At 40.1% G+C, this 115,969-nt stretch overlaps 1 protein-coding gene across 1 annotated transcript; it reads right to left on the bottom strand.

Annotated features, from left to right (window-relative positions):
* Positions 1 to 23,011: 23,011 nt before the first annotated feature.
* LOC121326571 (unconventional myosin-VIIa-like) lies at positions 23,012 to 90,675 on the bottom strand. The gene is made up of 47 exons (XM_041269910.1): positions 90,658 to 90,675; positions 89,630 to 89,731; positions 88,720 to 88,872; positions 87,115 to 87,299; positions 84,093 to 84,214; positions 83,855 to 83,997; positions 82,706 to 82,819; positions 82,201 to 82,354; positions 80,715 to 80,791; positions 77,875 to 77,994; positions 76,640 to 76,782; positions 75,955 to 76,165; positions 74,095 to 74,230; positions 73,508 to 73,668; positions 72,791 to 72,928; positions 72,226 to 72,384; positions 71,998 to 72,090; positions 71,549 to 71,643; positions 71,039 to 71,123; positions 69,276 to 69,494; positions 68,513 to 68,707; positions 67,748 to 67,963; positions 67,356 to 67,517; positions 60,589 to 60,669; positions 56,106 to 56,230; positions 52,534 to 52,660; positions 51,856 to 51,975; positions 51,054 to 51,227; positions 50,377 to 50,604; positions 49,606 to 49,773; positions 49,031 to 49,148; positions 48,483 to 48,609; positions 47,295 to 47,464; positions 45,185 to 45,366; positions 44,948 to 45,072; positions 44,128 to 44,285; positions 43,315 to 43,468; positions 42,640 to 42,795; positions 42,019 to 42,124; positions 41,348 to 41,461; positions 41,119 to 41,206; positions 40,818 to 40,924; positions 38,996 to 39,181; positions 35,780 to 35,896; positions 32,406 to 32,489; positions 29,562 to 29,681; positions 23,012 to 23,326 (listed from the first exon to the last, which is right to left on the bottom strand). The coding sequence occupies exons 1-47, from the start codon at positions 90,673 to 90,675 to the stop codon at positions 23,237 to 23,239; spliced, it is 6,426 nt and encodes a 2,141-aa protein (XP_041125844.1). The 3' UTR covers positions 23,012 to 23,236.
* Positions 90,676 to 115,969: the final 25,294 nt, after the last annotated feature.

The raw sequence follows: 115,969 nt of genomic DNA, 5'->3' as shown, positions 1-115,969 counted from the left end.
GGTTGCTAAGAAGTCGTTTTGTTGTTTACACAATGTATGCAAATATTTAACTTGCTAATGTATTGTATATATTAGGAGTATATAACAGAGATGGTGCTTAAGAGAGTGTTTTATACACTACCGTGAAAAAGTATTTGCCCCCCTGTGTGATTTTCTGCATTTTTGCATATTTTTGATGCTGAATGTTATCAGATCTTGAACCAAAATCTAATATTAGATAAAAGGGACCCTGGGTGAACAAATAATACAACATTTTGATACTTATTTAATTTATTTATTAAAGAAAGTTATGCAACACCCAATGCGGGGAGGAATTCTGGCCCACTCCTTCATGCAGAACTGCTTCAACTCAGTGACATTTGTAGACTGTAGACTTGCTTGTGTGTTTCAGATCATTGTCTTGCTGCATGACCCAGCTTGATCATTGGTATATGGTTCTTACTGTGGAATGCAGTGTTTGGTTTTCACCAGACATAACAGGGCCCATGTTGGCCAAACAGTTCCACTTTTGACTCATGCGTCCATAGACCATTGTTCCAGAACTCTTGAGGATCATCCAGGTGCTTTTTGGCAAACTTGAGACGAGCATTCATGTTCTTTTAGTGAGCAGTGGTTTCCGCCTTGCTGCTCTGCCAAGAAACCCATTTTTGCCCAGTGTCTTTCTGATGGTGGAGTCATGAACAAGGCGAGGCCTGTAGATCCTTGGATGTTGTTGTAGGGTTCTCTGTGACTTCCTGGATGATTTTATGCCTTGCTCTTGGAGAGATTTTGGCAGGATGGCCACTCCTGGGAAGATTCACTACTGTCCCAAACTTTCTCTATTTGGACAATATGGCTCTGACTGTGGTTTGGTGGAGCCCCAGAGCCTTAGAAATGGCTCTGTAACCCTTTCCAGACTGATAGGCATCAACAACTTTTTTCCGAGTTCTTCAGGAATTTCTTTTGTTCGTGGCATGATGTGCCTCTAGAACCTGTGTGCTGACAACTTCACTCTGATGGTAAGGGTCAAAGTTAGTCAGATTTATATTGGGCAGGGCTGGCCCAAATCAGGCCTGATTGTTAACCACAGTACTGACCCTAATTATCTCTTTAAGTGGGTAGAATTAACTAGGGGGGGGCAATAACTTTTTCACACCTGAAGATTGCATGTTTGATTACCTTGCACACCAAACAAATGAAAGAAGCAACAAACTTTGTTATTTTTTCTCTCAGACTCCCTCTATATACTACTACAACCCACAAAAAGATCACACCAAATTCAATGTGAAAAATGCAGAAAATGAGTCGGGGGCAAATACTTTTTCACGGCACTGTGTGTGTGTGTGTGTGTGTGTGTGTGTGTGTTAATATATATATATATATATATATATATATATATATATATATATATATATATATATATATAGTAATACAGCAGGGAGTGGGTTAATATCCTCCCTGCAGAAAACATGTGCGTATGCACATTTTGTTAATTGTTTTATTATTAATTATCCCCTGCACCTGGTAGCTATTGTTAAATTAAACCCAGGTGCAGAGTATTTATAGAGAGCAGCCAGTCTGTTCGGGGTTGCTGTGAGTGAAGAGCCCGGTTGCTGCAAGGTACCCGTAAAGTGTCGTGGTGCCGAAAGTGTTCGTGGGCGTGTGTGTATACGTCTTTTTGTGAACCGGTAAACAGGTTAGCTGTCCGGTCTGTGTAGTTAGGTTCCGGTGTGTATTAGTTATTGCTCAAGAAAGAGCTAGGTGTTTGTTTTGTTTATTTCGTTTGTATTTTGTTTCTGTTTGTGTGTATTAAAAATAGCACGTAAGCGCTTTAAACTCAATTTCTTGTGTCCTGGGTCCTGAGTTAAAGAGGCAACGAACCGTGTGAGTGGTGGAATCTATTACATATGGTGGCAGCGTGTGTGGGCGCCCCTACGACCCAAAAGAAATGGAAAGCATAGAGGAGTTGATCAAGAGGATCAACAACAATACTGCTGCTCAAAGAGAGCAGACTTTGAGACTGGAGAGAGAGCTGAGAGAGTCGGGATGGGCTCCGCTGGAAAGCAGGGAGCGGGAGCCAACAGAATTGGAGCTGCTACTCCAAAAGTGGGAGCAGGCAGAAAACGCGTTGTCCGCAGTGCTGGCGAGAGAAGTCCCGGAGTCGCCTGCACCAGAGGAGCTGATGCAGGGAGAACTGCAGGAAGAGACCGTCCCGGAGCCAGAGGAGGTGAGCACCGCACCTCCACCACAGCTCCAGCTCATAACCCCGGAAAAGGATCCGGCGCTCCTTAGGTCGGTCCCTTGCCCCTTGCTCCTGGACACCCTGCCGGTCTTCCTAGACCTCCCTGCGCTGGACCTGGAGCCCAGGAGTCTGCAACATTGGCCACAGCTCTGCCCCTGGTTCCCTGCTCCGCTCTTCCCGATCACCCAGATGTCGCTGGGCTGCTGCCAGACGTCGCTGGTGCCCCCCTTTGTTCGCTGCTTCGCTCCACCTGGGTGATCGGACATCTCTGCGCCTGTCCCCAGGTGAAGATCTTTCGGTCGCTTCGGTCAGCCCTGTCATCCCGGTGGGGTCCCGTGTCGCCGGTTCATGGTCCCTTCTTGGAAGCGTCGGAAGGACCGACCCACCCTCAAGCCCGCCCGTGGAAGAGGGTGAAAATTGACATTTGTGGACTTGAGGGTTGGTGGTTGTGTTTTAGGGGAGGGGGGTGGCCTTGGAATGGCCGATAAGTGTTGCACACTTGTGGGGGAGGATGTGTAATACAGCAGGGAGGGGGTTAATATCCTCCCTACAGAAAACATGTGCCTATGCACATTTTGTTAATTGTTTTATTAACAAAATGTGCATACGTACATGAAAATGTGACAGCAACTTTAATGGTTCACAAGTGGAGGCCAATGGTAAGGTAATTGTGTCCTCATTGGGGCAATTTCTTTCATCGGTGCAAACTGGGAGCTTCCACAGCACAGGGGTTGAATATTAATGCAAGCAAGATATTTCAATTTTTTATTTTTCTTCAAAATATTTCCCAACATAAAACCAATGTCACCTTACAATAATTGATTCTGAGTTTCAGTGTTTAAAAATAAAATATCAAACAGAACAAAATTTCAATGTACCATTTGTAATTCGTTAATATGAGAGAATTGGTCAGGGGTCTGAATACTTTTGCAAGGCACTGTATGTATATATATATATATATATATATATATATATATATATATATATATATATATATATATATATATTATATATATATATAGAATCCATTGACAGTCTGCTATAGGTTGTACTGTTATTTTAAGTTTTTGTAAGCTTTGTAATAAAATGAACTGAGATTTTATTCAGGTACTTGGTTGTTCTGTTGGGGGTCGGGGCGAGTAACACGGAATCCAAAGTACCTGTGGGAAAGGGGGAGAATAAATTTAAGTACTGCTAGTCATTCTGATCAGTATAGTCTGTTGGTCAGTAGCAGTGCATGGCACTGTATATTTGTTGTTATACTCCATTTTTGTACAGTGTTTGTTTATTCTACTGTATATCTCAGTCCATTTTTGTGTTTGTATGAATGCTTGACTGCTTTAGCATGTGTGTTGGGGGACAGGGTAGAATTGGCAAATGTAATTGCAAGGCACTAGCTGTTACTGGTTGCTTGTCCATATGTTAAGACTGGGAAGCGGGTATTCCTCTGCTGGTTCACAGCACAGATACAAATTGACGTATGACGTCAGAAGGTCATCCATTTTGTAACACTACAAAGAATTAAAAAACAAATATATTTTAATAATCGAATATACAATTACCTACATGATTAAACAATTATACTTTACATCAACGTACTACTGGCTGAAAACAATGCTACGTAATACCAAAATTCTGGTAATGTGTACAAAAAAAATAACAATCTCGATACTATTTGACAATGCTTCAATAAGTAGCTCTTTTTATTAACGGGAAGTGTAATACAAGTACAGCGTGCATAAAGCCTAATTTATGCAAAATCTCCAAACAGCAATTAAAGGCAACATACAGATTATTAGATAATGTACAGATTGTTAAATAAATAAATTCTGTCTTTATTGGACAATCATAAAAAAAGGACATTACGTAATATATCATATTAGATACAGGCTTGCTAGCGTGCTAACTGGCAGGCGATTGGGATGACTGGCGGACAGGCCTGCTGGCTGGCACGGTAGCTGGCAGGCTGGTATGCTGGCGTGCAGGCAGCTGGGCCGGTCAGCGGGCAGTCTTGCTGGCTGGGATTGTAGCTGGCAGGCGACTGGGCAGGCTTGTGGGCTGGCATGGTAGCTGGCAGGCTGGTGTGCTGACTGGCAGGTGGCAGGGCTGACTGGTGGGCAGGCTTGCAGGCTGGCACTGTTCCCCTATGTACGCTAGCCACACGGTGTGCTACATCCCCACGGGCCCTAGGTGCACAGAGAGAGTCTGTCATCCTTTCATGGGGGTAACCTGTCCAGATATGGTCCTCAGGCTGGCTGCTCCCTGCGGTGACAGCACCCTGGCCTGGTCATGGCCACTATGAAAGCCTACCTCACGGCTTGGTCTCGGCAGGAAAGTGGCCAGTCGGGGTTCGCTCGTTCGCATCGTGCTTAGATGTCGTTCCCCAGTGTCCCCAAGGACTCTCCAAGCTGCCTGGCATCTGTCCCTCAGCTGGGTTGACTACGCTGCTTGGTGCAGCCAGTGCCACAGCATTGGTCCTCTCATGCAGGGGTAAGGCGAGCACAGAGTTGCGGGCCTCACCGCCCAGGGCTGCAACAAGCTGGGCTCCCGTCTCCTGTCCCGTCCTTTGCAGTAACACTCCTCTCTCTCTGTAAACTGGGACTAGCCCGCAAAGAGCCCATCTACATGGACTGTATATATTAATTTGTTTCATTGCTAATCTGAAATGCCGCCTTTGCCTCTGTCACGCCTCTTTCCAAATACATCTTTCTACATTTCAGGTAGACTGTTTGCAATTGTGTTGTCATTGCAGAGCAGTGTATCATTCTACTGTAATAACAGCAGTGTGGCGCCATATAGTGGCAGTATTGAAAATAAACAAGCAGTTACAGAAATATGAGAATATTTCAGATGGAAACTTTTTAATTCTTTATGAATCTATTTATATGTGTTTTTCCCACAAGGGTTGAATGGCAGAGCAGTTGCACTGTAGCTTCATTGAAGAGGCACGTTTTCATTTTACAGCAGAAAGACATCAGGTACAGGGAGTTAGGAAATTCTACATCTAATCAACATTTCCTTTTATTTTTCCTATTAAATTATGCATTTTCACTCCTAACAGTAATGACTTGAAACTAAAGGTTACAGCATGTGGGATACAGGGATTTCACTAGCAATTATGGATGCAAAGGGCTTTCTATGCAACAACGGTGGTGTAGCACCACTTAACTTGTCCCAAGAACAAAGAATCAAATATTATCACCAAGTCGAAGGAAACCTTCACCTTACAGGCAGATAGCTGTAATTTTTGTCTGGCCTCCAGCTGAGTCACTATGTTTAAATGTGCTAAGGGATCCCCATTTTGCATGATTTTTATGATAAATATCTGCTTTGAAATGGATCAATGTAAACTATCTGAAAACTGTTTTCATTTTATCCGTTCAATGCAGTAACAGCAGTATCAAAAAAAAAAAATAATTAAAATAATAATCCAATTAATCAATGAATCAGTGTATTTCATCAAATTAATTAAGTGAATAAGTGAATCAATTTAAATAGAACAAAAGTGTTTTATTTAACATAGGCATGCAAGAGTAACACATCTACCACAACTTAAAATGTCCAGTTAGGCAAGGCAGGAATCAATCTCTTATGTGAGGATTTTGAAGGTTTAAAAGTGAGGCACAGCTGAAATATTTTTGAAGACTTTTGCCAATACGGTGCTGGGATGAAACTTAGGATGTTGTAACCTTTAATTATTGATATTGCTCTCTCTATGTGGATTTGTGCTCTTGCCAACCTTGTTGTCACTTCACACTGCTGGGGGGTACACTGTGAATTAGTGATGAACAGTGGAATGTTCAGAGACCCCTTGAGGTAGAATGTCATGCATGTTAAATCCCTCGTCAGCCAATGAGATCTCCTGGTGAAAGTTTTCCTAGAATTCCAGAAGCCTTCACAAGCTCATTATCAGATGTAGATTCTGGAAATAGTTCACTGCAAAATGTTATCACACCATTAGGGGCAATACCAACAAGACCCTATATTGCGTTGCTTGTAGTGTGAAAATGCCTGTCGCTGGTGTTCCGTGGAACTGCAGCATGCACAATTAAAAATTATTCAACAGTTACTGAATGTAGCAAAAGAACTTGGAAGGTATGCTTTTATTGATGCTGAAGGGATGTCTTTCATAAACTCCACAAAAAAGAACTGTGCACAACACATCAACATCGGGGGGGGGGGGTTTACAAGGGTTATAAAAAAGTGTCCCCATGCGTTCTGTATTGGTTATAATGGGCTACATTTTGGGGTACTGCTGCTTGTGAGGTATAGCTTGCTCATTAAAACCTTCAGCATTTTTGCAAAGTGGAGACGATAACCTACCTAAGAATACCTCTACATTTAGCGACCAAGGTGTCTAAGAGGGTAAACGGGGCATCGAAAGACGTATCCCCATGTGTTCTGTATTGGTACATTTTGGGGTAAGTCTTGCTCATTAAAAGATTGTAGGGTCACAAAATTAAGTGCAGCAATGATCAGAGACAATCAATCACACCGATTGTTGCATCAAAGGTTGGCTGCAGTGGTCATCAAAATATAGAGCGCGCCGGAGAATAACAGTCACTTTATCAGTAAACAGTGTATTCTACCGGGGTGAAGCATACACATAGGTTATATAGTTTCTACATAAAATCCCTTGCTCCTATCAGGATTTGGCACACCTAACCCTGACCTCCCCCTCCGTTGCAGTATGTTCATTTCAGAAATTAGCATTTTATAGTTAAGCAAACATAGCACTTCTCCTTCTCCAATAGGAGACAGGGGTAAAACTCTGATTGCAGGATGGATATTAGTTACCACTTGAAAATATTTGACTTCCTATTATTAAACTTCGTTCGGTACCTCAAACTGATTACAGGTTAGATCCACCAAGCTAACTATGGATTGGGCTACCGCAAAAGACAATGCAATATTCAATTGGTTTTGACGTTATCGCAAAACGTCATTAAAAAAAAACGAGGTTGCGTAAAGTATACAACACACAGCCTCGCCCTCCTCCACCCCACTGTAGCCATTCGCACTTGGATAAGACTATCGACCTAAACATAGGTATTAAGCCTAACAATCTGGAAACCGTTTTTTGTATGAGCACACATAGTAACAAACTAAACATTTTGAAAATTACTAGGAAAAAAAAAAAAAAAATGTTGAGGTCTGACTCTGACTCAACCTAAGGGTGTGATGGAACACTCTGTCCTTTGATGTTAATTTAAAATTTTAAAGTTCATTTTTTTACTAAAGCTAAGGTTTACAATTTTAGAAAAGCAAACTATGAAGGTATGAAACAGAGACTAACAGAAGTAGATTGGAGTAAAATAGAGAAAACACCCACAGAAGAAGGATGGTTGTTCTTCAAAAATGTAGTACTAGAGGCACAAAACAATTATATCCCCAAAGTAGACAAATCTAAATGTAAAAATTGCCAAAATGCTTTAATAGATCAATTAAAAAAAATATTCAGCGAAAAAAGGCACTTTACAGAGCATTAAAAAAGGACCAAAAAGAAAGTACGCAGAAAGAGTACACAGAACTGCAAACGCAAGTCAAAAAGGAAGTTAGAAAGGCCAAGAGAGAAATAGAAATGAACATTGCTAAGGGAGCTAAAACCAATTCCAAAATGTTTTTCCAATATTACAACAGCAAGCGAACATTCAAAGAGGAGATTAAATGTTTAAGAGATACAAATGGCAAAATCGTAGATGAAGAAAAAAAAATAGCAAATATATTAAATGATTACTTTTCACAAGTTTTTACAAAGGAAGATACTGACAACATGCCCCACATGTCATCCAGTTCCTATCCAGTTTTAAATAACTTTAGCATAACTGAGGCAGAAGTGTTAAAGGGACTAGGAGCTCTTAAAATAAACAAATCCCCTGGGCCGGATGAGATCCTCCCAGTAGTACTCAAAGAAATGAAAGAAGTAATTTACAAACCGCTAACCAAGATCATGCAGCAGTCTCTTGACACAGGGGTGGTACCGACAGACTGGAAAATTGCAAACGTAATACCGATCCACAAAAAGGGAAACAAAACTGAACCAGGTAACTACAGACCAGTAAGCCTGACTTCTATTATATGCAAACTTATGGAAACTATAATAAGATCCAAAATGGAAAATTACCTATATGGTAACAGGGTCCTGGGAGACAGTCAACATGGTTTTAGGAAAGGGAGATCGTGTCTAACTAACTTGCTTGATTTTTTTGAGGATGCAACATCGATAATGGATAATTGCAAAGCATATGACAAGGTTTATTTAGATTTCCAGAAAGCTTTTGACAAAGTCCCGCATAAAAGATTAATTCTCAAACTGAACGCAGTTGGGATTCAAGGAAACACATGTACATGGATTAGGGAGTGGTTAACATGTAGAAAACAGAAAGTACTGATTAGAGGAAAAACCTCAGAATGGAGTGTGGTAACCAGCGGTGTACCACAGGGATCAGTATTAGGTCCTCTGCTATTCCTAATCTACATTAATGATTTAGATTCTGGTATAGTAAGCAAACTTGTTAAATTTGCAGACGACACAAAAGTAGGAGTGGCAAACACTGTTGCAGCAGCAAAGGTCATTCAAAATGATCTAGACAAGATTCAGAACTGGGCAGACACATGTCAAATGACATTTAGTAGAGAAAAGCATAAGATACTGCACGCAGGAAATAATAATGTGCATTATAAATATCATATGGGAGATACTGAAATTGGAGAAGGTATCTATGAAAAAGACCTAGGAGTTTTTGTTGACTCAGAAATGTCTTCATCTAGACAATGTGGGGAAGCTATAAAAAAGGCCAACAAGATGCTAGGACACATTGTGAAAAGTGTTGAATTTAAATCAAGGGAAGTAATGTTAAAACTGTACAATGCACTAGTAAGACCTCATCTTGAATATTGTGTGCAGTTCTGGTCACCTCGCTATAAAAAAGATATTGCTGCTCTAGAAAGAGTGCAAAGATGAGCAACCAGAATTATTCTGGGCTTAAAGGGCATGTCATATGCAGACAGGCTAAAATAATTGAATCTGTTCAGTCTTGAACAAAGAAGACTACGTGGCGACCTAATTCAAGCATTCAAAATTCAAAATTAATTTTTTTAAATTAACTGCACTTCCCATCGTCTGGGTGACGTGTGTTTCATTTCCCTCATCATGTGACACTGCTACATCAACAATCATCCCATCTGTTTAATAGACTGCAGACGGGCTGTGTTCGCTCAGAAATGTGAGCGCCTAAACCCGCTGTGCACATGCGCAGTAGAAACCAGTCGTCAGCCAGGACTGGTTATGATTGGTTTAAAAAGGTCCGGATGGAGCACTGCCTGGTAGTGAACACGTCGATCAAGCGATCAGTGCGCATGTGTCAAGATAACCAAGGCTAAATACGAACTGCTCAAAACTTTCTCACTCAGTCTTGCAGTGTTGCTTTGCAAAACGATAGAACACTTTTAAGCTGTTTCCATATTGCTATTCTAATTATTCTAAAAGTATCTAAAGTCGAATTATTCTTGTCTATCTATTTTCACATTTGATTCCACATTCCCCCCTCCCCTTAAGCAGTGCTTCTTGCCGCGTTCGGCAGTTTCTTTGTTAATTAAACGAGTACCGACCACTACCAGTTTAGGGTAATCGGTTGTTAAATACAGTGTACAGTATAGGTGTATTTTATTTTTATAATATTTTTTAAATCCTGCTGATCGATGTCAGATCTTTTTTCTTTATTTTTCTAGACTTTTTTTATTAGTCTTCTCTGCCACTTCTGCCTGTTACCGAGTAAATCGTTTAATAAATAGATAAAATTCTCTCGATCCGAGTCAGATCTTTTTTCTTTCTTTATTTTTTCTAAACGTTTTTAAAAATCAGATCAGTCTTTTCTGCCACTACTGACTGTTTAAGAAAATAGGTTAATAAATAAATATAAAATCCTGTCGATCCGTGTCAGGTTTATTTCTTCTTAATTACGTGTACCGTTTCCTGAAAATACATTTTTTAAATCTACTTGTTGATTACATTTTTTTTTTTCATTCATTTGCCTTAATTAGGACTTCCATTCAAGGTTTTATTGTTTCCTGTTCTTGTGTTGGATTGGATTAAATTTAAGTCATTAAGTGTTTAAATAATACAATTATTATTATTATTATTATTAATACATTTTCCTGAATTTGGATTTAGGGACACCTTAAACTTGAGTACATTTCATGTTTGTTTTTGTTTTGTTTTTTTAAATATATATATTGCCAGGTTTTAATATTGTAAGAAGACATGAATACAGTAGAATTTCTGTTAGCGAATAATTTTGCTACACTGGAGGACATGCAGAAACTCCAAATCAAAAGGTTGGGACCCAGCAGACCTCCCATAAAATTAGTGCCGGTGAACAATGACAGAGGACAAGCATACACTAGAACATTTAACAAGTCCTGGTATAAGCCGAGGCCATGGGGTTGTGCAAGTGAAAGCCACAATGCACTGTTTTGAATTCCTTGTATCCTTTTTGCTAAGGCTCGGGGTGACACTGATGCAGCATGGTAAAGAACTGGAGTCACAGACCTGCAACATCTGTCCTCCAAATCAAAAAAGCATGAGGTTTCTAGAGTTCATAAAACATGTGAAATGTGTCTAGGTATGTTAGGTAGAGTGAATATTGCTGTCCAACTTAGCAGTGCTTCCTGAAACACCATAAACAAGCACAATGAAGAAGTGTCTAAAAACCGACACATGCTTACAAGCATCATTGAGTGCATAAAGTTCTGTGGAGCTTTTGAATTGGCCCTAAGAGGTCATGATGAAACATCATTATCTTATAATACTGGTGTTTCTTGGACTTGTACCGTATCCTAAAAGCAAATACACATTTTGTATGTGATTAATCATGTAGTTAATCGTAAGTTTTTTTTTGTATATTTACATTTGTTAATTTTTTTTTTAATGTTACAGGAATTTGTACAACCCCTTCTAAATACAGTCGAGTGGAGAGATTATTTATATTTAGACATATTTATTTATATACAAGTCGTACCAATAACCTATATACACACCTTAATATTGAAACCGTATTATATTTTTGTTAATTTATTGTTGCGATCTCGGTTAGTGCAGGCAGGCGCATCACAGTCTCAAATCCGGGACCTCTCGCACTGAAGCAGTGGTCCTCAAAAGTAATTTGGGCATGGACATAAATTGATCTTTCTTAGCTGTTTGTGGGCACGCTGACTATTGCATAGGTTCTTACCTTACAGTGCCTTCTTGCGACACACATACATACATACATACTTCTTGAAGTGTTTTATTGGGGTTATTCTTGGCTCACTCTGATAAAGCAAAGTCTCAGGTAGCGCTTATTCTTTAAATAATTTACATAAAATACGCAATGCAATATTTGTAAAAAGCATGTTTACACAGATAAGCATGAATAAACAAAAATAAAGATAGTGTAGATAGTGTCTCGCTTTGTTTCAATTTCACAAATTTGTCAACATTATTCTGTTTTCAAGATCGCTCATCTCCAGTGCAATTATTCAGAGAAAGTGGATTCGTAACTAAATATGCTACAGTTTTTCCCTTGTTTGGTGAAATAAAAAATAAAAGATAGGAGATAGAAAATTAAATTCTACATACTGAAATGTATTATTTTTCTCAATAAGTCAGTGAAATTCAGTGCCTACCTAGCATATTAACACTTCGCCTCTGCTCACGAATGATTGGACAGCTGTCAGATCTTTCACTTTCCCATTGGCTACTTACTCGCCTTCAACTTTCATGCAGAATACCATGAACGGACTCTGCTTGCTTATGATTGGACAGCTGCATAAAACTTGGCAGATATTTGACTCTCCTATTGGTTAAACTTACGGTCGGTACCTGTACCTGAAGTACAGTTTATGTCCCACCAAGCTAACTTATGATTGGGCTACCGCAAAGACAATGCAGATATTCAATTGGTTGATCGTATCGCAAGTCATTAAAAAAAAAAGAGTTGCGTATGTACAAACACAGCCTCGCCCTCCCCCCTCACTGTAGCCCATTCCACTTGGCATGACATCAAACCAACATAGGCTTAAGCCTACTGTCTTGAAACGTTTGTATGAGCACACATATGTACAAATAAACATTTTGATTTTTACTGAGGAAAAAAAAGAAAAAAAAAAGTTGAACAAACCTCTTGCAGATCCTGTTCATGTTACAACACTAAGAGTTATCATCTTATAAAGCCTGGAGACTGTTCATGCAAACGGCAAAGCAATATTAAGTCCCGTGGATGATGATGTTAATGTTAAAATTTGATGACCCATATTATTTCATTTTTTTAAAACTAAACGTCTCTCAGCAAAACCACAGCAACCTACAATGACCATACTGACACTGTCAGAAATGTGATTTTAAGAGGACAAGAATATAACATCAATATTAATAAGTAGATGGGTTCATACCTTCATTGACTTACATTTGGTTCACTGCTACTTAAGTTGCCTTACACTGCTGGGACTGGTAACTGCTGCTGACTGGTAAGACTGGTGCTCTCACTGACTCATGCATTGAAGAGTTTAGCAGAGTTTCTCACTCAATTCTAATATTCTTTTGTCAATATAAACCGATGATAGGAAGTAGTACAGTACTTCAGGCGAGGGAAACCGGTCGCAGAGGTCCTGGTGCTGCCTAGTGCACAGGCCAGGTCGCTATAGATGCAAATACACAGCCACTATGCTATAATAAAACGCTATGCTTTGGCAAGTAGGGCAATACTTGGACAAGCCGACTGTCCACTTAAAGCGATGAGAAAAAAAATCAATATATTATACACATACACACATATCCCGGTTTAGCTACACATTTAACGTCATCATAAAAACAGGTACTTGGATTTTTGCTGTTCTGGCGTCAACCCCAACCCCCCCACCCTTTCCCCTCCATGTAGAATGATTTATCAAAACGTATTGCAGCTAAACATTACTTTGAGCAGGTGAAAAAAAAAAAACAATATAAAATTATAAATTAACTTAACATTGATTCTTACCAATAGTTGGCTTCTCCAGAAAGAAATGTGTAATTGGTTTATTTTTTCTCCGTTTCATGTTAGTGCTGCACTGTAAAGCACAGTAGAGGAACGTGGGGAAACCGACTAATGAGAAACGTCTTTGTGGCGCGAATTTGACATACCCCAGTGTTTGTACAGCCCGAGATCAGTTAAACTGTATGGGGCCGCACAAACATGTCGGGCTCTAGTCAAAAAAACGGCTCCCGGGATCGCGGCCGCAGAATCCGGATCTTTGCCGTGACACTTTTGTTGGTCTGTGACGACACAAAACAACCTTTTGCCAAAATTACGAAAGAAAGTAAAAGGTGTTCATGCTGGGTTCGGTCTTTACACAGAGCTGCCGAGTGGCATTCTCGACGGCTGGATGTGTTCATGACCCATAATTTAAGAGCTGCCGCGGGCACGACTTTGAGGACCATTGCACTAAAGCATAGCGCAGATACCGCTGTACAAGAGCCGGCTCCTTTGCAAGGAACGTATATCTGCATTTGAACAGCAACAGAAAACATACACTATGTATGGCGTACTGTACTGCCATATACCGAGTCCAAGAAACACACTTCAAAGTCATAATTATATTGTCAAAACTCTTGGATTCACCATGCCACGTAAACAATTCAGTCATGTAATGCACACTATCTGTATATGGGGTAGAATAACATTGTTTGGTTCAGACGCGAGTAAATAATAACAGTATGTAACACAATTTTTGTTCCTGGGTAGTAAGTGTTATTTCCTAACTATCAGTTCACCGTACAATTTAAGAAAGTCATATTGTAACAATTCTTAACCACGTTAGTATAATACTTGTTTAAAATTGGACTTGATCATATGTTGTTTTTTTCTGACTGTGAAAGAAAAGACGCACGTTTGCCCGTTTTCCCATTGGAAATAGTGATATTTTGAAATATCACTGTCCTGATCACAAAAGCAAAGTTTGTGGGGAATAATAGCCATTTTCTATACTTTTGAGGCATAAGCAATTAGGAAATAACACTTACTACCCAGGAACAAAAAAATTGTTACACGGTGTAATAATAATAAATAATATACAGTGGTCACTCTGGAGAACGCTACAAATGTGAAACGTTGCATTTAATATATACAAATATTTAACCATTATTTCTTGACATCCTTCAATAATTTCCCACCATTAGCATGTTATAATACTGTAGCGACCTGGGGCCTTTAGGGAGCGCCATCGCTAGAGACTAGTTAATTGTTGTTTCTTGACTTGGTCCATGATAGGTGAATGTGTTGTAAGGGAAGGGGACCACGCCGAGGGAGTTATTTAGGGGAACGGTGCGTGAGCTAGGAGGGCAGGGGACACCAATGCATGTACATAGTTTTGACTGTAACCGGGTTTTCCCCCCCCCGGATAGAAGTGGTTCAGTCAGAGGAGACCGGTTGAGATATAAAAAGTGGGGGGTGGGGGGGGGGACAAGACGGGACGTGAAGCGGGAGAGAGACAGTGTGGGTTTGCGGAATAATTGCAGAATTAGATAAAAAGCCTGTTGAGATTAAAAAGGGAGGTTAATGTTTTGGCGTGGTCTCAGCCCAGAGACTGTGTTACCTTACAGTAATAATTAAAAAGGAAAAGCTCGGAGTGTTAACTGGAAACAGTCGTCTGACTTAACACAACAATAATTTATTAGGACATACCGCGGCGCTACAGTACATTTACCGCGAGGTTTCCCGCCGCCAGTGCAATATGAAAAAACGCGCGGTTTACCGCTTACCTCTACAGCTCCCAGTGTAATCAGACATTTGTCTTCGTGTGACTACGTTACCTACCAGCCCTACTGCTGCCTTCCCGTGCATCTGCAGTGCGACTCACCTTTGCATAAGTATTTACTGAATCACAATTACAACAATCTAAACGTTTACCATAGAAAAATGCATTGCAAACCTAATGTTGCATGTTGAAGCAGTGGGTTATGCACAGGATAACTTGAAAAACTGCAAAATCGTCCTGCAAACTTACCGTGTTATCAACATGCACACTTCAGTACTTGCTTAGTTACAGTATGACACACAAATAACTACAAATTTCGTTTATATACATTATTTTTTGCTAGAAACAATTACATATTCAAATACAGCCATTTGTTAAAGAATGACAAAAAAAAAAAGCAACAACATTTGAACTGTACGAGCGATCCCATTATGATAAAAATGAAACATGAATTTACTTTTACACCTAGATAACCTAAACCAGCACTCGGTCCAAAAATAACAAGTTAAAACAGCAAATGATTTGAAAACAACTCAAATGTAATAAAGGCCTAAATTAATCTAAAGGTATATTACATATGTTCGAGTACAACCGTATTGCGAGTCTCACTTGTCAGAGAAGCGCAATGTTAGTCGCTCGGTTTTACTCTGCTTGCATTCCTGCACTCACCCAACGGAGATGGTGTTTGGCACACAGAGGCGAACTCTTGGCGACAACATTGCTGGACGACCTGCCCAGACAGCTGACCGCCGCCAAACACCCCGAGGATTAAAAACCCTGGTGAGAAAGGTTGCAAACCACCTGTGGAAGGAAGAACGTTTATCAGCTAGACTTAATTTGAAGTTTGCCGAAAGCTAGCGTATTAAACAGCAAACTAAAACGTTGGTTGAAACAACCACGACACCATAGGGTTAGAAAACCCGTAAGCCTCCCCAGTCCACAGAATTGTTAAGACTAGAGACCGACGTTTTTATAGACTAGATGACGTAATGAAGTAGCCTTATCTGATTGGCTGTTTTCCAGTTTTATCTGTGATTGGTCTCTCGGTTCTCGTAAACGATTGGTATTGTGAACAGCGTATAACATTAAAATATGTTTACGTTTGTTTCTTGGTATTTGATCGTAATGTTTATGCTTTTCATGCATTTGTTGTTTATAATTTCCAGACAGTGGAGGTTGGTTAACTGTGTTCGCATGTCGCCGAACCCCCAGCATTTTTTAAAATTAATTGCGCTTTCCATCGTCTGGGTGACGTGTGTTTCATTTCCCTCATCACGTGACACCGGCACATCAACAATCATCCCATCTGTTTAATAGACTGCAGACGGGCTGTGTTCGCTCAGAAATGCCGGCGCCTAAACCCGCTGTGCACATGCGCAGTAGAAACCAGTCGTCAGCCAGGACTGGTTATGATTGGTTTAAAAAGGTCTGGATGGAGCGCAGCCTGGTAGTGAACACGGCGATCAAGCGATCAAGTGCGCATGTGTCAAGATAACCAAGGCTAAATACAAACTGCTCAAAACTTTCTCACTCAGTCTTGCAGTGTTGCTTTGGAAAACGATAGAACACGTTTAAGCTGTTTCCATATTGCTATTCTAATTATTCTAAAAGTATCTAAAGACGAATTATTCTTGTCTCTCTTTATTTTCACATTTGACTTCACATTCCACACATATTGTTGTTTTCATAGTTTTAATTTGCCGTTATTTCGCGCCATTTATCCCGTTTTCCCCCGAGAATGCTGCTCTTAAGCGTTGCTTTTTGCCGCTTTCGGCAGTTTCTTTATAAATTTACCGAATACCGACCACTACCAGTTTCGGATAATCGGTTATTAAATGTCGCGCACAGTATATGTGTATTTTATAGTATTTTTTAAATCCTGTTGATCCATGTCAGGTCTTTTCTTTATTTTTTTTTTCTAGACTTTTTTAAATATTAGATCAGTCTTTTCTGCCACTACTGACTGTTTAAGAAAATAGGTTAATAAATACATATAAAATCCTGTCAATCCGTGTCAGGTTTATTTCTTCTTAATTATGTACCGTTTCCTGAAGATACATTTTTTATATCTACTTGTTAATTAAATTTTTTTTTCATTCATTTCCCTTAATTAGGACTTCCATTCAAGGTTTTATTGTTTCCTGTTCTTGTGTTGGATTGGATTAAATTTAAGTCATTAAGTGTTTAAATAATGCAATTATTATTATTATTATTATTATTATTATTATTATTATTATTATTATTATTTATTATTAATAATAATAATACATTTTCCTGAATTTGGATTTATGGACACCTTAAACTTGAGTACATTTCATATTTGTTTTTTTTGTTTTTTTGTTTTTTTTTAAATATATATATTGCCAGGTTTAAATATTGTAAGAAGACATGAATACAGTAGAATTTCTGTTAGCGAATAATTTTGCTACACTGGAGGACGTGCAGAAACTCCAAATCAAAAGGTTGGGACCCAGCAGACCTCCCTTAAAATTAGTGCCGGTGAACAATGATAGAGGACAAGCATACACTCTAACATTTAACAAGTCCTGGTATAAGCCGAGGCCATGGGGTTGTGCAAGTGAAAGCCACAATGCACTGTTTTGAATTCCTTGTATCCTTTTTGCTAAGGCTCGGGGTGACACTGATGCAGCATGGTAAAGAACTGGAGTCACAGACCTGCAACATCTGTCCTCCAAATCAAAAAAGCATGAGGTTTCTAGAGTTCATAAAACATGTGAAATGTGTCTAGGTATGTTAGGTAGAGTGAATGTTACTGTCCAACTTAGCAGTGCTTCCTGAAACACCATAAACAAGCACAATGAAGAGGTGTCTAAAAACCAACACATACTTACACGCATCATTGAGTGGATAACGTTCTGTGGAGCTTTTGAATTGGCCCTAAGAGGTCATGATGAAACATCATTATCTTATAATCCTGGTGTGTTTCTTGGACTAGTAGATTTTGTTTCAAAGAATGACTAGGCCATGGAAACACACTTTAAAATGGCCACAGTCTTTAAAGGCACCTCAAAGACTGTTCAAAATGAACTTCTAGGCTGCATTTTAGAGGTTTGCAGGGAAAATATTGTGAAAGAACTGAAACAGACTGATTATGTTGCTATTCAAGTGGATGAAACCAGTGACATTACAGATATTTCCAAAGTGTACTAGTTTTTATTTACATTGTTCCCAAAACTGGACGTGTTGAACATTTTTTGGGGTTCACTGAGTTGAAACATGGAAATGCTGAAGCTATTTCCACTGCCATCATGTAACAGCTAGACAGAAGAAAGTGAGAAGGCTAAAACAATTGCACGGAGATATGATGGAGCTAATGTAATGCGTGGCAAGACTGGTGGGGTCCAGAAGCTTGTAAGGGACAAATATCCAAAAGCACATTATGTCCATTGCTATGCCCATAAACTAAATCTAACAATGGGTCAAGCAGCAAGTCAAGTTTCAGAGGCTCTAATTTTTTTTCAGACCCTCTGTGGTTTTTCAACATTTTTCTCTCTCTCCAAAGAAAACTGCTGTTTTGGATGAAGTCGTAAAGAAAAGACTTCCAACTGCTCCTCAAACTAGGTGGTGTTTTCGTAGTCGAGCAGTGTGGACAGTGTTTGAACAGCGTGAACATCTGCTGGAGTGTTTTCAAACAATCAGAGATTCAGGAGACTTTGACAGCATAATAGTTAGAGAAGAAAATAGTTTTTGCCATAGCCTCAATGAGTTTCTGAATGCTGAAAGTGGATATTGTTTATAGGAAACTTCAGGCAAGAAATATCACATCTGTTGATGCTAGTGCAGCTGTCACTCAATTTGTTGAAAGCATTCAGGACATCTGAGCATCTGTTGGAACACTAGAATCCAATTAATTGAAAAGTTTGCCACAATAAGACATCGCAGAGCAAACTTTTTGTATCGCTTTCAGCAAGAAACAGATCCACTAGATAGTGCATCTTCCACTGAGGTCGACCCCCTGGACGCCACCCCCACAGACCCCACCCCATCTGATACAGCTGAGGTGTGAACACCCCAAAATTTTGGCCACCAGCCACCACTGTTTCCAGATGCTTTACATTAGATTGATCTAAGTGTGATTATATATAACTTTTATTTTTAATTTTCTTTGTAAACAGCTAAAAAAGGGCTTTTGACCAAAACTTCCTGAAAATATTTTTTAATCTTTCAAAACTTTCATATGCCATTGTAGCAGGGAGAGATCTGTGTTGACTGCTGGCGTGTTCACAGGGCTGCAGGAGAAGGGCTGCAGGAGAAGGGCTGCAGTCCTCCAACAACCGCTGTGAGTCATAGCAGTGACACCGGGAAGTGGGAAAGTGGGTGTGTGGACTTTCCCCCTCTCTGAATGGCTGAGAGGCGAGTGTTGGGAGATTGTTGGGCCTATAAGATAATGCTCTGCTGTTTCCTCAGCTCTGCCCTTTAAATGCGCCGAGAGTGCGGAAGCGCTGGTTGAGGACCGAGAACCAGTCGGGAAAAACCGAAACCGAAACCGAGTGTGTCAGAGCGAGACAGTGAGAGCGGGGAACCCTTGGGCAGACTCCGGAGTATTGTAACGGAGCAGGCTAGTTAGCCGGCAGTGTAGGACGGTGATCCAGGTTGCACGGGTAGCGGCGACTGGGATATAGCTGTCAAGTGCAGCACATTTTCTTTGTAGTTTTGTTACTGTTTTATTTTCCCTGTTTCTTTGTGCCTTCTGTTTTGATTATTGTTTCGAAGCACCTGCAAGGGCGTCGGTATTGTGTACCATCGCTTGGTATGCCCGTGGTTCTGTTTACCATCGTTGGTAAATCAGACCACGGACCCACAGCGCCATCTGCGGGATAAAAGAAAAATAGCACCCTGAAATAAAACTGGGCACCTGTGCGGTGTTGCCAAATTAACCTGTCTGTCTCCTGTGTCAGTGAATTACCCACCACCCTTCCACACACACACATATATATATATATATATATATATATATATATAATATATATATATATATATCTATATCCTATATATATTAAATAAATCTCATAATTGGTGTACGAACACACAAAACACTTGTGTCGAACCAACCACCCACCTTGTAGTGCCGAATTGCTGTAACAACAAGCTGACTATGCGTGTACTGACAATGGTACTGAGAGTTCGACCTTGTGAGCTCGACAACTCAGAGCCTGCAACTTGCAGAGACTTGCTCGAGATTGTTTGGTGCAAGTAATTGCTGGCACGCAGGAATTAAACGTGAGGGCAATGGACAGGACCTTTGCAAAAGAGCTCACCCTACCTAAACAAATGGATACATCCTTGCACCAGCGGTGACCTCGCCGGCACGAGAAGCTGGAAGGGACGGAGGGTGCACCTGTAGGAATGTTTAGTATTTGCATACCAGCTTGCACCATTTGCAGGACAGACAATTTTTATTAAAAAGAAAGAAAAAAAAAATCCACACCCTATCTTTGTTATATGATTGTATTTTTTTTGGTTGGTTTTAGCCACATGTATTATATGACAGTGTATGTTGCAAAGTTTTGAACTGCGGTGATCATATGCAAGCCTGGAAATAATACTACTCGGTTTCAAAACAACATTCAAACTGGTTTTATTGAAAAGCTGCTCAAGCATTATTTATTATTTATTATTTATTATTTATTATTTATTTATTATTATTTATTTATTTGATATACAGTCATTACATTAGCAAAACAATATTGAGTAGTGACATTGTTCTGCTTTTAAAAATATGTAAAACAGCTGTTTCTGAAGCAGGGCTGTAGTTTGTCTGTAAAGTCCCTTGCACTTCTATACTATTCAATTGCTCTACTGTGCAGGGTTTTGTGTATAGCGTTTTTTTTTTTTTTTTTTATAGGGCTGAACACATTAACAAGAATGTTGCAGACCTGTCAACTCGCCCTTATTTGCTGGGACTCCCCTGGACAACTCCTAGAACATATTTTCTCCTGTTTTTTGCTTAAAACTCTGCTGTTAAAACCCTCTTACATTAGCAAACTTTTAATGTCTGCAAAAGTCATGACCTTTGTGTGGTTACTGCAATCCCCGTTTGTACCTAGCAGAGTTTAGAACCCAGAGGAGCCGTAGGGCAGGTATGCATTCAGTGCAAGAGGCAAACTGACATACCTGACCATATATGATGGCTTACTTTATGTGACTCACGCACCAGCACACCTCCCCGCCCCACCACCATTTTGTTATATATGAATGTGCTTTGTAAAGTGTGGAAACTATGCTGTGCAGACATATAGCTATACATACTGTAACGCAGGAGCAGCAGCACCACTCAGGGCATCACAGTCAGTGCCGGCAGCTGCAGCAGGAGCACGGCCCCTGGTCTGTGTGTGTTTGATCTCATTGGTTGTGCTATGTCTGTATTGGTGTATTTTCTGTGCTTAATTTACATAAATGTATTCCTTTGTTTATTATTTCATGTCTGATTGTCCCCATCCAGGTTCTCCTGAGCTGTGTATCGGTAGAGCGGTGGCCTGGTTGGGGTTGTAGTGTGCCATCGGTTCTTGACCTGTGTGTATTGTGAATTTAACATGCTGACTCCTCATTCTTTCCTCCACCATCGTAATCCGCTCCATTGCTGTTCGGAAGTAGTGGAGGATTAAGCAGAAAGAATTGGATGATGATATCTCCAGGGCTGCGGAGGAGGAGAATGGAGCAGAGGCAGCTGGAGGGAGCAAGGAGCCGAGCCCCCAGGGAAAAGCTGCACTTGCAATGAAGGTTGTGAAGCTTCCAAGCTTTGACTGCTCCAGGTGCAGCTAGAAACAAATCGAGAAGTTGACCTGCAGTCGGTGTTGCACTGAATGGAGCACCACTGGATGCCACCCTGGGAGGAGATCGTCCTCCATTCCAAAGCCACCACGGGACCGTGGGTTCAGTGGAGCAGCCTGGCAATTCTTCACAGGGTCTTCCAGCGGCAGGGGCGAGAGCCAGCAGACCAGGAAGAGCAGTGGCAGCTGGTGGTGCCGGTCCCCTATAAGAACCTCAAAAGGGATATTTGTCTCATTACCGGCAATTTAAGCTAATTCTGGATTCTATTTTTGTTACCATTGTTTTTCGATATTGGCAAATTGTGCCTCTTACTGTACTTAAAACATGTGTAGTGAGGTTGCACTTCAATACAGGGGCCAAAGCTTCTAAATATATCAACAGGTAATACAATGTAGTATTACAGACCAAGTGGGATGTTATAGGACATGGGAAGGCTACAGTATATAACTAGAGATTTTATAAAAGAAACAACTAGACAACAACAATGCATGTTTGCTGATTATTTATTAAAGCAGACAGTATTCAAATATATATATGGCCACAGGACAATGCTATTAAAATAAATTATTTTTGCTGAATGTATAATAGATATATAAGAGAGATGAGAAATATTTAGACAGCAGATGTTACCCTTGTGGTTGTTAACAGTCAAATAATCTGCAGGTCATAAAGATCATAAGACCTGGAACTTGCTACAGTGGTGAATGCACTATGATAATAATAACAACAACACCAACAACAACAACAATAATAATAATAATAATAATATCTTAATTTTTATATAGCATCTTTCATAGTGGACCACCATCTCAAAGCGCTTTACAGAGGTAGGCTGTGAACTGTGCATTATATGCAGAGTCACTTACATATGTAAGGTATAGGGAACCTGAAGTTTTTACTCTTGAGTTCGAATGGATTAATCAGAATATACATTCCATTAATCCAGTGCAATATGCAGTGCAAAAACAAGATCTCTACCATTAAAATGTAGCTCTAAAAACAGGACAAAGACAAATATGTTCTAAATACATAAATTCTTTTTAAACTGATTTCAGATCTCTAATACAAATAAATGATTTAAAAAAAGATTTGATTAAAACCAGTCATTAATCTCAGAAAACCCTTGTTAATTTATGTTTAAACATGATTGTCCAGCATTTTGTTCCTGGGAAAGTGAACTGTCTAACCAGGTTATTAGAGCTTTTAGAAAATAACTTGTGTGCATGTGTTTGTACTGTATATGTGGTCTTATACTCAACTCAAAACAAGCTCCTATGATATCAAACTGCGATAGGAAAAAAGGCAAAAAGAAACGTACATATTTTGTGAGTATGTCTGACTTTGTACACATCATTGTACTGTGTTTGTTTATTCTACTGTATGTCTCTCCTTTTTAGCAAAAGTACAAGTAATTGCAAGGCACTAGCTGTTACTGGGTGGTTGTCCATCCGTTCAGACTGGGAAGCGTGTATTCCTCTGCTTGTTGACAGCATTCAGATACAAATTGAAGTATGAGGTCAGAAGGTCATCCATTTTGTAGCCCTACAAAGAAGAAAAACACACACACATATATATATAAATCACTGAACTTTGTAAGCTGTAAAGCCTTGCCAGATCACACACTTGCTACACAGATATACTAGTGGCAGTCCTCTTGCCTACCTAAAGTGTGTAAAGAGAGTACACTCTGACACTCTGATACCATAAGAGACAGGGTCAACAGTACACATATTAACTAATGTAATAATAAAACAGTACATGTATCTGCAAATATTCAGCTGTGACAAGCAGAGCACTAATAATATACTGATATCTAATAATATTAGCATTTGTCACACACGTCCAACTCATACCTGTTGTAAATAGATCATATATTTATTTATATTTATTAAGACATACAAACAGATATACTAACAACAAACAAACAAAAAAAAAAAAACACACACACACCACAATGATTTATGGACAGTATGACTTCAGGACCATGGTTAACCACCCTATACAAACACCTGCTTCAGTAAAGTGCACTGTGCTCATGTTTTGATTCCAAACCAATGTCAGTCAGACATTGGTAGGTAACTTATCTCAGATCCCTGAGATACAATGATCCAATCTGTCTCCCTTTTAAAAGTATTACTTGTAAAATATAGCAGTGACAACCTTTGATTACATTTGTGTAGAGCTGAGAATCATAAATCTTGACATATTTTATTCAAGATATCTATTTTTTGTAAATTACACACCATGCATTGGCAGATCTCTTACATAAAGTGTTGCTAAATGGACATCTTCAGGGTTAGAAACTCACACTCGCCCAAGGAAAATTAAATCTGGTGAGGACTAGTTGATGTCTGTGTCTCAGTAATCCTCTGGGCGAGTACTTAAAACAAATGTACACGATTGAGTTCCATTACATGAGTAGGTGTAAAACTTCATGCTGATATTGGACTCAGCTTTCGCCAAGATAGCACCAACTAAGACACAACTTTTTTTACTGTAAACTAATGTGATCCATCTGCTTTTCTCTCCATCTGATGATGTAGATATCCTTCTGCCTGGTGTTGATGGCTGAAGTGTAATGCTGGCTCCAGGGATCAGCCTATTTTTGCCTCCAAGGAGTATCAGCACACGCAACAGCTGCAATGCTGGCTCCAGGATTCACTCACAGTGTGGCCTCCCTAGCGTATTAGCATGACAACCATCTGGATTGAGCTGGTAGGGTACTTCTCTGGGGTCTTCAAGTGGGCACCTTCCATCCTTGGTGTTTCATCGACTAGCCCACAACACCTTAATAGGTCTCGACAGTGATTCTGGTGTCCCAGCATCACCTCTGTCTGTCCCCCACTCAGCTAAGCCCAGCTTACTTACCTTCCTTTACATCAATTTCTTTATTTTTTATTTCTACTGTGCTTGAGGTCCACAACCAGAATCTTTCTGTCTCAACAAGAGCCTGTTGCTGCTGCTCTCTGCTGCTTCAGAGAAGCTCTTCACTCTGTGTCACAACTCTTGACCACTGAATCCGATGTCTCTGAGAAACCGGGTTGTGGAGTGTACCACAAATCCTTGACAACCCACGTCCACTTGGTAAACCAATACTCTCCATCCTCATTGTTCTGCTTCAGCAGCTAGCTGAGAGTACCGAAGTTTCTTCCTTTCATACGCCTCATCCACAGCATCCTACCATGCCACTGTTAACTCTACCAGGTGAACAAGGCGTATTGATCCTGACCACAAGACAATATCAGGTCAAAGGTTAGTAGTGTCAATCTCAGGTGGGAAAATAAGTCAACATCTGCCAGCATTTTCCAGTCTCTAGCAGCTTCCAGTTGTTCTAGACAAGTTTTGGTTTTAATACATTTTCTTGGTGGTTGCTTCCCTGGACGGAGGAATGTTGTTCTTCATGTGGGACATATTGCTGGCATTGGTGGCAACCTGTTGGTCGTGCTGTGCTTGTCTTCCAATGCTGAAGCCAAATATTGCAGTACCTGATCCTGTCAAAATGTGTCAACATAGCTGGCAATGAACACAAAGGACACCATAGCTCTTCTCCTATTAAGGTTCTGTGGTGATGGAAGAACATCATATGTTGACCTGATGAGGAAACTGATCCTGCTGTATTCCACCGTCCATAGATCTCGCAGCTGATCTTGCGTTGTTCCACACACTCCCATCTCATCCATTCTCCCTCCTTGGCCTGGGAAACTGCCTTTACACACCTCATCCTCTCCTCCTGCTTCCTCCGTTGAGCTGGGAATGCTTTGTGCCATGTTGGAGGATCTGAACTGAGACCAAGGCCTCCTCTTCTATGCTTTACTTGCCCCATGATATCACTGATACGAAGGGCAGCCTTTGCATCTTCCACAGCTTCCTTTGCTGCCCACTTTCTTCCAGTTTTCAACACAGGTGCTGCCTTTTTCACACATTCGTCATGTGACTCGACCAATGTCATTTCCAATCAAACCTTGGCACACTTAAACACCTCGGTTAGAGCAGAGACTGGCAGCTGCAGTATCCCTTTGCCATACCGTCTCACTCTGCTGAGGCAGCGTTGAACTCCGAACCATTTCCTGACATATGAACTAATTAACGCTTCCAGATTCTCTACTGTTGTCAAGGAAACCACAGTGAGTGGTCACAGAAGTCTTGGCAGTAGACCAAACTGAAAGCACCAGAGTTTAAGTTTGCCCAGTAAAGTGCTGCTGTCTATGCTCTTCAACCCTTACACTGCCTGTTGTCTCACTTCTCCCACATGAACTATGTCCTTTAGGTCTCCATCACACAATCTCCCAAGACTTCTCACAAGCTTCTCAGACACTGTTGGTATTGCCTCCTTGTTAATGTAGAACCTTTTATCTACTACTTTGTCTTTCATTATAGAGATGCTCCTTGACTTAGTGGGCTTGAATTGCATTCATGCCCATTCAATGTTATTGATTAGTTTGCCCAACAACCAATTAGTGCAGGCTACTGATGTAGTTATTGTTGTCATGTCATCCATGTAAGCTCTAACTGGTGGTAGTCGCATTCCAGAAGCCAAGCTTTCTCCTCCCACTACCCATTTTGACGCCCTAATAATTATTTCTATTGTCATGGTAAAAGTCAGTGGAGAAATGGTGCATCCTGCCATTATTCCAATTTCTAGACATTGCCATGGAGTAGTGAATTCTGAAGCTGAAAAACAATTGCAAATCTCCAAAGTAGGCTTTCACCAAATTTGTTATTGTTAAGTTTGTTACCCTGAAAAAATCAAATGCTGCCCAAAGAAGTTCATGTGGCACTGAACCATATGCATTAGCCAAATCCAGGAATGTCACATGAGCTCCTTTCTCTCCTTTTTAGCTGTTTGAATTTGCTGCCAGATCACACTGATGTGCTCTAAGCATCCTGGGAAATCTGGAATACCGGCTTTCTGTAGTGAAGCGTTAATGAAGCAGTTCTTCAATAGGTAAGCTGACAATCTCTGAGCAACAATGCTGAAGGGAAATAGGGCGAAACTGATTGATACTCGTAGAATCTTTTTCTTTCGGTATAAAGACCTGCTCGGTGCCAAGCTCTCGTTGAGATGTCGTTAGCAAAGAGGGCCGCTTGTAATGAGGTCAAAAAATAGGCCACGGTTTACTAAACATTTTAAAACTAATAAATAATCAATTAACATAATAAACATTATTGTAATATGTTGCTTGAAATATAATAGCACAATATATTCATAATAAAGTTGAGTTCATATCTCTGCACAATAGTAACACGTTTGAAGTTTGGGACTCGCTGTCTGTAGCTTGGTGTTGTCAGCGTATTTTAAGTGATTGGAAGCGGAAATAATTTTTTTAAAAACACACTTTTCTTATACCAATACAGTACTTGAGAGTGCTAATCTGTTTGTTTGAAAACCAGGCATTAAATCACTGATAATAGGTGTATAGGCAACGACTCCATGAGTGCTCTGGGGCTCAGGCACCTAAGAGGGAAAATAAAGTCACGCATAGTGCAAATAAATCACCTGTTCTGTCAAATTCATAGTGTGGATGCTTCACAATCAGCTATTGCAGCGTTTAAAAAGTAAAACATTCACTGGTGGCTCGGACGAACCGGAAGGTGATCCTTCATATATTCAGATCCATTTATACAAAGTCTCCCAGATTTCTTAAAGATCTGCCTTTCTCTTGTTTTTCTTTTGTATTTGTTATGCTCGCATAGATTCAACATATGTCAGTTCTGCCAGATTCTACTGCACTTGCTGAAGCAGTTTTTTCCCCACTTAATTAAAAAGAAAATGTTGCCACCTAGCAAACAATTTAATCCCGAGCGCTACAGTGTTTTTAAATTGGGACTTTAGTGAACGCTGCGTGTACACGTGAGAACAGTAATTATTGTAGGTAGTAATTCTTAGTTATTTAATCACTCACAGGCTGTAACCCCCAACTACACAAACCAGCCAGCAACACAAGTAATGAACAATAAAATAAACATTGTATTTGAGTCACCGGTGTCAGTTTCATGTAGAGTTTTGTGGTTGGCAAGGTGACACGGCTGAATTTTTTTTCCTCTGTCATCACGTCTGGTGCTGTTAGTATCAGTTTCTCAGCACACAGGACAGCATCAGTAATCCTCAGTAATGAGGTGCAAACAGGTGATTGAATGATCTGTAGGAGTGTTTACTAAGGTGCCTTTGTTTAAAAAAGAAATAATTAAATCTAAATTTATAACAGTGTTTATTTTTCAGGAAAATCAAATGTAAACCTATTTTCAGGGAACCTAGCTGTTGTTGAGTCCAACTTTGGCACTTCACATAAGGACTAGTATGTTTACATCAGGACTAGCAAGTTTCAAAAGGTACTAATCCTTTAGATTAGTACCTTTTGAATTAGTACCACTAGTACCACAATATTGTTCGTTTCTAACCCTGTGTCTTACATAAACAATGCATGCCCAGGATTTGTTCCTGCTTACAGTAAATGTAAATTTTAGTTATAGAATGCCTCTGTTTTAACCCATGTCCCCAGAGTCTGCTGGCTGCACAGTTGCCACTCTGTCACATTCACACTGGGCTTGAGCTTTTTTTTTTTTTTTTCCTACATTACTGGTTTGCATTTTATTTGATTTGACTGGTTAGATCTTTGTAGGATTCTGGCTTGTACGTCTATGCAGGCAAAGTTTTTAGTCAACTTGTCCCCTTAGTGAGCTGAAACTTAAAAAGGATGCTTTCAAGGATGGTATAAACTGAAGGTAGACAGAAATTAAAATCATACAACATGAATGACATGTGGATAAGCATTATGCATGTTTGCAAACTCTAAGAATTGTACTTTTAAGACTTGAACACCGGCCTTCAAAATGATTTCTTTATCACCCAGTAGCAGGGGGGAGAGCTGTACTGACTCTGCTGGCGTGTTCATGGGGCTGCAGGAGGAGGGCAGCAGTCATCCAATACCTGACGGTCATGGCAGTGACATGGAGAGGCTGGAGAGAGAGTGTGTGGCTTTCCCTCTCTCTGAATGGCAGAGAGGCAGGTCTTGGGGGAATTGTCAGCCCTATAAAACAACACTCTGCTGTTTCCTCGGGTCTGCCTTTTTAAACCTGATCGAGCCTGCAGAAGCACGTGTAGTGCTGACTGTGGTTGGAACAGACACGGAGCAAAAAGAACGAGACTACTGCAAAAAGATGCAGAAAAGACAGAGAGAGAACAGGGAATCCTTAGGCAGACCTCGATATTGTGCCAGGTAGCTGAGGAAGCAGCAGAGTAGGACGGAGACCCGAGCTGTACGGGAAGCGACGGCTGGGTTGACGCTGCAGAGTGCAGCACCTTTTATTTGTAGTTTGGTTACTGTGTTTTATTTTCATTTTTTCTTTCGCCTTTGGTTTTCACGATTCTTTTGAGCACCTGCGAGTGCACCTGGACTTGTATTGTTTACCACTTGCGGCATTCCTATGGTCCTGTTTACCATAGTTGGTAAGCAGGCCACGGTCAACAGCACCATCTGCAGGCTAAAACAAATCAGTGACCAGAAAAAATAATCTGAAATAATAAAACAGGGCACCTGTGTGGTACTGCAAATACACCTTTGTCACCCGTGTGTCAGTGAATCGCCCACCACCCTTCCACACACCCCTATACAAATGACAGAGGCCTCAAATGCACAGTGTGATTGTGACAGTGTAGGTAACAATAATAATAAAGAATCTGGCTAACCTGCATGCCATTTTCAGACTGCATTTGCTAAGAAAGGACACTGCTGCCATCTCGTGCTTTAAGGAGTAGTGGCCAGTTGATATTTCTTACCAGAGAAGTCTCACAGAGAATCTTGCTCCCCTTGACGAGGCTGCCAATGGTCATGTGGAAGTAGGTACTGCCGCTACACCAGTTGGCTATTCTGTTGAATGGATGATTAGCCAACACATCCTACAATGTGAACAAAAAACAAGCACATATTGGAATCCCTATTTGAAAGATTTGGTTTGTGGTTTAAGCAAAAGGAAAAGTAAAGAACGACAGAGAGAAGAACGGGTACACTAACCAACGATGCACAGAGAACAAAGGAGATGGATTAAGCAGACAGGGCAGAGAACAGACGGAGGGAAAAGCAGAAACAAAACAAAAAGACAGAGGAGATATTACAGCTGAACTGACTGCAACAAGGATTTGGAAGATCCACTTACTTGAGAAGCAGCAGTGTTGCAGTGGATGGACAGACGGGTTTATTTAGTGAAGTACCAATTTTAGTTTACTTAACAGTCCCACATTGAAAGGCAGTTGTGCTATTAGAAAATCAGCTCATTTTTAATGTGTGACTAGCGTCCTGTTATATTGTAGTCAAACACCGTTTCCTTTGACTGCAGCACTGTGCAAACTGACACGGAAATCGTTCAGTCCACTAACCATCTAATGCTGGTTTACATCAACCTAGAGAAATTACGCCAGTTTCCGCCATTGGTGTTAGCCTTAGAAATTATTGGTCAGGTTCTCTTGAAGACCGCAAAGCCTGAACAGGATCATTTCTTACAAAAAAAATAAAACACACTCGGAAGCCCCTCCCTCGAGTACCAGTGCAGTGCAGTGCTTGGCCGTTCCATGAATCCTCCCTTAGATGTGGGAAATCAGTCTGCTTCCAATTCACAAATGTCATTTCATCTCAAAAAATTACTATAAATGGCAATGTTCAATATAATGTTTATGGCAAATAAAAAAAAAAAAAGTACTAAATATATGTTAAATCAAAGAGTCTTCAGGGACTATTTTTTCAGCGGAAGGATACATAATATGTTTCTTACGTTTTTCCTTAAAAAAGCTAGTTTGTGTAATTATTTAAAAAAAATAAAAGTTGCAATTTTATAAGCAAAATAACCCACTCCAGGGTGAGTGGCAAGACAATTCTTACCACACCCTGTCGTGGGTTATTTCTTACATGCTGAATATTCTTATAACAGATTGTTACGGTACTGCCTTTCTTTCATCTGGACACTATTTGTCTGTTGATATGTACATATTAGTTTGATCTTAATTAGCCATAAAACAGGATTGTTGGAGGTTTTGCACTTTTATCTTCTTTGTCTCCATTGTTATTGAAGGAATGATGCATCTTGTTGGAGGTTTTGCACTTTTTTATTTTACATTTCTCATCATCCTCCTGCTCACATATGAAAGAGATGGATTTACCAGTGAGCAGGAGGGTGATGGGAAATGTAGTTCTGAGAGGTCCATGTGGGTATATGTGAAGTCATCTTGAGGCAGGGATTGAAATTTAAAGGTTTAAAAAAAAATGGTCAAAATGTTAAAACAATACACACACCTTATGTAAACAGCTGTAGCAATAAAATAAAACTGTCCTTATGTACACTTTAAGTGCGATTGTAATATTAGGTATTTGAGAGAATAGGTAAGTTTGTAATTTAGTGTTTTTATTTTTATATAAAATATTAAAGCAAGAAGCTTTTTAGGGTTGTTTTAAAGCTTAAATCTGTTGGGATTAGCTCGGGGTTTACCCGCCTTGTCTGTGTTTATTTTACTAACAAATGCTATCAGTGCAGAGTGGGACAGGACTCCAAACGCCACCCCCATCCTATCCTGTCAGAACTTTACTGGGCAAGCACTGTTGTGGGACAGTAATTCTGAACTTGTGTTGGAACATGATTTCCATTACATCAGTAGATGTTAAACTTCATGCCGATGTGATCCATCTGCATCTCCATCCATTTGTGTTGCTTTCCATCTGATGATGTGGATATCCTTCTGTCTGGTGTTGATTGCTGAAGTGTAATGCTAGCTTCAGGGATCAGCTTATTTTGCCTCCCCAGCGCATCAGCACACAAAATGGCTGCGATGCCGGCTCCGGGGATCAACTCATGACAACCGTCTGGATTGAGCTAAGTAGGGTACATCTTTGGGGTCTTCAAATGTGCACTTTCCATCCTTGTGTTCCATCAACTAGCCCATGACACCTAAAGAGGGCTCAACAGTGATTCTGGTGTCCCAGCATCACCCCCCTCCATCCCCCACAGATCAGGAGATTGATGCTGAAGCCTCTTACAACTTAGGACCTTAATTGGCTCTACAATTTCAATGAGTTTTGCTAAAGTGAAGTTGCGGGAAATGAGTGGTTGCATGTGTGGCTGCCTGTACATCCCAGACGGTGGCACTAGAGGCAAATGTACATTATTTTTATTATTGTGAACCCTTACAATTTCCTAATACATTGTGTGTATATATATATATATATATATATATATATATATATATATATATATATATATATATATATATATATATATATATTAAAAAAATAAAATAAAAAAAAAAAAAACTATGAAATAGTCATATGTGGTTTGTGTTGTCGGTCCTGGCTGGTGGTGGATCTCAGTTGGCGGAGCTAACTTAAATGAAAAGCGAGCGAACTTGTGTAAGCTTTAAAGTGAGGAATGCCTATAGAAAAAGTATAGGTGTAATTTTGCGTCTGTATTTAGTTCTCAGTACGGTTAACTACTTTGTTGCCATAGTCGGTATTACATTGTACAATCGATCGGCCGGGTGACATTATTTTTACACAAGGTTACAAATGGTAGTCCAGGATTAGTGCTCATCAGGTTCTGTGAAACAAGTTGGATGTGTTTATTTGCAAAAGCTCCTTACCTTAGTTTTGGGATGGATGAGAGTTACCCCCTGTTTGCTTATCGCAATCATGACGATATCTGGGAATGTAGGCTCGGAAGTTTGCTGGAAAAGGAACAGATGAATCATTATAAATACTCCACTATTATGAATCTCTTATACACTTCCATGTAAAACATTAAAATACAAAAGAGGAATGTGAGAAAAATAAAACTAAAGAGTTTCACTAATGATGTTCTTTTAAAAACAATCTTAGAAACGGCATGATCATACCATTAAACCATATGACATGAAATAATATGTTGTGTTTTGCTAAATGTGAATTGTAACTAGCGTCTACGATTCCATTCATTGTTGCTAAAGGAATAAAAAAGTAAACTAATAGATCAATATGTTATTGCTTTTGCTAATACATTAATGAATGGAGGCCTGCTATGTCACTAACGCTTAGCATTCATTGCTATGTGATAGCCTTTATTGGGAGAGGATTGTGTACTGAGTAGAAGGGGTTGATCAGGAACTAATTTAACAGACTAATAGTTGGTGCTGTATTTGTGAATGTCCTATTTTGTAACACTTCACTGTCTCTGAACTATTTTAAAACTGCTTTGATTTTTTTTATTAACACTAGAATGACCAAGGTGGTAATTTTTACCATTTTTGGAGCTGTCAAATTGACTGATACATATTAAACACATTATAAGAATTAAATGTTGTGGTATTAGTTGCATTTATCAGTCGGGACTTGCTGCCATGTATTGAAGTTTGATTATATCAGTCTGCATTCCTCAAGTGAGCAGTTTTCTGACATTTCTATTGTTTCAATGAACCTGATAGCCCATCAATCAGCCTTGACAGCTCACGGCCCCATGGCTGATGGCTGTGTCTCATTTTTCTAAAAGATTAATTGTTACCCCAATACAAACGTTGAAAATGGATTACAAAAGATACATGACAGCAAATCAGTGTTTGGAATTACCAAACAATGATTTTGATGGAGCAGAGATGGACAATGATGAATCTGGCTCTGAAGTAGACTCGGTTTGTGAATCTTCCAGTACCAGTGACAGTGAGGAGGATGCCAGTGAAGTGTCAGGAACGAGTGCGCGGAGAGAGCGCAGGAGATCCCGTGGGAAAAGAAACAATCCTGTGGCAGCTCCTGCAAGGATGCCAGCCACTTCACCTGCATCAGCCCCTGCACCTGCTCCAGCTGCTACTTCACCTGAGGCAGCCGCTTCTCCAGCAGTAGCGCCAGCACCACCTGGCACTCAAGAGGCTGGTAATGATGGCACTGTTTGGAACACTATAAATTCTGGTGTTGAAGCTGCAGGTAGAAGGGGTGAACATAATATTTTGAAGGAAGTTCCAGGGCCCTTGGCATATGCAAAATGCAACATTGATGAGCACCGAGTGCTTTTCTTTATTGATTGACATGCATACGCTTCACCACATACACCACCCACTCAATATATCGCGGGAGTCAGGGTACACTATAAATCCGCTATATATCGAGGACCACAATATAGCGAGAGACCCATAGAAAAACAAATAGGCTAACAAATACTGCACAACGACTCCCTTGTTTTATCGGGGCCGTCAGGGTCCACCATAAACCTCCTCTACGCAACCTGCTTTTTCTCATTTTTCATATAAAAAGCAGGACACCATTTTAATTCGTACAGTCTCCAATTTCTTGAGGTTTCCTTTCTCATGTGCACAAACCTGCTGCATTGAAAGAATCCATTCCCTGCAATAACATCCTCTGCTACAAACCGGGATAGAATATTACAGTGGATGAGCAGCCAGCCACAAGAGGTGACAATGCCAGACTGCAAAATGTAATGGCAACAAGACTGCTGATAGCTGTGCCAAATGCACAAAGACAGTCTGCGGCAAGTGCACTATATATTGAAGAGTGCAGGATCTGTGTGATTTGTGCCAGCACTTAAACTTTGTAGGTGATTGTAAATGAAGCCCATAGCTTCTGTTGCGTTTATGCCCTTTGTTATGAAGGCAATATAAACCCATTTATTTAAAACAAATGTTATACTTATTTACACTGTTTCAGTTGTACAGTTTTCTATGTACATGTGCAACAGGGCAAGGAGCCTTGTACATGAAAAGGGGGCAGGGCAAAGCCCTGTTAGAAAAATGTTTTTGTATGTGGAGGACAAGCGAGGTGCTGTTTGCCACATTATTGTTTTTTGATTTTGCATTTGTTTATTTTAGAATGGGGTACCCCTCCACCCCTATCCAATTTATTGTTTTGTATTTGTTTGTTTATTATGATTTATTTGTAAATATGACCATGAGAAGCTGTAAGTTTTGTTTGGCAGCGTGGATGGGAAGCCCCAGCCACATTAAAATACCTTGTGTGAGGTGTGCGACTGTCAGCTAGTCATTATTTAATTATCTGGCAGTCACGCATAATCAAACTACCTGTCCAAACTATGGCCGAGGGGTAATGAGAGAATTAAGCCAGTTAACCCCTCGGCCATGATATAAAAGATCGCAGCTTTGGCTGCAAGAGGTGGGTGTTCAGAGGAGAGAACAGAGCGAGAGCAGTTTATAAATGAAACTAAAAATATAGCATACACAGGATCTGTGAAAGCCATCTTCCCAGCCTGACCTGTGTGCTTAGTTTTGTGTTCTTGATTTTTGTTTGTGTTTAAACTTTTTACTTGGCTCTGTGAGCAGTGTTTGTGTTCAAATATTTATTTTATTACTTAAATAAATAGCGCACACTACATCTTTTGCCCTGCAGTACTGCCTGTCTGTTATTCTTCCTGCTTCTGGTCTGACATCACCACTACTGCCATCCCTGGCAAAACACGGTATACCTGTATATACACAAATGTATTTTCAAATATTTGTTTATTTCATTTTTTACAGTTTTTTGAGGTTGTGCTTTTTGTAATATGTTTATGTAAACAGATCTCTGTTCAAATGTCTGTTTATTTGCAATGTTTCGGTTGTGCAGATGCTTTATATAATATTGCTGAAAAAAACTACAACATATTCAATTGTTTGTCCTTTCATTAGAATATTTATGTTGTTTTTAATACGCCGGTCAAATTGACCGCTCATGGTTTTTCTAGGTACGCGGTCATTCTAGTGTTAGTGTTCATTGCCATGTTAATGGATTGCAATCCCAACTGCACCTCCTTCATCTAAAACCGCATACTTTACAATTACTTCACTATCACCTGACTTGCGATTAGTCTACTACCAGTTTCTGTGGTCAACTGATTTTTCTATTTCACTAGTTGTCTATTTGGTGCTACCCCTGATGAGTAGGTTTACTGTAATTGATTTGGAATCCCATGTATAAGTGGGGTGGTCAGATCCACTGTAGTATCAGCTATTCATCTTCTTCTGGTTAGCTCCAACCCTACCTTCACTTCAAAGAAAGCACATCCAAATGTGGGCCACCGGTGAATGATTTTTAGGAATGACAGTTTGGCTTCATCCACGGTCTTGCCAGCATACTTGTTGTAGGAAACAATGATATTCTAAAACAGAATAAAAACAATGACAGCAAAACTCTTAGATCCAGAACTGGTTTGAATTATCAGTAATGGGACAAATTTCATCACCCTTGAGGTTCTTCTAGCAACACTGTATTGCCAATCCTTTTCAATTCTAGTAGTTCAGATACAGAGCAGGTTTCGGCAAAACAATAAAAACTGAATTCCTAATAGACAAAATAACTGCTAAAAGGATTATGACAATAAGCTAAGTACAGTTGACCCTGTCATTTGGGATGTGAGGACCACAGAGTGAAGCTGTAACCAACAGTGAAAAATGAAAAGACTCACTTTTACAATAAATAAAAAACAGCAAGACCTGACAAAGCCGAAAAAGACAGGAAATTGTCAGGTATGACCACCACTCCGGTCTTACACCACCCATGTTCTGACAAGACTTTCCAGCACACACTGCTTAACTGCTACAGTAGGTGGGTTCACTTCAGACAACACAGGTAGTCACCACCACTGGGCAGGTCAGTGGGTTGCTGAGGATTCAAAAGTGTTCTGAAACCGCCTAATATGCTTTAGTGATATCAGGGTTCTCAGTCCTGGTCCTTATTTATTTTGCTCACAAAAGCCATACTCATGTTTAATATGCTGGAAAATAAATTTGATGTATGTGTGGCATAGTAATGAGATCACTGAGAGGACATAATAGTATCAGTCATCGGGTTTGTTTTGTTGATTTTTAACAAAAGAGATTAATGTAGTGTTTTTGTTTTGTTTTTTGTTGGTTTAGCAGAAATGGACACACCATGAACGTGTATGTCGGTTGTAACAGAATGGTCATCTTGGCATTGGAAATTACATATAGTTGTGTAATGTTGTTCATAATGAACAGTACACAATTTCACTGGAAAACTTAAAATTAAGAGATTAAACAAATGTCACGTAGTCAACAGTGATTATGTCAGTTGTTTTGGTTTTAATCAAAGGACAGTGACTCTTCAAAACTGCTAAAAATTGTCTGCTGTATTGTGCTGTTTCAGAAAACTTTTGAATCCTCAGACTACCTGTGTTGTCTGAAGTGAACCCACCTACTGTACCAGTTAAGCAGTGTGTGCTGGAAAGCCTTGTCAGAACATGGGTGAAGTAAGCGCGCAGTGGCGGTCTTACCTGACAATTTCTTTTTCAGCTTTGTCAGCTCTTGCTGTCACTTAAAATGTAGTTCTTCGGTTTTAATTTCGGTTTTAATGTTTTTTTATTACTGGAATGCTGAGTTAAAATGTGTATACATATGCAAAGGAAAGTACATCATTTTTTTTCCATTGTAGGTTTCTCTAAGTTTTAGGTTTGCAAAACATCTTAGTATTTGCAACATCCTCTATTTAAGCAAATATTTCCAGGTATGATCACATTTTAAATACATTATGCACTTCTACATAGACTTCTCATTAGTAGACAGTGTATTTGAATGTTCTGTTTACTTATGTGGAGTCTGTGCAATGATGTGGAATAATAATAATAAAACACAGCTGAAGGGAAAACAATACTTTACAAATGCATCAAATAACTGTTGTAAAAATTGATTTACAATATTAGTCTAAAAATATATAATTGATTAGACAATTCCATTGGGCATGTTAAGCTTTGTATGTAAGGTGAGCTAAACCACACATACCAGGAAATAAAGTTAACATGCAAAATACAACACAGTGTAAATAATGGTATAAGTAGAATAGAAGACACGCTTACCATAAAAGTTTTCTTTTCACATTTAATAATGCACTTATTTTAGAGCCACGTGTACTGGAGGCTTTTTTTTGGTATACTACTGTATAATTGAAATAAGCTGCATTCACGTTTGCTTCTGTGCTGTCAATTTAAGATTCAACAGTTGTGCTACTATGTGGCCCTACATTATTTGCATCCCCAGCATTTAACTATCTAAAGTTTGATTAAACTTTTTTTTTTTTTTTTTTTTGCTCATGATCTCAGTTTAACTGTAAACTACAGCAATGCGTTTGTGACATTAACCAGCACTGTGATAAAAAGGGGGTCGCTAGTCTTGCACATATGAGTTTTAGAAACGCACTGAAGTTATTTTTATTTTTTATATCTGTCTCCAAATGCAGAATTCTGCGTAAACATGACTTCTTTGAAAGCTTTTCACTGGGAGTTTTAAATTATTTATTTATTTAAATCGGGCCTATTATAGACACATACATAATATTATTACTGGAGAGTGCACATCTGCATAGCAAATAACGTGCACAGTACAGTAATCTGTGACTCCCGTTTATAGCCTACATATATATTACGCTAATATTATTACCTCATTCATGATTGGAAGGAAAATGCTACAGTATAGGACCTTACCCCACGCAGTATATTGTGTGTGTGTGTGTGTGGGGGGGGGGGGGGGGGGGTTTAACGCCCGTCCCTCTTGTAAGTCTTCTATCTTCAAAATGTTGTTTTTTTAATTATAATATGTATAATTTTGGTCATGAGCAAGAATTGGTGTATTTATACAGCATGCAAACAAGTTCTACCAGGTTACCAAAGGAGGTATTGTTATTTTAGTTATTTGAGCGCAAAAAAAGTGTCTGAATAATTTTTCCACCATTATGTAACTTTAAAACTACCAAACAGATTTTCACAATCTACACCAAAAGAAATTCTCTGTGACACGGACACCAAGCGTACTAAATGGTATCAGAGTTGGTTTTGAAAGGGCCGAGAAAACATACTCCTCAAAATCTGGTTTAAACAAGAAACTGTCCATCACTCTTACTATAATGGCACTATCATGCCATTATAATGACAGGGTCAACTGTATATATTTATTCTATAAATCGGGTTTACATTTTTAAAAATGATATAGTTAATGACGCAACCCGACCTGTGTTTATCATTTTTGGCAGTTGGTAGTCTACCTTGCATGAGACAACACTCAGATATTCTGGAATGTTTTGATTGGCTGAGAATGACCATGATTTTTAATAATAAAAATAGCAATCTGATTGTTGTTTGTCGAGGACCATCTATAAATTTGAATAGCATTCGAAGGTCTGGCCGCAGTACATACCATAATAAATTTGAAAAGACGACATTAACCCTGAGGCCATGGTCTCTCCCTACCTTCTTCCATTCTTCTGCAGACATCAGTTTGAGATGGTCTACAGGAACCAGGTCCTTCACAATCTTGGGGATTGTTACAAAATAGGACTTGTCGCTGTTGAACTTGATTTTAAAGACGAGTCCTGCCAGGGTGATGACATCTTCCTTGGCACACTTGTGGTATCCGCGCAGGTATTTGGGCAGCTCCTGTGGAGATACAAAGAAAGGTACTGGGGTTTTTTGGGGGGCTGCACCAAACGTCCTCGCGGGCCACACTTTGGGAAACCCTGCTGTAGACCATTCCATCCTACTGAATTGTCTTGACTGCCTTGCCTTTTCTTATCCTGGTTCAAAGCTTTCTAATAGGTTTCAGTTTGTCTCTATTGGGGAGGTGAAATTGGCATTATCGGAAGTTGTCTGTGGTGTTCCACAGGGCTCCATTCTAAGTCCCTTGTTGTTTTAATTATATATGCTACCATTAGGTGACATTATCTGCAGACAGAGTGACCTTCCATTGCTATGATGATGATACCCAGCTATATTTCTCTCTAAAGCCAGGAATTTATTCTGCCTGGGTGTTATTAGTTACTTGCCTTACAGACATCAAGCACTGGATGTCACAGTTTCTAATGCTGAATTCAGATTAAACAGAGGGCATGCTAGTGGGATTATAGAACCAACTAAAAGGAAAATGGGATTACAAGAGTTTGTCCGTGGCAATCTTTAATCAAAACTTAAACTGATCTATCATTTCAGACTCATATTAGGGAAGCTGCTAAAGTATTTTTTTAGCATTTGAGGAATAGTCAAACTTAGACCAATTATTTTCATATCTGATGCAGAGAGTCTAATGTACGCCTTTGTTTCATCTAGAATTAATTATTGTAAAGCACTTTTTTTCTGGTGTCCCAAAACGTGTGAAATCCCACTTGCAGCTTGTTCAGAATACCACAGCTGGAAATCTGATTAAAACCAGGACAATTACCATATTACCCCTGTTTTGGCCTCTTTACATTGCTATCTGTGCAGTATATAATTGATTTTAAGATTTTGCTGTTAACCTACAAGGCCCTCAATGGATTAGCACCTAATTATTTGCAGGTTACTGATCCCGTATCTTCCAAACTGCACTCTGAGATCACAGGATACGGGGCTGATGGTTATTCCTAGGGTCAGCAAAAGCAACATGGGAGGTAGGGCATGTTCTTGTAGAGCTCCTGAATTATGGAATGCTCTGCTTTCATTTGTCAGGGAAGCTGGGACCGTTACAATTTTCAAGTCAAGACTAAAAACGCACTTTTATAAAATGACATCTTAATGGGTTTTAATGTAACTTTAAAATTGCTGCTTTTGTATTATGTGCATACTGTTGTTTAAATGGTTTGACTGTGGCAGTTGTATGTGTGACATGCTATACAAATGTGTTGTGTTTTTTTTTTTTTTTTTTGCTATATACTGCTGTGCTTTGCAAAACTTTTGTATAAAAAGCAATAGATAAATATACAATATCTATCTATCTATCTATCTATCTATCTATCTATCTATCTATCTATATATATATATATATATATACATACATACATACAGATGATGTTTTCACCTGCAAGAGATTAACGCTGTGTTGTTTTCATTTTTTGCATTTTAATATAATTTAATAACCAAACACATTTTACATAGACTATTCATCTTGTTTCCCAGTCACACTTACAGACAAAATTAAATAGCTATTTTTCTCTTTGAATTGGCAGTTGAAACAGGATATCAATTAACATCTCTGACCACAAAACCAGACTTTCCCTTAAAGCTCTAGAGCCGGAGGTTGTATGTTACTGTACTGCTGTACCTGTGGGTAATGGAAGATGATGTCTGCTTGCAAGTCTCTCCCTGGTAACACATTGAACCAGAGCTTCCTCATGAAAAACACCACATAGGTCACAGTCCCAGCTGTGTCTGCAAGGCAAGCATAAGGTGTATTATTGGGGGGTATTTGGTGAAAATACGGTATCCTACTCTCTCTCCTCATAACAGCTCCCCATTTTTGGAAGGGCATGAATGATCTTTATCAATGGGACCTGAGGTGAGGTTTAACATTTGGGACTGGTTAGCAAACCAATTGTAAACTACAAACAGCGGTCATGACTTACTATCTTTAACTCTTTTAGCTTTCTTGGTCCAGTCTGTATTCTGTCTGAGGCTGTCAAAGAAGAAGTCCCCATCATTTAAACTTAGCACCTGTGGACCCATTAGAAACAAGGGAGAATTAGACCCCGCACATGGACAAAATACAATGCAAGAGAACACTGCAGTGTCTGTACTATAAAGAGGAGTGGAATATGTTTTATCCTCTGTTCTGTAACACAAAGTGTGGCACACCTTGTCTGGTGTTTTCAGGAAGAGGCTGAAACCCTCAGCTGATATGAGTTTGAGGTGCATAGCAATGTTCTGGCAGAGATCGCGAATCCTGGTGCTTGATCCCACTTCGAAGATCTGAAAAAGAGTGTAGAAAGACTATACATTACAGAGAATTGTATTTACACAGACAAATTAGTGTACAGGATTATAGAAAAATATGAACGCGACCTCAATATGGCAGCCATTTAAGGTCAGAAGTCAATGTCAGGTTTAACACATTTAGCGTATCCGATATATGAGGCTTCCACAGTGTATCAAAAAGGGTTGGTTTTTCTTCTACAATATCCACAAATAAACTTGACCTGGGGTTTTGTAGAATGCAGTTGTGTGCTAAGTACGAGCCCTAAGCCATAAAACAGAAATGTTACAAACGAGAGCAGGTCAGTTGGCCCTTCAGTGCTTGTTCGGTTGCTGATAAAGGTGTTCCAGAAACCAAAAACAATTGTGGCACCCATATTAGGTAACATGATTTTCCATAACACTGAAAATACAATCTCTGTATATACAGTAAGAGACTATAGAACTGTAACCCCCAATCAAAGCCCTGAACAGTCCCCTCTGCACACCAGTCTCTTTGCCCATCGTGTCCTGGCCGCATCCTGGGCAGTGCACTAGTGGTGAGGTTACACTACCTCCTCTGTGCCGTTGGGGAAGCGCACTTTGTGGAATATCTGGGTGCTCATCTGCTGGATGGCATCTACCTCCAGCTGATGTGGAGGCAGCTTCCTAGCCCCCATCCTGCAAGGCAAACACCTGTGTGAAAACTACAAACCTGAAATGTGTCCGATTCAAAGTGATTCTGTTCATCTCCTAAACTTTCTGGTTGAACATGTATGTGGTGTCTACCTTGAAATCAGCCCCTTTGTGGTTGTGGTTTTATAAATGTTTCTTCATATGATTGCAACCTTTTATTTTTTGTGTTATTTAATTCTTTCAATATATATTTTTTTAATGTTAGTTATATACTGCACTATTCTATTCTCAAATCCGTTTTGCATTTTTAAAGCCCATTTTGAGTAATTTGGTCAGATTTGCTTTTTAATACCTTCTTCAGCTGTGTGTTAATTCAAGTGTTTCAAAGCACTGAATAATCTAATACAATGTTTATAACACATTTCAAAAACTGTCCCTAAAGTTTGGTGAATTGGGCCCATGTTTCAGTGTCTAATGAAGATCCATCGTAATGTTCTCTGTTATCTAATCATAGCAGCCTTGGCAGTGAAGCTAACCCCAGTGTCTCCAGATCCTCTTACCTCAGGGCCACCTGCAAGCGCTGGAGGCAGTCAGCGGCCAGGGGCTCCCTGCGTCGGGACTCCAGGAAGCGCTGAGCATGTTTCATCAGGACAGGGCTTGGGGTAAACAAGCCACAGCACATCCACATGAGCTGCCAGCCATTCTGCAGGCTGTACCTAGAGAACACGACCAGGGAACAGTTATATACAGTCTTTTCTGAGCAGGGCAGAGTAGAGTCTGTCCATGAAGTTGCTTAGCTACCTCCTTTTCATTAAACACTAGACATGTTATAAGTGGTATATGGTTGCGTGAACAGAAAAACGCACAAATATTATTGAAGAATGGTAGCTATTTAGACTTGTAAGGATAGCTGTTAATGTATGTATTGGGGCCCAGTTACAAAAAGAGCTAACTTCATTTTTTTCCCCCAATTTTATCTAACTCAGGCTCTTTGCTCACTCAAATAATTGTCTCCTCTTGACTGAGCAAAGAAAAGTGAAGTACAAGATTCTGAAACTGATAAATTAGTTATTGTAAAGTATTCTTTATGTAGTTACATAGCGCTGAAAGAGTAAAACCACGTCATTTGGGTAGCAATATTAGCATATTGTTTGAATATGGTTTTTAATTTGCACCATGTTGTGTATCTGCATTTTAAAGTGCATTTGTGAAAGCTGTGTTGCCTTCGTACAAACCTGTTGCTGTTGTCAGTCATCTGCTTTAGGATTTGGCAGAAGACTTCATCTCTCAGGTCCTCTAACTGTGTGGCTAGCCCAAATATTTGATCAGTAAGCTCTAGGGGATATCGGGCATGCTTGGTGGGGTAATCGCCCATATACTTCAAAATAGGTAAAGCAAAGGCTAAGGAAAAGCACACCATGAATGCAAATGTAACCTTCACCTATACCCCCACCCCAGGAATTGTAACACTGGCATGGTACTATTGTCATGTGTAATATTCCTGAAAATGATTACATGCTTAGAAATCCATTTCTGTTCAAGTTCAATAATACTATCTATTGTAAAGTTTACAAAAAACTCTTGAGTATTATTTTAAGGTTCCATAAAAATGTCAGCTTAACCCTATAATGGCTTGGCATCTAAGGCCACTGAATTGAATGGAAAGGCAACGGTTAGAGGTACGTTTTACCATTCAACTAAAGAGCAAGTTCGGTAGAGGTAAGTACATGTCTCATGCTGATGTCAGTATTATTACCTCATTAGCTGCTAAGAGGAGATTCATTACAGTGTTACTGGATTTTTTTATTTTGAAAGATCTGTAATTTTAGAGCTATTGCATGTGACTCAATATATTAAACAGCAATCTACAGTTAATTATGGTGCGGTTACTAAAAATGAGTGGGTCATGTATGGCTCTCACAATTACTTGGCAGCCATGCAAGTTTTATTTCTCATCTCCTAAGTAACTTTTTTACATTTTCTTAATTATTTTGTACCAGTGACATGACAAAATTGGTTGCATTGAGGAATTTGTTCTGAAAGGATATCTATATATGTGAGGCAGGCCTGGTGGCAGAGTTCTGTATCCCCAGCTAGTCTCTGCAGCAGGGGCTGTTTGAGAGGCTCCCGGGAGTACACCCACAGCTTCTCCTTCCCACTCATCTTTGAGAACGCAGTCCCAATAACCGAATCCTTCTGGGTGGACCTGAAGGGGACACATGAACGAGGACAAGGGTGAGGGAGAGAGGCAGGAAATGGAGACGAAAGAACAGGACTGGAAATTATGGAAAAGGGGTAAGGGTGGCAAGAGGTTCAAGTTAGAAGTAAATGAAATGGAAATGTTAACTCTCATTTAGAGTCTTAGGTTCCTAAATGTTCTCTGCTTTGACCAATAAAGGGCTCAGATTGGTTTCATGGGTCTGCAGGGTGCGGGCTGCAGCATGACGAGCAACTCACAGATATACAGGACCAAATATTACAGTCTAATGAGCCGAAAGAGTCTTAAAATGAACTCTACTGGAATGTTAAGGTCAGAATTACATAAGCACTAAGGAACAAAAGGAAATTCACAAACGAGAAGAGACCATTAGGCCCATCTATGCTTGCTGGATTTCTAGTAGCCGATTAATCTCAACACTTTGTCAAGTTGGGTCCTTTAAGGATCCAAGGGACTCAGCCTCAACAACAATGTGCATGATATGTACCACAGTGTGACATTAACCAAAGTGATTATCCCATTGACTCCCTTTATATTCAGCTCAGGACATTTCAATGTGGTGATAATAAGTAGAGGGTGACATTAAACAGGTTTTTCTCTTAAATGGTAAAAACATTTGTTTGATGAGATAGATGTGTCCAATATAGTACCTGAAATGCTCATAGGAGTACTCTTTGAGAGAGTAGGGTGCAATTCTGGGTTCAGCTGCTGCAATTTCCTTTTGGATGTTCTGTGCTATTGATTTTCTTTGCTCTGGAGACAGTGTAATCAAATTCTGCAATACAGACACACAGAAACCATCACCACAGTCTGTCCACTATCTGGGGCAGGCATTTACCAGCATAAAGATAACATCTTGGGTAAATGGGTCTGGAAATAAATCATACCAGCACTTCTTCAGAGGGCTTTGTCAGGGTAGGGAGGATAAAGACACTGTCAGCGGCGATGGCGCCAATCTGGTTTGAGCGGTCATTCTGACCTTTGACCCAGCCGCGGTCTGTAGCAAACTCTTTATCCTTCAACAACACAATGAGGTCCCCTTTCTTACAGCTGAGGAAGGTGGCGTCATCTAGTGAGAGACATCCATCAATAACAAATGCAAGCAGACACACTGCCCACCCATAAACTCATTAATACACAGACTGCTAACAGACCCAGTTGTCGCTGATTTGACAGATCCTGTCAGCAGTTGACTTAAACCAGAAAGAAGCGTGATGGGTATATAATCAATAATTACACTAATTTTGGCATGCAGAATAATGGCATCACATCTGGTTTCATTCAGAAGACATGCCTTAGAAATCATCATGTATGTAGGATATACTGTTTGGTTGCTTTACAGCAATCTTTTTCAACCACAAGAGTTATTTGGACAAATCCCGAAGCAGTAATGATGTATCCTACTTGCAGGGTTTCTCAGTCCCGGTCCTGGGGGATTCCTGTGTCTGCTGGTTTTCATTCCAACTGAATTCTCAATTACTTAATCAAACCTGTAACTGAACCTTAATTAGACCTTTTTGATTGTTCTCCGCTCATAAAAAGTTGTCAATTTCAAGTTATACAACTGTATTGTTAACTTGAAATCTCCAACTGTTTAAAAGCTGAAAACAATTAAAAATGTATAATTAAGCTAATGAATAGCTCAATTAAGGACCAGGATTGGGAAATTCTGTCCTACTGCATATGCTACTGCTTCTCAGAGCTGCCTCCACCTAGTCAGATCAAACACAATTTTACTTCATCCTTCATTATAAAATAATGCACTGCAAGCTGATTGTTCTCCTGTTGAGATTTTGTTTGCCAGTGTTTTGTTTGAAGAGGGTCAGGGAGCTCTTCACTTTCCTTTGGATACTAATCTATTTGAAGCAATACTATATAAAACATGACCAAATGAAAAGACTAAAACTAAATACAGTGCACTCAGTTTATAAGACTCACATCCGCCACGGGTGATTTGATTCTTATAAGTGGTTAATTCTTCAAAGCGGACCAATATGATTAACAAATTAAGGGTAATGGTCAGTTGGTTAACTGCTTGTTAAAGTTAATGACACCTCAATAAGGGCTTAGGCGATAGCTTTGTGATGGGGGTATAGAGGAGTAAGGAAGTAGAAGCGTGTGTGCATTGCGGAAGCAAAAGCAAGAGAAAGAAGCTAAAACCAAAGAGCAAATAAGAGATCTGTTTGTTCCAGTACCATACTGTGCAAATAAATAAACCAGTTACAGTATATGTGCAGTTCTTGTATTTGTTTAGTTGGGTGAACAGTTTATCCATCCTGATGTCAGACAGGGACCACACAAAGTATTGTTTAGTTAGTGCTCCAACTGAGAGCTTGGTTTATTTTGTTTGTTTTGTTTTATTAGCAATTGATCCTCCACCTCAGTGTATATCCAACAGTGATTTTACACTGTAGATTAAGACTCAAGGCCACGTCACATTGCAATTAGCAAAAGCTCCTAGATGTATCAGCAGTTTAAATACAGTATACACATGTCAATGGTGCTCAATCACGGAGGACAATACATCAAAACAAGTCTTTGCGGGTAAACAACTTGTTATACGTGAGGGTGACTAGTTTAACTGACGTGCGGTGTTAAGTGTATTGGCCTTTGAATTAAAATGTATTTACATTATAATCGTAAATCTCAAAAAACTACTCACTTCTAAATCTTTTGTAGTCATTTTTGTATTACTTTAGTATAAATACATGTTCATTTGGATTCATATGTTGTTTTTTTTCTGACTTTATGTTAATGAAAAGACACACATTTGCCTGTTTTCCCAGTGGAAATAGTGATATTTTGAAATATCACTGTCCTGGTCACAAAAGCAAAGTTTGTGCGGAGCCATTTTCTATACTTTTGAGGCATAAGCAATTAGGGAATAACACTTACTACCCAGGAACAAAAATTGTGTTACATAGTGTTATTAAAAATAGACTGCACTGTATTAGATAGATAGATAGATAGAGAGATAGGTGCTGTCCTGTTCTGTACCCTGTTTGCCGATGTCCTGCAGTGCCACTGCATATTGCGACCTCTCTTTCAGTCCATCCAGGAAATTGAGCACCAGTTCAGTGATGTCCGCAGCATTGGCAGAAGTTAAGGTGTAGTCTTCCCCTTTCAACGTGCTCAGAGAGACACTCTGCCCATACTCTTTGGCAGCCCTGTGAAGCAAAGCATGACACATGAACTGAATATTCATTCTGCTACTTCTCAGGTCTAACAATGAAAGCATGGCACACACTGAACATTCATTCTGCTACTGCTCAGGTCTAACAATGAAAGCATGGCACACACTGAACATCAGCATTCATTCAATCTCAGCACGTTCGGGTATCTCAGATCTCTGGTTCTGTATCCCTGATGACTAGACTACATTAGAACCTGCTCCTGTCAACCTGCAGTCTGATAATCAACATTAAAACACTCAAGGTTGTAATTGTAAGGAGTTTTACCAGGTGTTTAACTTTAGATGTTTTAAGTCCTGTTTAGCTAAGTTCTTGTGGATACAAGTGGCTATGCTTGCAGTTAAGTGTAATTGATTGAAACTGCACACTGATGGATTAGCCAATGTTGTAACACCCACCCAGTTCAGTTTGATTGACATTGCAGAAATGCAAGAGTGAAATGTATGTATCCAAGACATAAACCTGCTTTCTGAAAAGGGCTCTCAATCTTTTCCAGCATACTGAGAAAGAAAACTGTTTTTTTGGACTCAGTTGTTTTAAACTGAAATAGCTATTAAAATACCTCCAATCAATTCCTTAATTAAACGTTTACTGTGTTAAAAGCATAGCTAACTATAGTACAGCACATTCAAAACAACAACTGATTATTATTATTTCACGTGAATCCAAAATCCTAGCATAAATATAAATAGAATAGTAATACAATTTATTAGACCTGCGTAATTATTAGTCCTAGTGGTTGTCTACTTGGCTTTTACCAGCTCTTAGACCAATTCCCTGACACTTTGACTTTCCTCACACAAATATGCAGACCATGGCTCCCAAACAAAGTACATCTTATCTGATTTAATCTACTAAAGAACATCCTTAACCCTCATGCACAATCCCACAAGCTGCAGCGTGACTGAGACAATCCCACAAGCTGCAGCGTGACTGAGACAATCCCACAAGCTGCAGCGTGACTGTGGCATGGCTCTTGTGTTCAGAGCAGTACCTGCTTGTGTTGATCCCAGTCACCTCTGGGTAGGAGAGATCCAAGAGTCTTTTATCTTTTTCATCCAAGAAGGATATTCCAGTCCAGTTAATTGCAATGATTAATTTGTTTTGGGGTAAACTGGGACCTGTGATTGATTCAGAGAAAAAAAAAAGGGGGGGGGTCATTCTGAAATGGTACTATGCTGAGGTGGAATGTACATGCTGACTGATTTCTGCACCTGTTTCAATACTGTAAAGAGTGGTAAGTTTTAATATCACATTGTTTTCCCACACTAGCTACCCTCCTGTAAAATTATTAATTTTAGTGACAATAGTGAATTATTTTATAAATATTAAAAATACTGGTTTCATTCAGTCAGCTCCCTTGTCCTTGCAAGGTAAATGGACTGGCCTAAACTCCTGCATTTGTGGGCTACAACCTGAACAGAAACATCCTTCATGCACACTGTAGCATACACTAAATAGCCAGTGGTTATGACATTAACTGCCTCTGATTCCATCTGTCATTTTAAATGTTTGTTTCAGAAACAGTTATTTAAGACTTACCTGCAAATTTGTAAGCTTCAAAGAACCTAGAGAACAGCAGAGGCCACATATTGCGAGCAGAATCCACTACCTCACATTTAACAATGCCAGGATCAGTCTTCGCTTGAATAAAGGGACCCTTCAAGAAAAATAAACAGCTTTATGTAAATATGTCTGTCCATCAAGCCACATGGTGTGTAGAGTGTGACGCTGAACTTCATGCATGTGAAAAGAGAACTGATGCACTACACCCTTCAACTTGTGTAAAGCATAGGGAGGGGGCTTAGAGGCTGGTTTATACTTCAGTTTTGCAATTACCAGAGGTGTGAAATGACCAGCTAGAGTTGAGAAACATGAAACCCTGGGACCAATCGCCCTTGAAAGGACAGTTGCATGACTAGAGAGACAGGAAATCTCCCTCAGTTGCACAATTGAAGTACGAACCAGCCTTTAAAAAGGTGAGTGACGGGGACAATCAAGACAGAACTCCATGCTGTCAGGCTGTGGGAGGAAGAGCACATGGATTGATTAAGTGCCAGTGAAAGATTAGCAGGTAAGGATCATGGTTGTTTGAAAATGCAGAGGTCCCTACTCACCTTGGCGTGTGCAGCGCCAACCATCTGTATCCACTTGGACTCTGATTTGGCTTCCAGTTGTGTGTTAGTGATGCAATCCTGGACCACTCTCATGGAGTTCTCCCTCCCGTTGTCAGTCTTGTACTGGATATAATAGTGCTTTGCAGCCAGCTGGACCACATCATCATCCTAATGGCAACAGACAGGACAGAAAGAGGAATGTTTTACGGTTGTCAGTTTAATTTAATATCTCCTGTTTTCACTGCTGTGAACATAAGATATAAGAACATATGATTCCTAGTAGCTGATCGATCTCTAAAACTTTGTCAAGTTGGGTCTGGAAGATCCAAATGATTCAGCATCAAATAACATAGCTAGGTAATGCAATTCCATACAATCAATGAGACTGTTCTAGTTTTATAAGACCTATTTGGTATTTGGATTCTAAATTTTTGTGACCTGCGTGTAACACTTTACATTTCTTAACATTAAATTTGGAATGTTTCTGTCCAGTTTTGTGTGCAGTCTAACTCCTTTTGGAGTTGGTGTTTGGAAAACGTGTCAGCCGCTCACACAAGCTTTTCGTCATCTACAAAATTTACAAGCTTGCAGATTTTACAAGCTTTGGTATCCCGCTGCCCTACATTTAATTTGTGCAGTATTTTATTCCTTGCACTTAGTGTACCATAGCTTTTCCTATAGCAGGCTAATTTTTTTATACTAGCCCACAGCTTGTTTGACTCTGACCCCACTTCCGAGCTTGATGTCAGCCTGTCTGGATTGCGTGGCTACCTTTTCACAGGTGTACTCTCCACACTTGAGGCCCCGAATGATCTGCCTGTAGATGAGGTCAGTGCTGACCGTGTCCATTCTGCTGTCATGCCAAGGCACGAAGATCTCCTTGCGGAAGTAGAGACGCCATGGGGTGTGCTGCTCCTGCCCCCCCTGTCCCTTTACCACCTGCTCGCACTGGGAAATGGCATCCATAATGTGGTCTCTGCCACCGCCCAGTGACCACACCTGGAACAAACACACACTGTGAATCACACCTTCTATTGGCAGCATATACAGTACATATTAACACTGCATTTGAAGTATCAAAGAAGCCCTTCACTTCTATTGCATGCTCTTTTGATTTAAATAGCAGTAGATTCAAATAAAGTGAAATGCTAAAAATAGACATTTCATGTATGCATAAAATGTTGCGTCTCCAAAATCCGTTCATATGACTAAATCCAATATACCAACCTTAAAACAACTTGCTGATTAAACTCAGACAAGTTACCACAATATCAAGTGTGCTAGTCTTGCTGCATGTTTTTTACATTCTCCTGGTACAGTAAATGTGCAGTGTTACAGTAGGCTTCCTAGCAGAAATAGCAGTAGTAGTAAACTCTTGCAGAATGTATTCCATTGAAGTACAGTATACATTATAAGCAGTATCTGGGACTTTCACTAGGATGTGTTACCTTTTCATAGAGTGCTATGTAAACTGAGAATCCAAAGATATCATGCAGATTGATTTTCTTGGCCAGGGACTGGCAGACCTCTGCTGCAGTGGATGCAGAGTCCAAGGGCACACTGAGGTTCCGGCCATCCATCAGAGTCACAGACACTGTCATTGGTTTCTTTGTCTTGGTTGCCTGCAGACAAACAATCAGAATTCTGTGTTCGTGAACACCCTCATGAAAGCTAAGCATGGTAAATTGGGTACCATCGTCAAATGTGGTGATGTTGATAAAAGTGTAAAGTGAAACAAAAGAACCATATTACTATACTGTAGTATTAAAATAAAGGGAACCCTGTTAAATGCATGAGAGAACAATTTCATCTTTACTGTCCATTCTGTCCTAGATATCAAAACAGTGTTCCACAACCAATGCAGGGAGATTCTTTTTTCACTTTGTTTATTACCAATGTGCCAACAAAGTTTTACGACTAATAACGGAATGCCAAACACAGATGGTAACTTGCATAATTTCTATTGTTTTGCTCGAGTAGTTTTAAAGAAACACAATAAAAATACTGCGCTGCCAAACCTCAAAATACCAGGCGAAAGTGCATCAGATCCGAGGTGCGTGACTGCAGGAACAAAACATCACCATAAAACAATCTTTGTGAAAATATTCTTCACCTGGAAATACTGAGTGTGCAATTGTTTTACTCTGGTCTCAGTTTTAAAATCAAAAACTAGAATGACAGTGTGGGCTGGGTCATTATGGAGAACTGACTTTTCTGCAGATTTCCATCCCAGCTTGACCCCTCCCTTACCTGTAGCTCCAGCCAGCTTGGCGGCTCACAGCGAACTCCGTTAGCTGTGGTTCGGCGCAGCCTTTCCACACAATAGGGACTGTATCCCACTGGCCCAATCCTGAGGAAGTTATTGAGGAACTGCAGCAGAAAGCAAGAAACATGATAACATGAACAGCTATCCTGCAAGGGGGCTGGTTCATTTTAACATCAGACATTCTTTTGATGTCTCTCTATCCTAATCACTCCATGTCAACAAGTTGAGTGGGTTTGGCATCCTAAAATAGTCTGCTTTGAAGGGCTTACGCTGCAGGCATTCCCATCTCAAATACATATTTTATGGGTGACTGCACACTCCTGAAGGACAACTTTAGCTATGCCAAGTGTGTTCTTTTTCTATGGACTACTCCATATTCCATATTCATTCTGCAGTTAGAGAGCAAGGGGACTAGAATTAATTTGTATTACTTTCTTTCTTTCCAGCAGGAGTTATAGAAGAACTACAAATATATTCTGTTGGCTTCCACTGTATCCTTGTGACAGGATGAGGTGTCGCCTGTTACAATACAATGTACAACTTTGTTGTGCTTGGGTAGGGTTAGGGTTTAACCTTGAGTGAACTCTTCAGTCTCACCAATTCTATTTAAAATGGCTGCAGTGAGACAGGGTGTTGTGGATATTGCAGAAAGATCAGGGCACCTTGCCAAAACGCTCCGTGGGTGGGAAGATGCCAAGACAGATGGACAGTAGGATCCATCCCCGGTAGTAACTGTTCCGATTCCCATTCTCTGAGAGCTGCTTACAGATCTGGCTGTAGATCTCATCCCTGAAACACAGAAAGCCTCCCAATCTAACTAGCACACACAATACAGGCTATGGAATGGAGATACTCCCATTGAAAAGCAGTCTGAGCAAGTTCTAATGTGACCTTGTCGCATAGACGGACGAAGTGGGCGGCATCAGAACCAGGAAATTAATTCACAAAACAGGACGGATGAAATGAAGTGATGATGGCGCTTGCTTAGGCCGGTTTATTGCAAAATAAAAGTGTTTAACAAACAAACAGAAACAGGACACGGCACTTTACGCCAAAATAAATAGACAAACAAAAACGGACTATACTTAACAAAACACGATGCACGGACAGACACACTAACAAACACGGTGAGCAGATAAATACAAATATTGTGCTGGTCCCACCAGCACGCAATAGCAATTTATATTTTAACTCTCGTCTCTCTCCCGTTCTCCACTCACCGAACAAGTATGTGAAAATGTGCATCTATATATACTGTTGTGCTGGGATTCAATTACTAATTAATCATTCACTTGAATCCCAGCACATGAATTAATTATGTGCAACCTCGTGCTCACATATTAACTACTTTAAATGTACGTGAAGTGATGTACAATCCCGTTCCTAAATACAAATATACATTTTAAACACTCGTGTTAGACCCATTTATATCCCGTGTACCAATGACTATACACCAACATTTAACAAACCACACGCAACATAACAGATAACATACACAGGGGCGGGCACTTTGTCACAGACCTTAAAGCATTTGCAGCTAACAAAATAATTACATAAATCCCATTTTGAACTTCCATTAGCTGCTTCGGTCTCAAATGAGCAACTGTTATAGCAAAGATTTTAAAACAGAACTCTGGTACGACAGTAAGTTCTCAATTTGTTTGCCTTGCCTTCAAGGAAGTCTGTCAATGCTTTGCTTCCTTGGTCATTTCACCCTAGCAGTGTTTTCTGGGTCAAAGCAGTGACAGGCTGAAGCACGCCAGTCAATTTCACCCTCCAGGAGCCGGTTTTTCAAAACTATGGTAATTGGATTTCCACATTTAATCTGGATTATATTGTGAAATTGGGTTTTTCAAAACATCGAAATGCGATCGGGATTACTGTAATCCGTATTTCGTTCTGGTAATTCGATCGCACTTTTAATCATGATTAAATGTTGCAGTTGGGTTTTTCAGAATTTAATACCAGGATTATCGGAGGTGGATGTAGCTTTTAAATTATCAAAGAACATCGATATTGTGTTTGAATTGTCAAGCAAACACAAGCTATATATCCAAACAGAGAGTGTATAACATTTACATATTTATTTAGGTTTTGAATCCATTCAAACAAAAAGGAAAACAAGTATTTAATAAAAAAGCATTTCCATACGCTTCACATACACCTCCTTAAAGCTCGTCTGAGAGATGCTGGACTCCCGACCGTTTTATTAATTATTCAATTTAAATTTAGTTTTTTTAATTTCTGCTAAATAAACATCAATAAAATAACCATTATTTGCATGTGTTACATATGCAATAATATTCAAAGTGATTTAGATTTTGTTAAAAAAAATAATATAAACAAAATAAATAAAAGTTGTGTATTAACATTATTTACCACAATCTTATTTATTTTGTTAAATTAGGTTCTATCATAAATAAGGCCTCTTTTAAAAAAAATAACTATTAAAAACTAGCCTATTCAAAAACTAGATTTCATAATAGTGATTATTTGTTATCAGGATAAATGTAATCAGCAGGGACATTTTCTGAAAAACTGGATCAAAATGATCCAGATAAAAGTAATCTCGATCACAAAATATGTTTTGAAAAACCGGTCCCTGGTGAAATTACCCAGGAAAAGCAAGCCAGTCTATAAGTATGGCTTGCAAGCATATTCCTTTAATTTGCAGTACAAATGATCATGTTTCAAAATGAAAGTACATGTGTTTCTTTCAAAACTGCTACTGAATGAATATGCATAGTAGAGAAAATGTATGGAACTGTTTGTTAGTTACAATTACTTTAATTAGACATGATTACTACCTACACTGTGCCTAATTAAGATCAAAATACAACCTGGCATGGATCACACTGCAAAATGGCAGTCTTATTCCCTGTGCTGCAGTATATACACACACAGTCATTACAAGTCTAATTTTGCATTAAGAAAGTGCACAAAGTTTTGTGAATCTGGCACTTCAGTCCTATGTTACAGCTGACATTATTTACCTGTTCTATTCCCATAAAATCATCAGAAAAGAAGGATAACAATTAAACTCCACTGCATTTGGGTTTATAACTTGCATTAGTTTGCATGTCTTAAACTGAAATCAATTAACTTTTGAGGAGGGTTGGTGTTAGATCTCCCCCCTGATCTGTGAGGACACTAGGTAAAGGGAACAGAATACTCTAGACTAAAAGGCATGACACTTTATTCCCGTGGGTAGATGGAAGTCGGACGGCTAGAAAAGGGACGGAGCTACGGTACCCGAACTCAATGACCAGAATGGGAAACCGTGTGGCATCCACAGTTTGGAGAAGCACATGCACTCATTAACCAAGGGGTCATGAGCGAGGGTATAAAATAGGGGTGTAGCAAAGTAATCTGTTCCTTTGAAAATGGTTGAATTTGACCTTGAAGGAAATGCTATGTACACTAAAAACTGTGAGTGTTTTGTGTTTGTTAGTGTCGGCTGTAACTGTTGTTGGTCTCACTAGACTCCCAGTAATACGATCCGGAGCTGTAGAGCAAGCCAGCATCAACCCGGACATCACTTTCACCCCAGCATTTCACAGAGAACTTGCATCACTAGCACGTAATATCACTTCACTTGTGTTTTGTGTTTAATGTTGGTGTGTGTAGAAACTGGACTTTTGGTTACGAGTCAAACCTGGGGATTACAATTACGAGTGATACACACCGCTGTATCACGCCAACATTTATTATTTACTGGTGTTTGCCTTTGGGCTCTGGACATTGTCAATCATTAAATAAAACACCCTGGCACCTGAAAGCAATTATCTGAGTGATTAATCTGCTCTACACTGTACTCACCTGTATTCACTCACCACTTTGCACAGGGCTATATACTTTTGCATTCAATCTAATGATCAAGGCAACGTGCAGGTTTTGCATATTGTCCTCGATTATGTGCATTTAAACACATGAAAGACACTGAGGATCCCAGCTCACACATAACAAATTCCTACCGTTTGCAAAGGGTGTGTATCAAAAGTGGTCTGATTTTCCAACATACAATTATGAAAAAGAAAAGCAAGAACTACTGAAAAGAAGCTGAGGAAACAAATGTTGCTTATAAATCCTGGATTATATCACACAGGTGCTTAGATTACATCTGCCCCTCAAAGACATTTGTACAAAGTTTTATAAAGCAAACATCAAGGAAATCCGTACAAGGTAGATAACAGTGTTTCTATATTCAAGACGGTTAGTTCATTATATTATCTACCTGATGTCTGGCCTTAGGATGGCATTCCCAACAATGAAATGCAGCTTCTCCAGGGCTGACATTGGCTTGTCTAAAATGGGGCCCTCTCCAATAAACACATCTTCCTCCGTTGACCGAACGGGCACCTGCAGTAAAACAGTGAGATAATGGTGGTGTCTGTTTTAATGATCAAAGCAGCGGCTATATTATGAAATCTCCTCAAGGATGATTCATAGACACAAATAATGAACATCACTATTAATCAATCAATCTTTATTTTATATAGTGCCTTTCATAGCGCTTTACAAGATTGTGACAGAGCGAATGAATCCTAGTCAGCAATCTCCCTCCTGACCTGTGAGGGCACGGTACAAGGGGAACAGTGTGCCCCAGACTGGATGGTTTGGCAGCTCATTCCAGGGTCAGTTGGAAGTCGGCCATCCAGAAAGGGGGCAGAGTCACTATATTAGTCATTGCCTTAATGCGGAAGGCGATGTGTCAGTCATGGACTGAAGGATATGTGATTGCACTCGCTACCGAAGGGGGCGTGACAGAAGGTATATCAGGGGATTTGGCAAAGCAATCTGTTCCTTTGTTATGGTTATGGAAAGGCCTGTAAAGGACGTACAAACCAAGAAAGTACAGTGAGTGTTTCGTGTTGTCTTATCTGTCTGTTTAACTGTTGTTATTTGTTATTCTAGGATGGCTAAATATCCGGGAGCTGTCGTGCTAAGCCAGCATCAATCCCACACTACGCTGAACTACTGTTGTCACGATTATTGTATTAAATCATCACTTGCACTAAGCACTCACTATTGGTCTTTTGATCGTTTGTGTATAAAGTGTGTGCCATTATTAGTGTTATTATTTTGGGGCTGAACCCTGTGGTTTACCTACGCTATACACATCATTGTGTAGAACAAGGTATTATTATTTAAGGCTGCCAAACATGCAACCCAGCACAAATAAAGAGCTGTTTTTCACAGTGAACTGTGCTGTGTTTGTTATTACTGAGCATTGCATCACCTCTACACCTGCGCACTGCAAACCACTTTGCCACAAAGATACAGTAAAAAAAAAAAAAAAAAAAGCATAATACATTAAATACAATGAAAAACAAAGCATACTACATTAAATACAAGGCTAGAATGTGAAAACTCTACAACATTGTGGATTCATATGTCATATAGAATCATAAGAAGATGCAGGGAAATATCAGAAGTAGCAGAGACACAACAGCTAATAACAGATATTGGGTCTTGAGAGTTGATTTAAAGTGAGCGACGGTGGGAGCATCATGCTCCAAAACTGGGAGGGAGTTCCACAGAGTTGGAGCCATGAAGCTAAACAAGTGTTCTCCAAGTGTGGTGCACTTTTGCTTGGGGATAACAAGCAGACCAGAGTCGGAGAACCTCAGCTTGCAGGCAGGGACTTAATGGGTCAGTAGGTTGAAGGGCATTGTAGGTGAGCAGGAGAATGTTTTAAGTAACCCTGAACTTTACAGGTAGCCAATGCAGTTGGGCAAGATGGGGGTGATGTGTTCATCTTTAACATCTGGTAAGGATCCTGGTGGTGGCATTCTGAACTAGTCGGTTGATGGCACGTGCTGGAAGACCACCTTAGAGAGAGTAGTCTAGTCGAGAGGAGATAAAGGTATGACAGAGTATCTCCACATTCGGGAGGCAAAGGTTGGGACAGAGTGGAGATGTTTCGAAGGTGGTAGAAGGGTGATTTGACCACAGAGGAAATGTAGGCATCAAAGGAGGTTACTACCCAGAAGTACACCAAGGTTTTGTACAGTGGGGGAAGGCAGCAGCAGACAGTTTCCGAGGTTCAGGGCAGCTATACTGAGAATCTTAAGTTGAGTTTTAGATCCTATAAGTCAGATTTGCTAGTGTTGAGCGGAAGAAAATTGCCAGATATGCAGGCCTTGATGTCTTGAATGCAAGTCAAGAGCCGGACCATGGCAGAGGGACAACCAGGGTCGAGTTTTAAGTAGAGCTGGGCATCATCAGCATGAGTGTGAAACATGAGGCTGTGTTGGCGGATGAGGTGACCCAAGGGAATCATGTAAATGTTGAATAGAAGTGGCTCAAGAACAAACCCTTGAGGGACACCATAAGTGACTGGGTTTGCGACACCACTGCATCCAGCATAGAAAATAGACTGCATGCGTCCAGAGAGGCAAGATGACACCCAGGAGAGACAGGTTCCAGAGATCCCAGCATACTTCTAAAGGTGGTGAAGAAGAATGCCATGATCTATAGTGTTAAAAGTGGCTGTTAGGTCAAGGAGGACTAGCACAGAGGGAGCACCAAAATCTGCATTAAGCAGGAGCTCATTCACAATCTGGAGCATAGCAGTTTTAGTACTGTGATGCGGCCTGAAGCCAGAATGTAGAGATTCAAGCAGATTGTTATCCGTGAGATGTTTCATCAGCTGACTGGCTACAGCCCTTTCGAGAGTTTTGGAGAGAAAAGGAAGATTGGAGATAGGACGGAAATTAGATAGGACAGCCGGGTCAAGGGAGGTTTTTTTTTGAGTAACAGAGGAAGAGCTTGAGAGCAATAGGAACCGAACCTGAATCCAGAGACAGGTTGAGTGTGCATAATGGAAGGAGCAAGACCAGAAGCACAGAGATGGACAAGATAAATCAGCCAGGGGTCCAAGAGGCATGTGGCAGTAGTTGATTTGAACCGTAGGCCGGAGACATCAGTAATGGAGTGAGGAGAGAAGGAGGAAAGAGCAGGATGGCACCCGAAGGCAAGTCAAGGTGGTCAAATAGTAAACTGGGTTTGTGACAGGAGAACATAGAACACATGTTGTCAATTTTTGTTCCGAAAATTGGGTTTACCGTGTCCCATAGTTATGATTTCAGAGAAGTAATTCACCCTGGCAAGTGCATGCCTGTAGCTGCCGAGATGGCTGGTCCAGATCTCTCTGTGAACCGTTAGTCCAGACGACCTCCACTTGTGCTAAAATTTGTGGCAGGCAGACTTAAGCAAATCGAAGCCCGAAAGTGTACCATGGGCAGTTGCAATCTTCCTTGACCGTTCTGGTTGTAAGCGGGGCAACGGTGTCAATGATCTGTGTATGGGTGGACTTCTAGAGGGTCTCTGCATCGTCAACCAAAGACGACAGAGTGTCAGTTAGAGGGGATGAAGAGACACATTTCAAGAGTTTCAGAGGATTCAGCAGATTCTTGGGATGGAAGGAAATAAAGAGTATCAGTAGCGGAGGAAGGAGCAGGAAGATTAATATCTGAGACAGAGAGATTGGAGAAGTCAAGACCCTTGGTGATGAGTAGATCCAGGATGTGTCCTCGGGTGTGACTGGGGATGATGACAGCTTGAGAGAGCCCAAGTCAGTCCAGCAGTGCGTTGGAGTCGGTCACTAAGGGGGATGAAGGCAAGTCAACATAAATGGTGAAGTCACCTCAGAGTAGGATTTTGTCAGTAGAAGTGCAGATGAAGGAGAGGAATTCTGAAAACATGGCAATAAAAGCTTATTCTTAGGTGGATGGTAGATAACAGCAAGGGTGAGGGACAAGGGAGAGGACAGCTTGATGGTGAGATGCTTAAATGTAGAAAAGGATGGCAAAGTAAGAACTGAGGAAGAATTAGCAATAATAGCAGTGCCCCCACCTCGGCCAGCGAGTCAAGGCTTGTCAAAGAGGGAATAGCCAATTGGGATGGCTAGATGTAGCGAGTGCATGTCGTTAACAGAGTGCCAGGTTTCAGCTAGACAGAGAAGATCAAGATTAGCATCAGTTATACGTTCGCTGAGAAGATTTGTAGTCAGACAATTGAAAAAAGAGATTTTTAAGTTTATAGCAGGCGGTGGAGGGGAAGAAGCAGTTTGTAGTGGGATCTGGAGCAAGTACTTATCAGTGTTCATTCTGGGAATGGAGAACGAGTGAGCACACTTTGTCCAGGGGATACAGACGTTAGGTGTCAGAGTGGGAATGAGGCCTCTAGTAGCCACTGGGAGAGATTTGGAAAAGGTCCTCGCTCCATCTGTCCTCGCTCTGACTGCCACAGCTCAGACTGCCCTTGGACATGTGGCCCTTAGACTGGCTGGCACTTAGAACGACTGGTGTTCTAAGACACTGTCTGACAATTTATACTGTCCTGCAGGTCTAATGCTGGTCCAGTTTATACGCTATCAAAATTCACTTCAACCACAGCTCTAAACACTTTAGAAAATTCATTACTTCAACCAGCTGATGTAGTTACATCAGCAAACTAGCATTTAAATTTACTCACCAATCACTATTTAGTTTCATCCTGTCTCTCTGCAAACAGCACAGAATCCATGTACCAAGCAGATTGAGTCGCTTGAATCAACTACTTACAAAACAAATAGGTTTAAGAAATATCCCCTTTATACATTTTAGGGGGCAGTATCATTAAAAACTGACCCTATGATGACCCCAATGGTAACTCTGATTCTAGTGGATTGTGGGGCTCAGCAGCAATATGGTAGATTAAATGATGGCTCTCACCTCTCTCTCTTCAGGGATCACAGGGATCTTCTTCAGGGTCCCGGCTCCAGGCTTGGCATGTTTCTTTCTTTTTAGCAGTTTCTGAAAGAAAAATGGTATAAAGTACACTTTGTAATAAAACATATTTGAATGGAATTAGCTCTTGGGCACATATGCATTATCTCCATGTGACCTGTTGAGGAATAACACTGTAAATGCTGCATGTGGGCATTATGAATGTGAAGACCCCAATTACCATCGTATACAGGCACAAAAATCTCTGACCTGTGGTTATTTTCACACAGGTACACCAAGTGACATGCAAGGAATGCTGAACGTTTACAGAAACCAGGCCTACAGTATTCTCTGTATTCAACATTCATAGTGTTCCGCGTTTCCACTTTATTCCGGGAAAAGACAGCATTTCTAACTAGACGTCGGTTTTTACTGATTTCTACCCGATTTTTGTCTATTATTCAATATTATCCCGTTACTTTTTTCTAGGAAATACACAATATTTTGATATAAAGTGCTGTTTTATTTTGACTCAGACATTCTAGTAAGCAACCCTACACTGTATCCTAGGATACAGCAGAAATTTAGACGTCAGAGGACCAAATAACATTCAAACGTGCTTCTCTGCCACTTCGCAAACACATTGTCACTTGATTATGTTGGCCAATCAAAGTCTGATTATTGTGGCAATTGCTGGGCAGAGTAACTACTAGCTTGATCAAAAACTAAATTGAAATACACGAAAATATAATAATTTCAGTGGATGAGGAATGGGGAGAAAACATAAATCAATGTATGAATATTCAAAACAAAATAAATGTTTCAAAGTATACAAAAAGCAAAAAAAGCAAAGTGGGTCAAATACCAGAAGATGCTGTAAAATATGAGACACACTAAACTAAAATAAAGTGAACTGAGAAGCAAGCAATCCATTTATGCGGCTTTTACACATGCTTTAATAAAAAGAAAGCACAAAATGACTGTTACTGAGTTTGTCAGAGTGCTGTGCTTTGCTGGACAGTCAGTTTATTGCAGAGCGGTATGTATTGATGACTTCATGCAACAGTACTGTCTATAGTAAAACCACTTATAGAACACAGTGATGGAAATGTCCAGTTTGATTTTTGATGCGTCTCCCGATGGCTTGCACTGCCCAGTTCTGTAAATTTATTTTCTTTTTATGATTTCAAGGTCAATAAATCTGGCTTGTTTTGTGCTGATGTCATGTTCATACTTCTGTATACTATTTCCATCAGCAGAGTGATCACCCAAACGTTCGCAAAGTACCAGCTAACTTGGGAAAATGTGGCTTCGACTTGCAGATTCGTTTGTTGTATTGTGTTTTATTTTGCATTTTTGTAAGCTTGCTGTATTTGTCCTCTGTGCGTTACCATCTCTAGTAACATCACATGACCACCTTTATTTACTTTCTTTCTGTTTGTTTATTAATAAATCCTGCGTGCCTGTGCCAGCATTTCAACTCCACGTCCATTTGTGTCTCTCTGCGTGCTTAATCAGCGGCTACCCACACAGGTGACACGATCCCTATTGTAATATATGTAAATTAAAATTCCTGGATTTTTTTTTTTTAAAGATTAAAACCAAAAACATGGAACACTAGACATTGAGTACAAATTTGGTTTCTAGTTTGTTTGAAGTAAATCTGTTAAATGGAAACAGTTAATGAACATTAACCAAAAATAATCCTTTGTTTTCACTTTAGTAACAATAATCCGATTTGGAGAAAATAAATAAATAAAATAAATAAATGATATATTTTATATATATATATATATATATATATATATATATATATATATATATATATATATATATATATTATATACACATACACACATATACATACATACAGTATATATATATATATATAGTTCTGGTTGGAAATCTCCCTCCCGACTTGTGAGGGCACAAAATAGTGAAAGGGAAAGTCTTTGGGCGGGCTGGCCTGACAGTTCATTTCCAGGGTCGGGCAGTCTGGATGAAGTCGAGACTCCGTTGCAGGAACGTATAGACCTGGAAGGTAAACGAGGTACTAGCTGCAAACAATAAAAGCAGCTGCAATTGTTTACCAAGCGGTCATGCGTGATAGCATAAAGGGGCTGGAGAATCATTAATCTTTTTCTTCGCTTGGGGTTTGTGCATTTACCTGGAAGGATTGAGATAGCCGCAGTAGTAACTGCCTGAGAACCATTTGTGTGAAAATAATATTCGTGAGTGTTTGTTTGTTTTACATGTTGTTAGTAATTGTCTTGTTTGTTGAACCACCAGACAGCTAATTACATTTCTGGAGCTGTCGCTTTTGGGATAGCACAAGCCGGAACTGCACTTCACAAAATGGCGTTGTGGTGACGTCAGGCCAGAAGCAGGAACTGAAAACACTGAATCTGAATTTAAACAAAAATAATCACAAAACACAATATACAGGTCCGGCTGGGCAGTAGCCTTCATGGATCCTCCCCTTCTGGCGGCGAAGGCGGCAGGGGCTCCTCCCCTTCTGGCTGCAGTGGGGAAACCAGCAAGCATGCTCCCTCTGCTGGTGGAGGTGGGAACAGCAAGTAGTCCTCCCACGGTGGCGGAGGTGGAACCAGCAGGTACTCTCCCTCTGCTGGTGGAGGTGGGAGTGACAAGCAGTTGTCCCACGGAGGGGGAGGCGATACAAGCAGGTACTCTCCCTCTGCTGGTGGGTACCTGGGCTGTGGATGTTCGGCCTTCCCACTCTTGGGATGTGGACGCACCGACTCCCCCCCTTTTGGGCTGTGGACGCACCGACTCCCCACCTCTTGGGCTGTGGACGTTCAGGCTCCTCCCACTCAGACGAAGGACTTCGGGCTCCTCCCACTCCAGGTCCGTGTCCTGGAAGACCTCCAGGCAGTGGTGCTCCTCATGCCCCTAGCACATGCAGTTGGTGCACCACTCCTCTTCCTCCCCTGCCTTCCTTCCTCTCTGTCTCCTTCTCCTCACCTCTCATTGGATCTTCTGGGACATTTCTTCCTCCTGCCATATGGGGAAGGTGCCAGGGGATACGTGCCAAGGCTCCCCACAGCTAAAGCACCACTCCTCCCCCCACAGACAGGTGAGGCAGACTTGTTGCAGCTGTTGCTGCTGCAGCGGCTGCTGTCTCCTTCCCAACCTCCTTTTTCCTCCTATCTTTCCTCCTCTTCCTCATGCCAAAAAGTTATGATAAAAAACAAAAACAAAAAAAAACTGCAGTACCACATGTAACAGGTAATGATGCTGGCCAGAAGGAGGAACAACAACAGACAGGTAGGTAACTGCAGTTCAAAAAGACGTGGCATGGACTGTTTTATTTCAAACACAAAAAATAAATAAAATATTTAAACAAAACCAACACTGCTCAAAGAGCAAGAAATAAAAGGTTTAAACAAAAATAATCACAAACACAATATACAGGTCTGGCTGGGCTGGAGCCTTCACGGATCCTTTATATTATTTAAGTTTCTCTCTTCTCTCTCCGCCTCTGAACTCCCACCCAGAGCAGGGAGAGCTGCAGGCTTAACTAGTTCATAATTATTTTATTACCCCTCGGCCACAATCTGCACGAGTTTATTAATTGCGTGACTGCCGGCTAGTTTAATAACGCACTAGCCGACAGCTACACATTAACACAAGGTTTTAAATTAGCAACTGGCAGAGGACGGGCTGCCAATCTCGTCTTTGCCAGCACAAAAATAAAAACAATAACAAATCAAATGCACGGCTACGCCGTCATAAATACAATAAATAATAAACAGAAATAAATAAATCAGAATACAAAACACAAAATAAACTGCACAGGGGCGGAGGGGAAAACCCTGTTCTAAAAACAAATGCTGCACAGAGCTGCTTGCCCTATTACCTCCCTATTATCACCCAACACGAGCACTAATACACACACCACAGACTGGTGATCGTGTTTTTAGTATTGTGGGATGGAAAACTTTTATTGTTTGGGACTGTAACCCCGTTTTGTATTTGGCTCCGTGCAGTACACATTGTTGTGTATTGCCGGAGCATTTGCTTTTGGTCACCAGACCCGGATTAAAAAAAAAAAACTTTGTAAACCGGATTACAATTGTCTGTGATTACTCCTGCCCTGCATCACCTCTACACAATCACCAGCCACTTTGCCACACTTCATTATAACGAACCTCCCTGGGACCTGGAGAAATGTTCGTAAAATCACTTTGTTCATAATAGGGTTTGGCAATTTGCTGTATCAGAATAATGAAGAAACGCCCAAATTCAATTGAACATATTTATACAGTAGTTCTTCCAAAACAACTTCACATTGATCAACATTTAAACGGTATATTTAAAAGAAAACAGTAAAGACTTGAAAAACATATTCAGTGTTATATAGGCCTATATATATATATATATATATATATATATATATATTTTTTTTCTCTCAATGCACGTTGTTTCAGTCTTGTTACCCCCTCACGCCTGTTGCCGTTGTGGTTTGTGTGACGATGGCAATGGCTGCATACATCACACATGATTCGCACTATAATAGGTTATCTATGAATCAGCTTTATCTTCGAATTAGCCTACCAAAGTCTTTGTTTTCCCTGAGAGAATAACATATTCACACTGGAAAAAGTTCAGAGTCAGTCACTACAGAGATTGTTTTATTCAGGTAGATTTTGTAAAAGTGATTGTTCTGACAGGGCTGCTTTCCATTGCTAAAACAGTTCTTGCTACTTGGATTGTTAAAAAAAGTGAGTTGGTTATAGTGAAGTTAGACTGTGTGAATGTGTGTGTGTGTGTGTGTGTGTGTATATATATATATATATATATATATATATATATATATATATATACACACACACACACACACACACACACACACACACACACACACACACACACACACATACATACACATACACACACACAGTGCAGTGAAAAAGTATTTGCCCCCCTGATTTTCTGCATTTTTGCATATTTGACACTGAATGTTATCAGATCTTCAACCAAAATCTAATATTAGATAAAAGGGACCCTGAGTGAACAAATAATACAACATTTTGATATTTATTTCATTTATTTATTAAAGAAAGTTATACAACACCTAATGCCCCTGTGTGAAAAAGTGATCACGCCACCTTTAGCAGCAATAACTACAACCAAATGCTTCCTGTAGTTATTGATCAGTCTCTCACAGAGCCATGGAGCCCACTCCTTCAAGCAGAACTGCTTCAAAATATCTGTGGGTTTTTGAGCATGAACTTCTTGTTTCAGGTCCTGCCACAACATCTCAATGGGGTTTAGGTCTGGACTTTGACTAGGCCATTCCAAAACTTTAAATTTCTTATTCTTCAACCATTCTGATGTAGACTTGCTTATGTGTTTCGGATCATTGTCTTGCTGCATGACCTAACTTCGCTTCAGATTCAGATCACGGATGGATGGCCTGACATTCTCCTGTAGAAGTCTCTGATACAGAGCAGAATTCACGGTTCCTTTAATGACGGCAAGTCATCCAGGTCCTGACGCAGCAAAGCATCCCCAAATCATGACACTACCACCACCATGCTTGACCGTTGGTATGAGGCTCTTACTGTGGAATGCAGTGTTTGGTTTTCGCCAGACATAACGGGGCCCATGTTGGCAAAAAAGTTCCACTTTTGACTCATGTGTCCATAGACCATTGTTCCAGAGCTCTTGAGGATCATCCAGGTGCTTTTTGGCAAACTTGAGACAAGCATTCATGTTCTTCTTAGTGAGCAGTGGTTTCTGCCTTGCTACTCTGCCATGAATCCCATTTTTTCCCAGTGTCTTTACGATGATGGAGTCATGAACACTGACCTTAGCCGAGGCAAGAGAGGCCTGCAGATCCCTGGATGTTGTTCTAGAGTTCTTTGTGACTTCCTGGACGATCTTATGCCTTGCTCTTGGAGAGATTTTGGCAGGACGGCCACTCCTGGGAAGATTCAATACTGTCCCAAATGTTCTCCAGTTGGACACTATAACTGGTTTGGTGTAGCCCCAGAGCCTTAGAAATGGCTTTGTAACCCTTTCGAGTCTGATAGGCATCAATGACTTTTTTTCCCGTTGGTCTTCAGGAATTTCTTTTTCTGTGCCTCTAGAACCTGTGTGCATACAACTTCACTCTGATGATAAGGGACAAAGTTAGTCAGATTTATATTGGGCAGGGCTGGCCCAAATCAGGCCTGATTGTTAACCACAGTATCAAACAGCTGGCCCTAACTATCCCTTTAATTAGGTTAAGTTAATTAGGGGGGCAATAACTTTTTCACACCTGAAGATTGCATGTTTGATTACCTTGCACACCAAACATATGAAAGAAGCACCAAAGTTTGGTGTCATTTTTTCTCTCAGACTCCCTCTATATACTACTATAACCCACAAAAAGATCTGACCAAATTCAATAGGACAAATGTGCAAAAATGCAGAAAATCAGGCAGGGGGCAAATACTTTTTCACAGCACTGTGTATATATATATATATATATATATATATATATATATATATATATATATATATATATATATATATATATATATATATATATTTGATTTTGTATTTATTTTCAAGGAAAATGTCAGCCCTGTTATCTTTTATAAGGCACTGTGCAGATTGATATGCTGTTGTCTATTTAAGGTATATTGTCTTCTCTTTCTTTTACTACCAAAAAAAATTCTAGTATTTTGAACACTGCAGGAACTAGAATATGGCCAATTAATCCAACCTTTGGCCAAGGTGTCAGGCCTGCTCTAACCATGTACCTGCTCTAACCCTGCCAGGGTGCTGAGACGGCGCCCTTGTCGCCTGCCCCGGTTCTCTGGGATCTCACTCTCAACAGGACCCTGCCGCTCCTTAACATAGACCCGAGGCTCAGGAATGTCGCCCATAAAGCGCAGGATTATCCACCACACTGCCAGGGAGGCCTGTGGGACACAAGGACAGGTTAGACAGAGAAACAAGGGGTGGCCAGAGAAGGGCTGAATAAAGTGGGTGTGAGAGAGAGGGAGTAAGTAAAAAGTGAACAAAATAGAAACATCTATGCTACCCTCTAGTTCCTCCCTCTCTATAAATAGTCACCCTTCTATACCTTCCCATTTTCAGCTACCCCCATCTTTCCCCAGTTGCTCCTCTATGAAGCTTAGTGCACGGGTACCAGAGCATCGCCTTCATCTTCATGGTAAAGCAGGGGTTGGCGTAGTCGATTCCTGATGTGGGTGTGCGAGGCAGAGCCCTGGAAGTACATTGCTGCAAACTTGGAGAAGGAGTACTCCTCCACCTCCCGTTCATCGATCTCCTCTTCAGGAGCGGGATCTATGGGGAGTTCATCCAGGTCCACTTCTTCCAGAACAACCCGCTTCTCCTCCAGGTCCTATGAACATGCATAATAAAACACATGGCTTTTGTTGGGGCAGGACAGAGATTACGATTAGACCATTTATTTCTGTAACACTCAGGAATGATCAATGATATTGCAGTCACAAACACAGTTTTAGTATAAGGTGCTTGGGGTATAACTACCTTATTGCTTTTGTGATAAAGGCAAGGTGCCAGCCAGTGACAAAAAAAAAAAAGAGTCTTTTGCAGAGGCGGCGTTATGAGAAAACTTCAAGATGGTTTAAGTTTTGTACAGCCTTTACACTACCATAGAGTACTCCAAGGTGGTGGTCTGTAATATTTACTGCAACATACCTCAAGGTGGTTATACTATTCGGATGTATTCACTTTCAAGTATTTTACATTGGCATTTCTGTTAATAACACTAAAGATTTAAAATGCAGCTCTAAAAAACATTCAAGAACATGCAAAGAAATTGATCAGTGTTAGAGTGAGGTAGGTATGAATCCATACTACCATATGACCTTTCAATGGCTTCTGAATAAGCCAGGCAAAAAAGAAACACCAAGAAGTGAACTCTGACCTCAAAGCCGGCAGGAGCCTGCCCCTCCTGCCCCCCTACCATACTGGGCAGGAAACCGAAGATGGTGTCCACTATTTCCTGGTCACTGATGGAATCCGAGAGAGAGCTGGCCTCCCTTTTTTTTTGTAGGATGGCTTCCTGTTGACGTTTTCTTTCAAGGTCCTGGGCTGCCTTCTCCCGGGCAGAGAGGTGTATCTACAGGCGAGGGGACAGAACGGTTTACCAGTCAGTAGCTTCAAATGTAATTTTTGCATTGCTCTTACTGTTTCATGGGGTTTGCAATCATTTGAAGTGATTCTGTTGCTCCATGGTTGAGTCAGTATCATTTTCCTCTGCCTTCATTCATTAATAAACATTAAAAAAGCATGATCAAACACAAGAGCTTTCATGTTTTGTCCCTGTGACTACTGTTGCTAGTCTGTCCGTGGCCTCCAAATCCAAGTGGAAAGCCTCTGTTCTCTATTATTGCATGATTTCATGCTTGCACTATACACTATACATCTAGAAACATAAACCTTCTCTGGTCATACACAAACTGATACTAACTTGGTTATTATGAAATAGAAACACATTCTGTTAAGTAAAAAAAAATTAAAAAAGATAGAATAATGTTTGAAGCCATAAGTACTGAAGACTATTCAAATATATTACTTTATTACTCTGGTGTTCGGGCTAAATTCAAATAAAAGTTAGAAAAATAGCTGTGTCAGTCTACAAACCTCTATAAATATAGTAATTCCATGAGTAATATACTGTGATTCACCTCTCTCTTCAGCCTGGTGACTGCTTGTCTGGCAAGCATGCCCCGAGTGTGTGCCTGCAGCAGCTTGACTGCCTGCAGCTTCTTAAACTTCTCCCAGCGTAGCAGGTAACCACGGCAACGGGCCTGGAACAGCATCACGATGCTCCGCGTTTTCTGGTAGCGGTGAGTGATATGGCGACTACGGCACTGTGCCTGAAGTCGGGCAAACCCAAGATGGACCTAAAAAGACAGGGAAAAGACTAAGAGTATGCTGAAGAAAAATATACCAGTATTCAGCTCAGTGCAAACCACAGTTATTTCAGGGGTGGCATTACAGATACGTGATCAGGAATGAAATTCGTCTGACCAACTTCATTCCAAGGATCAACAATCCTATTTTTTCATATTGGGTTTACAAGTAAAAACAGTTGCTGTAAATTAACCACGAAGCTCGGTTCTTATTTGCTGTTTACTATAACACCTAAGATGGCATCTCTGTTGCTCACACACACTCGCTCACTTACGGCATCACGCAAGCACGACACAACACTCCACAACATCCGATAACATGTAACCCATCCACCACAACAGCATTGATCCCATTGCAAACACAACAGTCGGTATGTACAATGTCAACTAACAGAACATAACATGAGCATGTGGTCTTCTTGTCCATCACTGTGGCCAGACCTTCTCCTCTATTGTAGGCTGGAAATTACAAGAGCTCAGTCAAGGGCATGGACCTCAACTGGCTTGAGATCTAGTTAATAGGCAGGTGTCACAGAGACGGCCGAAGTGGGTGGCGTCAGAACCAGGAAGAGGAATGAAATACACAGACAGGACGGATGAGTTGAAATGATGGTGGCGCTTGCTGGCGCCAGTTTATTGAAAAATAAAACAGGTTTAACAAACTCGAAAACACAGGACACGGCACTCTACGCCAAAATAAATAGACAAACAAAAACGGACTAACCACTAAATAGAACGGTGCACGGACAGACACACTGACAAACACGGTGAGTTGATAAATTAACAAGTATCGTGCTGGTCCCACCAGCACACAATAGCAATTGTAAATAATTTCTCCTCTCTCTCTCTCCCGTTCTCCAGTCACCGAACACCCAACCGTGAGTATGTGAAAACGTGCATCTATATATACTGTTGTGCTGGGATTCAATTACTAATTAATTATTCACTTGCATCCCAGCACGTGAATTAATAAAGTGCTATTCCCCGTGTTCACATATTATTACATTTTACTTGCACGTGAAGTGCTGTGCAATCCTCGTGCCTAAATACACATATACATTTTAAACACTCGTGTTACACAGACTCGTTTATATCCCGTGTACCAATGACTATACACCAACATTTAACACCAACATAACAGATAATATACACAGGGGCGGGCACTTTGTCACAGCAGGTCAAACACTGGTATATTTACTTCAAAGCTTTGAAACAATAATTGCAAAACTCACACAGTATTTTATTTCTTACATTTTCTCTATCGTTGTTTTTATTTAAATTACTTTTTGACAGGCTTGGAAACTGTTCCAACAAAAATAGGTTCTGAAAGATTTCTCATTGTGGGGAAGTGAGATGAAGCAGCCGATCACTGTTGTACACGATTCAGTCCAGAACCCATCACCCACAGTCTTCATCACACACTACAATGCTAATATCCAACAGTCTTACCTTTCCCAGGTTAAAAAAGCAATGTGCATTACATATACCTAGTCTATAACCAGTGTGCCCATGAATTCATGTATTTAATGGCTTACCACTCTGTAATGTTTCCTGCACCAGTAGCCTCGCCATGCACTCTGCACAACCACCGTCGACTTCCTCTGTCTTAAAAAGTGCTTCCTGCAGGAGGCAGAAGAATGTCTCTTTACTGAAGGTAATACATTCAATCCATTAACTGTAGAAGCCTGTCGTGTTCCTTGAACCCAGACAGAGTGCATATCTGTGTCTGTTTAATATATAATATCTCACAGTAAAACTCTTCAGTTCTTTAAGGTTTAGGGGGATATTGGGTTTTGGTACACCAACGATATACCAAAAATCTTTTTGAAGATTTTGCTCTTACGCACCCCTAACATGTTCGTAATAGAATCTCTCTCCATATTTTGTGGAAAATATGTCATATTAATTGATTTTCTGATTAAATTAAAAGTAGCAAGAAAAATAAACCAGTAGGTATTTTATTAAAATGTTTAAATTAAAACGCCTATCCCCTGTTTGCTTGTGAGGCAGGGCTGGCTTTTACCATCTTTCTTTGCTATAAGTACCTGTGTTTGAAGCCTCGAAGGACTCTCTGAATGATGAGGGCTTTCTCTTCGAGAGCCTTGTCTCTCGCTAACTCCAGCATTGTGTCATGGAAATCCTGGAGAAACAGAGAAGAGATTCAACATGAGCTGCATTTAGGAACCTGTCAGTAGGTTTAATTTGCTTCCAGTAAATGATTGAACACATTGCAGAGCTGCTCAATTTCTTTCAAATGTCTCCAGCTGCATCAAAGATAACATGAGAATAAGGCATCAAAACTGAGAGCTTCCTTTGAGACCTACATAACTAACAGAAGTGCAAACTGGCTGAGATTTATCGAATTGTTTTGTTAGCTACAATGACTTTAAATATCTTTTTTTTTATAACCTTAATGTTTCCTCTGAGCAGCCTTCAATGTTCCTCTTTACAAGTGGAAAAGCGAGCGTGTGGGGTTTGGTTAGCTCTACGCTACCTTTAGAATGATCTTGGTTTTCCCAATTTTCCAGTCTCCTTCTGGGCCAATGACTGCCTCTGCGATGAAGCAGCAGCATTGCTCAGGGTCTTCCTGGATCTGAAACAGGGCAGGAGGGAACAATGAACCTCCAAGGAATGCTATAGCAGAACTCCCCTAATACTCTGCATTATTACTGGCTGCTGCCTTTCAGTCTAAACCAGTTAACAGTGAAAACCCTTACATCACCTGAATTGAGTTGCAGATGTCAGTTGGCATAAGCACACGGTACCTATCCATGAATTCTGAGAAGGTGTAGCGTATTGGATACCCGGATTTCCTGATTCGGATAGTCTCCATCATTCCGGAATATCGCAACTGGCGGATACACAGGTTTCTGTCAAAAATCTGCAGGCAAACAATAAGAGAAAATGGAAACTAATGTTGAACACATACAGCATATAACAACCAAAAAGTTATACCAGGCATAAATACCTTGGTAAAACTGGCCCTTTATGTTTATTGTGGCAATATGGAACATGCAGCGAATTACAGTAAAAAGCGGCAGTGAAAATCCTTGTATTTGCTTGTGTTAACTAATTGGATTAAATAGTGCATATCCTTTAAGGGTTTTTCAAGATGACAGTATGAGTGTAAATAGAATTTCAATAAAAAGTCAGAGCCATATTTTTGTTCTGCTGTTTTTAATATCTAAGATGAATTGATACATTGATTGCTTACACAACCAATTAATCAATAAGAATAAAATGGCAGCTGGTGCACCCTATTTAGCGCAGTTTCTTTTCTCACATACCTTTGCCTTCTTGAAGTCGTTGGGTTTGATGCAGCGGATGAAGTAGGGCTGGCAGACAGTTAGGGTCTTCATCAGGGACTCCAGAGACTGGCGGAACTGACCGCTCAGAGTGGGCACCCGCTTCCGGGGATCCGAGGCCTGACAGAGAAAACAGATACCAGCTCTACTCTCTATTCTCCATAGACTTACAAATATTCACACTGTTTTTTTTATCTCTCCCCAAACCTTAGAGAATAACCAAGGTTTTAAAAAGCATGCTCTTACCCCTTGTATGTAACAACATCCACAAAATAGTACATTCTTGCCTGTTTTGCATTCCACTAGCTACATAGGTCTTAAATGTGCAGTTTTGAAAGAAATTTGATATCTGATATTACTTAGATTAAACTTTCCATGCCTTATTCTCAGGATATATGATCTACACTTGCACTTCCTGGGTGTCCTTTTATTTCAGCAGTGTTTTCTGGGTCAAAGCATGTTATTGGCTGAAAGCATGTCAATCAATAAACATGACTTGTAAACAATTATTATTACAGTATCACAAATCAAATTTTAAAATACAAATAAATGTTAACTATAACTAGACATTTGAAAGCTGTATAATGAATGGAAGTTTTATGGATTTTTTTTTTAGCTAAAATGCTGCTGAATAAAGGTCTGCCATTGCTGTAAAGCAGAGCTGACCTTAAGAGAGTTGGTAGGTGTGTGGATTCTAGCCTTCAGAGAGTTGGTAGGAGTGTGGATTCTGGGATTGCTGGTCTTGATCGTGGTGGACTCTAGTTCTATCTCAAAGGTCTGTTTGAGGAGTTTGTTGGAGGACTTGTGCACAAGCTGGATGAAGTCAGAATTTAATGTGTCACGATTTTTCTCCAGGAAACCTGAGGAGGGTCAGAGGAAACACTGAAAGCCATGCCTGCTATCCTGTTTGCATATGCATAACTATAAAGTCAACTACTTTAGCACGTATTAGAATCACATGATAGGTACTGCAAGCAAAGGAATTTCCTCCATGGCTCAGTTCATCATGCCACAATCATTCTTTCTTATGGGCCTGGGGGTACTTCGATAACCACCTCACTAAACATCATTGACCCCATTGCCACTTGATTGAAGGGTGGTCCCACGTGATGTCTTGATGACCCCACCATTCCCATGACTGTGGGTTAAGGAGGGCATTGGGCAGTTGAACGACTCCACCTGTCTGAAGGGTGTGGTCTCTTGAGTTCAATGAGCGCAACATATCACTACTAGAGGGAAAAGAAAGGACCCCATAGAAAGCCTGAGCCCAGCCCACAAAGCCCTACCATTGGCTTCATAGTACACAATCCCAGCGAAATGCTTGATGCCAAATGTGGTTTCATGGGAGCTCTTGGGAGGCAGGTAGATATTACTCTTGCTGTGATGGGAGTTCATCTTATTCAGCATGGTGATGTCAGTACCCTGGGAGAAACACAGACAGGACAGGAAAGTGAGCCAATGGGAATTCATAATTAACATTCAACCAGCAGTAATGGTGCAAGAGAATCTATATTGTTTTTAAGATTGAGAAAGAAGCCAGGTTTAGATGGATTAAGGTATCTGGTCAGTGACCTTGCTATACCTTAAATTATGATACATCTTGGAAACTAAGTAGATCAAAATTCAGACAATACTTGATGGGGTAATGATGTAATGTCAGCTGGAGTTAGGATAAAACCAAATACATAACATGTATACTGATACACAATGAAAATGCAAGATTTACATCAATAGAACATTGGGCACATAAATAATGTTATTTACATTTTAAATAGTGAGCAGACAGGTTTGTTGATTGTTTGAATAGTATTGTTCCTTGGGATAACAAAATACTGAGCTCAAGTCATGTGATTTCATAAAAACACCAGGTGCTCAGTGTTTGGTATTTGAGTTGAGTTAAAATTGCCAAAATGAGTTGATTAAGAATCTGTATAAATAGCCATTCGAACAGACATAATTTTAATTAACACAAGAACAGTGAAAGATATGACCATGCCCCGCTTGAGTAATGAAGATCACCTGGTTGCTATCGGCATGATTGAAGGTGGCCTGTCTTTGAGAGAAGTTGTCTGGAGAATGAGATGCTCTGCTTCAACAATCAGCAGACTAGTCCAGAGAAACCTGGAAACCGGCATTGTGAGGGACAGGCCACGTCCTGGAAGGCAGAGGGTCACCACACCGGCCTCAAGACAACCAGTGGGATGGTGGAAATGTGATGATGTGGGGAAGAATCTTCTTTAAGAAAAGAATGCCTTTGGTGCAGATTGAGGGCAACCTTACTGCTCAGCGATACATTGACAAAGTTCCTGAGGCCACAGTTTTTCCGTTCCTGCAAGCCAATCCGGAAGTGTTGATTTTCCAGCAGGACAATGCAAGACCACACAGTGCTAGGATTACAATTGCACGACTTCAAGAAAACAATGTTGAGGTCTTGCCGTGGCCAGATTTTTCTCCTGATCTGAGTCCAATAGAACGTCTGTGGGACCAAATCACCAATGCCATCCACAGGAAACAATCAAGACCAGCCAACCTTTGCCAGCTGGCTGAAGCTACACAGGAAGAGTGGCAGAACATCCCACAGCAGTCTATCCAGAGGTTGATCAGGTCTATGCGTCAATGCTGCCAGGATTATGTTAATGCTCATAGAGGTCATACCTGATACTAACTTTGTAATGTTTTCATTTTGACAGTGTGTCAAGTTTCATAGTGAAAACTTACAATTCTCTGATCTGTATTTCTGTTCAAATTTTCTGTGATTTTCTTTGATATCTATGCTTAAAATATTTGATTAAATCCATTAGACCCAAATGTTGTGTTTCTTTTGTGCGTCTGTATATAAAATAAACCAACATATTCCAAATAGGAAAAATCATAAAATCATATTACCATATCTTATTACCCAATAACCCCTTAAGTAAACCAGTCCCAAATAAGTGGTAATCATCATCATCTTCTTCTTGATTTTATTGGAGAGCCATACACTGCATACCATCACACCACAGGACAGAACAAAATAGTCAAGTCAAAACAAAAGATAGGATTTGTAGAATTCCTGATATTCCTAATGTTGGAGGTCCTGCCCTGCTAAAATAATGTCAGAACCAATCATTTCTGTGGTGGTGTGGATGGGATGGAGAGGGTGTTACCTTGGGGAAGTGACTCTCCTCTTCAATGAGTGCAATCACACTGAGGGGCTTGACAGCCAGCACATCCAGGGCATGCTGGTTATCACTGAAGTTGATTTGCTGCCAGCCAATGTCCTCGCGAGAGTACTCCTCCTGCTCCAGCTTGAACACATGCTTCACAAAGAACTGCTGCAGCTGCTCATTGGCAAAGTTTATACACAGCTGCTCGAAACTGCACAAAACAGAAATAAACTTGCCATTTGATAGCTTCTGACATGCAAACAGCCCCTAGCTGTAGTAATAAAAGCTCTTATCTTTAAGTATTGTTATGTCCTTAAAATAACAGCCATACAATGAAAGATGGCTTGAACCATTTTGAATTAAAGACTATCATTCATCAAATATCCAGCTTCTTATGTTTTTAAGTGGGATTAACAGAAAATGAGATGCATTTAATGGTGTGCAAGAAAATACCTGGATAGGAGTCTTCCTACAAACAGCAGCTATGCTATAGGTGTGACAGGGCAAGAATGTATATTAGTATAAAAAAAACACCATAACAAAATCTGGACAATTCTGGAATGTCTAATACATACATAAGCTTTCCACACTTTCAGCATATTCTTGCCTAACAATCACAGAGCTCCATTTCCTAAAGGCCTGGGTTTGCTTTTCAGTCTGAGCCCACCCAGAGGAGGCAGTCTACCTGTTTGTTTTGAAGTTCTCAAACCCGAAGATGTCCAGCAGGCCTATAGAACGGCGGATGTTTTTGGGGTCTGCAGAGGGGGGTTTGTAAATGGCCTCATTGATTTTATTCACAATCCACACAAACAACCGTCCATAAATCGCCTAGGAAGAAATGAAACGCAGAGAGAAGTCAGGACACATTTGATCTGGATACATTTTTTTAAAACTGATATATGATTTAATTGGAGTTACCTAAAGAAATATAGATCCATACAATTTAGTAAAACCAAAAAATTCTATAGATGTAATTAAATCTTTATCTCGAGAATTCCAGGTAGATTAAACCTGAAACACTGTCCATATATTTAATTAACTTAAGAACATAGCTTACAATAGTCTGAGAAAAGTCCATATAGTCTAGTCAGGTAATTTCCAACAGAGAATTTTCAGTTCTCAGGTATCTTGCCTCTGTCTTTCAGCCAATACACCAGCTTATTTCTGTGAGGTTTTATTTATTTATTTATTATAATTTTTCTGCTTGTATAGAACAACATTTGGTTACAATTTTTATTTAGAATTGTGATGTCATCATACCGTACCATCATTTTACCATATTTGTCTAGATTTTGGAAACATACAGATGAGTGCAGTATTTTTGTTTGATTAAACATTTTACCTTTTCAAAAATCTGCCAGTTTTAAGGGACAGATAGGAAAATATTAATTTTACTCATACAAAACTACATTTCCTGATAATTTTGATGGAGATATTGGGTTAAAAAATTTTTTTTTAATTTTTTGCACAGCCTCAAAACAATGTCACAGAAAAAACTAAAACAAATGGTTATCCGAAACTGAGAATAGCCAAATTTGTTATTGTGTTATACTTAATTGTTGCCACCATGGTTTTAAAGCAATGCGTGTTTAATTCACAGTATGGTTCTTATGATGCTTGACATTATTAGGATGAAATTACCATAAAATGACACCCACCTGCACACATTTTTAAAGTTTGTTGTAAACCCATGTTGTGGTGAAAATGAGTAGGGTGAGGTGTTTTTTTTACCCCTTGAATAATAGCTAAAATATAATAGTATGCTACCTCTATTTTAGTGGTAAACATGTGTTTCTCACTCTGTTTTACTAATCTATATGCGTTTCCATATACTTTGTCTGTGTAACTCTTTGTCTATGTGCCAGTATGCACTTCTCTGTTGTCCTGTCCTCCTTGCTGTCTCTCTGCCTGACTATGTACCTTGACGAAGGCGTCTCTGCTGTCCTTTGCCTGTTTGAAGCTGAGTGGAGTGGAGACGCTCTCCCCACGGATCAGGATGGATCGCTTGGTCAGGCTGTCTTCAAGCTCTTTTGCTTCCACCTGACAACAGGCAAACACTTTTAACATTCTTTTATATGTCTCCCTTTTGGGAGAATCAGACATTATGTTTTAGAATTAATTGTTAGAAGCAGTCTGGAAGCTGGAGTTTGAGGCGACCCAATTTGTTTGTTTTTTTAACATTGCTAGATCTGCTAATTTGTTAACCCAGCAACAAATAGTACTAAATACTGGATACCATCAAGGCATAGATCCATACATGTTTAAATGAAACAAAAATTATATATATATATATATATATATATATATATATATATATATATATATATATATATATATATATTATGAGACAAGACAAGGAGAAGAGAAAGAGTAGTTCTCAGGAACACACGCGTACACCTCCCAGGAGGACACGGGCTGAAGAACACTAATTTGATTATTGTTTTATTGTTTAATTACATTTAATTGTAGAATTAGTAATTATCCCCTGTACCTGGCTATCATTGTAAATTACAACCAGGTGCAGGGTCTTTAAAGAGAGCAGCCAGTATGTTCTAGGCTGCTGTAATGTGAAGAGCCCGACTCTGTGTTGTTAAAGGAAAGAAAAGGTCCTGTGTAAATCCTTTTTGTGCAACATATGTTTGTGAATGTAAAGTGTGGTTTTGTTTTAAATCGGTAAGCAGAGTAGCTGCCCGATTTGGTAGGTTAAGGTTCTTGTGAAAGAGTTTCCATACAGAGTTAGGTTTTATTTTTGTTTGTTTAATTTTTTCTGTGAAAATAAAAAAAGTGCAACCTCTCTTTGAAAAATCAAGTGTTTTGTGTTTGGCTGGGTCATTAAAAAGTGCTGAAAAAGAACCCGAAGGACTGAAATCCTTCACACTATATATATATATATATATATATATATATATATATATATATATATATATATATATATATATATATATATATATATATATATATATACACACACACACACACACACACACACACACACATACATATATATATATATATATATATATATATATATATATATATATATATATATATATAATATAATATCACACACACACACACTGCCTATAGAAAGTCTACACCCCCTTGAACTTTTTTCATATTTTGTTGTCAGTGCCTCAGAGTTTCATGCATTTAAATGAGGATTTTTTTCCCATTTATCTACACACCATACTCCACACTGTTAAGGGGAAAAAAGTTTTTATTGAGAAAAAAAATTATATTAAATACAAAACTCATAATTGGATACTGTATTAACCCTGAGTTAATACTTGGTGGAAGCACCTTTGGCAGCAATTACAGCTGTGAGTCTGTTGGGATAGGTCTCTAACTTTGTACACCTAGATTTGGCAATATTTGACCATTCTTATTTACAAAACTGTTCAAGCTCTGTCAACTTCTTTGGGGAGCATTGACGGACAGCAATCTTAAGCCATGCCACAAATTTTCAATTGGATTTAGGTCGGGGCTCTGACTGGGCCACTCAAGGACATTTACCTTTTTGTTCCTTAGCCACTCCAGTGTAACTTTGGCTGGGTGCTTTGGGTCGTTGTCATGCTAAAAAGTGAACTTCATTCCCAGTTTCAGCTTTCTTGCAGAGGGCAGCCAGTTTTCCTCAAGGACTTCTCTGTACTTTGCTCCATTCATTTTCCTTTTATCCCTACAAGTGCCCCAGTCCCTGCCAATGACATGATGCTGCCACCACCGTGTTTCACAGTAGGGATGGTGTTCTTTAGGTGATGCGTTGTGTTGGGTTTGCGCCAAACACAACGCTTTGCATTTAGACCAAAAAGTTCCATTTTACTTACGTCAGACCACAAAACTATTTGCCACATGGCTACAGAATCTCCCTAGTGTTTTTTGGCATACTTCAAATGGGATTCAATGTGGGCTATCTTGAGTAATGGCTTCCTTCTTGCCACCCTACCATACAGGCCAGATTTCTGGTGTGCTTGGGATATTGTTGTCACATGCACACTTTGACCAGTCTTGGCTATAAATGCATGTAGCTCTTGTAAAGTTGCCATTGGCCTCTTGGTAGCCTCTCTGATCAGTCTCCTTCTTGCTCGGTCATCCAGTTTGGAGGGACGGCCTGATCTAGGCAGGGTCTTGGTGGTGCCATACACCTTCCACTTCTTAGTAATCATCTTGATCATGCTTCAAGGCCTTTGATATTTTTTTATACCCATCTCCTGATCTGTGCCTTTTAACAACTTTGTCCCAGAGTTCTTTTGAAAGCGCTTTGGTGCTCATGGTTAAGTCTTTGCTTTGAAATGCACTAACCAGCAGAGGGAACCTACAGGAACTGCTGAATTTATCCTGAAATCACGTGAATCACTACAATTTAATACAGATGGAGGCCACTTAACTTGGTATGTGATTTTGAAGGTGATTGGTTACACCTGAGCTAATTTAGGATTGTTATTACAAGGGGGGTGGACACTTATCCAACCAAGCTATTTCAGTTTTTATTTTTAATTAATTTTCTGCAAATTTCTAGAATATTTTTTTCACTTGGAAGTTGTGGGTAGGATGTGTAAATAAATGAAAAAAAAAACCAAACAATTTTAATGCATTTCAATTCCAGGCTATAAGGCAAAAAAAACAAAAGGTGAAAATTTTGAAAAGGGGGTGTAGACTTTCAATAGGCACTATATATATATATATATATATATATATATATATATATATATATATATATATATATATATATATATATATATATATATATGTATATATATTACCTCCAGAAGCTCTGTGGCTATGCCGAGATGGGGAGATGACAGCACATCACAGCTCTCCATAGTCTCACAGACAGTAGCTGGGAAAAAAGGAACAATGAGAATTGATTTTACTAAGAAAAAAAAAAAGAAAAACCCAGACAGCTGGAGACTAGACATTGAAACAAAGATGTACACTATGTGAACTGCAACTCAGACCTTCATAATCCTGGTTGAGTCATTGCAAAAAACTCAGTTTTGCTGTGAAATAAAAAAGGAACAAAACATCCAGTGATTCTGCATTGGTTCTAATTAAATAATTGGTGTACCACTGCTTGTTTGGAAACTTTGTACCAGTGCAGGAACTCTGCATTAGTGTAAGAGCAACCAACCATATTTGAGATTTGAAGGAACACAGAACAGTTCTAATAATTGTATTATTGAATATAAGAAATATATAAGAAATTAATCTCTATTTACAGCATTTGTGGCTATTCTAGCAATTCAGGGATGAGTTGTTCAGTAACTGGGTTTTCACCAGAGTTTTGACTGGAGCTGAAGTGTATAATGGCTGTATCACTTTTGTATCATCACTGTACATGTAGCTGATGTACAGGGTAATGGCTGTCATGATGGCTGCCCAGCTGGGTTTTTAAAACCATTACACTGTAGGTTTATAGCAATCAAAGGGCACATAAGGACCATTTTATTTTATCATTTTACATGTTTCCATGTGTTGCTACAACTGTTTACGTAAGGTGTGTGTAATGTTTGAATTTCTTTCTTTTTTTCTTTACATTTTGACCACTTTTCTAAAACTTTTAAATAGCATTCCCTGCTTCAAGATGGCTTTACATGTACCTTCATTTCCCATCATCCTCCTGCTCACATATGTAACCTAGATGTATTTGCCAGTGTGCAAGAGGATGATGAGAAATGTAATTTTGAGAGGTCCATGGGAACATGTAACACAATCAAATAAAAAGGTCCTTATGTACCCTTTAAGTTATGTTTCAGGAAAGATATTAACATTGTGTATTTTGTTTCTCCTCAATAGCCAGTATTATTGATATAAACCTACAGCTTGCTGAAGATCTTTTTAAGGTTTCCCATAGTAAAAGCATAGCAAAGTGTGATAAAGTACAGTGAAAGCATGGTAAAGCATAGGTAAGCATGTAAAGCATATTTCAGAAACATGGCAAGCTTTGGTAAACTGTAGTAAATGCATTGTATAACCATGGGGAAAGCATAGGAAAACTGTAAAATTTCTGTGGTAAACTTTTATAAAGGTGTATTCCTAATTTATCAAACTTCTTGTTACTGTGACAAACTTTTATAATGATGCATACTTAATTTATCCAACTTCTTGTTTTGGTTCCATGGCATGGCACATAACGTTATCTGTCTTCATAGTAAATTTGCTAAAATGCAACCACATATACCTTTAAAAGAGTCAGACTGAAATTATGAAACAAACAGTGCTATCCTCCTTAAACCCCCAGCCCAGTACCTTCAAAGTCCAGGTTGCCCAGGTGCAGTATGGATGCCAGCAGCTTCATGATGTCCCAGTGATCTGAATCTTTTAACATTAGGATCTTCATGGCCGAGCGGATGTGGGCATACTCCTTTATATCATCCTGTCCCTCACAGAATGTGCAGTCACCCTACAGAGACACAGTACCCCAAATCAGCATACCATCCTTGTACATTAGTGAGGTGGGTCACTATCTACCACTAGCAACTTCTATCTATGAAGCTCAATCTTCACTTTTTCTGTTCTATTTTGTAAATCTGATTTATAAATGACCACATGGCCAACTGTCAGCAGATATAAAAGATACTAAAAACAACTAGTATTTTATTTTATTTTTTTGGTATCCGGTTATTCAATCTCAATTTTCTGCCTACTGCTGCATGGCATTTCCATAGAGGACACTGAAGCCCCTTGTTCATGTTCAATGTGTTTTATGGTTCAGATGGGCATTGGTGAGCATGCAGGAGAGCTATGGAGTTACCATAGTTAAGTAGTGGTATTCTGCTGCTGCTCCTAGGGACAGGGCTTTCTTCTGCTCGTCACTCATCCCCATCAGCATGCAGTAGAAGATGTGATAGTTCCTCTCCTGTGGGGCCTGCATTAACATTGCATTAACTAACATGAAACGCATTCTATAAATATTTAACATAATTGTAACTAACAAAATCATTGCATACTTTTTCCACATATTCAGCCCAAAACTATGCTCTAGCAAACATGCATTTTGTTTTAAAATGTGACATCTGGTACTACACTAGGCTAAAGTAATCTCTTTTCTACCCCTTCAAGGCCTTATTTCCTGTCAGTAACCAACCAGCTGCTTCCTCTCATGACTGATATGTTTTGCAGCCAGTAAGACGCTTTGACCCCTGATAAGACACTGCTGAGTTGAAATGACCTAGGAAGTGAAGTGGTACACATTTCCTGGAAGGTAAAGCAAGCAAACCGAGAACTTTCTTTTACCTAGTGCACTATCTGATTCTGATGTTTCAAAATGAAAATACATTTTGCTAAAATGTGTGTTTCTTTCAAAACTGCACATTTGAGATGTTTTATAGTAACTAACATTCAACTTTAAATGAAACAAGTGATGCAAAATGCTACCCTCCCTAGGCTTGAGACATTTCTGAGGTAAAGCAGTATGTGTTGCAGTTAACAATACACAAGAGCAGTACAGATATCTTACTAATATAATGAATACTGTATATTCAAATACTAATGAAAACAAACCAGGACGCAAAAACCAGGTGGAGATAGTAAGTGGAGATTGACTTAGGACAGAGGGAAGGAGACACTGCTTCACACAGGGAGTGGCGAGGGTATGGAATGGGCTATCTAGATATGTTGTTGAGGCAGAATCACTGGGATTCTTCAAGACACAACTTGACAAGGTTCTGAGATCAATCAGATACTGTGACCTGGATAAGAATAGATGGTCTGAGTATGTTATAAACACCTCAAGCTTTACATTGTCCTGTCAAGAAGACCATTAGGAGAATAAGAATATTGTTCTGACATGAGAGCTCAACCGTTACATGCAGGTCCGTCACTGTTTGGATATAGTGCTATCCACAGCGTTGGCGTAAACAGTAAACAGCGTAAGCAAAGCCACTGTTCCCACACACTGTACCTGGTGACAGACACGAGACTTTTCAAGGAGGTACTGATCCACTCGGGCCCCCTCAATGGCTCCGTTCTTGTTGAAGTATATATCAATGTACTTCCCAAAGCGACTGGAGTTATCATTCCGGATGGTCTTCGCATTCCCAAAAGCTGAGGAAGGAAAACAACAATAAAAATAACCTCCAAAAATGTCCAGTTATAATTTGCTGTTCAGATCAGAGATAATGTAAGAATATGTGGCTTACCCTCCAGGATGGGAGTTGCCTCAAGGACCTGTTGCTCAATCCAGGAATGCTGGCCACTGACAGCAGCCAGGAACTGCAGCATCAGTTTAGTGCTCTCTGTCTTCCCAGCTCCTGACTCCCCGCTATCAAAATAGGATCGGAGAGCAGAATCAGTAGAACCTTAAAGAGCTACCATATGCAATTTCTTATATTTTAATATATGATTGTGTGTTTGCGGATGTGTAGGAGACAGCCAACATGGATTCAGACAGGATACATACTCATAACCTCCGAGACATATTTGAAGACGTTAATGCAAACCGAGTAAATTAGATAATTTATCAGGACTTCCAAAATTTCAGCATGAAAAAGAACAATCCTTAATCCTTTCATGCTGAAATATTGGAAATAATAAATATATATGTGTGGCAAAGTGCCCACCCCTGTGTATATTTTCTGTTATAGGTTGTGTGTTCGGTGAGTGGAGAACGGAATTGGAGATGGAGGTAATTGTAAAAGTATTAAGTAAAATAGAAGCTCACTGTGTTTTGTTAGTCCGTTTTGTTTGTCTCTTTGTTTTGGCGAATGTGCTGTGTCCTGTGTTTTTGTTTTGTTACAAACCTTTTATTTACTGTCTGTTCGTTCATTAAATGCTGCGCGCAACCATTCACTCAGCTCCACCTCTCTCACTGGCGCTGGAGACGGCAGCAACGGCTCTACTCTCTCTGGAGGCAAAACCGGCAGGCATTCTTCCTCTGCTGGTGGAGATGGGAGCTGCAAGTCAGCTCCCTTCAGCCCAATGAGGATGCAGGTAGGCGTGGCTCCTCCCATTTGGAATGCAACCTATGAAGTCCCATATCGGCAGCCAAGTAATTGATCACCACGGTTGCCGGGTTCACGAAGGGCACTAGGTAGAAATGTTGTTCCCAACGTTCCCAACGTTCCCCATCTCTGGCCCACAGCAGGTCAACAACCAGTGGGAGGTCCTTCCCGCTCCACTCCGAGTCATACATCCAGTCCAGCATCTCCTCAGAGGACAGGAAAGGCTCTGTCTCCTCCCTCTTGGGCTCTAGTTCCTCCTCCTCCTCCTGCAGTCATTGCTGCTGCTTTCCTCTCCCACTTCTTCTCCCCATTTTTTATTTTATTTTTATTTCCCCACCCCCCCACACACAAAAAAAAACGTCCATTTTTTTTTTTTTTTCCCCCAAGGAACTGCAGTCCCTGCTATGGTCTGCATCTAGGAGGCGCTGGTAGTCCCGGTTCTGACACCATGTGTCACAAAGACGGCCTGAGTGGGGGACATCAGACCAGAAACAGGAACCCGGAAATAAACAGAGAGAGAGGTGGAGTTTGGTGGAGCTGAGCGAATGGTTTCGCTCAGCATTTAATGAATGAACAGACAGTAAATAAAAGGTTTGTAACAAAACAAAAACACAGGACACGTCTCATTCACCAAAACAGAGAGACAAACAAAACGGACTAACACTAAACAAAACACAGTGAGCTTCTATTTTTCTTAATACTTTTACAATTACCTCCGTCCCCAATCCCTTTCTCCACTCACCGAACACACAACCTATAACAGAAAATACACACAGGGGCGGGCACTTTGCCACAATATGTCATTGCAAATTGTTTCTATTTTTTCCCATTGCTTTAATGGGGAAAGAACGGTATATGGGGTCATCGTGCATGTCTCCATATTTATTTATTTTTATCCGTCCCCATATGTAGTCGCTAGGGTCAAAGTAATTGTAGCTAAAAAAATAATTATATAAATCTTACCCATGTTATACTCTCACTGGCTGCTTAGGTCTCAATTGTGCAGTTTTTAAAGAAGCATAAAAACATGTATTTACATTTTAAAACAGACACTTAGTGTTGCACTAGTTTACAGGAAATTCCCAGTTTGCTTGCCATGCCTTCCAGGAAGTCTGTTACTGCTTTACTTCCTTGTTAATTTCACTCCAGGAGTGTCTTCTGAGTCAAAGATGTTACTGGCTGAAAGCATGCCAGTCAATAGGGGAAGCAGTTGATAGGGTATGACAGGAAATAAGCCAATAAAGGGGTGGGCACAATGTTATGCTCCAGCTGAAATTACTCAGGAAGTGCAATACAGTCTAAAAGCATGTCTTGTAGAAAATATATATTTATTTAACCTAGAGCCAAAGGTTTTAAAATTCAAATACATGTTTCCTAAAACACAAGTTTCTTTCAAACTGCATATGTGAGACTTTAATAAATGGATGTGGTATGTTAAATGGATATAAGGTATATAAATGGATGATAAGGTATGTAACTATTTTGTTAGCTACAATTACTTTAAGCTCAAACCAGTTTTAAACAAAGGTAGTACATGCACAAGGAATAATAACTGGTTAAAACATAGGAGATCAATGTATTTGTAAGGAGGGTAACTATTAGTATGGACCAAGAACTCAGTGTGGTGTGTCAAGGATCAATGCTTAGACCCCTGCTCTTTCTAATCTACATGAATAGCACAAGCGATAGGTAGCAAGCTGTAAAATTTGCAAAGCTAAGTTGAGTATTTGACAGGTATGCAGTTTCATAGGAAATCCAGAATGGTTTAGACTGCACACAGAATTGGACAGACCAATCCCAGGACTAATGAGTTATGAAGATAAGCTGAATCTAATTACCATAGAAGTTTTGAAAAATCCTAAAAGGTATCAACAAAGTATACCCAACACACTATTTCAAGTGTAAGGTAGGCACTCATCATTGCGAGTGAGACAAGCTACCTGAACCCTCTTCTGACAACAGACCATCTCCACACCTGAGTTATCTCCCAGAGAATTAGGTAACTGGTCGTTGTCTGATTTCCGTTTAAAACTAGGTACCACATTAGTTGTGTCTAATGAAAATGTGTAAGCTATAGGTGTGTAACTTTTGAAACCTACTAAGACAGGAAGTGGTATTGTGTATTATGTTTCTTTACGTTCAGTATATACAATATATTAGCTCAAAAAAGACCAATGCAGACAAACAGGAGAGTAACCCAGTTCTTGCTCCCAGATGTCACCTGATGATGCAGCACTGGTCCTTGCGGTGGCGCCGCATGTTGAAGTAGCAGCTGTCTGCAATGGAGAAGATGTGGGGGGGCAGCTCTCCCAGCCGCTTGTTGGTGTAGAGGCGTACCTGCTCTGCAGTGTACAGGGGCAGCAGCTGGTACGGATTCACTGCCACCAGGATAGAGCCTGTGTATGTCTAGAGAGACAGATAGGGATCACTTGACATCTAGCATATCTATTGTACATTACACAGTCAGTGAAGCCTGTTGTCTCGTCATTAAAGAGGACCATATCTATTGTACATTACACAGTCAGTGTAGCGTGCTGTCTTCATTAAAGAGGATCATATCTACTTTACATTACACAGAGTCTGTGTAGCCTGCTGGCTCTTCATTAGAGAGGACTATATCTACTGTACCACTGGAGAGGACCATATCTACCCACCTTGTTCGGTTCCTAGTAGCTGAAATAGTGTAAATCTGAGGAATAACATGTAAAGAAGACAGACTGGTAGAAGAGATTTAGGTCAATTCAGTTGTTCAACACAGTATCCACATACCTGTCTTTAATATCATTAAAATCAGACCTTCACTAGCGTTTTATACAGATCTATCATCATAAGAAAATAAGAACATTTACGACTGAGGGGAGGCTATTCTGCCCACCTTTGCTCGTCCTGTTCCTATTAGCCGATTTACCTCACAACTTTGTCAACTTGGGTCTTACAGGATTCAAGTGATTCTGCCTCAACAGCATGACTAGGCTGCCCATTCCATACCCTCATCACTCTCCACTCACACACTCTAAGGTGCGCAAGTGCCCCAGGCTTTTGTTTCAACCATGAACTAAATATATTTTTCAGTGCACATACAACAGCAGTTACAGACACTCTCTGACAGTGTGTAGCTCAAGTGATTACTCTAGTCTGTGCTAATCACCAGACTGTAAAACAAAAACAAAAAGGAAAAACAGAGAACTGATTGACCTTTGGAATAGCAATATTATTTAGTAGACACTTTTTATCCAGTATGGCTTACAGAGACTTGGGGCTGAACGATGCATCACAATTACTGTTACAGAGTCATGTACAATAGGACCTTGGTTTTATGTCTCATTTGGAGGACAGAGCACAAGGAGGTTAAGTGACTTGCTGAGGGTTACACACACAGTGAGTTAATGGCTGGGATTGACAAGCCCCTTTCTTTCACCACTGGACCACCAAGCCTCCTATCAATTATAAAATATTTTGATATTAAATATATAAAAACTAGCAGTGAAACAGGTCCCAGATATAATGGTGTCTCAATCTGGTGCAAGCTTGTTATCGCTGAATGCACACTATTTACTACTCTCTATTGTTGCTTTGGCATATATCATCCTTTGCTATGCTTTCTAATTATTCTATAGATATTCTCCATTTGCTCAAATTTGCCATAGTTGCAGAGCAGAAGAAATTATATTTATACACTAAAACCACCTCTTGGAAACCCAGCATTTTCAGAAGCAGCCCCTGTGGTTGAAACAGCCTGGTAACAATCTAAGAAGAAACGGCAATAGAGAATTATACACACCGCACACAGAGCCAAGCTTTTAACAGAACTGCGTATGAAACTTACATAGATGGTGTTCTCCTTGTGCCGGATCATGAGATTCCTCAGGATCCCAGCTTCGTTGAGGTCTCCCAAGCGGATCATATCGTCAACTCCATGGATTGAAGTTGGATGCATTGGCTTAATGGAGCTTTGAGTTTTGGAGTTCACCCAGTGTTCCTGAAACAGGGGCACTGTTGAATCACTAGGTACTGTACATTATCTTCTGTCAAAGACCCAACTCAGACAAACATAGGCAGTGACAGCAAAGCTGAATATACTTCACTAAAAGGTACAGGCAGATACAATATGTCCCAATGCTTGTATATAGTCACATTCTGAGGTAAAGCTTAAAAGAAAAGAGAGGTACTTTCCTTCAGGTTTGTGGTGGATTTGTTTTTAAATTTTCAAGGCCAGTGGTTATTGTGTTTTCCAGTGTGCATAATAAGGCCTTGACTTAATTCTACAAATAGGTTGCAGATATAAAGAGCAAAGGACAAGATCAATAAACTATTTTTTTCCCACAATAAACCTCAAATTTGAAAAACAACATACACCAATTTTTTAAGCAAACAACAGTTTTGGTTTTTAAAATTAGAAATATGTTAATGTAATCAAAAACTGCCTGAATTGTAGATGAAAATGATATATTCAGTGTCTAAACATCCTGAAATAAATACTTTCTTATTCATGTAAATGGTATGGTAATGGTAATTTAGTATTTGCATTTAATAATAAAATGTATGTTAAGTTGATTACAAACTGTATTTGTAGGACTTGTGATTTACTGAACAGTCAAAAGCCAACCCTAATATGAGAAAATGACTGGGGAATCTTAATTTTGTTGGTTCAAGAGTCACGTGAATATCATTTCAGTTAAACAGAAGCAAGAAATTCAGTTTGCAGTGCTGCAGGTTTGGGGAGGTTTGTGACTAACCTTTCCTTCATCGTCGACCAGCAGGATCTCTCCAGTATCAGAGAGCTTCACCTCAGCTCCCATCAGCACCCCAGAGCCGCAGTCCAGCCAAACATAATCTCCCTGCGGGTCCAAGAACACATCAGTTAGGCATTGTATAGAGAAATGCACCTGACTCTCTACGAGTTCTATACAGCCAAGTGGTCAACTGATAACTTTGTAGTCATATACAGTGGTACATAACAGTATTGACTATTTACTTCAATATCTTTACACTAAGGAGCCTACAAGAAACCATAACACACAACAGGGTAATCAAATGTGGTCCAATATCTGCATGGCTGGGGTGCTGCTCAGCACAAAGCAAAGCCAAGTGTCGTTAAACAGCCAAGCGCTGCGGTTCTGAATGGAGTCAGTTCTTAGTGAGTTAAGGGTATCTATCCTGTTTGCTGTTTCCTGTTTGTGGAGGCTTATGCGGATAAACAGGAGGTGTATGCCAGCTCATATAACCTGAGCCCCTGCTAAACTGAAGCCCCTATGTTTTGGTTTGCTGTTGGGTTGCTTCATTATGAAGCAGATGTGGGCTTCTACAGGAAGCAGCAAGTGAGAGTTCAGGCTTGTACTTATACCAGGTAGAGGTGGGAGATTGATAGATGGATGGGTCAGCAACAAAAGCAGTGCTCCGCTTCAACGGCTAGTGATTATGGGTCACCCTAACAAAAGTGCCCCTGAAACCCATTCATATTATCGTCATACAGAAATATATACACATGATTTAATGATAAATACTGTAAAACAAGAACATTTCACAAGGAAGAAATGTTTGCTAATTTCGCGTTTATTAAAAATCCGCAAAATTAATGTGCCCGGAAATATATTATTCATACATTTGCCGTACATTAAAAGAAAAAGAAGTGCAAACATTTTTTTGCAGCAAACATTGACGTTGAAGTTTAAGATTTAGATTTAGTTGCCGCAAAAAAAAAAAAAAAATCCTGTTTTACAGTACATACTTCCCAGAGAACTTGACTCAGTGTAAGGTGTCTTACCTGTCTTAGAATAACCATGGCGATATGTCTTTTCTTCCCTGCAGCCTGCAAGCATGAGACAAATTACATCACCTCAAATATTTATTAGTTGCAGTGTGGCCTGTGCCAGTGTAATCGGGGGACATGCTTAAACCCTTGCTCAGAGTACAGTGTGTTGAATGTTAATGATTTGAAGACTGTGAACACATTACTTAACATCTTATCACAGCAGGCATAGCATTCATTTGAGGTTCAATGTCCATATACCAGTATTTGAAGGGATTTTTCAGATATACAATCCAATATGAATGTCACAATACAACAACAATACATACCATGCTATAATACCTTATTTGGCGTGTAAAATGATAAAAATGATCATAGCATGTGAGATGTTACAATAAGAGAAGGCTATTTGACCTGGTTCCTTGTAGGTGATTGATCACAGAAAGTCAGATTGGAAAGGGTGCTGATGATTCAGCAGCCACAAAATAACTTCATAACCAATTCCTTACACTCTCAGTGTAAAAAAAAGTTCCAGCCCTGTTTCCTAAGTATGCTTCTGTGGCAGAGCAAAGCTCTGCCCTTTTTAAATTGGCAGGGATGGGGTTAATTTCACCTACCTGCCTGGGTTTATTATGTATTATGTTCAGAGGAGGCCTCTGCTTCTCATTGAGGAGGAAGGAGCTGAGGAAGCAGGCTGGTGTTTGTTTTGTGATTTTTGAATTTTTCATAAATCCAGTGAAGGCATTGCCCAGCCTGGAAACCTTATTTTTGTAAGTTTTGTTATCTTTCTATTTGTGTTTAAAGATCTTTATTTTGCCCTTGTGCACTTCATTTTTGTGTTTATTTAAAATAAAATTGTTACTTTTTTGAACTGCAGACTGTCTCTGGGCCGCTATCCACTCACCAGCCTGCCACATTTGGTGTCAGATGCGGGATAGTGCCACCTAGAGGCTCAGAGCAGTATATATATATATATATATATATATTTTTTTTTAATTTTTGGGATTATTTATTTATTTATTTATTTTAGAAAAAATTGGAAAGAGCAGACAGCGGCAAAGGCAGGAAAAGCAGCAGCAGCTGAAGAAATGTAAGCTGCTGCAGCCACCGCTGGAGGACCTGGCCAGCCTCTTCCCCTGGTGTGGGAAGGAGGACCATCGTTGGCGGTCCTGCTCAGACGTGCCACCGGCAAACTGGTGTGGCCGGTGTGAGGAGGACGGCCACAACTGGGCAGGATGCCCCTACAACCAGGCCCAGGAAGAGGTGCAGTATTCATCCCGGGCATCAGGGGCCACCCCACTACCTCCAGCACCACCACCTTCACCACCGTCCCAGGAGATCTGGGACTGGTTGACGCACCCTGAGGCAGACTTCGTCCATGATCTCCCCATAGTTATCAACACGCTATGGCGTCGAGATGGGGAGAGGTGGGAACAGTGGGAGGAACAACACCACCCGGTGTCCTTCCCAGAGGTTGCCCTCATGGTGGTTAATTACCTGGCGGTAGACATGGGAGATGCCCCGGTCACGCCAATAAAGAGGGTGGAGATGCCTTCCCTAGAGCCAGAGACGGGTGAGGAGCCGCCGCTCCCAGAGCCAGAGAGGGAGAAGCTATGGCCCAAGGATGCCTGCCTTGCACCGTTCAGGGATGACGCGTCCGCATCGCCTGGGGTTGCCTGCTGCTCCGCATCGCTTGGGACTGCTAGTGTCTCCTTTTTGTTTTCTAGGCCTCCCGAGGGTCCGCTGTCGTCGCCGCCTCCGCCACCAGAGGGAGCCGGGCTGCCGTCGCTGTACTACCTTGGAGATCCGGGGACCCCTCAACCAAAGAAGGCTTGGGGGCTCCGACATCAACCCCGCCCACCACCACCCACTAAAACAGCCCACCCAAGGGACATAATTGGACTCTTGGGGGGAGGGGGATTTGGCCGATTGCGGCCAGTGTACGTTGTACATGGGGGGGGGGGGGTGGCAGAGCAACTCTGCCCTTTTTAAATTGGCAGGGATGGGGTTAATTTCTCCTACCTGCCTGGGTTTATGTTCAGGTGGCTGGGGTCAATTAGGTTAATTAACAATCAATCAGCGCCCAGCCACCTGACAAAAGGAAGCCTCTGCTTCTCATTGAGGAGGAGGGAGCTGAGGAAGCAGGCTGGTGTTTGTTTTGTGATTTGTGAATTTTGATAAATCCAGTGAAGGCATTGCCCAGCCTGGGAAACCTTATTTTTGTAAGTTTTGTTATCTTTCTATTTGTGTTTAAAGATCTTTATTTTGCCCTTGTGCACTTTATTTTTGTGTTTATTTATAATAAAATTGTTACTTTTTTGAACTGCAGACTGTCTCTGGGCCTCTATCCACTCACCAGCCTGCCACAGCTTCTAATAAATTTAATTGCGTCCTCTGCTCCTGATCTCTGTACTGCTCTTAAAATATTATAGGTTTAACTTCGCCTACTCCTTTTCAACCCTTCTTTGATCTAGATTAAATAGATTCCATTCTCTCAGTCTATCTTCACATTTTAAACCAAATCGAGGGTCAAAGAGAGTGGGGATGCTGTGGGATTGGTTACCAAACCTCAAAGTTAATGCTGAATAACTGGGATCCTTTAAGAACTAACTCAACAGTTTTGGGATCAGTCATCTACTAGGAATTGGAGGAGCATTAGTGGGCATTGAATGGCAGCTTCTTGTTCTTATGCTCTAATTTTCTTATGTCTTTCTTTTCATTAACCAACCAGACACTTTCACCAGCTACTAGAAACCATTTCCAGCCAGTGACATGTGTTGATCTAGAAGACACTGCTGAAGTGAAATGGATGCGGAACAAAGGAACTACTTTACTGGATGCTCTTGAGTGGCACATCCAGTAAAGGCACTCCGCCTGAAGTACAGGATGCGCCCTTAGCTTGGAGATTGCAGTTCCAATCTAGGCTATGTCACTGCCAACCGTGGATGGGAGTTCCTAGTGGGCATCACACAATTGGTCAACCGCTGCCCGGGCGGGGAGGGTTTGGCTCACCATGCACAGTGACCCCTGTGACCTGTGTGCAATTCAGAACTTGCAGTGTGAAAAAAAAACTTGGCATGAGTGCTTCGTCTCTCCCTAGTTAGTGCGGGGGTTGCAGTGGTGAGCCAGGTTGAATAATTGGGCATTCCAAATTTGGAGAAAATTAGGGGGTAAAACAGTTTGATTCCAAATTTATAATATATATATATATATATATATATATATATATATATATATATATATTTTTTTTTTTTTTTTTTTTTTTTTTTTTGGGGGGGGGGGTCCAGCCACTTTAGTGCGTAACCAGTCCATAAATGACCCCAAAACCAATTCAAGTTAAAAGAAAGTTTCAAGTATTGTTCATTTCTTGCCTGTAAAAAGAACGAGAAAATCTGAGAGAACTTTTCTGCTATTGGTCAAACCTTCATTTTTTCTGAGTTCTTGTCATTGTTTAGTTGACTGTCCATGTCTTTATTTTGAATGTATTTTTTCTTCTCTGTTGCACTGTGCTTGTTGTAGCGAGAGTGATAATGTTTTTAAACTAAGCTGCTGACCGGGGAGTATCATGACTCAGGACACATATACTACAGGAATATATTTTTTGCACATACTGACATATGTAAATTAAGTTAAATGAGACCGTCTGTGCGGTAAGCATAGTATAATCTTTTGAACATCTCTGGACTTCATAACTGGGTGTACCCAATCATTCAAGATATGATCAGTAAGTTCAACATTCAACATATATCACTAGCTTCATTACATTTCCATATAAGTAAATTGAAGATTCCCTATATTCTATACATTGATAACCATATGGAATATAAAGGCATTCAGATCCTACATTTTCAGGGACTAAATAGGAAAAAGTTGGAGACCTAAAACTATAAAACTCAAAATAGTTGACACCATTACAAACTTTACTAGTGTTACTGTTTGTGTGGGAATTTAAGTACCCTGAGACAAAAAGCCTTCTACTTTCAAGTAATTTGTCCCTAAACAACATTTTGAGAATATAAGGCTTTAATAAAGGAGAAGCAAGTTCTTTTACCTTTGAAGGAAGATCCTGAGGGTGGATTTGTGAATCGTTTTTGAAGCCTGATTTTTTGCAGCCTCCAAGCGTTAGCGTCTCTCCCTTACAGTCCTTGGGTTGGTGACTCTCTGTAAATCAGGAAGCTGCTTAAGCCGCATAATTTCTTTACGATAGGACTTTGCCCCCATGACTGGAGGCAATCTGCATTGGTGTTGATACACCGCACATGCACACAGATTTAGTAACATACAGGTGCTAACACAAGTGTACCAGCAATGGTAACCGTAGTGTCAAATTTACCAAAGGAAACAAAATAAAGCTGAAAATAAAACGTTTGCCACCAAACTAACCTACTGCTGTTGCTCCTGAAGACCTGGCCTCCTGGCTGCGACTGTCCTGGCTGAGCAGAGCCTTCACAGGCACAGTCTTGCAGTTGAAGGATTCTGTAGTAGGTAATCTTGCGTAGCGGACTCTTTCCTCCTTGATGTCAACAGCACCCCTATGTGTAGCAAGGCGGTGCTGTCGCCTTGACCTGTGGCGCAGACACTTTTTGAGCTGTGCGCAGCCTCCCCAGGCAAACCTCCCATCCAATCCGGACTGCCCAGTCAGCTCAGCGATGGGTGAGCCTAACTGGTCAATGTCGCCTATTATACATCCCATACACATGCTCACATCTACATAAGAACCAACGACAGGGTTCTCCTTGTCACACCATCTTTGACCTATTTAAATAAAACACACACACACACACACACACACACAGTTCAAAACAGATATATTTCAATTAAACGACTTGACAGAAAAAAACACACATTGTTCGAAGCAGATACATTCCAATTAAAAACTGGTTTCACTTCTAAAAGGAAGCTTAATCCTAAAAACAACCAGTTTTTAAAGATTTAAAAAAATCTACAAATTATGTCTGAACAGAATATTTTCAGAACTGTTTTTATAGTGTTCAATTGATTCAAAAGTACAGTACTATATCTACCATTATACTACTAAAACACAACCATTTTACATCATTGAAACATGGTTTATAGAATTACAATTTGCAGTTATAAGTGCAAAAATTACTATTGATTCAATAGAAACAACACTATGTTGTTCTGTTAACTGCTCATGTATTACAATTATGGCCTAAATGGGAAAACATTGTAATGGGACTAGCAGAGGGCTGAGAAACAGTCCTGAATTAATCTGAGAGGGAGTTACATACATTTAAACCAGTTCAGCAATTCAAAACCTTTGGGGGAGCGATCAGCGGTCGACGCCTTCAGGGTCACAAGTTCACAGACTCTTACTGAACACTCCTCACACCCCCTGGGACCACGTTTAAAGTATTGGGTGGGATCATGTTAGCTAATAGTTAGACTCCCCCATTCAAATGTATGAAAACCAAGTTTAGCTAAACATGTAATAACGTTTGGTCTTTCAGTCATAAAAGATAAAAAAAAAAAAAATAATCATTTTTATTATACCGCTAAAGCAATTAGGCTGTAAATAACATTCACAGTGGATCACTGTGACAGGATGAACTTGTGGTGAGGTCAGGCCAGATGTAGGAACTGAAAACACACTGCAGTCCAAAAGACTTGTGGTGCACCGTTTATTTAAACACAAATAAAATAAATAAAATATTTGTAACAAAAACACTGCTCACAGAGCTAAATAAAATAATCAACAAAACAAATCACGAACACAAAATAAACACCAAACCCAGGTCAGGCTAGGCAATCGCCTTCACTGATCCTATTAGTTTCGGTTTTGTTTTTAAATTTCTCTCTTCTCTCGCACTCCTCTAAACACCCACCAGGAACATGGAGAGCTGCAGGCTTTTTATACCGTGGCCAAGGGGTTTAACTAGTTAGTAATTATTCTATTACCCCTTGGCCACACATTATCACAAGGTTTTATATTTAAAACAAAACAAAACACACAGCGCTTTGCCGTTATATATAAATACAATAAATAATAAATAAACAAACACAAAATAACACAGAGGCAGAGGGAGAGACCCCGTTCAAAAAATAAATACACATTAAACAGCAGGACTTTCCTACCACCCTGCTACAATCACTTACAGTGTTATAATCTATTTGAAGCTAGAATAAATAAATACATTGCAGTATAAAACTCATGTAAGCCGAAACTAACAATTGAGAAGCTCATTTAATCCTAGTGTATTATGCCTATACATATCCTTGTGGAAATCAATAATCCAGCCTTATGACAGACACATCAAAATGAATTACCCCGTGTAACAATTCTTTTTTTTTTTTTGGTTCCTGGGTAGTAAGTGTTATTTCCTAATTGCTTATGCCTCAAAAGTATAGAAAATGACTATTATTCCCCACAAACTTTGCTTTTGTGACCAGGACAGTGATATTTTGAAATTTACCTATTTCCAATGAGAAAACGGGCGAATTTTCATTTTCGTTCACATAAAGTCAGAAAAAGGCGTGATTTGTTACTGAGCTGCAAACTGGACTGGTGAGACTGGAGGGCTGACAGATTTGTAAACAGCCTGGGATCACAGTAACGTTGTTTTGGGGGGTGGGAGCAAACAGATGAACAAAGACAGAGGAGGATTCACTACAATGCTATATCCAAAACATTTTATTTTATGTAAATGGGAAAATGGTTTCAGTTTGTAATCACCAACTTTTCATTTTGAAACTGAAACAGTGAACAAAAAACATTACAGCAATATGACCTTGGTGCCTTGTGCAAATAAAATATACCAATAAAAACGAAACACTTACATAATTATTAAACCAAATGAATCATGCTATATTACTTGCTTATTCTAAATCATTTTCCATGTTTAAATACATCATTTCATTAAGAAAGTTTATAAATGTTCCAAAAACTCACTCTAGATCACTGTGACAGCGTACCCCCCGTCCTGTGTGTATTATGTACTATTTTGTATTTGTGTTATTTAAAACTTATTGTTTAATTTGAATAAAACACATGGTGTATTTGCACCATGGATGGGGTTTAACTTTTTCATTCATGCTAAACTTGTGTAGAATGTGACCGTCTCCAGATGGATTGATTGGTCGAAGGTTAGTGGTGGCAATCTCAGGTGGAAAAGTCTGCCAGCATCTTCCAGTCAGTCTCTAGCAGCTTCCAGTTGTCCTGAGTTTGGTTTGGTTTTAACACCTTTTCTTGGTGGTTGCACTCCTGGATGGAGAAATATTGTCTTTTGTGTGTAATGCTTTGATGGAACTGGTGGCAACTTATTGGTCAGGTTACGCTTGTCTTCCAATGCTAAGGCCAAACATCGCAGCACCTGGCTAAGACCCAACTTACACCCTGTCAAAATGTGCCTTAATGTTGCAGGTGATAAACACAAAAGGCATGAGGGACCCTCACATATCCAGAGGTGTAGGTTCTGTGGTGATGGGAGAACATCATATGCTGAACTGATGAGGAAACTGATCCAGCTCTGTTCTATTGTCCATAGGTCTTGCCAGCTGACCTTGCTTTGTTCCACACTCTCCCATCTCATCCATTCTCCCTGCTTGGCCTGGGAAACGGCCTTTACACACCTGAACCACTCCTCCTGCTTTTGCACCTTGTTGACTACCAGCTTCCTCCGTTGAGCTGGGGTTGCCTTGTGCCATGTAGAAGGAGCTGAACTGAGACCAAAACCTCCTTTTCCATGCTGAACTTACCCCATAATATCTCCAATTCGAAGGGCAGCTTTAGCATCTTCCACAGCTTTCTTTGCCGTCTATTTTCTTCCAGTTTTCAACACAGGTGCTGCCTCCCTTATGCATTTGTCGCATGAATCGACTAATGTAATTTTCAGTTGGACTTAAACTCCTCGGTTAGAGCAGAGATTGGTAGTTGCAGTATTCCTTTACCATAAAGTCCCACTCTGCTGAGGCAGCGTGGAACTCTCAACCATTTCCTGACATATGAACTGATAAAGATTCCAGCTTCTCAACCTTTGACAAAAGGTATTTAGAGTGTGTCTCACTACAGGAAGTGGCTGAAAACCTGGACTTTTTAAAAGTTTTTGAGCAAAATGTCGGAACACCGGGACCTTTGATGGAAAACTGAGACTGTCCCAGCTAAAGTTTTGAGGTTCAAGTTACATCTGTAATTTTTAGTGGATGGAAGCTGAAAATGCTTTTTAAAGACACCCTTTTCATATACCAATATGGTACTGGTATAATTTTAATAGCAAAACTGTATTTATCGTAAGTATTTAAATTGAATGGAACCCTGAACATTTCAAGAAATATATTTTAAGGGCAATTCTCATGCCACACTCGCTCTTCGAAGACTAAATAAAGTAAAGGCTTCATAATTCCATGACTCAGAAGTGATTGCATAATATAGCTCTTTGCCATGCTCATCTCTCATGACAACTTTGTGCCAACAATTTTTGCTATGAATGATTGCCGCAGGAATGTCTTTGGATCTTTTTATTATAATGTTTGTGACATTTTTTTTAATTTTTTATTTCAGATAGAATAATCTTCATGCATGCTTGTGACGGAGAGCGAATGAATCCGAATCAAAAATCTCCCTCTCGACCAGTGAGGGCACTGTACAACAGGAGCTGCGGGCTTCCTACTGAATGGTTGGGCAGTTCATCCTGGGGACAGTCGGGAGCCGGCCATTCAGGAAGAGGGCGGCGTTACGGTACCTGGAGTCATCGCCCTAGTACGATGAGCGAAGTTTCAGTCATGAATTGGAGGAGACGTGATTGAACTAGCTATCGGAGGGGGCGGGGCTTAGGGTACTTCAGGGGGACGTGACGCCGTAATCGGCTCCTTTGTTGTGGTTAATGGGAGGAGACAAGGACGGAATCTTGAATGAAGTGTGGGTTCATTGAGGAGTATTGTGTTTGTTTTACCAGACGGCTGATACGAAGCTGGAGCTGCAGCAAGAAGCCCGGACTTGAACGCGCACGAGCACCAGCACTCAGAGCACCACACCTGCACCAGAGCACCCAGTTTGGAGACGTGTTTTTGTGTTTATTATTTCGGGACTGCAACCCCTTTGTTTTGTAGCTGGTAATACCCATTGCTGGGTAGAACCAGCTTTATTATTTTGGGTCCAGTTTTCACTGGCAATACCCATTGCTGGGTAGAGCCAGCTTTATTATTTGAAACCCGGTTTAAAAAGGGCATTAAAAGAAACCTGACCGGTAGACTTCGTGTTTGTCCTTTGTTGGAGCACCTCAACTCACCTATACACCGGAGCACTACAAACCACTTTGCCACAATGCTACAGAAACCAAAAGTTATGCCAATGAGCAGCATGTAGTATTCCATACCATATGACATCATTGTTTTAGTTCCATATTTGCAGCAAGGACTCTAAACCAGCACCAATACTTTACATTCAATGGATTTAATAAAGAAGTACACACTTATTTACATTTGTTAACTCCAACCAACAAAGACATACTGGGGGAGATTTTCAAAAACCAGTGTTATTGTATTGAACTCGCAATACAGTAGTGGCAGTAATAATTCAAACATAATTTGTTAATAAAATAAATCCGTGAATGCTTTGAAACTGAATCGCTGAGATCGTTAATAAACTGATTTCTTGTTAAAAAACATAATAGCCACAGGTCATTGTGGCAATGTTGCCCGCCCCTGTGTGTATTTCTGTGTTATATGTTGCGTGTTGTGTGTTAATGTTGGTGTATAGTCATTGGTACATGGAATATAAATGGGTCTATTTAACACGAGTGGGTTTAAAATGTATATTTGTATTTAGGCACGAGGATTGCACAGCACTTCACGTGCAGGTAAAAAGTAATAATATGTGAGGGAATTGCACTTTATTAATTCACGTGCAGTTGTACCGCGACTCCAATTGAATGATTGATTAGCAATCGAGTCTCAGTACAGCTGCATAAAAGCAGCATGCTTTCACTCACTCGGGTTTGTGTGTTTGGTGAGCGGAGAATGGGATTGGAGACGGAGGTAACAATAATAATAATAGTTAAAATATCAGCTCACCGTGTTTGTCTCTTTATTTTGTGTCCTGTTTTGGTGTGCTGTTTTTGTCAAAGTCTTTTGTTTATTATTATTTAATAAAACACTGAGAGTCCCTGGGCCTCAGTTTCACCCGCTACTTCCTGAGTTTATTTCTGGTCTGACGTAACACTCCAAGGCATCCTGGTCACATGTGGTTTCAGAAATGGGACAACAACGCCTCCAAGCATCAGACCAGGAATACAGCGGGTGAACCTTTTTTTTTTTTTTTTGCACAACAGGAGTGCTTTTTTGTGTTTGGGGAAAAAATAAAATAAAAAAAAAAATAATAATAAAGAAATGGAAGGCTGGAGCTGAAGAGATGTCTGCCAGGAACTGGAGGACCTCCTCAGTGGTCTACTCGACCAAGGCTGGTGCCTTGCCTGTGAAGAGTTCGGGCTCCCAGTGGTGTGCTGTCCCTACCAAGAGGGAGAGGAGGAACTGGCCCAGGAGAGGAAGGTGAGGAGAAAGAGGCAGAGGGTGAAAGGTGAGGAGGAAGCAGAAGGAGCAAAGTTGGTGCACCCTGTCATTGCCTATGGGCATGAGGATGATGACTGCCCAGAGCAGGAGCCAGAGGATGAGGAGCCCAAGCGTCCTATACCTAGTGGGAGGAGTCTGAGCACCCAGAGCCCAGAAGGGGGGAGCACAGGCATCTACAGCCAACAAAGGGGGAGTCGTTGCGTCCACAGCTCCAGAAGGGGAAGGCAGAGCGTCCACAACCCATGTCTCCACCAGCAGAGGGAGAATATCTGCTGTTGCCACCTCCACCAGCAGAGGAAGAATGCCTGCTGTTTCCACCTCCACCACCAGCAGAAGAAGAATACCTGCTGGTTTTGCCCCAAGAAGGAGAGCCGCACCTGTTCCCTGCAAGAGAGAGAGAGCCGCACCAGTCCCCTGCAAGAGAGGGAGAGCCGCACCTATCCGCTGCTAGTGAAAGAGAGCCACACCAGTCCCCTGAAACAAGGGTAGACTACACGCTGCTCCCACCTCCGTTGCCAGGAGATTACACGCCGCTCTCACCTCCACCGCTTCCACCGCCCGGAGCAGAGCAGCAGGAGCTCCAGGAGGAATATTCTGAGGCAGTGTGACAAAGTGCCCGCCTCTGTGTATATTTTCTGTTATATGTTGCGTGTTGTGTGTTAATGTTGGTGTATAGTCATTGGTACACGGGATATAAACGGGTCTGTGTAACACATTGTTTAAAATGTATATTTGTATTTAGGCATGAGGATTGCACAGCACTTCACGTGCAAGTAAAAAGTAATAATATGTGAGCATGGGGAATTGCACTTTATTAATTCACGTACAGTTGTCCTGAGACTCCAATTGAATGATTGATTAGCAGTCGAGTCTTGGTACAGCTGCATAAAAGCAGCATGTTTTCACTCACTCGAGGTTGGGTGTTCGGTGAGTGGAGAACGGGATTGGAGACGGAGGTAAAACTAATCAGAATAATAGTAATTGTTAAAAAATAGAAACTCACAGTGTTTGTTTGTTAGTCAATTGTTTGTTTTGTTTAGTCCGTTTTGTTGGTCTGTTTATTTTGGCAAATGTGCCGTGTCCTGTTTTTGTATTGTTACCAACATTTATTTTCTGTCTGTTCTGTTAATTTATTAAATGCTGAGCGAAAAACATTCGCTCAGCTCCCCCAAACTCCACCTCTCTCTTTTTGTTTATTTTCCTGCTTCTGGTCTGACACCACCCACTCCGGCCTTCTTTGTGACAGGCGGCTAATGGTTAAAGATGAGGTGCTTCTTCCTCCTGGATACAGCACACTACGAAGAATCACAGTTTGGCTCACATTACTCTAGGAAATCCCACAATGTCATACAACTCCCTTTTAATATTTTGCAGAGGCTCTTGATTAAGTGGCAATTACAGGTCCTCCTGCAGAGCCTGACAGTGAGCAAATATAATAATCAAGATGTTCGATCAGCTGGTAAATCGCAGGAATTAACCTTGGACCTGTACAACCCCTCTCTGTATTGTTGTCATTGTAGCCAGGGTCTGTCAATCTCAGGCTCACTCTAAAGATCTAAAATTACATTTGCTGCTGCTGCTGCCACTCCCAGCAAAGCCATACGGTTTGTTTATTCTATTTTTTTTAACAGCAAAGAATTAAATGCTGTTTCAAGGTGAGTTATATACTTTTCGTTAATTAAAACCCTCCTTTTCCAAGTGGAAATTAACTCCTGACACCGTATGACAAATAACATGGATTGCCTTTTAAATTTTGCTCATTACAACAGTAACATTATTTCATAAATCAACATCATTTCGGGTATTCCATTAGCACGATTATTTAATAACAAAATAGGCATAATGACCTCTTGAAAATGCCAAAATCAATGCTACATACCGATTTGTTGATTAACACTGGAATTACCATTTCTGACCTTTTGAAAATCCCCCCACTGTCTTTTACAGCTATATGGAGTGTGACAGAAATAGAATGATCTTTGTTTATAAATCTTCCTCCCGACCTGTGAGGGCGCTAAGTATCAGGAACAGGAATGTTTGGACTGACAATTCATTCTCAGGGTTAAAAGGAAATCGGCCATCTAGAAAGGGGACGGAGCTTTGGTGCACTAACTCATTGACCCGGAAGGGAAATGATGTGGCAGCCGTGGATTGGAGGCATGGCTACAATCTTTTACCAAGGGGTTAATGTGATGATACAAGATCGGCGTGGAGGATGAATCTCTCGGTGAAATCAGGTGTGATAAGAGTGGGGCCTATCAGAGTCTTCACTTAATTGTATCAAACGCCCGCTGACACTCTACTGACCACTTAATTAAATTGGGTGCCCTCTTTTTGGTGTGGCCGTCTAAAGGGTTAACCACTGCAACAGACGGCTGTAATGAACAGCTAATCCCAGTAGTGACCTCACCTGAGTCTTGGTTTGCAGTAGTGCACCATGTAGCCCAAACAACATATAGCCCTTCAGGGGTTGAAAATGTGGTCTTCTCTCCAGAACTGCGGGTTAAGGGTATCTGCCAGTATCCCTTTGTCAGGTCCATAGTCGAGATAAACTTCACCATTCCCAGTCTATCTAGAAGCTCGTCGACCTGAGGCATGGGGTACGCATCGAACTTGGCAATGGCATTTACCTTACAGAAATCAACACAGAAGTGATTGGTGCCATCCTTTTTGGCCACTATCACAATTTGACTGCACCACTCACTCCTGGACGGAGGATCACCCCAAGTTCAAGCATCGCTCATACCTCTTTGCTAATGCTACTTTGTCAACTTTCTGGGATCTAGTAAAGTTTCTCTCACACCGTGACACCTGGGGGAGAGATAATGGCATATTTCATTTCATTCATTACAGCAATCGGGCTGTATAATTTCATAGTCCACCTTTCCTACAACCCAAATCACTTCATATGGCCCCTACCATTTAGCACGTAGTTTTGGTTCCAACAAGGGAAGAAGCAGCATTACCTTGTCTCCTGGTTGAAAAATTGTGATTCATGCATTTTGATTGTAATGCGGCTGTTGCCAGTGCTGAGCCGATTTGAGGTTGTCCTGGGCCAAACGACCGAATAAATCCAGGCGATCTCTAAGTAGTATCACATGCTGCACTACATTTTTGGACAAGCCTTTATGCTCTTCCATCCCCTCTCTCAACAGACCGAGGATGCCGCAAGGCTGTCGGCCGTACAAGAGCTTGAGGGAGAACCATGTCGAACTCTGCGGCACCTCTTTTTCTGCAAAAAGGAGTAGGGGAAAAGCGATGCCCAATGTTTTTGCTCTTGGTTAACAAACCGTCTCAGCATCTGCTTTAGGATCTGATTAAAACATTCCAACAAACCTATTGTGGATGGTAAACAGATGTCCTGATGGGATGTATTTTTTATATTTTGTAAACTTGTAAACGTATTGGACAAGAAGTTAGTTTCATGATCAGTCAATATCTCCTTGGGGATCCCTACTCTAACCATAATTTGCAGTAGTTATTTGGCTATTGCAGCTGCACTAGTGGACCACAATGGAACTGCTTCCAGGTATCGCGTTGCATAATTTACTACCACTAATATTACCCTTAAGGACGAAGTACGGAAATACTGGCACTTCATCTCCTTCAACATCCTTACCTTCAATAGACCGGACCTGTCCACAAATGTGCACTAGTGAGGGGTTGTTGCTTTGTATATTTTGGTATATTGAGAGGGGCTGGAGTAGCCTCTGCTCTGGATGGCCCAGTAACCTTTCCTTCTCGGTCATATTACATTCTGACTCCCTTTGTCTGGCGTTTGGTACTCTCGGAGCATTCTCCCACCAGACCCCAGCCTTGTCTCGATGCTCTCTCCAATTTTTTGATCCGTCTCTCTTTGTTGGTTTTTCTTGGACGAAAAATGGCGGAAAACATTTCAGGTTGAAAGGGAAAAACATTACCAATCAGTTCCCTTTTTTGCTTTTCTGCCATGTTTATGTGTGCGGTCCAGAATTACTGGGTGTGGTAGCCTTTCCACCACCCCAACTACTAGGTGGTGTTATTGGTCCTACAGGTAGATATACTTTTACGATGTGGTATGTTGCAGTGTCTCCAAGGATACAGGAGATAGCCATGACACACCACCCAAGAGAGCTGTCTTAATTAAGGTCTGTCCACACCCTGTGTCCACTAATGTGTGGGTTTTCACATTTCCCCAAATCAGATTAACAATACAAGGCCCCTCCTGACCATTTTCCCCTTGCTTGCCTACTTCTGATGCCCAATTGCACGCCGCCACACCACACTCCATCGTGGATGGACATGACCTGGCCTGGTGTCCGGGCTGGTGGCATCTAAAACAGGTAGGGGGGGAAGGAGGGAGCAGAGGATTAATATCTGTCCAGTTGCTGGTGTGGCAATGGGGTAGGGGTGGCAACTCTATCCCAGCTGGGGGCCAACCATGATCTCCATGGGGAGATAAGGTTACCCATTGGGGTTGGCAGTCTAGGAGTTACCGGTCCCAGTGCTGTTGGTCGAGCAGAGAGAGGAGGTAGTGCTCGGCTGCTCCGTTGGATTGGAGCAGTGAGTAGGCCGGTCCTGGTGGAGGCCAGGGAGTCTTCAAAATACTTCCAGGGTGTCTGGGTTATGGCACAGTATCCATGCATGTGTTTTGGCGCCGACCACATGACAGAACTGTTCCACCACTATTGTCTCATCCATCTGTAGATTCGTCTTCTTGGTGGAGTTCAGCCAGTGCACCATGTGGTCACACAACTTCTGTGCAACCACCCTGGGGCGTTTACCTGGGTATCTTTGGTACTCCCTGAACTGTACGCGGTGTGTTTCCCCCGTGATGTTGAGAAGATGGAGGATAGCTAGCTTTACTAGGTCTTACTGGGTAGCTTTAGCTTTTGTCATGGCCTGGAATGCTGCCTGAGCCTTCCCTGCTCAAAGGATGTTTGTTAATTGGAATAATTAACCAAAGAGAGAATGAGTTTGGGACCTTGTTTTCTTCGAAACACCTGTCATATCCTACAAACAACCACCTAACCTGTCCCAGCTTATCATCCAGAGCAAACTAACAACTGACCTAAACAATGCACACAATGGAACTAAACCCTACAATACCAACAGATGCAAAATCTGTCCCCATATCTCTACGCAGAATACCACCCTAACAGCACAAGGGAAACTTGAGATAAAAGGATAATTTATCTGCAGATCCAAAAATGTAATCTACATGATTAAATGTAGCAAATGTTCCAATGGTACTTACATAGAAGAAACCAAACAACATCTTCAGACAAGGATGAATTAAAATAAAAAATGTAAAAAAAAAAGGCACTTTATAGAGCATTAAAAAAGGACCAAAAAGAAAGTACTCAGAAAGAGTACACGGAACTGCAAACGCAAGTCAAAAAGGAAGTTAGAAAGGCCAAGAGAGAAATAGAAATGAACATTGCTAAGGGAGCTAAAACCAATTCCAAAATGTTTTTCCAATATTACAACAGCAAGAGATCATTCAAAGAGGAGACTAAATGTTTAAGAGATACAAATAGCAAAATCGTAGATGAAGAAAAAAAATAGCAAATATATTAAATGATTACTTTTTTTACAAAAGAAGATACTGACAACATGCCCCACATGTCATCCAGTTCCTATCCAGTTTTAAATAACTTTAGCATAACTGAGGCAGAAGTGTTAAAGGGACTAGGAGCTCTTAAAATAAACAAATCCCCTGGGCCGGATGAGATCCTCCCAGTAGTACTCAAAGAAATGAAAGAAGTAATTTACAAACCGCTAACCAAGATCATGCAGCAGTCTCTTGACACAGGGGTGGTACCGACAGACTGGAAAATTGCAAACGTAATACCGAGCCACAAAAAGGGAAACAAAACTGAACCAGGTAACTACAGACCAGTTAGCCTGACTTCTATTATATGCAAACTTAAGGAAACTATAATAAGATCCAAAATGGAAAATTACCTATATGGTAACAGGGTCCTAGGAGACCAACAACATGGTTTTAGGAAAGGGAGATCGTGTCTAACTAACTTGCTTGATTTTTTTGAGGATGCAACATCGATAATGGATAATTGCAAAGCATATGACATGGTTTATTTAGATTTCCAGAAAGCTTTTGACAAAGTCCCGCACAAAAGATTAATTCTCAAACTGAACGCAGTTGGAATTCAAGGAAACACATGTACATGGATTAGGGAGTTGTTAACATGTAGAAAACAGAAAGTACTGATTAGAGGAAAAACATCAGAATGGAGTGTGGTAACCAGTGGAGTACCACAGGGATCAGTATTAGGTCCTCTGCTATTCCTAATCTACATTAATGATTTAGATTCTGGTATAGTAAGCAAACTTGTTAAATTTGCAGACGACACAAAAGTAGGAGGAGTGGCAAACACTGTTGCAGCAGCAAAGGTCATTCAAAATGATCTAGACAAGATTCAGAACTGGGCAGACACATGGCAAATAACATTTAATAGAGAAAAGTGTAAGGTACTGCACGCAGGAAATAAAAATGTACATTATAAATATCATATGGGAGATACTGAAATTGGAGAAGGAACCTATGAAAAAAACCTAGGAGTTTTTGTTGACTCAGAAATGTCTTCATCTAGACAATGTGGGGAAGCTATAAAAAAGGCTAACAAGATGCTCGGATACATTGTGAAAAGTGTTGAATTTAAATCAAGGGAAGTAATGTTAAAACTGTACAATGCACTAGTAAGACCTCATCTTGAATATTGTGTGCAGTTCTGGTCACCTCGCTATAAAAAAGATATTGCTGCTCTAGAAAGAGTGCAAAGAAGAGCGACCAGAATTATTCCGGGCTTAAAAGGCATGTCATATGCAGACAGGCTAAAAGAATTGAATCTGTTCAGTCTTGAACAAAGAAGACTACGTGGCGACCTAATTCAAGCATTCAAAATTCTAAAAGGTATTGACAGTGTCGACCCAAGGGACTTTTTCAGCCTGAAAAAAGAAACAAGGACCAGGGGTCACAAATGGAGATTAGACAAAGGGGCATTCAGAACAGAAAATAGGAGGCACTTTTTTACACAGAGAATTGTGAGGGTCTGGAATCAACTCCCCAGTAATGTTGTTGAATCTTACACTCTGGGATCCTTCAAGAAGCTGCTTGATGAGATTCTGGGATAAATGAGCTACTAACAACCAAACGAGCAAGATGGGCCGAATGGCCTCCTCTCGTTTGTAAACTTTCTTATGTTCTTATGTTCTTATGAATCTACACAGACACACCATCAGCAACAAAATTACCAGCACTCCTATTGGTAACCATTTTAACATGCCTAACCATTCTCTGCATTATCTGATGATTCTTGTTTTAAAGGGCAATTTCAAAAACACACAAGACAGGAGATTTCTGGACTCAAAAAACAAACAACTCACTCAGGATACTTGTTTTCTACCTCATTACAATTTATAGTACTTGTTTATATACATTGCATAAATGTGTGTGTTTATATGTGTATGTTTTTTTATTTAATTTTTTATTATACTTAATTTTTATTATGTGTGTGTGCCTGTATAAGTATGTGTATGTATGTATGTATGTGTATATGCAGTGATTCAAAATGGGCTCTTTTTGTTAAAGTTCTGATGCAATTTTTGAATGTAAACATCAATCTCTCTTTCCTACTTTCACCTGAAGAAGAGACCTTTGAGGTATTCAAAGCTTGTGATAATTATTATTTAGATAGTCCAATAAAAGGTCTCACATCTCCTTCTCTTTGTCTATGGACCTTGTTAACAAAGACTTGAAAATAAATGGACCGTGTTTGTAAGAATTATCAAGTTAAAAGGATGCATGGTTGAGCATCTTGCTGAAAGGACCCTACAAAGACAAGTGGACTAGTGAAACTGGACTGGAGCTGACAAAACTTTCTCAGCCTTTTGTGTTCCGTCTTAGAGCAACTGTGGACTTGTGTTCAAGCTGCTGGCTTGAGTCCTTGGATACAATACAGACTCCTTTGAAAAAGTGAAGATACAGAGATGCACAGACAAACTCACCACTGTTCCTCATGCCACTGTTAAAGAACCTAAACCTCAACCAACTTTACATAAAATCAACATATTAAACTAATTGATTTCTCATTGTTTGATTTAACCATTTTATTTATTTCCATTGATTGATGCCATTCTGTAACTTTGTGAACTCATAACTGGAACTCTTCTTTATTCACCCAGTTGTTCTGTATTCAATAAACTGCGTTACAAAGGATGTTGTATTCACATTACAACATCCAATGTTATATTGCTGAGTTATAAATAATGTAACACCCTGTGGCAATGTTGCCCGCCCCTGTGTGCATTGCTGTGTTGTATGTTGCGTGTTGTGTGTTAATATTGGTGTATAGTCATTGGTACACGGGATATAATATGGGTTATGAGCACAAGTGTTTAAAATGTATATTTGTATTTAGGCACAAGGATTGCACAGCACTTCACGTGCAGGTAAAATGTAGTAATATGTGAGCAAGGGAATTGCACTTTATGAATTCACGTGCAGTTGTACCGTGACTCCAATTGAATGATTGATTAGCAATCGAGTCTCAGTACAGCTGCATAAAAGCAGCATGTTTTCATTCACTGGGGGTTGTGTGTTCGGTGAGTGGAGAACGGGATTGGAGATGGAGGTAATATTCATAATAATAGTTAAAATAATAGCAGCTCACTGTGTTTGTCTCTTTGTTTTGGCTGCCAGTGCCATGTCCTGTGTTTTGTTTGTCTTTACAACCTTTTATTTTCTGTCTGTTTCATTATTAAATGCTGAGAGCAAACAATTGCTCAGCTTCACCAAACTCCACCTGTCTGTTGTTTATTTGTTGGTTCCTGGTTCTGGTCTGACGTCACCCACTACAGACATCTTTGTGACATACCCTGAATCTTCACGTCATGTGGATAAGGGAACATTTACATGGGTATATGGGAACTGACAAAGGCTGTAAGTGCAAGTCTGTTTACAGGCAAGAGCTACAATATAACCACAGACAGACACTAGCTGTCATTGAACACTAGAATATATATATTAGCTTAATAGGCAGGCTTTAAATTGTCATTGTTTTAAATTGAATTGTAGTGCTGGGACATACACACTGCATTATTTTTTAGGTTTGAATATTCTTAGCCAACAGGATTTCCTGTGAGAAGGCAAAGGTGCAAACACAGCCCATGTTTGCTTAATAAGTGCCGGGTGGCAAAGTGGCTGATGATTGTGAACAGGTGTAGAGGTGATGCAGTGCAGAAGTAATCACATACAATTGTAATCTGGTAGGAAAGGGGTTTGAATTATAATCTGGGTCTGGTGACCAAAAAGAAAACGCTCCGGCAATACACAACAATGTGTAATGCACAGAGCCAAAAAAACGTGTTTACAGTCCCAAACAATAATCGTTATCCGCCCCACTATACTAAAACATGAGCACCAGTCCCGGGTTTGTGTGTATTAGTGCTCGTGGTGGGTGATAACAGGCTGTGCTGGCCCAAAGTGTTTAGCCGTCTGGTGATTCAACAAACAAGACAATTACTAACAACACGTACAACAAACAAACAATTTGTAAGTAGAATGTTTTGTTTGGGCCCAGTTGAAGTGCTTGTTAGATAGCACAGAACAAACTTCTTTAGCACTCTGTCTACCAGTTTCGAAATATATTACGGTTACCACCTTTAGTTTTAAGGGTCTGAGTAAGGAAAAACGGGCAATAAAATCCTCACCCACAGTCGTTCTACTGGTGATAGACACATGTGCTTACACCTACCTCCACTACCCCCCTGGTACAACAGAGCAAATATATAATAAACCTGTTTCTTAATGTTGTGGCCATAGATGCCGGAGATGGATGGGCCAACAGTCCACTGCCCACGCACTTTTCAACCTTGAATCTCATCGTTCTTCCAAAACACAGTGACACAGATAATTCAAATAAATCCACAAATTAAAACAACACTGGAAATGTGTTGATAGACAATAATCCTAAAGTTTTGATAGCTGTGCAGAGGTAGATTGAAGCTTTTAACAAATCATACGGCAAATAATTGTAGAACTTAAAAAATTAAAAAAACAAATAGCTCCATAGGATATAAAGCTAAACAAATACTTTGTAGACAGCTGTTTAATATTCTTTATCAATGTAAATGCAGTACATGGTCATTTTTTTTTTTTTTTTACAAAACAAACGTTTCATGTATTTTGAAGTTATAAACGATGTTTGTGGGAAACCAACATTCAGATAACAAGCTCATTATTGTTAGCAGTCATAGGCCCAGTGTTCTACCGAGTGTACACGCAGGTAAATGGCATTTACACGCTTTGAATTTGGGCAATATATTGTTTACCCACTTCTCATATAAGGGATACAGAGTTTACTAACTTCTATTTTTCTGTGATGTGCAACTCTTGTGTTAAAGACAACATATTTTAACGGCGAGCATCTGTGTTGTTCAGAGAATGTCAGTGGAGCGAAGCGGTGACAATTCCTCTCATCTCTCATTGTGATTCCCGCTCTGCTCCCCTGCTCCAAACAAAATTGTCACGCTCTGCTCACATGGTATTAAAAAAGATATATAATAATAAGTAAATAAATAAAACTAGCTATTTTTATCCCATCATGTTGCCGATTGTAGATGAAAAGATGTAATGTACATTCAGAAAGGAATACTATTTAATCGTCCTTATTATAATCGCATACCTTGACCCAAGTAAAAAAAAAAAAAAAAAAAAATCCCCAGCTATGACCACCAAAAAAAAAAAAAAACGTGTTCACAGCGCTTTATTGGTGCATAACCATTGAACTGAAAAAGAAAAATAAATGCAGATAGACATACATGGATGACGTTTCTCACATTTTTATATGGCACAAATGCAGCTCCACAATTGGGAGAATATATAGAATGTTTACCATGCACAGGCATGATGAAAATACTGCATCTGTATGGGTCACCTTTTTTTATAACTCTTTTGGGCAAACTCCATGAAAGAACATATATTTAAGAAAAATAAAACAATGCTCATTTCTTCTCAGTTGCTCCTGCAACCACCCTGCTCCGCTCTCCCTCTCCATATACAATTGGCTTGCTCTGCTCACACTCTCTGGGTGTTCTTGTGCGTTAGGCTGACAGCTGAGACCTCAGTCAGAACTGTGGCGCAAGCAGGGGGGCGTGGCCACTGGACTGCTTGTTCTTTGTATTTTGTGATTGGTTGTTTATGTTCTGCTAATATTCGTTATTAGGCACGCTGGACCTGCATGGCAGTGCTAGTAACCTTCATCATAGCCTGCAAAAGGACATTCACAGAACTGTTCCCGTAAATCACAACATTTTTTTTCATATGAACAGCACCTGAGAGTGGAAATAATTGTAGGGGGGGGGGGGGGGGGGGGGGGGGGGGCTCTGGTGGCTGATAACAATGTATCTGTTCATGTTTATCTGTTCAATCTATCTGTTTAGCTCCACCAAATGGGCGTTTACCCACTTTTTTTTATTTACCACTACATCACTGTGTAGACCTATTGTTGTTTCAAACTTTAAATAATCAGTAGACTATAAATATATAACCTACATCAATATTTGACTTAGTTGAAAAATTGGATTCATTTATCCATAGAAATACATCATATGACTTATTGGCACTAAACCCATAAAAACAAACTGCCACTCTAGTTTCTCACATGGCAACAAACTGATCAACAGGAAATACCGCGGTGTACTCAACAATGTAGACATCTGACTGGATTGTTAAACTGTGACTTCAAAATGTCCTTTTTCCACTAGAACTCTAAAGTAAGAACATAAGAAAGTTTACAAATGAGAGGAGGCCATCTGGCCCATCTTGCTCGTTTGGTTGTTAGTAGCTTATTTATCCCAGAATCTCATCAAGCAGCTTGTTGAAGGATCCCAGGGTGTCAGCTTTAACAACATTACTGGGGAGTTGATTCCAGACCCTCACGATTCTCTGTGTAAAAAAGTGCCTCCTATTTTCTGTTCTGAATGCCCCTTTGTCTAATCTCCATTTGTGACCCCTGGTCCTTGTTTCTTTTTTCAGGTTGAAAAAGTCCCTTGGGTCGACATTGTCAATACCTTTTAATATTTTGAATGCTTGAATTAGGTCGCCACGTAGTCTTCTTTGTTCAAGACTGAACAGATTCAATTCTTTTAGCCTGTCTGCATATGACATGCCTTTTAAACCCGGAACAATTCTGGTCGCTCATCTTTGCACTCTTTCTAGAGCAGCAATATCTTTTTTATAGCGAGGTGACCAGAACTGCACACAGTATTCAAGATGAGGTCTTACTAATGCATTGTACAGTTTTAACATTACTTCCCTTGATTTAAATTCAACACTTTTCACAATGTGTCCGAGCATCTTGTTAGCCTTTTTTATAGCTTCCCCACATTGTCTAGTGAAGTCAACAAAAACTCCTAGGTCTTTTTCATAGATTCCTTCTCCACTTTCATTATCTCCCATATGATATTTATAATGCACATTTTTATTTCCTGAGTGCAGTACCTTACACTTTTCTCTGTTAAATGTCATTTGCCATGTGTCTGCCCAGTTCTGAATCTTGTCTAGATCATTTTGAATGACCTTTGCTGCTGCAACAGTGTTTGCCACTCCTCCTATTTTTGTGTCATCTGCAAATTTAACAAGTTTGCTTACTATACCAGAATCTAAATCATTAATGTAGATTAGGAATAGCAGAGGACCTAATATTGATCCCTGTAGTACTCCATATAACTTTAGCCTCGTTATGCTAAAGTTATTTAAAACTGGATAGGAACTGGATGACATGAGGGGCATGTTGACCGTATCCTCCTTTGTAAAAACTTGTGAAGTAATCATTTAATATATTTGCTATTTTTTTTTCTTCATCTACGATTTTGCCATTTGTATCTTTTAGACATTTAACCTCCTCTTTGAATGATCTCTTGCTGTTGTAATATTGGAAAAACTTTTTGGAATTGGTTTTAGCCCCCTTAGCAATGTTCATTTCTATTCTTTTTCATTTCTACTTCTTTTTTGACTTGCGTTTGCAGTTCTGTGTACTCTTTCTGTGTACTTTCTTTTTGGTCCCTTTTTAACACTCTGTAAAGTGCCTTTTTTAGCTGAATTTTTTTTAATTGATCTATTAAACCATTTTGGCAATTTAGTTTTACATTTAGATTTGTCTACTTTAGGGATGTAATTGTTTTGCGCCTCTAGTACTACATTTTTGAAGAACAGCCATCCTTTTTCTGTGGATGCTTTATCTATTTTACTCCAATCTACTTTTGTTAGTCTCTGTTTCATACCTTCATAGTTTGCTTTTCTAAAATTGTAAACCTTAGCTTTAGTATTTACTTTTGGGGTTTTAAAAAGCACTTCAAATGAGACCATGTTGTGGTCTGAGTTTGCTAGTGGTTCTCTGACCTCTGTTTTAGTTATTCTGTCTTTGTTATTTGAAAAGACTAAATCAAGGCATGCCTCTAGTCGGTGCCTTGACAAATTGTATTAGGAAGCAGTCATTTGTCATTTCCACCATTTCAATTTCATCCTTTGTGCTCCCCACCGGGTTTTCCCATTTTATATGGGGGAAGTTGAAATCCCCCATTAGTATGGCTTCTCCTTTGCTACACACATTTCTAATGTCATTGTATAACAGACTATTTTGCTCACCGTCTGAATCTGGCGGTCTATAGCATGCTCCTATTATTATGCCCTTTGAATTTTTGTCCGTTATTCTGACCCATATTGATTCGGCTTTGTTTTCTTTGTCCAGGTTTAACACCTGGGCTTCAAGACTGTTTCTTATGTATAGCGCTACCCCTCCTCCTCTTCTGTCCTGCCTGTCTTTCCTATACAGTGTATACCCACAAATATTATATTCGTCCCCATCACTCTCAGATAACCAAGTTTCTGTAACACCTATCACATCATAGTTACTTGTTAGTGCAGTAGCTTCAAGTTCTAGAATTTTGTTTCTGATACTTCTAGCATTTAGATAAATACATTTAATTGTTGTCTTACCTGAGTTGTTGTTCTTGTTTTGATGCAGTCTCCCTTCTGTTTTTTTGTTGATTTCTCCCCCCTTCCTTTCTAGTTTAAATGCTTCTGAACCTGCTCGAGGATCTTTTCTCCAAGTAGACTGGTTCCCTTTTTATTTAAGTGCAGTCCGTCCCGTCTATACAGATAGTCCTCGTTGTAGAATGTGGTCCAATGATCAAGATAGGTGAAGTCTTCCCATGTGCACCACATCTTCAGCCATGCGTTTTGATTAATTATTTCCAGCTGTCCATATGGTCCTTTGCAAGGTGCCGGTAGTATACCGGAAAATACCTCAGTTTTGGTATTGTCTTTTAATTTCCTTCCTACCTCTCTGAATTTGTTTTGCAGGGATTTTGGTCTGTCTCTTCCAATGTTGTTTGTACCAATGTGGACGACTACTACCGGTCGTCTCCTGTTCGTTCTAGGAGCCTGTTTACGTTCTCACTGATGTACTTGACAGAGGCTCCCGGAAGGCAGCACACTGTTGTAGTAAGGGGGTCCAAACTGCGACTTGAACTTGCTGTGTTTCTCAATATGGAGTCCCCAACAATCATGACCTCCCTTCTTTTTGCTGTCTGGTCACCACTGTCAATAGGGTCCTGGATGTTGTTCCTTTCGTTCTCTTGTTGTTGGTTTTGCTCATCAAAATTTTGAAGTGACTCAAATTTGTTGGTTGTTTTGATTTCTGGTTGTTGTGTTTGACAAAGTTTCTTTTTTTCCCTGTTTCTGCCTACCTGAATCCAGCTGTTCTGACCTTCTATCTCCCTGGTGGCCTTCAGTCTG

The sequence above is a fragment of the Polyodon spathula genome, chromosome 14 (genome assembly GCF_017654505.1).
Source record: "Polyodon spathula isolate WHYD16114869_AA chromosome 14, ASM1765450v1, whole genome shotgun sequence".
NCBI classification, from domain to species: Eukaryota; Metazoa; Chordata; class Actinopteri; order Acipenseriformes; family Polyodontidae; genus Polyodon; species Polyodon spathula.
This window is presented reverse-complemented; position numbering and strand designations above follow the sequence as displayed.

Excerpts from the sequence above, each read along its gene's own strand:
- LOC121326571 (XM_041269910.1), bottom strand. Across the intron at positions 72,929-73,507 it reads CTCCTACCAACTCTCTGAAG|GCCTCGGATCCCCGGAAGCG; the intron begins GCTAGAATCCAC and ends TTTCTCTGTCAG. Across the intron at positions 42,125-42,639 it reads CGCTTGCAGGTGGCCCTGAG|GATGGGGGCTAGGAAGCTGC; the intron begins GTAAGAGGATCT and ends TTTGCCTTGCAG.